General features: G+C 41.7%; 4 protein-coding genes across 7 annotated transcripts; 2 read left to right on the top strand and 2 right to left on the bottom strand.

Annotated features, from left to right (window-relative positions):
• Window positions 1–2,873: 2,873 nt before the first annotated feature.
• LOC139445701 (ultra-long-chain fatty acid omega-hydroxylase-like) lies at window positions 2,874–19,155 on the bottom strand. The gene is made up of 11 exons (XM_071226900.1): window positions 18,899–19,155; window positions 17,399–17,546; window positions 15,035–15,216; window positions 14,402–14,526; window positions 12,939–13,001; window positions 12,373–12,496; window positions 11,210–11,339; window positions 9,885–10,014; window positions 4,899–5,177; window positions 4,043–4,108; window positions 2,874–3,827 (listed from the first exon to the last, which is right to left on the bottom strand). Exons 1-11 carry the CDS (start codon window positions 19,085–19,087, stop codon window positions 3,725–3,727), a joined length of 1,539 nt encoding a protein of 512 aa, XP_071083001.1. The 5' UTR covers window positions 19,088–19,155; the 3' UTR covers window positions 2,874–3,724.
• A 3,425-nt stretch (window positions 19,156–22,580) lies between these two features.
• On the top strand, window positions 22,581–37,294 carry LOC139445092 (nitrilase and fragile histidine triad fusion protein NitFhit-like). Its single transcript, XM_071226182.1, has 11 exons — window positions 22,581–22,649; window positions 24,222–24,508; window positions 27,178–27,333; window positions 29,126–29,329; window positions 30,331–30,441; window positions 31,467–31,568; window positions 33,536–33,698; window positions 35,090–35,209; window positions 35,905–36,080; window positions 36,683–36,751; window positions 37,099–37,294. The coding sequence occupies exons 2-11, from the start codon at window positions 24,257–24,259 to the stop codon at window positions 37,195–37,197; spliced, it is 1,452 nt and encodes a 483-aa protein (XP_071082283.1). The 5' UTR covers window positions 22,581–22,649; window positions 24,222–24,256; the 3' UTR covers window positions 37,198–37,294.
• Window positions 37,295–43,256: 5,962 nt separating this feature from the next.
• On the top strand, window positions 43,257–48,250 carry LOC139446337 (3-hydroxyacyl-CoA dehydrogenase type-2-like). The gene is made up of 5 exons (XM_071227681.1): window positions 43,257–43,316; window positions 44,683–44,847; window positions 46,390–46,554; window positions 47,070–47,307; window positions 47,945–48,250. Exons 1-5 carry the CDS (start codon window positions 43,257–43,259, stop codon window positions 48,133–48,135), a joined length of 819 nt encoding a protein of 272 aa, XP_071083782.1. The 3' UTR covers window positions 48,136–48,250.
• Window positions 48,251–49,501: 1,251 nt separating this feature from the next.
• Window positions 49,502–103,182, bottom strand: LOC139446179 (fibulin-1-like). Of its 4 annotated transcripts, XM_071227483.1 has the most exons (18): window positions 103,080–103,182; window positions 97,727–98,565; window positions 87,344–87,594; window positions 86,357–86,498; window positions 85,719–85,913; window positions 82,289–82,408; window positions 81,272–81,466; window positions 80,035–80,166; window positions 76,238–76,378; window positions 74,158–74,346; window positions 72,184–72,321; window positions 70,598–70,723; window positions 69,937–70,062; window positions 69,162–69,281; window positions 64,190–64,342; window positions 63,733–63,874; window positions 55,978–56,237; window positions 49,504–54,768 (listed from the first exon to the last, which is right to left on the bottom strand). In XM_071227483.1, the coding sequence occupies exons 2-18, from the start codon at window positions 97,797–97,799 to the stop codon at window positions 54,623–54,625; spliced, it is 2,649 nt and encodes an 882-aa protein (XP_071083584.1). In that variant the 5' UTR covers window positions 97,800–98,565; window positions 103,080–103,182; the 3' UTR covers window positions 49,504–54,622. The 4 variants fall into 4 exon arrangements, with proteins under 4 accessions (XP_071083587.1, XP_071083584.1, XP_071083586.1 ...); XM_071227486.1 differs by lacking the exon at window positions 85,719–85,913 and having other exon boundaries at window positions 49,502–54,768; XM_071227485.1 differs by lacking the exon at window positions 80,035–80,166.
• Window positions 103,183–107,551: the final 4,369 nt, after the last annotated feature.

The raw sequence follows: 107,551 nt of genomic DNA, 5'->3' as shown, positions 1-107,551 counted from the left end.
AAAAACAAAACAGGATCGAAATGCACACCCCGATAAAAAACGGATCGAAATCTGACCAATCATAGGCTTGGGTTGTTGGCCAATCAGAGACCGTGCTCGGGCCATGCTGGGCTCTGATTGACCGAACCGGGGTTGTGCTTTCTCTCCCATGGTAAAATTCATTTCCTATGGAAAAGAAACACAGGGGTCGGGTCATTTTGGAAAACCGAGGTGCTGGCCAGGCACCGGAACGAACCAATCCTAGCTGCTGTCTGGCGAACCAACCAGGAAGCAGGGTGTCAGTGGCTCTCATATGAAACAAGAGAACAATCATTCGAGTGAATCAGTGCCACTTGTAAAAGATAATAATCAGCAGCAGCAACAGCAACAACATGGAAAAATCAGAAAACTGGGATCTGGAACTGATTTCTACTAAGAATGAAACAGCATCGTTACCTCCATGGCAATGTGGTAGATGCCAAGGGTGCCTGCCTGTGTACGCCCTTGGTACAAGGGCATGGGATGGGACGTTCCAATGCGTGTATTGCAACACTGTGCTGAAGGACACCTACATGCGTCGTTAAACGCACACAAGTAGGTGTCCTGTAAGACGCCAGATGAAAGCCCACCCGTGCCTTTGTACCGTTGCGTGTACCTGCATGTGAAGAAGTCTCCTGGAAGAACGCTTTCATCCTTTGCTTTGACGACCCTCAAACCCAAACAAAGAACCCGCCTGCTCCTCCCTCCCTTCCTCCCTCCTCCTCCCTCCACCACCACCCTCCCTTCCCCACCACCACCACCACACCAACACTGTCGTTCTTGTTCACCTTTTACGACCGCTTCTCTGGGTTTTTCCCAATTCCCTCCTCCTCCTCCTCCTCCTCCTCCTCCCAGAAACGGATGCAACGTCCTCTTGAAGGTGCACGCACCACCGGAAGCGGAGGCGACGCCCTCTTTGAGGTGCGCACGACACCGGAAACGGATGCGACGCCATCTTGGAGGCGCACGCCACCGGAAACGGAGGCGCAGCCCTCTTGGAGGTGCGCACGCCACCGGAAACGGAGGCGACGCCATCTTGGAGGAGCACGCCACCGGAAAGGGAGGCGACGCCATCTTGGATGCGCGTGCAGGTCCCAGCATGCCCTGCACGCATGCGCAGTTCACGTCACCGGAAGTGACGTCACAGAGGTCACGTGATCCTCTCGACCAATCAGAAGCCAGGAGCTGTACCAGACTACTGCTCACAACTACTACGATAACCTTAGAGCTTCGATAGCTTTGTGGAATTCTAAAGGTAGGCCGTTGTATGATATTAAATCAATACGTGTCAGCCTTTGACGTGTTTGAAGTATTATTCTGTTTAACTCAACCATAAATATTATATATACACTGAGGATAGAATATATCTGTTATCCAAATACACAGGAAATTATTAGATACGCTCATATGAACGACGATTAGACTTATGTATTTATTTTGTTTATTATTCAAAACCATAGTAGTATGGGTCTTAACGACACAACATGTGTCAAAATTGTTTCTTTAGAAGTTTTCCAAAAATACACTTATGATTGTATTTGGTAGACAGTCTACTAGTGCCGTAATGCCATACAAGGACCACAATGTTCTGAAGTCAAGGACTGGTTATACTCCTGGATTGCGTGACGACTATGATGCTATCACAACGCCAATCGCATTCAAATCAGATCTCTGACTTGGATGCGATACCTCTCTGATTGAAGATCTGATGAGCCAATCAGATGTCAGCTTTCTAAAACAATTCGTCTTTTTTTCGATCTCAGTAAGAAAATACCGCCACAATAAACAATAGTACTCTTGATAATACACTCTGTCGGGTGTAGATGAGATGGTGCCCAGAAACAAGAGAAGGCATAATTAGACAACAATATTATGATGAGGCTTTATTCTTATGCACTCGGAACTCCCCGATTATATTCGTTAAAAACAGTCACATATGCTTACCTGAACTCCTCAGTTGTACCATGCATTTAGAAGCCTCGAATCTGATTGCCTGATTACAAATGTTCATCTTACGCGATCTCCAACGGAAACATTTGACAATGTTATGATTGAACAATAACAATGCAGAGTAGCGTCCCTTAGTCGTGCAAGGACCATGTGTGATGGTGGGTTCGAATTCTATATTTCACCTGATTATGACCCTTGGTTTGACTGCACTAGCCTTGCTCGTGGGTTTTACTAAAGTTGTCTAATACCTGAATCACTTTCCAGTAATCCGGACATTCCTCAAACATGAGATGGACGCCATGATTTAACCCAAATAGTGTTCTTAGTGGCTTTTAACCCAATTCACTTATGCACTTTTACCAATAGTTGAATACGTTTAGCATGAGAGTGCGTTTGAAGCATTTACAACTTCAAAATATATTTTTTCCGATATATTAGTGAATACATAAATAAAGCGACAAAACCCGTCCAATATTTATCAGAATCCTCTGCTGAAAGCAGAGTGGACTGTACAATCCTACTATATCATGAGCATCTATTTATGAAACACTATCAAGTAGTGGTTATACCAGGCGTCCGCGTGGAGGTGGGCGAATCCAACCTCACCGGTAGCACCCGTCAGAAACAGACAAAAGCAAGTCATTTGTGCACCTTCAAAAAAAGTGGGGACAAATGATACAAGTCAAAATATTTCCATCGGAAACCATTTTTCAAATTTGAATATGGTCTCAAAATGTCTACCAAAACACTTTTGAAAGCTTTATTGAGGCCTTGAATGTTGAATCCTTGATAAAACGGTTTTTGAGCCGGAATCTTTGAATTCTGCGTAGATTGAGCGTGCTCCACTGTGCTACATACGTAGACATGTGGACAACACAATCTGGAGCTGTCGAAATATTGTTCGAGATAAAGGGAATGTTAACAGGAAAATCCCTCTTGTTTTTGTCACTCTGAAGATTGATGCACGAATCTAAATTTGAAACAGATCAGGCGGTCACACTGGTCTCATATTTCTAGTTCAGTGGGTAAATCAGTGGAAGGCAATTGGCTATTTGTTGTTATTGAACATATCAGATCATCGATAATACCTGAAGCTTATGTTAAACTTCTTGGCCAAATTCCCTTGTTTTTGGTATTGTTAATCGAAACAGAAATGTCTTACATCTATATGTTACATAGATGTAATCAAGGATGTGTTACACCAACAGTGTTACATATATGTTATCAAGGATGTCTTAGGCCAACAATGTTACAAAGATGTTATCAAGGATGTCTTACTTCAACAGTGTTACATAGATGTTATCAAGGATAAAGTTAAGCAATCAAATTATTGTTTTCTCAGTAAACGGTAGATGACAATCGCTATATTTTGTTACAAATCTGTCTGAACACACGTACACAATTCTCACACATGTTTTTCCTGTTGAGATATGACTGTTTCGGGTCTCAGCACATGTTCAGGCAAACTAAACTGTCGTATATCATGTTCGTATTTATTTTTCGAAATTATTCCTTACAAGTTTAATGTTACACAAACAACGGTAACATGTGGTTATTCCAACAGTGACAGGGGCACAGCCTATTTTTTGTGGAGTAAGTTATAGTGTTAATTAAGGCATAAAACAGATTGCAAACAATAATAATAAATCCAACACAAATAAAGTTAAATTTGTATGTCCGCTTTCAGCGTGGGCACGGCAATAGAATGTCCGCCTTATGTTAGAATGTTCAGTGTCAATATGTTCCGCTGGAATGTTCAGTGTCTGTGTCTGGCGAACACCCACAGTCCTTCAGTGGACTTCATTACGCCGGCAGTCCTTCGTCCTACTTTGTGGCTCATATCTGCCTCTAACTTGTATCTGAAAAAACAAAACAAAAAAAACGTTCATGTTGAATTTTGTATTAGCCATGAACATTAAAATCAATGGCCAAGATTAATGTGTTTACAGATGTTAAGTTTAATATTTGAAACTAACTTCAGTCTTCTAAAAAGTTTTAATTGCAACACGCTCATTTAAATTTGGAAAGTATGTTTCGAGTTTATGGCATCCGAGAATGCATATTTATTACATACCTTTGAAGAATTCTTCCAAGCATGACCTTTTCCTCATTTAAGGCGAAATGTTGTCCGATACAGTTTCTGAAACGTAAATGTCAATATGAACAGTGTCACATTCTCACATAATCTCACTTATTTCTGCACACATAAATCTGATTCATGGACAAGAGGATGTAACAGAAAAAGCGAGGGCATAAACTGAACACATACCTACGCTGTTGTCGGAATCTCACAATGATCTCTTATGATTGTCGCTTATGTTTACTTGAAAAGAAAGTCTTAGAGCTAATTTATTGAGTTGTCATGCAGAGATATCAATCACATGAGGTTAAATTGTACGACATACGTGTAATACTACAGGTTTCAGTATCAAGTACAGCGTTATTACCATGGGCAACTAGGATCCCAAAGATCCCAAATTAGGGAGTTGGCTTACACACCAACTACAGCTGTAGCAGTACCATGGGCCACGAGCTTTTCTTAACCCTACAGAGAGATTGGCTTGACACACAACAGTTGTAGTATTACCATGTATCACTATGTTAACAGAAACCTACAGAGAGATCGGCTTGACGTACAACAGTTGTAGTATTACCGTGTATCACTATGTTAACAGAAACCTACAGAGAGATTGGCTTGACACACAACAGTTGTAGTATTACCGTGTATCACTATGTTAACAGAACCCTACACAGAGATTGGCTTGACACATCAACTACAGCTGTAGTAGTACCATGGGCCACGAGCTTTTCTTAGCCCTACAGCGAGACTGGCTTGACACACAACAGCTGTAGTATTACCATGTATCACTATGTTAACAGAACCCTACACAGAGATTGGCTTGACACATCAACTACAGCTGTAGTATTACCGTGGGCCAGCAGAGAAGGGAATGTATGCGTAGGTGTCCTTCTTTTGGATGTTCTCGGGCAGAAACCGATCGGGATCATACACATCCGGATCCTCCCACACATCCGGGTTGTGATGAATATTCCATATCCCCAGTGATATAAGGGTTCCTACTGGAAAGACCTTCCCGTCAATGTTCATGGGATTCTCCAGTCTCCGACTGACGAACGGAACGGGCGAGTGGAACCTCATCCCTTCCTTCAGACATCGCGTCAGATACTCCATCTTGGGGATGTCATCCCTAATAACATATACATGTTTTCACGAACCTTCAACATACTCAAACCTCACCAACCTGATAGTCGAACATATTAACATGTAGAAGCTCAACATGTCCGGAAGTATGATCTATAATTATACAAGGCCATGTGTTCTGCCACCCTCCTGATAACTACAGTACCAAACTCATTGTTTTTTCTGTGATAACCAGATGATGTAGCTTATTAGGCGATGTGTCCTACCAGGCGGGTGACTTGGCAACCCGCTTCCATGGCAGGTTTGCCTCATTGGGTGATGTTCCCTACCGTATGATGTGCTCTACCAGATGATGTGCCCTTCCAGGGGATATGTATGGTGGCCGAGAGGGGACATCGCTTTCTCGCTTTCTCGCTTTATCGCTTTTTCGCTCTATGGCTTTCTCGCTTTCTCGCTTTCTCGCTGTCTCGCTTTCTCCCTTTATCGCTTTCTTGCTCTATCGCTTTCTCTCTTTATCGCTTTCTTGCTCTATCACTTTCTCGCTCTATCGCTTTATTGCTGTCTCGCTCTATTGCTTTCTCGCTTTATCGCTTTCTTGCTCTATCGCTTTCTCGCTTTATCGCTTTCTTGCTCTATCGCTCTATCGCTTTCTTGCGGTTAAGCAATATCCCCTCTTGACCACTATAGGGGCCGCATGTGATATCTGCTGCAATTGGTAGGTAATGTTGAACTTTTCTCACTATTTACTTAAAACATAATTTAACTGTAGAGAGACGTAGGTGATTTTAAAACAATCCACCGATTTTTGCGTAAAATGTAATTGATTTATTTATGGCCCTATTCAGTTGTATGTGACCATCTCGCCAAAAGCGCGTGGCAGATCATGGCAATACGCTCTAAATAAATCAGGTTAAAATCTAAATATATACAATATATATAAGTTAAGAAGACTATGGTTAATAAGTCATGGCTGATTGTTTTGCAAAAATACAATCTTATAATTTTGGATGTTCTAGAACTAGTTTTCGGTAGAATATGATGTTACGGTGTGTCATAAGGTTGTCCGAAAATGTTCTTTTTGACATTTGATGTATGTTTAACTTGAATTGTGTTTCTTGTCTTGTGCAAATCTACAAATATATGTACTTGCATATAGTAATTTGATAAACACCGCTGTGAGTGAGTGAGTGAGTGAGAATGGTTTCACGTCGCTTTTAACAATAATCCAGTAATATCACGGGGAACACCAAAAATGGGCTTCACACACTGTACCCATTAGGGGAATCGAACTTGTGTTAACTACACATATGGAGAGGCATAATTAGTGTGTCCACATAGTTAAAGTTGATAACAATATGAAATGCATTACTATGATTATCATAACATATATTAAATCAGCTATCATTATAATATGTTATGTATATCTTAAGTATAGTTTTGTCAAAATTTTATGTGTGTGTGTGTGTGTGTGTGTGTGTGTGTGTGTGTGTGTGTGTGTGTGTGTGTGTGTGTGTGTGTGTGTGTGTGTGTGTGTGTGTGTGTGTGTGTGTGTGTGTGTGTGTGTGTGTGTGTGTGTGTGTGTGTGTGTGTGTGTGTGTGTGTGTGTGTGTGTGTGTGTGTGTCCGACTCATTGTCTGTGTAAAAGGGTAGTAGATAACTACATAACTCACATCAGAACGCACAATTGTTAACCATACAGTTTAAATGGATAGAGAATTGCTACATAAATATGTATATTCCCGCCTGAGCCTATACTATTATTGGATATCTAGTCTCTCCTGGCGGGAAAGTTAAACTATATTTTACAAGCACTTTAGCATTAAATTTAATTCCCGAAGTTTGATCGAAAGTCATTATAAGAAACGAGTTGTCTTTAAAAAATATTTACGACGCATTTCATATCTGTTGTCCAAGGAATGGGGTTAAGGGTTGATGACGCTCTTGAAAGTCGTAGAGACATTTATCTAGTTCATCTGTATTTTGTAAGGGAAACATAACTGTGTACATGTACATCTTTTGTTTGCATAATGTGCATGCAACTTAATGAACATAATTGTGATCCCGAAATCGGACGAGCACATATTCGGCTTCAATTCCAAATCTAATGACCGAAAAAAATAATTCTTTTACAAACTGGCTAATAACTGGCAATTATTTGTCAATATATCATCTCCTTTTTATCAGTTTTAAGATTGATGGGGGAATGAGGGTAGGATACTAAGAACAAAATGAAAATATGAACAGTGACTATCTGTATTCTGTGAATCTTGCTTATTTATTACACTACAAGAAAATATACAAGCTAAACGAGAAAAAAATACGTGACGTGTATTTTGTAACATATTTATCTACTACAAGATGTTTAAAAAATCTAATCCTAAGAGGCAAAATAGCGGTGAGAATTACAGGAATGGATCACTAAATGTCAGCAAAAACCGTTTTAATGTACGGCATTATGGGAAATATTGCTTTCTCGCTCTATCGCTTTCTCGTTCTATCGCTTCCTCTAATGTCTAACCATAGTCAGATGAAGGAATCGGGTGTTCTTTAACTTCTTTTGAATAGTATGTACTGTAAATCTTGAAATTAAAGTTAGAGTTAATTATAAATGCCAAAAAAACAGCGTAGACTTAATTACCGCATTCGACGTAATGAGCGCCCAGGGCGCTCTCAAAATTAGAATATCATTTTGGTGAAAAAAAAAAGTTGAGTTGAAAGATGAATTTCGAGGTTTATGCAGACAGCCTGAAATGTTTATGTACGACAGATATGTTTTTCCCGAATTTAATTGCCCATAATTAAGTGTGCATATAACGAGTGCTTATGATACGCTAATAAATAAGTCTTGTGTACATTAATCAATCGGAAGGGGTGCTAATTGGGATTGTTCACTAGCCAATAAATTAGCAAATATTGCCGTGGGCTTTTATTAGAGCGGGGCGCTTACTACGTCGAATACGGTAATTATAGTTCGCATTTATGTCATAAATGACTGTTGATAAGACGGCCTCACTGAACACTTTGAATAACGGATATACCAACTTGAATATAAAACCAATTAACTATCTATTTCCACATTACGGTTACTGAGAACAATATGTCATCCAAAAACTAGAAATTACATAATGAACATCCGGTAGTATTACCATTGCTTGGGTGAGGACTTCAACTTTCATCTACTCCGCAAACAGAATAAGCATTGATATAAGCGTTGTTTTTAGGAAAACACTATTGCTTTTTAGGAAGTACGTACTACTCAGCGGTATTGAGCGGTGTTATTTGCTATTTGTTTTGATAACTTGGCCTGGGGGCGGGGGATACAATAGCTAAATAGGGTCATAAATCAATCAAATTCTTTTTTACTCAGAAATACGTGGATTGTTATAAAAGCACATATGTCTGTACTGTTAAATTATATTTAAGTAGATAGTGAGAGAATTTCAACATTCCGTCCATATGTATAATTTGAAATGCGACTCGGAGAAATCTCAGCTCTCTTTTATGATTAAAACCCACATCAGGTGCCCTACCATGTGATATGTCCTACCAGGTGATGTGCCCTACCAGGTGATGTGCTTTACCAGTGGGTGGGCTCTACCAGGTGATGTGCCCTACCATATGATGTGCCCTTCCAGGTGATGTGCCCAACCATGTGATGTGCCCTACCATGTGATGTGTCCTACCAGGCGATGTGTCCTACCAGGTGATGAGCTCTACCAGTGGGTGGGCTCTACCAGGTGATGTGCTCTACCAGTGGGTGGGCTCTACCATGTAATGTGTCCTACCATGTGATGTGCCCTACCAGTGGGCGGGCTCTACAAGGCGATGTGTCCTACCAGGTGATGAGTACTACCAGGTGATGTGCTCTACCAGGTGATGTGCTCTACCAGTGGGTGGGCTCTACCAGGCGATGTGTCCTACCAGGTGATGTGTCCGACCAGGTGATGTGCTCTACCAGTGGTGGGCTCTACCATGTAATGTGTCCTACCAGGTGATGTGCTCTACCAGTGGGTGGGCTCTACCAGGCGATGTGTCCTACCAGGTGATGTGATCTACCAATGGGTGGGCTCTACCATGTAATGTGCCCTACCATGGGGTGTGCTCTACCAGTGGGTGGGCTCTACCATGTGCTGTACCCTACCAGTGGGCGGGCTCTACCAGTGGGTGGGCTCTACCATGTGCTGTACCCTACCAGTGGGCGGGCTCTACCAGGTGATGTGTCCTACCAGGTGATGTGCTCTACCAGTGGGTGGGCTCTACCATGTGTTGTGCCCTACCAGTGGGTGGGCTCTACAAGGCGATGTGTCCTACCAGGTGATGTGCTCTAACAGTGGGTGGGCTCTACCATGTAATGTGCCCTACCATGGGATGTGCTCTACCAGTGGGTGGGCTCTACCATGAGTTGTGCCCTACAAGTGGGTGGGCTCTACCAGGCGATGTGTCCTGCCAGGTGATGTGCTCTACCAGTGGGTGGGCTCTACCATGTGATGCGTCCTACAAGGTGATGTGCCCTACCAGGTGATGTGCCCTACCATGTGATGTGTCCTACCAGGCGATGTGCCCTACCAGGTGATGTGTCCTACCAGGTGATGTGCCCTACCAGTAGATGTGCCCTACCAGGTGGTGTGCTCTACCAGGTAATGTGCCCTAACAGTGGGTAGGCTCTACCAGTTGATGTGCCCTACCATGGGATCTGTTCTACTTTGTGTCGTACCCTAACACGTGATGTACCCTACCATGTTATGTGCCCTACCAGGTGATGTGCTTGGACTCTCTTCCGTCCAGCAGTGTGTCCAGTTCCTTCTGTATCCGGGTCTGGAACTCGGGTTTGGAGGCCATGGTAAACAGCGTCCATGATATCCCACTGGCCGTTGTGTCGTGACCTTTACAAGAATGAAACATGGACCAAAATATCCACTTAAATAAAGGTCTTAAAGAGAAACAATAGATCCTACATATAACTCGTCTAAGTCAATCGTAACGAAGCTGTACTTTCCGTGTACATTTAAGAATAGACTTTGACTTTCACTTCAAAGAGTGATGGCCAAGCATTATATGAACGTCGTCGCAAACTCCGACGTCCATACAGTTTGGCCCTCACTCTATGAAGGATCATACTCCAATGAATGTACAAAGTCAATTCTTATAATTTTTTATCACAATTTCTTACCTCAAAGGATATAGGCCTAGATTTGTGGGACTTCAAGTCAGTCACAATGAAAGCGCGTCGTAATACATTTACATCAAGTACAAGATGTCAAATGGCCGACACGATAAACGTGACGGGAGAGATTTCCGATGTTAATGAACCTGTTGCGTTTACATGTTTTAGTCATCATTGATCAACTGGCCGATATGACCCTAAGGTAAATTCATAGGTTGCTGGAGACTGTCACTGTCAGCCCAGACACGGATCGAGTCGATACGTGCTAGGGAATTCCCATGAGTTCCCCCAGGAATGTGAAAGTAGTCCGTCAGTGTTGACGCCATTTCAAGAACACGGTCTCGTGAAAAACGTATGAACGTCCAATTGTGTCCTTCAGACACTTACATTGTATGAACGTCAATTTCGCGGTCATGTGACCGACCTTTCGTCCTATGGAAAGGCCGTATATCGTATAAACGTGAACTAAAACAAATATGTGTCGATAAATCTATTTTTTCTAATCCTTTTGCTGAGACAAAGACTAATACAGGTGACTACGAGCGACTATATTTAGCACTTCGCAGCGCATGTTCATTACCAGCACGAACTGAAGGGAAAGCACCTGCAGATGTAATATTAAAGCGCTATTGACCAAGGTCAGCGCGGAATAGAACCAGTCGCAGTCACCTCACTGTCGATTTTTACCCGGATTGTAACCACATGATCAAACTCAATGATGATGTTTATCGCTGGCAAAATGGATATTTCTTGAAAAGCACACTTTGCAATGTTTCTCATTACTGTAAGTAATATACCTTATCTGCGGAATGGCTAGTATTAACTTTATAAGTATTAGCATACATGCATGTAAAGACAACGACATATTTCACAGACAGTCGTCCGACAAACAGAGATTGTATAAGTGGCCATACCTTCAAAGAGGAACGTGTCGACTTCATTCCTGATCTCCAGCGGGGTGAGGCCCCTGCCATCAGCATCTCGTGCACTCAGCAGGACGTCCAAGAAGTCGAGGTAGCGGGTCTTGGGGGGCCCATTTCTCTCCTGCATAGACACAACACAATGTTAGACACACAGGACAATATTACATACCTATTACAATATTACATACACAGCACAATGTGACACACATGGGACAATGTTACACACACAGTACAAAGTTACACACACAGTACAATGTTACACACACAGTACAACGTTACACACACAGTACAAAGTTACACACACAGTACGATGTTACACACACAGGACAATGTTACATATAGTACAATGTTACATACACAGTACAACGTTACACACACAGTACAAAGTTACACACACAGTACAATGTTACACACACAGTACAAAGTTACACACACAGTACAAAGTTACACACACAGTACGATGTTACACACACAGGACAATGTTACATATAGTACAATGTTACATACACAGTACAACGTTACATACAGAACAATGTTACACACACAGTACAACGTTACATACAGTACAATGTTACACACACAGGACAATGTTACACACAAAGTACAATGTTAAACACTACAATTTTACACACACACAGTACAATGTTACACATAGGACAATATTACATACAGTACAATGTTACACACACAGTACAAAGTTATACACAAAATACAATGTTAGACACACAGCACAATGTTACGCACACAGCAAAATGTTAAATACAGTACAATGTTACACACACAGCAAAATGTTAAATACAGTACAATGTTACACACACAACACAATGTTACACACACAGCAAAATGTTAAATACAGTAAAATGTTATACACACACAGGACATACACAAGGCAATGTTACATGCATAACAATATTATATAAAAGTACATTGTTCCATAAACAGTACACAGTTTCGGGGAAGGGGTTAGGAGACTATTGGACATTACTCTTGCATGAATTATACAAAGTAGCATGTTACATATACTACAATGATACACACACACATAATAATGTAACACACACAGTACATTATTATAGGGAACACATTCTGGCCCTGAATTTCCATGGGCAATGTTAAATGAATTATATAAATTGTTTATCAAGTTAGACACTGACCAAGGTCCGTCGCCTCTTCTCGATGATGTCTTCCGCCCAGCGATGTACAAAGTCACACTGCTTCTTAAACTTCTTCCCCTCGGATGAGATGTAAAAGATGAAGTCAAAGAAGTGCAATGGGTTGCTGAAAACAAAAAAATCCTGCTTGTCATCCTCAACCTAGATATTAGTTCTACAAACTCATATAAAGCCAATCAAAAACGTATTCATGCTCCTCCTAGAAGAGCGGGGGGGGGGGGGGGGGGGGGGGGGGGGCGGTTAATGTTTTTATATATCATGTCTGTATTTGTCCGTAAAAGTAAATCTGACCTGTTCTTTGTCAGAGACTATGAAGGTCTGGTAACACGCTATGAATGTCTGCTATCTGCGGACACGCTATGAATGTCTGCTATCTGCGGACACGTTATGAAGGTCTAGCGAGGCACAATGAATGTCTGCTATCTGCGGACACGCTATGAAGGTCTAGTGACACGCTATGGATGGCTGCTATCTGTCTGGTGCTGCAATAATGGTATTAGATGGTCTACACTTGTAATGTGTGCTGTTCAGAATGCCCACATACTTACATGTTTCGGTCTACAGCCAGGGCGAGTAAGTCATTCACTGCGTTTACATACGGGTGTGTTTGCCTGAAAAATATATATAAGAATGTTTAATTTAACAGTTTTTCAACGCTTTGTTTGACAAAAATGGGTTCGACAATAAAGTATGAAAATAAAGTCTCGCATGTTAAATAGGCATTGTCCCAAATACGAATCCCTCTTTAAATACAAAGCATAATGTTTTTCTAGTTAACAGCAGTGTACATACCTGTTGAAGGTTTAGTTGTCTACATCACAGTTCTTACAACAACCAAGAATTTATTATAGAACGGTGAAGATTTTCTGTAGATGTTAACTAGCAGTAAACTATTACTGCAATATATCGTCCAACGCCGTTGCTGTTCTCAACAATGTATAATGACACCGTTGTTTGCACAATCATCCGGACTCCCGTGTCTGGATTAACGAACTATCGGAATGTACTAATGCTTCCGGTGTATAGATAGACATCCCCAGTAGAAATGGTTAGGAAGCAGTATTCCCGGATTAACCCTCACGTTGCCGTCTGTCTCATTCCTTATGCCTAAGGACGATGCTGTCTGTCCAATTCCCCTTCACATTCATTTTGCTGTCTGTCCAATTCCGCACACTCATTCAATTTGTTGTTTGTCAAATTTCCGGTACCTACCCATGTTGCTGTAATTCTGCCTAATTCATCTGTCTAATTCTCCATACTCTCCAATGTTGCTGTCTGTCTAATTCTCCATACTCCCCAATGTTGCTGTCTGTCTAATTCTCCATACTCTCCAATGTTGCTGTCTGTCTAATTCTCCATACTCTCCAATGTTGCTGTCTGTCTAATTCTCCATACTCTCCAATGTTGCTTTCTGTCTAATTCTCCATACTCCCCAATGTTGCTGTCTGTCTAATTCTCCATACTCTCCAATGTTGCTGTCTGTCTAATTCTCCATACTCCCCAATGTTGCTGTCTGTCTAATTCTCCATACTCTCCAATGTTGCTGTCTGTCTAATTCTCCATACTCTCCAATGTTGCTGTCTGTCTAATTCTCCATACTCTCCAATGTTGCTGTCTGTCTAATTCTCCATACTCTCCCATGTTGCTGTCTGTCTAATTCTCCATACTCTCCAATGTTGCTGTCTGTCTAATTCTCCATACTCTCCAATGTTGCTGTCTGTCTAATTCTCCATACTCCCCAATGTTGCTGTCTGTCTAATTCTCAGTACTCTCCCATGTTGATGTCTGTCTAATTCTCCATACTCACCCCTGTTCCTGTCTGTCACATTCCCCGTACTCACCCCTGTTGCTGTCTGCCACATTCCCCGTACTCACCCCTGTTGCTGTCTGCCACATTCCCCGTACTCACCCCTGTTCCTGTCTGTCACATTCCCCGTACTCACCCCTGTTGCTGTCTGTCACATTCCCCGTACTCACCCCTGTTCCTGTCTGTCACATTCCCCGTACTCACCCCAATTGCTGTATGTTTTCCTCGACAGACATGGCGCACCTCAACAGGATATCAAATGTACACAGACTGATCATGTTGAACACCTCAAAGCTGGTGCCTTCCTCCACGTGCTTGTCAATCTTCTCCTGTTAAACAAATGTTGGTGCATGAAGATTCTCACGCCAAAGTGATTTAGTATGGATTTACACCGCTTTTAGCAATATTTCTGCAATATCACAGCCGGGAACACAAGAAATGGGCTTCACACAATGTACCCATGTCGGGAATAGAAACCGGATCTTCAGCGTGACGAGCAAACGCTTTAACCACTAGGCTACCCGACCGCCCCCTCGCGCCAAAGAATGACCTTCGCACACACCATAACAATGAGGGTAATGGAACCAGTGTCTTCAGCGTCACAAGCGTCAACCACTTGGCTAACCCCTGTGCTGGGCCATACAAAACCATGTTCGCTTAACGCATAATGTTGAGTTTGGATTACAGAAAACTTTTACTACTGACCTCAGAACACCTTCAGAAACTTATTCTACATTATGCTTTATATAATATCTGAGATTAGCATGTATCAATTGCAACCTTGGAAATATCGAGGTGACATGGTTGAAGGCATTTACTGTCAAGTACTCGACTTACCATCATGGTGTCAATGGCGTTGTTGGAGACGTCGACGTAGGGTTTGAGGATGTCGAAGTGGAAGGCGGGGGTGAGAAGGCGGCGAGATCGGTACCAGCGTTGTCCCCCTGCAATCAGGAGACCCTCCCCCAGCCAAGGCAGTAATGTTTCATATGGGCCTCCAAATCCCCTCGGCTTTGGCTCTGCAATGAGAGGGTCAAAACTCGTTGAATGACTGAAACTCGTTCTCTGATTATGAAATCGATTTTCGTATTGAAACACATTATATTTGACGTTGACCAACATATTTTGAAACTGTTATCAAAGTACCAATGCAAATATCTGACAGAAATGTGTGTCTGTCTTGTTGCACCATGGGGATGAAACATGGGCATGCCTTCAACTTTGAGAGTAATACTCGCAAGGACACGACGAAATGGCGAATGTTTTTGTATGGACAAAATATTGCAGAAGAATATGTCAAACATTTTACTCAAGTATAATGTACTTCGCATTAGATGTCAGTGTGGTGTCACTGTGGTCAATGCTTTGAGTAGTGTATTAAGCCTGTACTCGCTTACATGACAAGCCAAAGTGTAGGCCATAGACATCTACTCGGACAAATAGTGATGTCCTTTACGCATACTGAAGGAGGATTAGTTAATCTTCTGCACCTTATTTTTTATGTATGGTGCGGTGGGGTCGCCAAGTGGTAAAAGCGTTCGCCCGTCACGCTGAAGGCCAGGGTTTGATTTCCCACATGGGTACAATGTGGGAAACCCTTTTCTGGTGTCCCCCGCCGTGATAGCACTGGAATGTTGCCAAAAACGGCGTAAACCCATACTCACTCGCGGTTAAAATATATAAAAATCCCGTTACACTATCAAAACCTTGTTTTCAAAAAACAAGTTTTCTCGGTCCAAGTTGGGCTGTTTACACATCAAAGTTTTTGACAGGCTGTCAAAGTGTTGGTGGAATTATCTTGCCAATTAGTCTAAAGATGGATGCTACTGACGAAGTTTTGTTTGCTGTTGTTATATGTATGTTGTGTATTGCCATGTTGAGAAGGCGGCGTCGGGGTAGGCAAAGGCATATTTGGTCCTGAGAATGGTTGTTGAAACAAATCAGTTAATTCTTCCAACATCTCGTCAGTCCAAAATAGTTGACTCATTGAAAAGGGGTAAATGTTCCTTGATTGGCTAAATTAATTCAACGTAATCAAACTTTGATCAAAGTTTGACGAGAAATAGGATAGGTTTCTATTCCATCAAAGTCGGCATGTTACACTGTCAAAATGTTGGTCAAAATGGACTTTGACCAAGTTTTTGATAGTGTAACGGGGGCTTAACACTCATCATATGGTCGTAACTTTACAAGTAACACTCTCAAGCTTGACGGCGCACATTTAGGAGTTGATCCTCGAGCATATAACATGTTTGGCATTTGTTTCTGCGATGTAATGTTTATATTTACTGAATCTAAAAAACAGACATATTCACACTCGCATATCCGCCGTAAACAATATTGAAGCGACGAATTATTTTAAACCTAAACAATTTGGACAACTAGTTTTTAGATTGCTAGTACTTTATGTATGGATCGTTATTGAACTTACGAATATTTATGAAACTGAAACACGACTACAAAGATGACACACACCATGTGATCATGTCCCTGCAAGAAACACCCATACCTGAAGACATTGTTGTGAGGGAACGTAGTATTATAGCGAGTAAACGCGGTAGTATAGCGAGAAAACGCAGTAGTATAGCGAGGGAACGCGCTAGTATAGCGAGTACACACGGTAATATAACGAGTAACCGCAGTAGTATAGCGAGGACACGCGCCGAATACTACGATGAACGCGAAGAGTATTGGAGGGAACGCGGTAGATTTGCGAGAAAACGTGCTAGTATTGCGAGGGAAGGCTGTAGTATAGGATGGACACGCTAAGACTATTGCAAGGAACGCGGTAGTATTGCGAGGAAACGCGGCAGGATAGCGGGGACACGCGAAAAGTATTGCGAGGAAACGCTATATCATGACGGAGAAAGAGATGGTATAGCGTGGGAGCAAAGGGCAAATCGAGGCAACGCGATAGTAAATTGAGGGAACGCGACAGTACTGCTAGGCAACGCGACAGGATAATGAGGGAATGCAATGGAATTGCGAGGGAACGAGATAAATATATTTTTTACCATGGCAGGTAGAAGTTTCCATATGATTCTATGTATAATATGAGACTTTAATCATTCTTATTGAACATGCATAACTTTTTGCATTTATTTACAGTTGAAACATTCAGTTGTTTAAAGTGCATTTCAGATATCGTTGGAAGGTATTTCAATACACACATGAATAACAAATTATACATATTCCGGTCACCTGTGGACTTGATGATGGCTCTGATAGAGTCTGGATGGTACACCCTGATGACTGGATTGAGGGGCCCTATCCAGAGCCGGAAATACTTGGGGTATCTCCTCATCCATTCCTTCTCCACTTCAGCACGCTTCTCAAACTCCTTAGGGTACTGAAACAAACATATAACCCTGATCAAGTGGGGACGGGTCCATTTGTTTAAGCGCAGTCCACTGTACAGAGTTGCTTCCCTTAGGTGTGCCAGGAACCTATGATCGTGAGTTCGAATCCAACATTCGCCCTGATTATGTTTCTGGGATTGTGGAGATACTTCTGAATCGTTGGTGTGGATGTAATATCTGGATGAATATTTGTGGTCCCAAAACTTCATCGACGTATACTGATTTGAATTGCTATCAGGTATTAACTAAACAACGGCTAATAGGGAGATATAATGTAAATGGTGTGAATATGACATGAAACTTTACAAATGCTAAACGTGTGTGTTTTGATTGGACGACTTATATGGTATCACACAACGATCGACATTTCTCCTCTGACTTATGCTTGATTTCATTGCACTGTGACTCAGTTTCCCCATGATGCATTGTTTTAAAAGTAGATCTGCTGTAAGCGTATGTGCCTTGCATTGGCGCGTGAAATGAGCTGAGTAACAAAGGAATGACACCATTAACTACTAGTATATATTCCACAGTTTGTATACCATGTTTATGTTCAAAACATGTTGAGAGTTTGTGATATTGATATTGTTAGATACGCTGTGCAAAGTTGCGTCCCTTGGGCACGCCAGAAACTTATGATTGTGGGTTCGAATCCCGGTTCGCCCCGATTATGTGTCTAGGTTTGTCAGCACCATACCTGTGCTCGTGGGTTTCACCGAAGTGGTACACGTCTGAGACCTGCATCACTTCGGGCTTTCCTCCCACACTAAGCTGGCACGCCGTGATATAACTGGAATAATTCTTAAATTTAGGTTATCAACGACTTGCGATATAGATTATCGTAAATGTAACGTTACATTCTGTGTTTAGTGGGGCGGTGGGGGGCCTAGTGGTTAAAACGTTCGCTCGTCACGCCGAAGACCCGGACTCGATTCACGACATGGGAACAATATGTGAAGCGCATTTCTGGTTTCCCCCGCGGTGATTTCGCTGGAATATTGCTAAAAGCGGCGAAAACCATACTCAGTCACCGTGTTTACTGTGCATGCGTGCGTTCGTGCGTGCTAGCCCACTGACACACCTTGCCACAGTGTAACATGAATACCCCACTCAGACACTGTGTACTGAATCCGAGCCCTCCAGTCCTTGTTTTAGTCCCTTAATGTCGAGTGCCAGTCAGGAAGACGCCCTATCAACGAAACAACGGAGGCGGTTCAATAGTAAACATCCCAGTAATAGCAGCAGTAACAGAAGTAATAGTAGAAATACTTATTTGTAAACACCACCCTAGTCGACTTTGACCTGTAACAACAATGACCAGGGACGAGGTAAACTGGCTCACCAAATGCAGGTTGCCGGTCCTCCAGGAGAAGTCCTTGACGCCCTGGCACTTGTTGAAGAATCTGAAGAGACGCCGATACCAGACCAGGAACCTGATTACGCGGTACGCCACGTACAGAAGAACAGATGTCCCTGCAGACTGCAGAACGGTTTTACGATTGAGACGAGATACAAGATCCTGCGGGCCCATGTTTACAAACGTCTCTCACCCACACCGGCGAAAACCCGGGACACAGTATCACAACCGTATTTGTGTCACCCTTTCCAGCCTTGCACACGGCACGCTGGCGGGTCGTCTGTGGGTCACCGGTTTTACAGCTGATAGGGTTCCTTATGGTTTAGAGCATGCGAGACTCGTGTTTTGTATTGCCGATATCGTTATATAATGGATGGGCGAGTTGCGATTTTAGTGCCCCTTTGAGTGAGTGAGTGAGTTTGGTTTAACGCCGCTTACAACAGTATTCCAGTTATATCGCGGCGTGTCAGCTTAATGTGGGAGGACAGCCCGAAGTGATGCAGGTCTTAGACGTTTACCACTTCGGTGAAACCCACGAGCACGGGTATGGTGCTGACAAACCTAGAAACATAATCAGGGTGAACCGGGATTCGAACCCACAATCATAGGTTTCTGACGTGCCCAAGGGACGCAACTCTGCACTGCGAATCGCAGCGCCTTAGACAACTGGGCCACCCGTGCCCCCAGTGCCCCTTTGAACAATAGTCCAGTTAAAGTGAGTATAGTTTTACGCCGCCTTTAGCAATATTCCAGCAGTATCACGGCGGCGGTCACCAGACATGGGCTTCCCACATTGTTCCTGTGTGGGGAATCAGAATCGGCGTGATGAGCTAACGTTTTAACCACTAGGCATTTAGCTGTGACCCTCAAATCTTTAGGGGGGTCAAAACAAGTTCGTGGTGCCATAAACTGGAAACTCTTGGTCAACAACTGTCCGATATATGAGTGAGTGAGTGAGTGAGTTTGGTTTAACGCCGCTTTTAACAGTATTCCAGTTATATCGCGGCGTGTCAGCTTAATGTGGGAGGACAGCCCGAAGTGATGCAGGTCTTAGACGTTTACCACTTCGGTGAAACCCACGAGCACGGGTATGGTGCTGACAAATCTAGAACTATAATCGGGGCGAACCGGGATTCGAACCCACAATCATAGGTTTCTGGCGTGCCCAAAGGGCGCAACTCTGCACAGCGAATCGCAGCGCCTTAGACGACTGGGCCACCCGACGGAATAAGGTAGTCAGGCTCGCTGACCTGTTTGATGCATGTCATCGTATCCCAATTGCGTAGATTGGTGCTCATGATGTCAATCACTGGATTGTCTGATAAAGACTTGATTATTTACTGACCTCTGTCATATAGCTGAAATATTGCTGAGTGTGGCGTTAAACATCAAATAAACAAACAAAACAGTATTTAGCTGTTATAAAATCTCATTCTAAGACACCTAAATCACTGAATGTTTGTCATCCATTACCTATAACCTGTGTTGAAGTGTTGAAGAAACAAAAATTTTACTTACAAGGTAGTGGACTCAGATATTTTCCAAATATGAAATGAGAGGACAACTATATGCATGCTAATATCTAATATCACATCAGATTTCTAACAAATATTGGGTCCCGCGAAGATCCGGGGTATAATAGGTCTTCAGCAACCCATGCTTGCCGGAAAAGGCGACTATACTTGTCGCCAGAGGCGACTAACAGGATCGGGTGGTTAGGCTCGCTGACTTGGTTGATGCACGTCATCGTATCCCAATTGCGTGGATCGGTGCTCATGATGTCAATCACTGGATTGTCTGGTCAAGACTCGATTATTTACAGACCACTGTGATATAGCTGGAATATTGCTGATAACGGCGTTAAACAACATGAAACAAACAACAACAAATATTGGGGAGCGTTAGTGTTACGCTGTGCAGAGTTGCGTCCTTTGGGCGTGGCAGACACACACCAATGGTCATTAGTTTGCATGCTTCACTTGCCCCCATTATATTATGTCCAGGTTTGCCAGTACCATCACCTTACTCATACTCGTGCATACTCATGGTTTCACCAAAGTGGTAAACGTTTGACACATGCAAACTACCTTCGGCTGACACGAGATAAATCTGAAAGATGCGGCGTTAAATAGACTTGAATGCATATTGGATAAACAGTGAAGTCCTCCGTACTCACTTCAGCTTAACAACTCGTTGATCTTTTCATTGTCACATCCTAGTAAGCTTCTCACGACCAGCGTATACAATCCATTGAGGAAGTGAAAGTGCTACACGCCTCTCAAGCAGAAACATGATTTTGCCCAAGCATTTTATGTATCGATTTCCGTAGACGGAATTGCACACTCCAGGCAGAGTGGCAGATACTTCGCTCTTGCGACGAATAAAAACTCAAGAGACATAGCAGACTCCTCTCTGGTAAAGTAGGATTGTGATCTTTGTTGGTAAAATGAGACAATCTACTGTTGAAACAATAGAGGTGCGTCATAGCTGTATTTTAAACTTATTTATATTACTGACCAATACACACGCGAGTCCCAAATAGGGACGGGTCAGTCGAAATTACTCAGGGAGAAGGCGACCTTAAAAAAAGGTTCAGTCAACAGCCACCCAGACCATCGTGTGTTATACGGCATATCAGCATTTATGTTGGTTGGTTGGTTTGATGTTTAACGCAGCACTCAGCAATATTCCACTTTTATGACGGCAGACAATCCAGTGATTGACATCATGAACATTGACATCATGAACATCGATCCTCGCAATGTGGGATCGATGACATGCATCATCAAAGTCAGCGATCCTGACCACCCAATCCCGTTAGTCGCCGGGATAGCCAAGTTATTACGACGTATTGAATAAAAAATATTTTTTTTAAAAAAAAAGAAAAAAAAGTTATAACGACGTAAGCGAGCGGGGCCACGTCCAGCCAAGCAGTACGTCAGTAAAACACGTGGTAGTCATCGGTATCCTTATCTGCATATAACCGGTCAAAAACATGTCGTGGAAGTATTCGAAAATAATCCCTTTGCAATTATTTTGTGAAATACTTGAAAATAGTAAAATGTTTGAAACAAGTGCTGAAAAACATAACTGTCGTGTTAAGAGGTTGTAAAGAATTTAATGTTCAAATAATAAATAGAATACATGCAGCCTCTGTTGGAAAGTGAACCGATGCATCTGACCGTAAAAGTTGAAAATGGACGTTTATAGTCAGTTACTCCTTTCATTATATACACCCTAGGAGTGTATGGTGGATGGATGGTAGCTATATTAATGACACGTCAGATACAAATTCATAAACAGTCAATGTTGCTAGGTAAATATTCAGGACATTATGTCTAAAGTCATTGAAATAACATAGGTATTTATATATTCATATTTATTAATCATAGTCTATTACTTTCATAATACATTCTTCAAAACACCAAAGTGCTTCAATATTTCATAAAGCAAAGAAATGTCTACACTATGAGACGAAAAATGAAATACACATGTCATATGTGTGAAGGCCAAGAAGGGACATCGTTCTATTGCCCTAGAAATGTTACACGTGTAAAATTCTATCGTCTTGGTTCCTGTGAAATATAGAAATAAAGATCTTTTTTCGTGTAGAAATCGCATTTTTTGCACCAACCCAGTGACATTGAAACTCCATGCAAAGAATATACGTAAGCGCGTGATGTGGAGTTGAATGCTTCCTCTAGCGATTGCGGCCGAAAGCAGCGATATTATTAAGGTTTGTCATGAGTGTGCAGTTTTGTCAGTTACACAGCATTACTGCGTTATGTTTGTGGTTTCATGTACATGACCAGATGATAACTTGAGAAGCCTATTTGCACCAGGTGTGCACTGTCTGTCACAGTATCACTATCTTAGCGACTGCCGTTCAGTTTACTGTTGAGTGTGTTCAGCTTGTCGTAAGAGGCTACTAACGGGATAGGCTGGTCAGTCTCGCTGACTTGGTTGATGCATGTCATCGATCCCAATTGCGTGGATCGATGCTCATGATATCAATCACTGGATTGTCTAGTCCAGACTCGATTATTTACAGACCGCCGTCATATAGCTGGAATATTGCTGAGTGCGGGGTTAAACAACAAACAAACAAACAAACCTACTTCGGAGACATTAGACATGTCAAAAGTCTGACCCTTTTTCACTCAGACCATCGACCCGTGAAGATCCGGGGTTGAATAGATCTTCAGCAACCCATGCATGCCGTAAAAGGCGACTATGCTTGTCTTACGAGGCCACTAACAGATCCGGCGGTCAGGCTCGCTTACTTGGTTGATGCAGGTCATCGATCCCAATCGCGTGGGTTGATGCTCATGATATCAATCACTGGATTGTCTGGTCCAGACTCAATTATTTACAGACAGCCATGATACAGCTGGAATATTGCTGATAGCGGCGTTAAACAACAAACAGACATCACTCTGACCGTTGGTAGTAGAAACTCATTCATTTCATAATCAGCAGATAATAATAATTAATAGCTCAATAAGAATGATAATAGTAGTATTTTAATTATTACATACCAGAAATCATATACCGGTATATAGTTGCTGTACAAACATAGACCTATAAGGCTAACTATATAACAGCCACAGCTTCACAGGGCCTACATTAATCGCCTTTTTTTATAAAAACATTTGCATAAAAGCTCTGATCACCCTTATAAACATGATAATGATGTGTTGAAAAACTTAAAATTATTATTCTAGTAATTTACTCTTGTTGTGGATAGATATATTGTGTAATTTTAGTTTTCAGATTTGTGGAAATTTCAGACTGACATTCCTTGACAGAGGTTTTCAAATTTTAAAATGGTTAGCATATATATACTCGATAACACCCACAGATATAAAAACATATATGTTTATCAGCATTGTGAAATGCTAAAGTTATCAGCAATTTTCTATAGCACTATGTTTCTACATGAACTTTCACAGCTGTGGGGCATTCATGACATTGATATCATGATTAGTATGGATATAAAAATATCACATGGTGCAACTTTTGGACACTCAACACCAATGCAGCAGGATAGATCGCAGTTTTCCTTTATGGATTATATTCTGAAAAGTAATAACAATGTGCCAGGTCGGCACATGATGGTAGTGTGGGCGTTCAGGAAACAATAATGTGCAATCAACCAAGTCACAGATCCAGACATCTGATCACTGTGTCATCTCTCAAGACCACCATAGGTTGCTAAAGGGACCAGTTCCAACCCGGAATCGGCACGAGGCTAAGGAAATGGACACCTAAAGTTAAGTGGTGAAACAGAGTATTATTGTTTTTGCAGAGACTCTACAGTACCACTTCACATTCAGGAACTCAATGTGGCCAACAGTTTGCACCTGGAGTAACTGCAGTCGGATTGTCCCCTTCATCGTCAGATTACCTCCCCTTGTCTCTGCCAGGCCAAGTAGGGCAGTACGACAGCTATCAGCAATGGCTACAGAGTACAGCACCCTTGCTCAGCCCAAGCCAATGGTGGGAGTGTGCCAGTTCACTGCCAGAGCAGATAAAGAGGACAATTTCAAAACATGCATTTCCTTGATCAAGAGAGCCAAAGCTAAAGGTGCACAGGTAAATATTGAACTGCTGAAGAAAATATAGGTTAGTTTGGACTTCAGGTGGGTTGATCATAATAGTGGATGCAGAGGTTCAGATTGTGGAGTTATCCAGGTTATTGACCCATAACAAAAACCAAATGACCGTCCCACATCCTATATTTCTGATAGGTACCTCATTAATTTCACACTACATTATGATTTGACCCAATGGTATTCATTTCATTCAACAGAGAGTGATAAAAATTCCTATATCACAAAAGTTTGTTTCATAAATACCATATGTAATATTTTCATGATAAAGATATAGATTATCAGAATCAATTAGCATTATATATTTGCAATACCGTATTCGACGTAATAAGCGCCCAGTGCATTCTCAAAATTAGAAATGGGGGGATCTTATTAGAATATTATTTTTGTGGAAAAAACAGAGTTGAAAGATAAATTTTGTTGCTTATGCTGAGGGTCTGAACTGTTACGACAGATATATCTCTCCAGAATTTAATTGCCCATAATTAAGAGTGCGTATTATACACAAATAAATAAGTCTTGTGTACATTGATCAATCGGAAGGGGTGCTTATTGGGATTGTTCACTTGCCAATATATTAGCTTATTGGAGCAGGGGGCTTATTACGTCGAATACAGTATGTTTTTGTTTGTTGCTATGTCTTTTATTTCAGGGCATGAAGCCACTGACAGGCAGCATTGCAACATTTTAATTAATGTTCTGTTATGAATATGACAATAATAAACAGGTTTGTTCTGTCTGTCTTTGTAACAATAAAGACGCTTTGTATGACCATCTGTCTCCTGCAAAGTGAACACTAGTATGCAGTTTATGCAGATGACAAAGCAGAATTGCCATTCTGGCACCAGCTGAGAACATAACCTGACTGATTGGCAACATGTGGGGTTGGCATTTGGCATCACAGGATATGTTGGTGCTATCAAAATCACACTTGCAAAATTGCACCACTGCTTAAGAACATCATGTTAGATCAGGAATATTTCTGTGATTCCAAATATTGGTTTGTTTGTTGGTTTACGCCCCACTCAGCAATATTCCAGCTATATGGCGGAGGTCTGTAAATAATCAAGTCTGGACCAGACAATCCAGTGACTGATATCATGAGCATATAGGGATCGATGACATGCTTCAACCAAGTCAGCAAGCCTTACCACCTGATCCCGGTAGTCACCTCTTACGACAAGCATAGTCGTAAGTGCTGATTGGCAAATTTGGAGAAAGAAAATATTTTGTCCATAATTGGGATTTTTTAAAGTTCTTACTTTCTTAATTTTAGAGGTATTTAAACATTTTACATTTTATTGACTGCAATGTTAGAATGCAATTAATCCTTACCTCTTCCTCTTTACTGATCTGGTTATCAGTGATATACATGTCACCTTGAAAAGCTATCACATGTAATATAACTGTTTACATATAACAGGAATTGGGGCAATGTTTCATTCCCATTGGGGATTTTGCAGACTTTGGACTGAATATCGGCCTCTGAACAGTCTAGAGAACCTAGGTCATTGTCCCATGACCACACTCTTTTCTCAGCATTATGATTATAAATATGAGTCTCACACGTGTGCTGAAACCTGGCCTATCATCTTCACAGGTATTGGATCACATCAGTATCCCCATCAGTCTGATGCTCTGCATTACCCCTATACTGTGGTAGTACGAAGGGGGTGAGGAGGCTGGGGGTAGCCTAGTGGTTACCGTATTCGAAGTAATAAGCGCCCCGCTCTGATAAGCGCCCACGGCGATATTTGCTAATATATTGGCTAGTGAACAAACCCAATTAGCACCCCTTCTGATTGATCAATGTACACAAGACTTATTTATACGCGTATAATACGCACTCGTGTGTTATATGCACCCTTAATTATGGGCAAATAAATTCTGGAAAAATATATCTGTCGTATATAAACATTTCAGGCTGTCAGCATAAACCATGAAATTTATCTTTAACTCTGTTTTTTTTCACCAAAATACTAATCTAACAAGAGACCCCTATTTCTAATTTTGAGAGCGCCCTGGGTGCTTATTTCGTTGAATTCGGTATATGAAAATTCCTCACTCCTCAGTGCAGGTATACTGCATGACAATTGTTACATTTTAGCGCTTACTGTTACCTGGTGGATATCGGGTCTGCTCCTCTCCTGGTTGATGCATGTCATTGAATCCAAATTGGATGGATCGATGCTCATAATTTCAATCACTGGATTTTCTGGTCAAGACTCAATTATTTACAGACCACTGACATATAGCTGGAATATTGCTAAGTGCGGTGTGAAACAAAAAACAAACAAAACTTACTATTTCATTTATAGAAATAACATGCTCATATTTACTTCACCTCAATGAGTAGTTTAGTTTCCCCCCGCTTTATAATGTTATTTGATCGCTGTGAAGAGTTGCGTCCCTTGGGCACACCAGAAACCTATGATTGTGGGTTCAAATCCCGGTTCGCCTAGATCATGTTTCTAGGTTTGTCAGCACCACACCCGTGCTCGTGGGTTTCACCGAAGTGGTCAACCTCTGAGACCTGCATCACTTCAGGCTTTCCTCCCACATTAAGCTGACACTCCATGATATAACTCTGGAATACTGTTTAAAGCGGCTTAAAACCCAACTCACTCACTCACATTATTTGGCCTATTCTAGATGGTGTTTCTCCCAGAGGCGTGTGATTTCATTGGCGAGTCACGTGACCAGTCGATGAAGATGGCGGAGCCCCTGGATGGTGACCTGATGTCCAGATACAGACAGGTGGCTGTCGATACCCGGGTGTGGCTGTCTATTGGGGGATTCCATCAACAGGTCTGTAAACAGGAAGTTTGGCAGGGGACGATATGCGCCCTGATCTGTTGACCAGTTCACGAATTTTAAATCATGCCATTGTCTCTAGAATTTCAAACCCTGAGAGAGGCATCAGAGCTTGTTCATATTAAAAAACAGTTTTATGGACATAACTCAGCCATTGTTGTTCAAAATTTAATGAAACTTGGAATGTGTGTAGTTAGTAGTGTGACTCAACACATATGTTTTTTAAAGATATTAAATATATTTAAACTGTTGACTGTATAACCAGGTGAGCTACAGTGCAGTGGCACTATTTTTTTCTTACCTCTAAATTTTCTGATGAATATCAATCCATCAAAGACTGGTTACCCTAAATAGACAGGCTATGTCTCTAATGACACAACATCTGGACCTAAGGTTGAAAATGGTTCCAGATTATAGAACATAGTCCCTCGATCAATGTCCTCTTGTCATGATTTGTCATAAGCCCCATCATCCTAAATAAGTCCTTCACATTCAATATCTTCTTTGTTAATTTTTCAGTAAATCTCGGGGGGGTGGGGGGGGCACGAAGTTGCATCGTTGTTCATGTCAGTTCCAGGTGTGTCTGGTTCAGACTCATCCATCTTCCCAAGGCAAGGGAGTTAACAAGTCCGGTTTCCACACTTGCCAAACCAGGATGGAATTTCAGAGTGATGTTATTGCTGGACTAATAAACCTGTGTATAGTCCAATCAAAATCACAAAACAAAATAGATACCCGTTTCGAAAACATGGCCACTGCCGTGTAGAGTTTGGTCAACTGCAGGATTTGTAAAGCATGTCTTCTGTCAACTAGGCATTGACAGATATTTTCCATATATTTTGATGTTTATCAAGGTGATTTGATGCATTTCATGAGGAAAGATCAAGTTTATTGCAATATAATTACAGATTATTGATCAGATTCATCTTGACTGTGTGAAGCCATTTTGTTTGAAACAAATGCAAGTGATATGAGAAGAGGAATCTGATTGGTCAATAGGAGTGACATAGAAGGGACATAACTCGTAAGAGCCACTGTTGGCGCAATGATTGAGCAATGAAATTCCAGCCTAGTTCGGCAAGGATGGAAACTGGACTTTTATAGTCAGTTAACTCCCATGCCCCAGGAAGATAGCCTCATCCTTGACTTTACAGTTTGTCAAGCTAAAATGGATAGAATTATCATAAAAACGCCCGCATGTTATCAGAAATGAACGAGCCACTGTAACTTGATAATACCCTCATATTACTTGACGACCCGCCATTATCACGCCCGTTGTTAGGTGACGTCATAGGATAGGAATAGGTGAAGTAAGGTTCAATAGTGACGTCATCTGGTTTGTTCTATGACGTTTCCATATTTGTAAAAGTGGGTCAGTGACTTTCGTGTTGATTGCAGTAAATGTTTCAAAATCGACATTGTTGTTTCTTTTTATTTGATATCAAATTCCATCCATTTTAGCTATAATAACGGTTACGCTATTTTTCAGGGCATTATCATTTGCAGAAGCTCTCGGTCTTTTCAATCTCGGTCTTTCCAATAATGGAAGACCTCGGGCTTCTGCAAATGATAATGCCCTGAAAAATAGAGTTACCCTTATATTAAATCAATTGGATCCATGGTATATATCATAATAGAGATATGATACACTGGACATTGGAGGAGGCCCAGGCTCAGTTATTTACAGACCACCTTCATAAAGTTGAATATATTGCCAAATAAGGCGCTAAACATTAAACTATTGCTAAATCAACTTGAAGCTTCAACTCTGGATAACTCGTTGCAGGGTCCTAACAATGAGAACCGTGTGCGGAACACCCATGTCGTTATATCAAGTGATGGTGAAATAAAGGCCACCTACGACAAGAGTCATCTGTTTGACCTTGACATCAAGGACAAAGTGCGTCTATGTGAGAGCGACTATACAGTGCCAGGCAGCGAGATCGTGCCGCCAGTCGACACGCCTGTAGGACGACTAGGACTGGCTACTGTATCCTTCAGACCAGGGTGTGAGTGGTGCATCTTTGGCACCTTTAGCCAGAGTGCATGTCAAGCTGTGGAGAGCTTATTTGCCAATGATGTTTTCAAGATTAAATGAAAATTGTATTCCTCCTGGCCTATTTCTAGACCAAGCTGAAAGTAATCCTTATTGGGCACTAACATTTACATGCCAGTCTGTATTGTCTTGTGTGTATTACAGATTTTTTACAATAACCATCAGAGTAGACGGGGGATATTGCCTAGTAACAATTATGGAAAAAGTGTAAGTTTCATTGATGTTTAAAAAAGTATGTTCACCACTTCTCGGTCTCTGAAAATATGTTAAATTTGTGTATGGTTTTGGTAAGCATCCCCTTTGGCCTAGTTCCATGGCTGCTTAACACATTGAATACCCTACCCCTGTATATATCTTGGGTCGTACAATGTTTGAAACCAATTTTTGGTGTCCCAGGCTGTGGCCAATCTCATTAAAATCTCGCTAAGGCTAAACAAAGATCTGAGGACATCCGATTACGGGTCGAATCAGACCGACCTTTCAAGAACTTTGACCGGCCAATGGAATGACTGACAAGAAGTCAACATTAGCCCATCAGAAGGCAGCTTTCTCGCACTTCACGGCACTAATTTCAAATTGACGACTATGCTTCAAAACATATTTTGCCAAATTCTTGATTAAAAATTTGAAACCTGAACAAAAGAACATTCTGGAATGGCTAATAGATGGGCTAGATTGTATGAATTCAGTCGTTAAACCCGTAACTATCGTTGGGAATAGTTTTCATGGTTGCATGATTAGAAATCACATTCCGACTGTCACTTTCATGATCTAGTAAGCAACACTCTGGTTGGTCTGATGAAAGATAGTTCTGACGTGACCCCTAATGGGATGTCCTCAGTTCTTAGTTTAGCAGTAGCGAGAACTAAGATCTGATTTTAATGAGATTGAGGCTGTGGCGTTTAACATTCTCTGTCACCCTTAACACTGTGCAGTGTTATGACCTGCGGTTCCCCGAGATGTCTATAGCCTTGACCCAGCAGGGGGCTCAGATCTTGTCCTACCCTTCCGCCTTCACACAGACCACAGGCATGGCACACTGGGAGGTAGGGGTCACTCAGTAGGGGGTCAGAGTTCACTGACGATACGCAGTATGCCTAGCCTTATATTAAATCATGTTTTCATTCAGTGTTTATTTTTATAACTAATATTTGTGAATTTTTGCACCTAGCCTTGTATTGCTTTCAGTTATTATTATGTGTCGATTTTTAAAATGTAGTATTTATGAAACTTGGCAATAATTTGGTCTCGCATTACCAAACATGTAACACAAAGGAAAATGATAACTTGATGATTCGAAGAAGTCTGAATTAACCAGTCATGCGATGAATGGGTTGATAGCAACTACCTTATATTAACGGGACCATAATGAAGAGTTCAAGCAAAATGGTAACAGTAAGTATGGGATTCATAACATGTCATGAGCCCCTTCGGCTCACACCAGTCAGCACTGGATTGCAGGGATTTATTCCAGATCTTGTTTTCAAGCTCAGGACATTTGGGGGTCTAAGCCTTGCGATATGTGGCCTGCTTAATTTGATTTCGAAAATTTTTACGTATGCCATAGGATTGCATCTGCTCAGAAGACTTACGCCAGAGACCATATAATATATTATATGGTCTCTGCTTACGCCTAATGGAAAGGGGGATTGCGATGTTAGACTGAAGAAAATCAACCATTGACAGCCTAAACTTTGAGAGTGTTTCATACCAGAATACACTTGTCAGTGATATCTAACAAGCAATTGACAATTTTGACGGACTACTTGTTCAAATAGCCATATCAGTGTGTGTCCCACAGGACACCGTAGTGTCGCAGTTGTATATTTTCGATTGATACAACATCATTATTTAGTAACCTTTCCATCGCATTCTCAACTGCATGTAAGACACAATATTTGTGTTCAGAAAATCGCTGGTATTCTATCTATGTGCTCAGACACAATGCTTAAACTGCTGTTGTGTTTCAAATTGTTTTTGAATATGTGGTAAAACTTTGTAAATGACCGTTGAAAACGTAAATGACTGCTGCCCTGTTGACTGTAACTCTTTCTCCATTATTCCTGAGCAGGTGTTGTTGAGAAGCCGCGCGATTGAGAACCAGTGCTACGTGGTTGCTGCTGCCCAGACTGGCAGACACAATGCCAAGAGGACATCATATGGTCATGCTATGGTAGGTTGCATAGGGTCATGCTGTGGTAGGTTGCATAGGGTAATGCTGTGGTAGGTTGCATAGGGTAATGCTGTGGTAGGTTGCATAGGGTCGTGCTGTGGTAGGTTGCATAGGGTCGTGCTGTGGTAGTTTGCATAGGGTCATGCTGTGGTAGGTTGCATAGGGTCGTGCTGTGGTAGGTTGCATAGGGTCGTGCTGTGGTAGGTTGCATAGGGTCGTGCTGTGGTAGGTTGCATAGGGTCGTGCTGTGGTAGTTTGCATAGGGTGGTGCTGTGGTAGGTTGCATAGGGTCGTGCTGTGGTAGGTTGCATAGGGTAATGCTGTGGTAGGTTGCATAGGGTAATGCTGTGGTAGTTTGCATAGGGTCGTGCTGTGGTAGTTTGCATAGGGTCGTGCTGTGGTAGGTTGCATAGGGTCGTGCTGTGGTAGGTTGCATAGGGTAATGCTGTGGTAGGTTGCATAGGGTCGTGCTGTGGTAGTTTGCATAGGGTCATGCTGTGGTAGGTTGCATAGGGTCGTGCTGTGGTAGGTTGCATAGGGTAATGCTGTGGTAGGTTGCATAGGGTCGTGCTGTGGTAGTTTGCATAGGGTCGTGCTGTGGTAGGTTGCATAGGGTCGTGCTGTGGTAGTTTGCATAGGGTCGTGCTGTGGTAGTTTGCATAGGGTCGTGCTGTGGTAGGAGACATGGTCATGCTGTGGTAGGAGACATATGGTCGTGCTGTTGTAGGAGACATCATATGGTCATGCTGTGGTAGGAGACAAGGTCGTGCTGTTGTAGGAGACATGGTCGTGCTGTGGTAGGGGTGACATATGACTGATATTTTCTGTCTGTGGGAGAAAGATTACATACATCAGGTCTGTCATACACAGTGCTGATTGGGGATTCAAGGGGAATAAGTATTTGTTGAGCAATTTCATGTAATTAATATAACAAGTTTTATAACATATTTGTGTGTAGCCTTATCTGGCAGGATATTTAAGGTTTCAATTTGGACATTTGAAGGAAATACAGTGCACCCTCATCAAACTAGGATGGAATTTGGGGTTAGATTTTTGGGGGGCGGTAGTAACAAGTCTATGCTTATTCCAATAAAAATAGCATAATGAAATCGACATCCGGTTCATAAACGGCCGAGGAGATTTCGCAACATCAAAGGGTTTGTCATCCCTGCAGAGTTTTATTGTATGATAAACAACGTCTATGAGTTGTATATTTCTTATATGAGATGTCATCATTATTTACGGCCTCTTTAAGGACTTTGATAAAATGTACACGCTTTAAACATATTTACCAAACTTTTAATAATCATGACTCCCTCAATAGAATCGGGCCTCGGAAATGTCAGACAAGTCCATTTTACGAACAGATGGGTTAAGTTTGGTATTTCCCCCATATTCTCACAATCCTCACATTGATTATTTGTGCCTTTTCTCCAAATACAGATTGTCATACCTCTCTCACTTTTGGATGCAATCGTTAAGCCACTGGGTTTGCCTGCTACATCTACAGGGAACAACTCACGTGACACTCCCATCTCAAAATAATGTCGTTGAAATTGCGTCATCAAGTTGCGAGCGCATGTTCGAATCTCCAGAAATGACGTCATGATAGAACAATGTTTTATCGTGAAATAATCTTTGCGATTTATAGTCAGTTAACTCCTGTGCCTCAGGAAGACGGATTGTAGATTGATAATCCTGGACACTCAAATGCAGGGACAGACATGGTCACGAGTCTGTTAGTCCAAGTTTTAGTGACAATCCAGAGGACTAGCTGTTTTCTGCCAAAACCTCGCTATTATATAATGAGCTGCTGACTAGATGGTTTTGACCAATGATGTCTTCCCCTGAAATGTTCTTACCATTACATTGTAAAGGAATCCTTGTATCAAGTTTCACAAAACAGTTTCATTTTCTGGTAAGTCGTCTGGTGCTGTGATTAATGTCTGTGTTCCTGTCCCCATTAGATAGTAGACCCATGGGGTCAGGTCGTCAGTGCATGCAGTGATGGAGTGGACGTCTGTGTGGCGGAGGTAGACACGGACTATGTGGACAAAGTGAGGGAGCAGATGCCGGTGCGGCAACACCGTCGACACGACCTGTACGGGCATATACTCACAGCAGCCAAGTGTGAGTCTTGTGACCACAAGGAGGTCGGGGGCCTCAGTCTGCCCACAGCCCAAAATGCCAACAAAAGAATAATGTAGGGGAAAGAAATAGTGGACCTTTAAGTAAAGTGGAATAGTGAGTGAGTTGGGTTTAACTCCGCTTTTAACAGTATTACAGTTATATCGCGGCGTTTCGGGTTAATGTGTGAGGAAAGCCCGAAGTGATGCAGGTCTCAGACGTTTACCACTTCGGTGAAACCCACGAGCACGGGTATGGTGCTGACAAACCTAAAAACATAATCGGGGCGAACTGGGATTCGAACCCACGATAATAGGTTTCTGGCCTGCCCAAGGGATGCAACTCTGCACAGAGAATCGCGGCACCCTAGACGACTGGACCGAGCCCCCTAAAGTGGAATAATCCAATTGTAGTCCAAGCAATAGAGTAAAGAAATGCATAAACATCTAAGTGATTTTTTTATATACAGTAGAACACGGATATAGCGAACGAACAGATACAAGGAACTGTTAAAAAATCCCCGATTTATCTCCTATATAATATCATATAAAATTTACGCATATAACGAACTCTCTACAGCGAACTATCGGATACAGCAATCTGATATTTGATCACCAACAAGCCCATCTACCGGTTATTAGTGACGTGTATAGCAAACTAAGAAATCTCACTCAGTGTAAATTTTCACTAAAAATTGGCGGTACGCAATCAACACAAACGCGGTGAATCAACACAAGTAGAGATGACGGATCAACCTTGTTAAACTTAAATGAATGTTATGAAATGTTATCAAGTGAATGCTATGAAGTGATCACTGCTAATACAAGTCAATGCTGCAATTACGTGTATTGTGTGTTGTTTTATCCAAGATGGCGGACGTTTCCAAGCGAAAACGTATATAACGAACAAGGATATAACGAACTGATTTCTCTGGTCCCTTGTAGTTTGTTATATCCATGTTCTACTGTATGTGAGAAAATCAAAGCCATGGAAGTTTCCATGTTAAAAATCAAAAAGATCTTGCTAAAGATCTTGCATCTATACTAAACACTTCCCAGAGGTATTCTGTTAACCAAGAATTCATGGATAAGAGAAGTTAGATGAAATGGGCTATTTTAAATATCTAAGAGCGGTATATAGAAGTTGTAGTATCAACAGGGACTGCGTTGTCATGGATGTTAACTGCTTAATTCTCTAATTTGACAGATGCTCATAGCTTTTTGAAGGTGAAAGAATAAAGTTTTAATTCATAAGTTGATCCTGTCTTCGTATTTAATTGTAATTTGGTGGTTATAAGGGGAGGGGTTTTAATAACATAGATTATGGAGCTGAGCTGATGTTTTATTTCAGTTTCTGTGTTCTTGTAGTTGAATGCCAAGATGTTATGGTTTCAGGCAAAGCTGATGACAGTCCAGACTACGAATTTGGCCAGCACAGCATCAAGTTTGGCAATGTATTTTACAGATCAGCTCTGTCATACGGGTTTGTGAACATCAAGCCACTTCTGCCAGGACGTATCCTTTGAGTTCTGTCAAGTATACATGTAGCAGCTTCATTATCATTTTCAGAAAAATTTTGCATCATGGCAATATACATTCTTGACTTTCCTTTAGAAATGTCAGACTGAGAATCAGTAAATATATTTTTGTTGGAGGTTGCACATTAAGCATGGATAGAAAAATAGGCTTGTTTCATTAAGCATGACTTTTGCAATTTTAGTAATTTAGTTTAAAAAAATTACTTGTTTTCAAAAATGTTTCTTGATTCAGATTAATAAAAAATAATAGGGGCCATTATTACTATTGCATGTGAAGTGTTGTAATGACCAACCATGAATAGAATATCCTAGTTGTAGGGGGGCACGGGTGGCCCAGTCGTCTAAGGCGCCGTGATTCGCTGTGCAGAGTTGCGTCCCTTAGGCACGCCAGAAACCTATGATTGTGGGTTCAAATCCTGGGTCACCCCGATTATGTTTCTAGGTTTGTCAGCACCATACCCGTGCTCGTGGGTTTCACCGAAGTGGTAAACGTCTGAGACCTGCATCACTTCGGGCTATCCTCCCACATTAAGCTGACACGCCGTGATATAACTGGAATACTGTTAAAAGCGACGTTAAACCCAACTCACTCACTCACTCCTAGTTGTAGTGTACTGTTAAATGTGCATGACAAGAAAATTAGGCAAAATCATTTTTCTTGACCATCTTGAGATGTACTGGTATCACCGTTGAGACCTGCGGAGAGATTCTCAGACCTGACGGCTCCCGAGGTGGCCGACCTTTTCTCTGCTGTACAGGCCATTACACGGGTCATTGAGAAACACTACAAAGCCACATCAGCCACAGTCGCCATTCAAGATGGCCCTGAAGCAGGTCAAACAGTCAAGGTCAGTACCACATATCATTGCCAAATCTTACAACCTTGTGATGCCACGTCAGCCACAGTCGCCATCCAAGATGGCCCTGAAGCAGGTCAAACAGTCAAGGTCAGTACCACATATCATTGCCAAATCTTACAACCTTGTGATGCCATGATGGCCACAGTCGCCATTCAAGATGGCCCTGAAGCAGGTCAAACAGTCAAGGTCAGTACCACATATCATTGCCAAATCTTACAACCTTGTGATGCCATGATGGCCACAGTCGACATTCAAGATGGCAGGTCAGATGGTGGAGGTCAGTCCACGTAGTAACATCTTGTCTTACGATCTTGAGCTCACAGACACATACTATGACGCCATGATGCCTAAGTCACCATTCTAGGTCATAGGGCAGATAGTCAAGGTCATAGTATCTGTTTTAGGTTACAGACAAGATGCCACAACAGGGGTCAGCAGATTTATTGATTCTTGTACATGCTGTATCTGTACTGTCACTGTTCTGTCAGTTGATTGTGACATCATGGTTACCGATGGCGCCACAATGGTCTGCAAAGCATTGTGATGTAATATTGTTGTGGCTACCAATGGGTATGGTGTTTCTGTTTCAGCATGTGCATGTGCATATTCTGCCCCGGAAGAAGGGAGACTTTGAGAAGAATGACGACATCTACAGCAAGGTAAGGTTTATTTGTAATACAGCTCTATCAAATTATCTTCATGAAACTCTGTAATGACTGAGGATGCTACAAGATGAATAGGATTTCAAAGAAAGAAATTGTTTTCCTTATGCTGACCATATGTCTATGGGTAAAGTGTATCCCCAGTCTGTTATCGGAGGAGATGAAAATTGGGATTTGGTTTCCATAATGGCTGCTTGTTGTGTATTGTAAGTGGATCGGGGAGCATCTTGGGAGCTCAGGTATCACTCACTGTATCGTTATTCCCCAGTAGTGTGCATTTCTGCTTTCAATAAAACTTGATTGGTTAAATAGAGACTCTAATCTTCATTGGATTTTGTTGACAGTTGGAGGAGCATGACCGAGAAATTGGCTCCGACAGAACACTTAGGACAGAGGAGGAGATGGCAGCAGAGGCACTCACTCTCCGACCATACTTCACATAGTGTTGACTGACCCTCCAGGTCTCCCTCCTGGCGCCTTCTTCACATAGTGTTGACAGACTCTCCAAGCCCCTACTTCACACCACCATCATCACCCAGAGAAGAGGCTCTCCCTCCCGGCCCCTACTTCACACCACCACCATCACCAAGAGAAGAGGCTCTCCCTCCCGGCCCTTTCTTCACACCATCATCACCAAGAGAAGAGGCTCTCGCTCCCGGCCCCTACTTCACACCATCATCACCAAGGGAAGCGGCTGTCCCTCCCGGCCCCAACTTCACACCACCATCACCAAGAGAAGAGGCTCTCCCTCCCGGCCCCTACTTCAAAACGTCATCACCAAGTGAAGAGGCTCTCCCTCCCGGCCCCTACTTCACACCATCATCACCAAGAGAAGAGGCTCTCCCTCCTGGCCCCTACTTCACACCGTCATCACCAAGTGAAGAGGCTCTCCCTACCAGCCCCTTCTTCCCACCATCATCACCAAGAGAAGAGGCTCACCCTACTAGCCCCTACTTCGCCACCATCATCACCAAGAGAAGAGGCTCTCCCTCCCGGCTCTTTCTTCACACCGTCATCACCAAGAGAAGAGGCTCTCGCTCCCGGCCCCTACTTCACACCACCATCACCAAGAGAAGAGGCTCTCTCTCCCAGCCCCTACTTCACACCGTCATCACCAAGAGAAGAGGCTGTCTCTCCCGGCCCCTACTTCACACCGTCATCACCAAGAGAAGAGGCTGTCTCTCCTGGCCCCTACTTCACACCGTCATCACCAAGAGAAGAGGCTGTCTCTCCCGGCCCCTACTTCACACCGTCATCACCAAGAGAAGAGGCTCCCTCTCCCAGCCCCTACTTCACACCGTCATCACCAAGAGAAGAGGCTGTCTCTCCCGGCCCCTACTTCCCACCCCCATCACCAAGAGAAGAGGCTCTCTCTCCTGGCCCCTACTTCACACCGTCATCACCAAGAGAAGAGGCTGTCTCTCCTGGCCCCTACTTCACACCGTCATCACCAAGAGAAGAGGCTCTCCCTCTTAGTCCTTACATCCCTATAGTCAAGAGATGTTCATAATATGTATGTAGCTGTAGTCATTGTATATTTTTAGGCAGTTAAACTAGTGTACAGAGTGTAATCTCAAGTTGTGATGTAGTGAGAAAAATGAGAGTGAACGGTTACTGTTTAGAGATTGTTATACAAGTATGCGTGTCATCCTGATTTTATGAATTTATGAGTGTCAGAATTCTTGTTTTTTGTAGTACACATACGATTTAAATGACCTAGGTTATTTCTAACCCTATGGGTTATAAATGGGTTAAAGACATGAGGGTTTCTTGAGATGAATTCTTGCTTTAATCAGACAATTGAGTGAGTGAGTTGGGTTTAACGCCGCTTTTAACAGTATTCCAGTTATATCGCGGCGTGTCAGCTTAATGTGGGAGGAAAGCCCGAAGTGATGCAGGTCTCAGACGTTTACCACCTCGGTGAAACCCACGAGCATGGGTTTGGTGCTGACAAACCTAGAAACATAATTGGGGCGAACCGGGATTCGAACCCACAATCATAGGTTTCTGGCGTGCCCAAGGGACGCAACTCTGCACAGCGAATCGCAGCGCCTTAGACGACTGGGCCACCCGTGCCCCCTAATAAGACAAGAATCAAAGTGGTGTACAGAATATTGCTTTGTTGTGTCCATATACAAGAATTCCAAATATATTACAAATGATGCTGTGTTAATATAAACTTATATGCATTGTTGAGATATTTATTGATTGTATATCGAATAAAACTAATGATGAAGACAATATATATTTTACATTGATCTTCATGATTTTTTCTTTCCCATTGCCCCTGTGAATCCTTGTAAGAATTGGTCTTTTCAACAACATATGCTTGTGCCACCATGAAGATCCGGGTTAGTAGAATTGGTCTTCAGATACCCATGCTTGTACCACCATGAAGATCCGGGTTTTGCAGAATGTGTCTTCAGCCACTCATGCTTGTACCACCATGAGGATCTGGGTTAGTAGAATGCGTCTTCAGCCACCCATGCTTGTACCACCATGAAGATCCGTGTTAGTAGAATGCATCTTCAGCCACCCATGCTTGTACCACCATGAAGATCCGGGTTAGTAGAATGTGTCTTCAGCCACCCATGCTTGTACCACCATGAAGACCTGGGTTAGTAGAATGTGTCTTCAGCCACCCATGCTTGTACCACCATGAAGATCTGGGTTAGTAGAATGCGTCTTCAGCCACCCATGCTTGTACCACCATGAAGATGTGGGTTAGTAGAATGGGTCTTCAGACACTCATGCTTGTACCACCATGAAGATCTGGTTTAGTAGAATGCGTCTTCAGCCACCCATGCTTGTACCACCATAAAGATCTGGGTTAGTAGAATGCGTCTTCAGATACCCATGCTTGTACCACCCTCCTGGGAAGAGTCGACTAACAGGATTTAGTGGTCAGGATGCCGTTGTACCACTAGATCCTGTTAGGTCTACAGCAACCCATGCTTGCCTTAAGAGGTGACAATGCTTGTCATAAGAGGCGACTAAAGGGATCGGGGTGTCAGGATGCCGTTGTACCACTAGATACTGTTAGGCCAACAGCAACCCATGCTTGCCATAACAGATGCCATCGCTTGTCATAAGAGGTTCGCTGACTTGGTTGATGCATGTCATCGTATCCCAATTGCGTTGATAGATGCTCTTCAAGTCAGTCACTGTATTTACATATAGCTGGAATATTGCTGAGTGAGGTGTTAAACAACAAACAAACTCTCCCATTGGGACTAACAATGAGAATAGTTCACCAATCGATTGTCATCAGAACGAACAACAATGAGGAGAAATACAGATACAGAACCTGAAAGAGCCACACCATGTGGTGTTATACCACCGTATTTACTTTAAATATTTGTTAGCAAGCAACTTAAAACCAGTTATATGGCGAGTTCATATGCGTATTTTATGCAGATTTATTATATTTTAAATTCTGATTGAGAGGGATATGGCCAGACTGAGAGTAGCAACGGAACATGCACATCCAGGGAAAACATTACAAGATCCTGGAATACAAAACTTGTCACTAAAATGGCCGAGAAATCAGTTTAAAATGAAAGTGAAATGAATAGGTTAGCGCAAGAGGCCCCAAACCTCCTAAAACAGCACAGGAAGGTTTGAGAGCGGTGCTTTTAAAACAAAATCTACTCGCATTCAATCTCATTAAAATCAGACCTTAGTTCTCGCTACCGCTAAAGAAAGATCTGAAGACATCCCATTAGAGGTCACGTCAGAACGACCTTTCACCCGACCAATCAGAGCGTCGCTTACCAGATCATGAAAGTGACAGTCGGAATGTGACTTCTAACCATGCAACCTCGAAAACTTATTCTCAACGATAGTTACGGGTTTAACGACTGAAACCATACAATCTTGCCCATCTATTAGCCATTCCAGAATGTTCTTTTGTTCAGGTTTCAAATTTTTAATCGAGAATTTGTCAAAATATGTTTCGAAGCGTAGTCGCCAATTTGAAATTAGTGCCATAAGGCACGAGAAAGCTGCCTTCGGACTGGTCATGGTCGGTCTGACATGACCCGTAATGGGATGTCTTCAGATCTTTGTTGAGCGGTAGTGAGAACTTAGATCTGATTTTAATGAGATTGACTCGCATTTAAAGTTAAACCATGTTTTCAAAATGTGAAAGTATAAACTAATTGATCTTACATGTCTTAGAGAAATACTGAAAGGTTTGCAAGTTTTGGCAGTGGAAACAACCCCTATCCTCAGTCGCTTGATGTACATGTATGTGGAAAATTTCAGATGAAAACTCTATATGGAAGTAGTGAACCGTTTATCAGTTGTGTCCTGGAAACGAACCCTACCTACATTTGAACAAAGTTCAATTTGTTTCTTCGAAACGCAAAACTCCTATTAAAGATATCATGAATATCAAAAACTCTTCTGACATTTATATGTTTTCAAAATAATATTGAACAGCTTATATAAGCTAAGGTCGGGAAATCTTCATTTCCACATTAGTCCGACTTTGCTCCCTTGGGGGAAAATAGAAACTTTTAAAAATCCTGACCAGCAAATGCATTACTGGTGTGTGTACTAAGTTTACATCCCAGAAGAAAACCCTGCTCGTTTTTAACCTACCGTAAATCGTAGAATAAACGCCGATACAAGCGACATCGAGGACAGGCATTTGAACAATTTAAAGAAAAGCTGCACACAAAGCAAGTTCTGACGCGAATGGACACCGGGGTGCCGCTGTAAAAAGCGGTCTTAGCGCTAAGGTGACCATAGCTCCAATAGATTACCATATACTTGCGACAGTCGTAGTGCTAAGGTTGTTTTGCACAACGTCACCCAGGTCAATGGACCTTCCGAAAGATATGGCAAACTTTGATGAGAGGCATCAACATGGCGCGAAAACCTCTCCGTGGGACAACATAGGTCAACTTGTGGGAATTAAAGAAACATGAAAGTGTTACAGATTATGTATGTGAAACAAATATAAGTGTCCCAGGTTACCGTGACTAGAGACCATCAAATATATGTTATGGTCTCTGCTGTGACTTGAATGTTTGTTTCACAATATCCTTGTTTCTCATATTTGTTTCACATATTTATTTACATTCAATGAAACAGCAAGACATGAGGCTTGGTAATGGGTAAAGTTACAACCGATTCCTATAATGTATTACTGTCGTATGGCGAACCACGACCCATTATTTCTTCAATGTGCAGAAAGGAGCGGCGGTACGTGGCATGGTGGTTAAAGTGTTTGTCCGTCACGTCGAATGCCCGCGTTCGATTACCCAGCGGGTGCAATGTGTGAAGCTTATTTCTGGTGTCACCTGAGCTGATGTTGAGGGGAATATTTCTAAAAGCGGTGTTGAACCCTTCTCCGCCACTCCTTCGTCAATACTCAGCGAGGCTTTCGTAAAATATATTCGGGATTTTTTTTATGAAAGTACAGGGTGTCAGAAAATATATCTCCCTCTCATTACCCGAAGAAAATGCTGGAATTCATGGCGTCTTTAACTTTCTTATTCGTAACATTTCTTTATAAATCCACATTATGGCCGCAAAACATTTAATTCATGTTAAACCAAAAGATGAAAAAAAAAAGAATGGCAGTGCATATCGTTACAATTCAGTACACTACAGTATACGTCCTATAGTCCAATATTATTATCTCCAACGAGAATTATAAGTTGCAAATTTGGGTTGAAGCAGCATTTTAAACAAAATTGTCTTTCATGCGCCGGAAATGTGTGGCATTCTATTTATCCTTTCCATGCTGGATCCGTCTTTTTGTAAGCTGGAGGTGTGTCGCTCAAGACGAAGATCATTGGTTAGTGTCCTTACCTTCACCTTTGAAACCAACATGGCATCCATTGGCTCGCTAAAGGTAAAAATGGGATCATTGCTTTGTACGAAAGCATATTGAAAAAAAAGAAGAGAAAGTTCAATTATATCGTTTACCACTTAGTGTCTCGTTTAAACATCTTTGTATCGTGTAGCAACATCGTTTATTGTTTGCTAGCTCCTGATAGTGTACATAGATCACCTTACTGAAACCACAGGACCATGTAACTAATAATAGTACTAAAACAACTCACAGACGAGGCCTGTCCTGAAACGGTGAAAGTCAAACAACTAGTGGAGTAGGCTAAGTGTAGTTGACTCCTTTTGATAAACTATGCTTGTCGTAAGAGGCGACGAACGGGATCGGGTGGTCAGGCTCGCTGACTTGGTTGGCGTGGATGGATGCTCATGACATTAATCACTGGATTGTCTTGTCCAGACTCGATTATTTACAGACCGCCGTCATATAGCTGAAACAACAAACCAACCAACCAAACCAACCTTTTGATAAACATAATTTTGATATTCATATCATTTTGGAAAGGACTTATTAAAAAAGTTATTTAATTGAGTTATGCTTGTTATTTTGTTGTGAATTACCTTGGAAATTTGTTCGTACCCATGAAAAGCCATGGAAATATGTCCGGCAGATACGTCTAGTGTATGTTGATGAACTCTGATGAAGGAACCTCCTTATGACAGAGTAAAGCTTGACAACTACGTTCTATCACTGAATATGGTAGGCCATGTTGATTCAACATCTTTAATAGTAAAATGAACAACTTTACATCTGGTAGTGACAAAAGCAGAGCATTGCTGTCATGTTAGATGCCCCAGTTCGCATTCCAGGTCAGAATTCTGAGAAAGCCAATTAATGAATGGGTGGTCTGGCTCAGAGATTTGGTTGATTATGTGATATCATGCCGGAAAGCGTGGCTAGATACATGGATAGGTACTCACAATCAATTATTGATAATGTGTATGCAGAGTCATGTAGAGCTGGGTTCAGTGGTGTGACACAGCATTCGATGTTAATGGCCTGTGTTGTGTATACAGGGTCTTGTAGGGCTGGTGACGGGTGGACAACAGGTCTTGGGCGTGCCACAGTGTAGGATGTTAATGGCCTGTGTTGTGTATGCAGGGTCTTGTAGGGCTGGTGACGGGTGGACAACAGGTCTCGGGTGTGCCACAGTGTAGGATGTTAATGGCCTGTATTGTGTATGCAGGGTCTTGTAGGGCTGGTGACGGGTGGAGCATCAGGCATCGGGCGTGCCACAGTGTAGCATGATGTTAATGGCCTGTGTTTTGTATACAGGGTGTTGTAGGGCTGGTGACGGGTGGAGTGTCAGGCCTCGGGCGTGCCACAGTGTAGGATGTTAATGGCCTGTGTTGTGTATACAGGGTCTTGTAGGGCTGGTGACGGGTGGAGCATCAGGCCTCGGGCATGCCACAGTGTAGGATGTTAATGGCCTGTGTTGTGTATGCAGGGTCTTGTAGGGCTGGTGACGGGTGGACAACAGGTCTCGGGCATGCCACATTGTAAGATGTTAATGGCCTGTGTTGTGTATGCAGGGTCTTGTAGGGCTGGTGACGGGTGGAGCATCAGGCATCGGGCGTGCCACAGTGTAGCATGATGTTAATGGCCTGTGTTTTGTATACAGGGTGTTGTAGGGCTGGTGACGGGTGGAGTGTCAGGCCTCGGGCGTGCCACGGTGTAGCATGATGTTAATGGCCTGTGTTGTGTATACAGGGTCTTGTAGGGCTGGTGACGGGTGGACAACAGGTCTCGGGCGTGCCACAGTGTAGCATGATGTTAATGGCCTGAGTTGTGTATACAGGGTCTTGTAGGGCTGGTGACGGGTGGAGCATCAGGCCTCAGGCATGCCACAGTGTAGCATGATGTTAATGGCCTGTGTTGTGTATACAGGGTCTTGTAGGGCTGGTGACGGGTGGAGTTTCAGGCCTCGGGCGTGCCACAGTGTAGCATGATGTTAATGGCCTGTGTTGTGTATACAGGGTCTTGTAGGGCTGGTGACGGGTGGAGTGTCAGGCCTCGGGCGTGCCACGGTGTAGCATGATGTTAATGGCCTGTGTTGTGTATACAGGGTCTTGTAGGGCTGGTGACGGGTGGAGCATCAGGCCTCGGGCGTGCCACGGTGGAGAGGTTCGTGAGGCAGGGTGCCAGGGTAGTGCTGTGCGACCTGCCTTCGTCCAATGGAGAGGAAGTAGCCAAGAACCTCGGAGGCAACTGTGTGTTTGCTCCAACAAATGTATGTTGTCATGATTTTCTCATGTCATTTTGTAACTCATAACGACAGTGGTTTTCTATATATTTATATATCGATTTAGTCAGTTATTACTCTGTAGCCTTTAAAGATCAATTTATTAAAGACTTTTGACTTTACAAATTATATGAGAAAGATTTATGAATTGTTGTTTGTAACAGTTGTATCACGTTAATGAGTTGAAAACCATAATTGGTTATTAGCTGATCAGTCATGGGCCTCGTAGTGATGGTCCTGATTTGTTTAAAGATAATCTACAACACAACTAGCGATTGTGGTGACATGAAGTAATACATCAAAATTATTCTGTCAAAATGTGTTTTTATTTGTGTGGAAGATAGCATGTCCTTCATATTCTTAGCTGATCCTTCAATGGATATCTTATGCAGAGCTCCAGATAAGCTTTTGTTGTTGTTGGTATTTTACCAATGCATTTTAAAATCATTGGGTATCAGTAGTTCTATCTGGGTATTCAAATTTCTGTTACCCACTAGTGTTAACACATGTGGGTATTTAAGTTAAATATTTAAAAACGCTATTCCTCTAGTCCCTGCAAACTGGTGTCGTGTTGGTTCGAGAGCTTTATAGGACTCAAAACTACCACAAAACTTCCACAAGAAAGTGCGATGGCAAATGATCATGATGTAACTGTCATCGTGGAGTTTGGCAAGGTTGACGGAATGTCCGTTTATAATTTCAAAATAAGTTGCTGATTTGCTAATCGAGTTACTTCACAATATTTTGATGATACGCACAAGTTTTATTTTTGTAGCGAATCTGTAATGTCCGTGCATATTTGATACGCTTGGATTTTATTTTACTGCATATTTCTGCATTTTTTATGCGTATTTTACGCAGATACGCAGCTTATCTGGAGCTCTGCTTATGTCACCTTCTTTGGTTAGTTCAACTATTGATGCACTTTGTATTTAGTAGGGCTGGCTATCGATACAGATCATAGAGATCGATAATCGCTAACTAAGTATAGATCAATTATCAATAAATATTGGAGAAGTAACTTTAAGCAAATATTTTTTTAAAAGTCCGAAAGAAATCAACACACTTCATGCCACTGGTGAGTGCATGGATTGATTACTCTGTGGATATTAAAGTTACAACAAAAACAGTTGCTTTCCGTTTTTGGGGCAGTCAGGTAGCCTAGTGGTTAAAGCGTTTGCTCGTCACGCCGAAGACCCGGGTTCGATTCCCGACATGGGTACAATGTGTGAAGCCCATTTCTGGTGTCCCCCGCCGTGATATTGCTGGAATATTGCTAAAAGCGGCTTAAAACCAAACTCACTCACTCACTTTCCGTTTTTGGCAATTGACATGATTGATAATAACAAGTCTGTTTGGTAAATTAAAACTTTATTTCATCACAATTGTTCCGGTAAGCAATGGTAAGATATTATCGATGACACAATTTTTACATCGATAATCATTAATATTTCTTCCCATCGACGATAATGACAATTATCAACTTTTTTAGCCAGCTCTACTTTTTAGCGTGTAGTTTATGTTTTCCAGGTAACATCAGAAGCTGATGTGAAGAATGCTCTCAGTGTTGCCCAGAGCAAGTTTGGGGGGTTGAATGTTGCAGTCAACTGTGCTGGCATCGGCGTGGCCTTCCAGACATACAACTTCAAGTCACAGACACCGCATGATCTGGACGACTTCAAGAGAGTGCTGGAGGTAGCTCAGAGTTCCTCCTGTGTCTAAATAAGATTCCCAGTGCCTCAAGCCCGTTATGTATAGAGACTAGGGCTGGGACGACTCCAAATATACTACCTGGATACCTGTCTCCTTATTACCTGACCCTAGGGTAGCCTACTGGTTATAGCATTTGCTGGTCACACCGAAGACCCGGGTTCGATTCCCGACATGGGTACAATGTGTGAATATACACAGTAATATACCTGGAATTTACCCCTTTGATGCTCATGTTGTCACTCACTGGTTTGTCCAGCTCGGAGCACAACAAGGGGAGTCAAGTAGATGTTGTGGGTTTGTTTCAGACTGCAGAGTAAAATAAAATTCACTGATTCATACTCACCCTGTCCAACATTGCTTAACTTGATCTGATTTATTAGCTCTGTGCTGCCACCAAAATGTATATCATACAAGCATTCTGTAAGTCAGAAGACATCTAACTTCAAGGGTTGTCATCCATATAGACAGCCTGCACTCATTCTGACTCCTTGCCCCAGGTGAACGCTACAGGAACCTTCAACGTGATCCGTCTAGCCGTGGGGCTGATTGACAAGAATGAGCCGAACACCGACAACCAGCGCGGCGTCATCATCAACACCGCCAGCGTTGCAGCCTTCGACGGCCAGAGGGGGCAGGTGGCATACGCAGCAAGTAAAGGGGCCATCGTTGGCATGACCCTCCCTATTGCCCGAGATCTGGCCAGAAGGGGGATCCGTATCTGTACCATAGCGCCAGGTAGGTATTGGCAGTGTCTGGCTTCTCCTTTCACAGACACGTTTATATAGAGAAGTAGAACTGACGTACTGGGATGGTATGGATGAAAGTCCGCCTTAGGTATTTCTGTTGGTGCGTAACTCTTTACTGTCAATATAATCTCTATAAATGTATATGAATATTTTTCCAGGTTTATTCTACTATTTATGAATTTTTGCCGAACAGATACTCATCAAAGACTCACAAATGTACTTAAATATTTTTCCAGGTTTATTCTACAATTTATGAATTTTTGCCATACAGAAACTCATCAAAGACTCACAAATGTATATGAATATTTTTCCAAGTTTATTTTACTATTTATGAATTTTTGCCATACAGAAACTCATCAAAGACTCACAAATGTATATGAATATTTTTCCAAGTTTATTTTACTATTTATGAATTTTTGCCAAACAGAAACTCATCAAAGACTCACAAATGTATATGAATATTTTTCCAGTTTTATTCTACTATTTATGAATTTTTGCCAAACAGAAACTCATCAAAGACTCACAAATGTATATGAATATTTTTCCAAGTTTATTTTACTATTTATGATTTTTTGCCAAACAGAAACTCATCAAAGACTCACAAATGTATATGAATATTTTTCCAGGTTTATTCGACACCCCTCTGCTGGCTGGTCTGCCAGAGAAAGTGAGGAGCCACCTTGCCAGCACCATACCATTCCCAAGTCGGCTCGGGGACCCAGATGAATACGCCCACCTGGCCCAGTCCATTGTGGAGAACCCTCTGTTGAACGGAGAAGTTATACGTGTTGATGGAGCTCTCAGAATGATGCCATGAATATCTAGACTCGTTCAGACTTGAACAAATTATCATGATGATTGTATGTGTGTGTATGTGTCCAGGAATCATGGCGTGGGACCATGTAGTGCCATAGAATCAGGTGTGCTCGATTTATTGATTAAAACTATGATGTACAGATTATATTTTTTATGTTTTGTTTTTACCTTGTTGATACCTTACTAAGTTATACAATAATCTCTTAAAATTGTTTGTCTCAACATTTGACAAGAACAACATCAGGCACTGTGCTGAGTTGTGTCCCTTAACAGTGCTAGGATCCACTACTTGTGGTGATGCTGCCATCATTTAGATGGAATATTGCTGAGTGCGGCATCAAACAACAAACAAATGATACAGACTTCTGGTGATGAAGGTCAGATATATTTAACTCCTTGGTGAAACCCATGATCATGGCCATGGAGCTGATAATCCTAGAAAAGATTATCAAGGCGAATCGGGGGGTTCAAACAAGATCATAGAATCCTGGAAGGCCTAAGGGATGCAACTCTGCCAAGCGAAGTGTAGTGCTCATTGTGACTGGAACACCTGGGTTCCGCCATAACATGGTTGTGGTTCTTCAACAATATTCTAAAACACTAAGATTTGATGATGGCTCTAAATGTTGGATCATGTTTTATAGCACACCAGACCGCCTCCGTGGTCTTGTGGTAGAGCGTCCGCCCGGAGAGCGGAAGGTCTAGGGTTCGATCCCGGGCCGCGTCATACAAAAAGACGTTAAAAGATTGTACTTGTTGTTACCCTGTCTGGCGCTCGGCATTAAGGGGCTAAAACAAGGACTGGTCGGCTCGGAGTCAGTATACTGTGTCTGAGTGGGGTATTCATGTTAAACTGCGGCATGGTATCTCAGTGAGCTAGCACTATAAATCGGCATCAGTCCGGCCTAGTACAAGCAGCCACACACACACATACACGTGCATGCACGTCGCTATATAAGTGCAATAATCTTGGACGCGACGTTAAACCCCATTTCACCTCACCTATAGCACACCAGTATTACAAGAAAATAATATACACATAGACAGGGACCACCTCTATGGTCTAGTGGATACAGTATCTGCCCTGAGGGTCCAAGGCAGGTGGTTCAATTCTCTGGCTTTGTCATACCAAAAGACATTAAAGTACGGTACTTGTTACCCTGCCTGGCGCTCGACATTGAGGGGGTGAACAAGGACTGGTGAGCTTGGAGTCAGTATACCGTGTGCCACACCCATGTTAACACCAGTACCATGAATTCCAGACCGCCCGGAGAGCGGATGGTCAGGAGTTCGATCCCGGCCGCGTCATACCAAAAGATGTTAAAAGATGGTACTCGTTGTTACCCTGTCTGGCGCTTGGCATTAAGGGGCTAAAACAAGGACTGGTCGGCTCGGAGTCAGTATACTGTGTCTGAGTGGGCTATTCATGTTTAACTGCGGCATGGTATCTCAGTGAGCAAACACTATAAATAGGCATCAGCCCAGACTAGTACAAGCAGCCACACACACACGCGTGCATTCACGTCGCTATATAGGCCTAAGTGCAATAATCTTGGACGCGACGTTAAACCCCATTTCACCTCACCTCACCATGAATTCCAATACTAGCAGCAACACACATATGTATGCATGTTGCTATGAAAGTGCAATAAATATGAACAGGAACAAATATAGTCTCCCGTACCAAAATCTCATTCAAAGCCAATCGGCAATTCTGTAATTGAAAACCAACAAAAGATGAGTGAAATGTGTCTCATTTAATTACTTTTCATGGAATATATACAGTGAAAACTTAGTCATGAACTCATTCAATCAGTCTTACATTGTTATAATAATGTGTAAAGTCTATCTTTGAGTCTGAACATGTAAATAGACATAAACATATCAGTTTTGTTTAAATGGAAGACTAATTTTCAATAATGTTTATGTGACCAACCATGTTGGTGCTGACCCTGATTGTTCAAATACTTGTGGGGAAGACTAATAAATCCAGCATGGCATTTTCAAGATGGCCGTCATGGTCTGTGGGTGGATGTTGGTGGGAAGGGGGACATCTTCCTGAGGCAAGAGAGTTAACTGACTTAAAAAGTCCAGTTTCCACCCTTGCTGAACTAGGATGGCATTACTGGGCTCGATCGTAGCGCCACCAGTGGCTATTACCAGTTATGTCCCTTCTGAGCCCAGCAACCCATAGTTGCCATAAAAGGTGACTAACGGGATCGGGTGGTCAGGCTCGCTGACTTGGTTGATGCATGTCATCGATCCCATTTGCGTGGATCAATGCTCATGACATTTATCACTGGATTGTCTGGTCCAGACTCGATTATTTACAGACCGCTGTCATATAGCTGGAATATTCTGAGTGCGGCGTTAAACAACAAACCAACCAACCAACCAACCCTTCTGAGCCTCTCCTATGGACCAATCAAATTCCACCTATCGTATCACTTGTGTTAGCTTCACACAAAATGGTGGCGCCCAGTCAGGACAATCTGATCGATAATCAAGATCTATATTGTGATAAAACATCGCAAAATGCATCAAATCACGTGAGCACCTTGATTGAAAACATGAAAAGATTTGGAAAATAACTGCTGACAACAAGTTGGCGGTGCACATGCTTTGCAAATCCTGCAATTGACCGAAATCTGCACGACAGTTTAAGAACCGGATTTCGATTTCGGTGCGCGATTTTGATTGGTCTATGCATAGGCTCGTTAGTCCAGCCAAAATGTCCACAATACCAGCCTAGTTGGGCAAGGGTGGAAACTGGACTTTTATAGTCAGTTAACTCTCTTGTCTCGGGAAGATGGAATGGGGATGGAGCTATGGAAACAATTGCTTGGTTAACCAATCAAATGGCACAGAATCACTTGCAGTTCAATTATTTTATGTTTTGAACTCAAATCCGTAGGTACTTGAACAAAGCATAAGAAGTTGGTCAAATACTTTGACGCGAACAGGGTGTACGTGACGTTACCAGCTGAATGGTCTTGTATACTGTGGGGTATACACAAACGTTCAGCTCCAGCAACCCATACACCACTCTGGGGACACAAGGAACAAATGTATCACTAAGTTCACAAGTGACAAAGGCTTAATTTCAGTGAAAAATATTTCTGTGACTGGACTTTTACTATAGTAACTCAGGTACGACCATGATCTGTTATGATGTAACAAGTGTAACGGCACATCAAACAAATGACATCCGTACAAGAAGACTTACTGACAAGTATGGGTTTTATAAGATGGCCGCTGGCCAATCAGAGAGCTAGATGTAATGACAAATTGTTACTTTCAGTTCCCCCATGCTGTGGTATCTCAGATGTTGATGTCTGACAATGATGACAACGGGCGGCAGACGAGCAGTCCATAATATTTTAGCACAAGTGCAGGTGAGCTAAAGGTTCATTGACATTTTAGCTCACCTAGTCTGATGCTAGACAATGTCGTGGCATGCTGTCGGTCGTTCGTTTGCCATCTAATCATTAACTTCTGAGAAACCACTGCAGCGAAGAAACCAAAATTATTTTTTTATTATCAGCCATATTGAAATTCCTTTGTGGACTATCCCTTAAGGATTTTGGCAAGTATACGTGTGTAATTAGGTTTAAAGCTTCTCATAAATGTTTCAAAAGCTTTTACCCATAATGAATATATAAATGTGAATGGAGTCTAAATACTATAAACTGTTTGTTTCCCTGGTGACCATCTCTGGTTACAGCTTATATATATATGACATGCTCAGACTCAGTGTCGGATCTATTGTTAACAGTTCATTCCCTGTAAGTGTGATTTTATCAACATTTTACAACCCATCTTGCCCAATCTTGTGCAACCAAATGTGCATATGAAGACATTATAGACAGCCATGGACTCAATAGCTCACCTAGATGTTCAAAGAAGAAACCACAACGTACAATATTCCCACTGCTGCCTGAGCAACATAACTGACATATACTCACCGACAAAAGAAACGTGAATACCATACACGTCGGTTAATAGATGAAGAATTACTCATATTCAAGAGATATTAGATTGTTTTGATGCACAAACAAATATACAGTTATGTTGTGTGAACCAAGGCTCATGAATGCATCACATGTGATGCATAGATCCATGACTCGAGATGCATCATTTGTCTCAGGCAGGATTAGCGTGTATTGTTTTGAAATCATGGGCAGCATATATATATATATATTCTTTTGGCGGTGAGTATTTGTATGTTTTGAGCAAGCGTGATCGAATGGATAACCCACCCAAGAGTTTGTTTTTTTCTTGTCAAGTATCATGTTTATCTCATCTTGTGACCCGAAGAAGTTGACCATGATTTACCGGCCCTAGGCAGCCACGCCTTGTAGAGTGATCAAACAGGCCCGAGACAGCCACGCCTTGTAGAGTGATCAAAGAGGGCCTAGGCAGCCACACCTTGTAGAGTGATCAAACAGGCCCGAGACAGCCACGCCTTGTAGAGTGATCAAACAGGCCCTAGGCAGCCACGCCTTGTAGAGTGATCAAACAGGCCCTAGGCAGCCACGCCTTGTTGAGTGATCAAACAGGCCCGAGACAGCCACGCCTTGTAGAGTGATCAAACAGAGCCTAGACAGACCACACATTATAGAGTGATCTAACAGGACCTAGGCAGCCACGCCTTGTAGAGTGATCAAACAGGCCCTAGGCAGACCACGCCTTGTAGAGTGATCAAACAGGCCCTAGGCAGCCACGCCTTGTAGAGTGATCAAACATGCCCGAGACAGCCACGCCTTGTAGAGTGATCAAACCGGGCCTAGGCAGCCACGCCTTGTAGAGTGATCAAACAGGGCCTAGACAGACCACACATTATAGAGTGATCTAACAGGACCTAGGCAGCCACGCCTTGTAGAGTGATCAAACCGGCCCTAGGCAGCCACGCCTTGTAGAGTGATCAAACAGGCCCTAGGCAGCCACGCCTTGTAGAGTGATCAAACAGGCCCTAGGCAGCCACGCCTTGTAGAGTGATCAAACAGGGCCTAGGCAGCCATGCCTTGTAGTGTGATCAAACAGGGCCTAGACAGACCACACATTATAGAGTGATCAAACAGGACCTAGGCAGCCACGCCTTGTAGAGTGATCAAACCGGGCCTAGGCAGCCACGCCTTGTAGAGTTGTCAAACAGGGCCTTGTAGAGTGATCAAACAGGCCCTAGGCAGCCACGCCTTGTAGAGTGATCAAACAGGCCCTAGGCAGCCACGCCTTGTAGAGTGATCAAACAGGCCCTAGGCAGCCACGCCTTGTAGAGTGATCAAACAGGGCCTAGGCAGCCATGCCTTGTAGTGTGATCAAACAGGGCCTAGACAGACCACACATTATAGAGTGATCAAACAGGACCTAGGCAGCCACGCCTTGTGGAGTGATCAAACAGGGCCTAGGCAGCCACGCCTTGTAGAGTGATCAAACAGGGCCTAGACAGACCACACCTTGTAGAGTTGTCAAACAGGGCCTAGACAGACCACACCTTGTAGAGTTGTCAAACAGGGCCTAGACAGATCACACCTTGTAGAATGATCAAACAGGGCCTAGACAGACCACACCTTGTAGAGTGATCAAACAGGGCCTAGGCAGATCACACCTTATAGAGTGATCAAACAGGGCCTAGGCAGCCACGCCTTGTAGAGTGATCAAACAGGGCCTAGACAGACCACACCTTGTAGAGTTGTCAAACAGGGCCTAGACAGACCACACCTTGTAGAGTTGTCAAACAGGGCCTAGACAGACCACACCTTGTAGAATGATCAAACAGGGCCTAGACAGACCACACCTTGTAGAGTGATCAAACAGGGCCTAGGCAGACCACACCTTGTAGAGTGATCAAACAGGCCCTAGGCAGACCACACCTTGTAGAGTGATCAAACAGGGCCTAGACACACCACACCTTGTAGAGTGATCAAACAGGGCCTAGACAGACCACACCTTGTAGAGTGATCAAACAGGGCCTAGACAGACCACACCTTGTAGAGTGATCAAACAGGGCCTAGACAGAGGGGGCTAAAATATCAATATATATGAACAACGGCATACACATCCAGCATGCAGAATATCACTGTTTTGTCATTAGTATATCACTTGTATAATATGTATAGTTCTGAGAACCAAACTCAGATAAAATACCTATCCTTAATAGTGGAGACCAACTCATCTATTAATTAACATGTGACGTTTGTATGTTTGTTTGTTGTTGAAAGCTACAATCAGAACTATTCTAGCTATTTCACTGGCTGTAAATGACTGGACCATCATCAACACGATCCAAGAAATTTGGATATGAAGGCACTGAGCCGGACCACCCGATCCATTTAGTCGCTTCTTACGACTACCTTGTGACAAGTTTTCAATAGCTGGAGAAGAATCGTTCACATGCAACTTATTTACAAAGCCCAGTCATCAAAATAACGATGGTTGTCTTGTTGAGGTGTGTCAGAGGTTGACCTTGGTGATGTCACACTGGAGGATCACTGGGGGAAGTCGGACACATAGATCTTGGCATGCGTGATGTGACGCGAGATGACACGTGTTCGTGAAAAGTCGCGGTTCTCCAGCCTCATCGTCACCTCGTATTCGGAAGGACCAAAGAGGGGCTTCAGCAGTTTCAGGAACGCTGAAAACAGTACAGATCCAAATATGCATGAACAGAGAATTTGAGGGCAAGACAACCTTAGGGCTCAACTGTCGTAAGTCTACTGGTAAGTCAAAGGTATGAAGTTAAAATCACCTTAGTGCTAAGATCGCTTTGTACAACAGCACCATGGTCACAAAGATCAAAATTTGAAAATTGCTAAAAAAGGAATGTATGTGTGCCACCAAAAACTAAGGACATACCAAATTTCATTACAATTCGAACAAATATAGTGCCGCGTCAGGATAGTGAGTTTGTGAGTGAGTATGGTTTTATGCAGCTTTTAGCAATATGACAGCAATATCATGGCAGGGGACACATGTCAGGAATCGAACCCGGGTCTTTGGCGTGATGACCGAACGCTTTAACCTCTAGGCTACCCCACCACCCTGGGTAACCATTTAAAGGGGCCGCAAAGACAACCAAAAGTCTCTGCAGCATTGAGATTCAAATATTTTCTGCATAAACACTCAGGACTAAGTTTACAGAGCCAAATATGTTTCTTGATTAGCGTCTCCCACTAAAATGCAATATTCCAGCGACATGACAATGACATGTAAATAATCTGCAGTCTAAATAATCAAGTCTGGACCAGACAATCCAGTGATTGACATCATGAGCATCGATCCATGCAATTGGGAAACGATGACATACATCAACCAAGTCGGCAAGCCTGACCACCCCCGATCCTGTTAGTCGCCTCTTACAACAAACATAGTCTCCTTTTACGGCAAGTATGGGTAGCTGAAGACGTATTCTACCCCAGATCTTCATGGGTCAAGATTACAACAACCAAGATTTGCAATGAAAAGAATGAATCAGCTTGGTTCATATTTAGCATTAAAATTTAAATCTATTATTTGCAGGTCTATGTAGCTAATATTTTATCTATACATAAACAGAATAATTAACTATATTACTAATCAATATATCGTGATACTTTTGAGCAAATATATCACTACTGAAGTCCACTCAATGACACCCCATGCAGGTACAGTAAACTACGGTTATAACAAACTCAAAGGGACCACTAGTTTTAATTTGTTGTAGCCGTGGTTCATTATTTGCATATATACAGCATAACTACAGCAAACGGTCTGGACAAAAAAGTAAGTTCCTTATATCCGTCAGTTTGTTATAAGCGTGTTCGTTATAACCGTAGTTTACTGTACATAAGACACTGACAGCTACCTTGGTCTCCTTCCACCACTGTCTGGAATAGCCCTTCATCATTGCCGGCGATGATGCGCAGATCCAGGTTGGGGTAGATGGAGTAGCCGATGGTGCGGATGTTGAGGAGAGTGAGCGGTTTGTGGACAAATTCCACCTGGGGAAGCGCCAGGAACTGCCATGACACTGTCTTCGTCTTGTTGTAATGACAGTTGACGTCGGTCGGGACACATGACCGACCACAGACGACGCCTCCATCATCAGCAATCAGCTCGCTGCGGCTGAAGACAAAACTGTCCCGTCACAAGACATTTGAAGCTGGACTTGTACTGCTGTTTTCAAGCGCTTTGTTAACATGTCTTGACTTACAGATTTTTACATACACTTAGTTGTCCCAAGGGTACTTGATATTTGTAAGATACAAGCACAAATAGTAAGACTTTGACATCTACAAGCAATTACTGTTGACAATAACTTTTGGAATAGTGTTCCACTGTACATGCAGAGTAAGAAAGTTGTCAGTGTTGTTACTGTTATGAAATGTTAGTTACATCGGAATGTCTTTACTGACCTTGCTTGTACACAGGTGGTCACTGCAAACATGCGTATGGTAACAAAGCTTTGTCAAACAGAGAAGTTAAAGTATTACTCAAATTTACATGCAAAACCATTCAACTAAGTATTCACCAATGTATTCAACAGTGCATTGACCAATATATTCACCATTGTATTCACAAGTGTATTCACCAATGTATTCACCAATATAGTCATCAATGTATTCACCAATATCTTATCCAAAGTATTCCTTGATGTCTTCGCAAGTGAATTCACAAATGTATTCACCAATATAACCACCAGTGTATTCCCCAATATAGTCACCAGTGCATTCACCAGTGTATTCACCAATATAACCACCAGTGTATTCCCCAATATAGTCACCAGTGCATTCAACAATGTATTCACCAATAAAGTCACCAGTGCATTCACCAATGTATTCACCAATATAGTCACAAGTGTATTCACCAGGGTATTCACTGGGGTATTCACTAATGTCTTCCTGTACTCACTCACCTAACGCGGCACAAGTCAGCCACCACCATCCACTGACACAGACCATTCCTCCCTTGGCTAATGTATGATCATAACACAAACATAGTTCATAGCAGCACATGATAATCCACTCAATACTGAAATGCATGAGTTGGCAAGGTCATGAGTTGGGTTTTATGCCAATTGACACCTTATTTCAGTTTCCTCTGGCCTGTCACTGTAAAGATTAATAAAAACCCTACTAATGCAGGTCATAGATCATTACCATGAACTGAGATCTGAACCCATGAGCAGCAGATCCTGGAAAGCCAAAGGGGAAAAACTCTTCTCAGCAAACTGTGGCATCCTTAGACAGGTAGCCTGGTGGTGAAAGAGTCCGCTAACCCTAAAGAAGACCTGGGTTCAGTTCCTCACAAAGGTACCATTTGTGAAATCCTTTTTTGTGTCCCTATCAAACATTTGCTGTGACATTTCTACAAGAGGTGTAAAACCACACTCCCTACATTCTCCATACACTTTACGCCATTCTTGGTCTCACTAAAAAAATCAAAGCATCAATATATAAATAGTTTATTGAAGAATATGATACATGATTATCAAATTTTCCCAAATTAGTTCAAAATTGTGCTTTACTGATTCAAAAATATTTTTCACCGGATGAATTGCATTAATGATTCCTATACATGCACAATGAATAATGATATGCAAATGTTAGTCTAGACTGTATATTTCTTTAATTGGTCTGTCGATTCCACCCATACCAAAACAATTAAACATGAAAACTTAGTTTTATATATATGCATACAACTGAGTAAACTGCAAGGTTGGGGATTCAAGCCCACATTGGTAGCCTGGCATCAAATTCAGATACAATTTTTACAAACAAAATAGAAAAATCTGAAATAGTTTTTTGGTTCGGTATATGGTCTCTGATACAGATAATAATTTTCTTCCCAAAAAAATAACTGAACCAAGAAAAAAAAAATTATTCTCGTAAAATGAAAGATTCATTGTGTGGACCATATATCACTTAAAGACTGACAACAACAGTCATGCCTATAGGATACATGACTACAGACATTAAGTCTGGGACAGTACCACGCTGTGCAGTGTGTCAGAAAACAGCTGTCAGCATCCATACATCTACACAAATCCTGACAATTGGTGTCCTGGTCAACGGAATGCTGGTACTGGGAATGTTTGTTGTACAACTGTACTAACCTCTGATACTTTAGCCAACAATCTGCACACATTCTTCAAACATTTCAAACAATATATTTTGAAAATCCCTTTTTGTTATCATAGAGGAAAACAGTTTTTTCCAGGGATTCTTTTGACCTTGCATATATAATCAAATACTGGTAAATAATTTAACAGTAACCAAGGCTTTAGTTATTGAAAATGGTTTCAGTGGACAGTTATATCAGCATAAAAGAAGTTGTCATTACAATACATGAAGACGGGAAAAACACCTAAAAGTTTTTTTAGTAAGACATAATATCTGCCTAGACATTGAAAAAAATACATCTCACAAAACGCTTTGAATTTTTCTCATCTTTAGATCTGTTTAAATATTTTGTATTAATTGTATTATTTTTTTGGAGTCAGAATGCCAAGTTGCAGAGGTTACAAAGATTACAAATATATAGTGAAATTCAACATGAGAATATGATGAATGGATTATTACACCAGTTGCCTTCTCTCCTCAAAATACTTCTTGTTTATTAGCTAAACCAAAACTACTAGCACATAGAGGTTTTAAATGATCTAACTTTCACTCAAACAGTTTCTAAAAAATTAATATTTTTTACTTTAAAAAACAATATGTCATGTTCTAAAATGTCCCCCAATAAACCCATTCTGTACAAACCTGTTTACTCATGATCAAATGACCTGTATAACATGTTGAAGTTTCTGCTAAAAGGCAAACAAATATTCCTGAAAACCTCATTCTGACATCACACTCACTGGAGTAGTAATACTGATCATTTCATATAGTATAATAAACAGCAAGTTAAGCCACATTGTCGTCCGTGATAAACAAATGCAGACGTGATTCAGCGTAACCTTCAAACCCCTTGGTAAGGTCATTGATCCTCATTCGGAGCTGAAGCACGACATCTTGTGGACCTTGTATCCGTTGAATAAGGCTGACCACTGCTTGGTTTGAGCTTTCCTCAAGCGAGAAATATGCATCCGTGGCTTTGGGTACGCCGCTCTGGCGGGGCTCAGCTGACACGATGGCCAGTTCCCAGGCGTAGAACTTCTCCTGGTCATTGGCGCCGGTCATGGAGAAGAGGGCTGCGGGGATGATGACGTTGGTGGGGAAGGTGAGGAAGTTGTAGGACAGAGAGAGGAGCCCCTCCAGACATCGGCGGCAAGTCTTTGACCTCTTCTTGCAGCGGAAACTGGAAGGGAATGTCAGTATGCATGGAGGGTGTTAGACAACATAGGTGGAATGCAAGCTGCTACATTACACTTCAGGCTGGAGAAGCAGATCAGATCCAGAGAGGTGCAGGGGAGAGCACGTCATTCTTCCCCCGACACCTTAAATGTTATGAATACACAATGCCATTTAGAAAGTGGTCAAATGTAACTAATGTTATATTTGGGATAACACTTTCTTAGTAAAGTACAGATTCTAGTACTTTTTTGGGTTGAGTCCCGTCCGGGATTCGAACCCACACCTGCCAGGGTGAGGCACCTAATCGCCAGCACACAAAGTCAGCGATCTAACCCACTCAGCCACCGAGGCTTCCACAAAAATGGAAGTCCGACAACTGGTAGTCTAGATCACGTACTTTGAGTACCCCCCTGACAAGTGTAAATTGGCACGGCTCCCATGGCCGAAAGCTATGAATACACAATGCCATTTAGAAAGTGGTCATATGTAACTAATGTTATATTTGGGATAACACTTTCTTAGTAAAGTACAGATTCTAGTACTTTTTGGGTTGAGTCCCGGACGGGACTCAACCCAAAAAGTACTAGAATCTGTACTTTACTAAGAAAGTGTTATCCCAAATATAACATTAGTTACCTTATATGTTTACTGCACCCTCGGCCAAGTCACTGTGTGACTTAGGTATTAAGTACACACCCCATTCCCACCTCCAGCCCCTTTTCAAAATCCTGGGTCCTCCTCTGTCTGGGATTATCCTGGCTTTTGGCGTGAATCTGCATTCAGTGACACAGACTATGTTTTTCGATGTTGCAGCGAGAGACTTTTAAGTTTCAAAGATTTATTCAGAGTTTCAAGGCCAGGGGCCCTCTAATAACATTATATTATAGATCTATACAGAAAACATTTCAAGTACAAAAATTATTTATCATGTTTGGGACACAGCACTGTAGCTCACCTGGATATGTTGTCAACGGTTAAAAATGTCGACAAGTTTAAGGAAACCACTTGAAAAAGTTGCTTTCAGCATTGCTATACAACTACTTCTGTATTAATACTGCGGACAAAAGTATTTTCAACAAATATGAAACAAGTAACTAACTATCCAGTGTTTCTGCAAATGTGTAGGAATGAATGTTTACAATAAAATATTTAAGAACATTGTTGCAATAGACAACAGTTAAATTTACTTACACAAAGTTTGAACTCTGAACCTCACAAACATATATACAGAGTAATGTTTTTGATGCCATACAAGTTTTCCAATTGTTTCACAAAAAAAGAACAATTCTAATGTTTTGAACAAAATAAGTCACCATCAGGAGAACAATACATGCCAAGGTTTCCTGAGTCTGGCAAATTCAGAGATGTTTATGAACTGCATTTTGAGCATTACAGCACATTGTGAGCAGAAATGGCTGAAGCTCCTGGTCCGTCCATATTGAAAATCATATCCAAACCTCCTGAACAAATTCTGATGTCATCATCAATGGTGGGAACAAGCATCTAAGTTTCAGCTTCATCGATTCATGGGTTCATGAGAAGACGATGTTTACAGCTCAAGGAAATGCCTTTTGAAAGAATAGAAGAGCATGGTCCAAACAGCAATGGTCAAACAAAGGTAAAAAAATTAAACATCCCCCAAATCACAACCTGTTTGTTGAGCCCCACTACAAACTACATATATACCAAACGTCATTATATTTTGACACAAAATGGCTGAGTAATGGTCACAAGAAGTTTCAGCTTTTAGTATGGTCGAAGTGCAAAGGTCAGATTAAGGTCAAAATTCAAAATATCTCAAGGAACAGAATATATATGTTGAACCCCACTACTAACTACCAGAGATCATAAATAGATATTATATAGTCTCAGCAACTACACATGTACAATATTTCATTGCATTCTGAACAGTGAGTGAGTGAGTGAGTTGGGTTAGCTTTTAACAGTATTCCAGTTATATTACGGTGTGTCAGCTTGATGTGGGAGGAAAGCCCGAAGTGATGTAGGTCTCAGACCACTTCGGTGAAACCCACAAGCACAGGTGTTGTGCTGACAAACCTAGAAACATAATTGGGGAAACCGGGATTCGAACCCACAATCATAGGTTTCTGGCGTGCTAAAAGGATGCAACTTTGAACAGCGAATCGCGGCGCGTTAGACGACTGGGCCACCCGTGCCCCCCATTCTGAACAGAAATGACAGAGTAATGGCCATAAATAGCATTTTCAATATGGCCTCATGTGGTGGCCATATTGAAAATCAAATTCCAATCTCAGGTGTCATTATTGCTGAGAACAAGCATGTGAACTTTCAGCTTCATTGGTCCAGTGGTTTATGAGGACAAGATGTTTACGACGGATGACTCGTTTTTGTTTTTTTTCAATATGGCCAAAGGCATCCATATTTGATTTCAACAAACTTGGTACTCCACAAGGTGATCATCACACTCACCAAGTTCTTAATCATGAATGGATCTTGACAGCCATATTGTAAATATTTTTGATGCCTTGAACAAACTTGAAACCACTTATAATAACAAACATCCACACACAATCCATCAAGACTTTTTGGAGAAGAAGTCTAAAATGTTCATGGTTGACACCGACAGACAACTTGCAACGACATACGCTCACCTGGTCTTCCTGGCCAAGTGAACTGGAAAACAATAACTACGAGAGGCTTTGCCTCCTACCTACTAAATCATGCTTTGCTGCTGGCGCAGTCATGTATAAAACTTCAGTGGACATTAAAGTTATTTTCAGGGCGCTTCAGTCAACTAGTCAATTTTGTATAACTTCTCAAACAATTCCTGAAGTTTGTGTACATTACGTTTGTTTGTTTGTTTGTTTGTTTGTTGTTTAACGCTGCACTCAGCAATATTCCAGCTATATGATGGCTGTCTGTAAATAATCGAGTCTGGACCAGACAATCCAGTGAATGGCATCATGAGCATTGATCCACGCAAAATTGGAATACGATGACATGCATCAACCAAGTCAGCGAGACTGACCACCCGATCCCCTTAGTTGCCTCTTACGACAAGCATAGTCGCCTTTTACAGCATGGGTTGCTGAAGATATATTCTACCCCGGGTCTTCACAGGTTTTGTATACATTACGAAAAAAAAAAAGTAAAAAGAAAAGAAAAACTGTTATATTATGAGACAGTATGCCTCTCATTAATCCTTGTGACACCAGTAACTGCCAGGTTTAAATGGATACAAAATCCCCAGCAGTGTGGTTTGAATGGCCTGTATCAACCTTGCTTGGAGTACTGCCAAGTCTTGCCAATCTTCTCATTGTTGGAAATTAAAAAGTGATTTTCAGCGAAGAAAGACACCTGCTACCTCACAAACATCTCCAGTTAAAGTACTCCTTATTTTCACTGTGATGCTTCGTATCCAAACATCTCCTCTATTAAAGCTGTCAGTTAGTTACAACAAACAACACAACTCAAACATTTAAAAGATTAATGATTAATCAACAACAAAAAGTACACCATCTATCAAACAAGCACATACCAGCATATTCAAGTTATAGTGGCCAATTTGTTCATCGATTTAACAGCATGTACATAATTATCATCTGTGTAAGTTCCATCCCCAGTACTTCACAGGTTTGTAAAACATTCCTTCATCACCTATGAATACATGCAGCAGCTGTGTGACGCTGCTATATTTTTAGTAAGATAATGAAATGAGGCAATTTATAACAAGTGACAGAGGAATAGTGTGCACCTGACTGTGAAGTAATGACGATGTTAGTTTGTTTGATGCAGTATTTGTGGTAAGTTTGAAATAAATCTTGTTTCTGACTCGATGTTTGTTTGTTTGTTGTCTAATGCCTCACTCAGCAATATTCCAGCTATATGATGGTTGTCTGTAAATAATCAAGTCTGGACCAGACAATCCAGTGATTAACATCATGACCATCGATCCCACCCATTGGGAAACGATGCATCAAACAAGTCAGCGAGTCTGACCACCCGATCCTGTTAGTCGCCTATCCTTTATCCTGATCTTCACAGGTCATGTGACATGATGACTCTGTATACAAAAGGAATCCTGATTGGTTCATCTAAGATTTATATTGATCAGCCAATCAAATCAATAACTTCTGACGATGGGAAAACAGTTGATATCTGATCCTCCTGCAGTTTACAGATTGTGTCCTTGTATCATGATATCCATCATATTTTAAATGATATCCAGATCGTGAGTCGTGACTTTATGTATCATCCATATATAATGCGAATGGTTATCAACATAGATGTGAATGGAGTGAAACCTGAATTATAGGTTTGACTGTCTGTGTGTCACATACCTGTTTTGTCGTCCGCCTGATGGAATCTTGACAAACCCGTCTGGACATCGCACCAGTGGACACTTGAAGCCCCCGCGGACGTTGACGCAAAACTCATCTCTATTGCGACATGTAGCAGCACCAGTCTTACATTCGTCGATGTCTGGTACACACACAAAATAACATGTACAACACTTCCGGGATGGTCTTTGCAGAAAGAAAAGAAATTAAATACGCCAGTATGAAAATTTCAATCCAATTTGCTAACATTACATAGTCAATACATCACAGGTTTTGTACACACTCAGTCCTCCATTATGTCAGTCTTGTCAACAATCTAAGTAGCCTCAAATTAAATCCACCTTTTATGGTTAATTATGGCATTTAAATGTTCTCCCAAGAGACAGGACTCAACTCTGTCTTCTGTCGCTGTACAAAATAGTATGTTGAAAACAGCAGTTGTCTGGGCGAGTCTTACCTTCACATGACCTCCCATCACCTTTGACCCTCCATCCCTCGGGACACTCACATCGGTACGACCCCTGGAGATTGATACAGCGACCTCCACACACGCCACCGCGGATACCTCCACGACCGCCACGACCCCCAAACTGAGTACACTCATTGATGTCTACAGAAGAAAAACAATCTCTCAGACTGCAAGGTAAATGTCACATTTAGATCAAGACTGAATGAGAGAGTGAATTGTGTTTTCACCTTAGTCAGCAATAATGGTACCATACATGACCGCAGATAAGCCGACCCCGTAGATAAGCCGAGGTATTAACTTGACCATTGAAATATGAAAGAACATGATATGACCTGTAGATAAGCCGAACCAGGAAGTGAAAGACAATGACACACCGTGACTGCAAGACTGTACCGATACTTGCAGATATTGAATAATATAAGATGAAAAACGTTGTAATTATATTGAAAAAGTCATTATAATTTCTAAGAAAGATTTAACAAACCAGTCATCCACTCCCCTAATGTGGGAAGCCATTTTTGTTGTCTTGTTTTAATCTCATCATGATTGTTATGTAGCCATCAACAACAAGACACCATTTTGTGAATCAGTGTATATAGAATTATGAATCAGTGAGAAAATGTATTGGCAAATGAAAACACAAGTCAAAAGTTTAGATACAAATCATTGTATTTTTTGGTTATTTGTTTTGTGCACAAATAAAAACTATATAAAAACATATATACATCATCATTTGTACATAAATACATATGTGTAGAATTTTACGCACACACATCATCACTGGTGAATCCATCGAATTCAGTGTCACTGTTTTTGCAGGCCAGAATTGCCCACGCAAGCTTCATTAGTCGCATCATCATAGTAGTCATCAAGATCGTCACAAGCCATGACATCTTCCACATCTGTAGGAATGAGGGCGGGGGTGGCGAACTCCTCAAACAAAACTTCTTCTCCGGAACCGTCCATTGCGTTGGAAATTCCACACTTTGGAAACGACTTTTGTACCATGTCTGTGGGAATCTCATTCAATGACTCTACCACCCGCTTTGTGACTTCCGTGAGTGGAGCTCTTCTGATTGCGTTGGACTCCGTGAAGGTGTGATCTCATTTTAACATCCACTCGCACCACTTCTCCCGGACATGGGTCTTGAATGGCTTGCTTAGACAAACGTCAAGTGGCTGGAGTAGGGATGTACAGCCGCCTGGGGGGACTGCCTGGTGTGTCCTGCTTTCTGTCAATTTCATCTTTACAGTCTGGCACAGGTGAGCCCTAAACATGTCCCTGACAAGTAATGACTTGCATCCCCTGATGTCACCTGGCCTTGACATCCACACATCTGTCACCCGTCGGTTAACTAAGTCTTCGTCCATCCATCCCTTGGGGTGTACAGCTACAACAACTCCAGATGGAAACTTGTCTTTGGGCATTGTCTTCCTTTTAACCACAACCACAGGCTTTAGTTTAGTCCCATCAGCCAAACAGGTTAAAACAACTGTGATATGTTGTTTTTCGCTTCCCGTCATCTTCACCGATATGGTCTTGGCACCCTTGTTATCAACTGTTCTTGAACCTGGCATATCAAAGTTCAATGGTGTTTCATCCATATTGCCAATTTGAGAAAGTTCATACGTCACGGCCTTACATTCCTTGATAACAAAAGCATGAAATAAGTCACCTTGGTGTTCACCATCTTCCCGAGGCAAGAGAGTTAACTGACTTTAAAAGTCCAGATGCCACCCTTGCCGAACTAGGCTGGAATTCCTGGGCTCCATCGTAGTGCCACCAGTGACTATTACGAGTGATGTCCTTTCTATGCCTCTCCTATTGACGAATCAGATTCAACCTCTCGTATCACTAGCATTTGCTTCAAACAAAACGGTGGCGCCCAGTCAAGACAATCTGATCGATAATCAAGATCTATATTGTGATCAAACGAGTCTTACATCGCAAAGTGCATCAAATCATGTGAGCACCTTGATTAAAAACATGAAAAGATATAGAATATATTTGTTGACAACGAGTAAGCGGTGCACATGTTTTGCAAATCCTGCAGTTGACCAAACTATGCATGACACTTTACGAACCGGATTTCGATTTCGGTGCGCGATTTTGATTGGACTATGCATAGACCCATGCATTAGTCCAGCCAAAATGTAACTCCATAATTCCAGCCTAGTTCGGCAAGGGTGGAAACTGGACTTTTATAGTCAGTTAACTCACTTGCCTCGAGAAGATGAGTGTTCACCTGGTCAGGCAGTTTCTGTAAGATGTGAGTTTTCTGCCTAAGTGTAAGATGTCTCCTGTTCATAAATCTTAAACACCAGTGTGAAGATGCCTTGAACATAGTTGGGAGATCAAATTCCTTTTTCTTCGACGTGTATATCGTCAGTGCCTGTTTTCGAATCATATTTTTGGTTAGCATGTATCCCATCAGCTATAGCCAGACTGTATTATGACACATATCCCATAATTGTAGAAATTTGAATAATAACTTTGCATGCACAGATGTGCTTTTAGTAATTCTAAATATTGATTGGTCAGTTAGAGTAATATGGTGTCAAAGTGTTCCACAGTTTCTCTGTCTCATCCGTTTGATTTCAATTTCTTCCTTAAAATGGTATATGAAATAGAGACATTCTGAATTATGGATTATGTGTTGCTCATGAAATCTGTATGTCCTCATAGTTCATTCATCATTGACAGAAAATCTGTATATCTTCGCAGCTCTTTCTCCATTGACAGAAAATCTGTATATCTTCACAGCTCTTTCTCCATTGACAGAAAATCTGTATATCTTCACAGCTCTTTCTCCATTGACAGAAAATCTGTATATCTTCACAGCTCTTTCTCCATTGACAGAAAGTCTGTATATCTTCACAGCTCATTCATCAGTGACAGAAAATCTGTATATCTTCACAGCTCATTCATCAGAGACAGAAAATCTGTATATCTTCACAGCTCTTTCTCCATTGACAGAAAATCTGTATATCTTCACAGCTCATTCATCAGTGACAGAAAATCTGTATATCTTCGCAGCTCTTTCTCCATTGACAGAAAATCTGTATATCTTCACAGCTCATTCATCAGTGACAGAAAATCTGTATATCTTCACAGCTCTTTCTCCATTGACAGAAAATCTGTATATCTTCACAGCTCATTCATCAGTGACAGAAAATCTGTATATCTTCGCAGCTCTTTCTCCACTGACAGAAAATCTGTATATCTTCACAGCTCATTCATCAGTGACAGATAATCTGTATATCCTTGTGGCTCTTTCACCATTAAGACCAGAGAAGATCTGTGTTGGAATAGGTCTTCAGCAATCCATGCTTGTCGCAAGAGTGTGGATAGGTGCTCATGATATCAATCACTGAATTCTCTGGTCCAGACTCGATTATATGTAGATCACTGTCATATAGCTGGATTATCGCTGAGAGTTGCAATAAACAACAAACAAACAAACATTCACCCTGACAGCTAATACATGTATGTAATCCTCATAGCTCATTGGTTATTCTGAATCTGTCTGAACCCTTATGCCCCCCTTTCACTACGACCACGAATATCCCAAATCACCCCGAATCGGAAACTTTCGAAATTTGTGATGATTTGGCCAGTAATAACTTTTGTGGCTAATTGGGTTGAAAAATATGAAGAATGCCAGGAATGGTAAGAAACATGTACGAATTACAAGATTCATGTATGGATCATGCCTGAATTGTAAGAATCACTTACGACTAAGTTACGAATATGCCAAATGTTGTTCTTACTTAATTCTTACACGATTCATAGTTGACTTGGGACATTTGTGGCTGATTCAGGATGTTTTCGGGATGAGGACAAGAAATTTTGGGAGCCACGAATCACTAAGAATAGCCAAGAATGTAAAAGAATTGATTACGAAGCTGTTACGGGACATAAGAATTAATTACAAATGGATTACGATAAAGCCATGAAATTGCAATTCGTGGACATTTCCACGAAAGTTTTTGACAAACAAAAACTTTCTCGCCGATTTGCAAACTCCTGCGAACTGTACAAATATTTGGGAATCAAATAAGATTCATTTAAAAACTTGAAGAAATGATTGAGATTTATCTACAAACATGAAAAATTTCCTATTCGGGGTGATTTGGGATATTCGCGGTCGTAGTGAAACTGGGGCATGAGGTCAGGAACAGCCACAACGGAACTATGACTCAGTCTGTCCAGCAGTTCTCGAAGTGGGGGAGGATGTTTTGATGCCACCTTCAGCATCATTCAGCCATATCAAGGGAGTTCATACCAACAAAGAGCTTCACACATATACCCATGTGGGAAATTGAACCGGATCATCAACACAAATGCTTTAACCAACCACCCTCTCCTGAAAAAAAAGTTGAGTTCTGGAAAACAATCTCCTCAACAAGGAAGAGTATTTATGGATGTCAACTTCTTTATTATGAGGAACACAACATTTCAGAGTATATACTCCGAAATGTTGTGTTCCTCACAATAAAGAAGTTGACATCCATAAAAACTCTTCCTTATGTGTATCACATCTAAATGCCTTTCAAAGACTTATTCTCCTCAACATATGAGCACGCAATGCCTTTAAGAAAGTGGTCAAATATAAATTTGGGATAACACTTTTTCAGTAAAATACAGATTCTGGAGCTTTTTGGGGTTGAGTCCCATCCTCAACATACACCTAAAGTGAGGAGGTGGTCAAAACAACCCCTCCAGATATATAGAGGCAGACTGACCCACTATCAGAGAGTTGTCGCTTAACTAAGAAAGGCAGTAACCATGGCAGTTTAACCATGGTCCAAATGACTAAAGTCGGCAACATAGGCATTTACAGAGGCGAAAAATCTTCATATTTGTTTTAACAATCTTGGAATATAAACATATTACAAAATTGTAAAGGAAAACTCCCAGGAGTTCATTTTATCCCAAGATTGTAGGTAACTGCCCTACCTTCACACAATCTCTTGTCCTCGGCCAACTGGAAGCCACGATTACAGGAGCAGAAGTAGGAGCCGATGACGTTCACACAGCTGTGGTGGCAGATGTTGGGGGTCTGACACTCATCGATGTCTGAAACAACATCACATTCAACACTGTCACTGATGACAGTTAATAATCACCGAAACAACTTCAAAAGGCTATTAATAAAAGTCATTATTTCAGTGGCTTTGATTTATTTAGTGATACTGCTGAATGCATTTCCAAGAGATGTATCTATCACACATGGTGTGGTTTCCAAAAGGGGTCACATGACCAGCCCCTAATGCATTATGGTCTGAAATTTAACCCCGTTTCCATATGCAGAGTGAGTTAGGTTTATACAGCATTAAAAAGTGTTTCAGTTATATCACTCCATGTCAGGAGAGAGGAAATCCTCAAGATGCAGGTAGTAGATGTAGATGTGGAACCCCTACAGTGCTGACAAAAAACAAGGACTATTTACTCAAAAACATGTGTCTTCCCCCCCTCCTTTTTTTGGCTTGGTAAAGGATGGGAACACGCCAATTTTGGGGTGAGTTTTGGGCAGTTGGGAGGGGACATAATCATAAAATTATAATGAAGGCACATCTTGAACCCTTTCCTCTACGATGTCAAGAACAAATCTGGATCTAACAAGGCTCGCTCAGATTTGGTCATTAATATACTACTGAGCACTGACCACATAGTGGACCACTGAGCACGTAGTGGCCCACATAGCACTGACCACTGACCAGAGACCACTGACCTGAACAGCTTCCCTGACCGTCGCCCTGTAGACCCTCCTTGCACTGGCAGGTGTAGCTGCCGGGTGTGTTGGCACACCGAGAGTTGGAGGGGCAGATCGCCGCACCGTACGCACACTCGTCCACATCTGACAACACCAATGTGAGACTACACTCAAGAATCAACAGCTATAGCATCATGTGACTAGGCTCTGATCAAAGCTAAGTGTCCATGTCCTTTGCGGATAATATTATAGAATACATGTATAACAAAACTTGTCGATAGAAGTGTACAAATCCTCAGCAAGCCTTAGGAGCTTTTATCAATTTGTGTTCGATATGAAAAGACATGAGGGTGAGATTCCACATGAGGGTGAGATTTACATGAGGGTGGGATTCCACATGAGGGTGAGATTCATATGAGGGTGAGATTCACATGAGGGTGAGATTCCACATGAGGGTGAGATTCCACATGAGGGTGAGATTTACAGGAGGGTGAGATCCAAATGAGGGTGAGATTCCACAGGAGGGTGAGATTTACACGAGGGTGAGATCCACATGAGGGTGAGATTCACATGAGGGTGAGATTCCACATGAGGGTGAGATTCACATGAGGGTGAACTTTAAATGAGGGTGGGAACGATTGGACTGATTGGGTTGGCGGTGTCTGGATGTTACACTGACCGGTGCACCTGCCGCCGGCACTGGTGCGGTATCCGCGGGGGCACTGACAGAAGTAACTGCCCTGTCTGTTGACACACTGTTGATCCGACCCACACCGGTCACTTCCTTTATCGCACTCATCAATGTCTGCCAACAGAAGAACACAGTGGTTCAAACAAAATACTTCTTGGTCATTTTCTGACATTTTCCTTCTTTAGGCCAAACAAATTTAATTACTTGTTTTACACATCCACGACTCTCACTTTTTAGCCCCAAAATACTGAAATTCTGTAACCTGTCTGGTCACCTTTTATCTAATTTTTATTGAATATGTTTGTTCTCATCAGCCTGCTCCGTAGCATCTTCCTGAGGCAAGGGCGTTAACTGACTGTAAAAGTCCAGTTTCCACCCTTGCCGAACTAGGCTGGTATTTCTGAACTCAGTCATGGCTCCACCAGTGGCTATTACGAGTTATGTCCCTTCTCTGTCCCTCCCACTGACAAATCATATTCCACGTATCATATCACGAAATAAAACAAAATGATTGCATTTTCCCCAAAGAAATGAAGCCCAAAAGATTGGTGTGTAGTTATACACAAGTACATATGTTGATAGACACAATGTACTAATGCATTCAGTCATTAAATTTTGTATTTTCAGAAGTGATCTTTAGTTGTATTTGTTTCCCTGCTGCCTTGTGGTATTTGGGTGAAACAAGTAATTAAATTTTCCTGACCTTTATCATACATAATTCGAAATAGACAATGGCATGTGACATATTGACTGGAAATCAATCATTCATTCAGAACATCCGATAGATAGGATACAAGAAACTGGATATTTCTACATTTTCTATCTTCAATGACTGACAATACCCATATACTCTTTACAAAAACAATAATATTGCACATAATTGATATTTTCTGTGTCTGGCAATATTAGATGAAGCAGATGGAGCGATTATTGCATCCTGGTTCTTCAAGAAGTGGTCTATCAACAGAAACTCCATCATTGCAACATAAGTTGTTAGTTTGTTTAACACCTCACTCAGCATGGAACCTGCCAATAACTTAGTCAATCTCATTAAATTCCGATCTTAGTTCTCACTACCACTAAACAAAGATCTGAGGACATCCCATTTCGGGTCATGTCAGACCGACCTTGCGCGAACTTTGACCGACCAATGGAATGACCAATCAGAAGGCAGCTTTCTCATGCTTTACGGCACGAATTTCAAATTGGTGACTACGCTTCAAACATATTTTGACAAATTCTCGATTACAGATTTAAAACCTGAATCTAGATGGTCTAGATTGTATGGATTCAGCCGTTAAACCCATAACTATTGTTCGGAATTAAAGTTTTTGAGGTTGCATGATTGGAAATCACATTCCAACTGGTAAGCGATGGTCTGATTGGTCGAATGAAAGGTCATTCTGACGTGACCCCTAATGGTATGTCCTCAGATCTTTGTTTAGCGGTAGCGAGAACTGAGGTCTGATTTTAATGAGATTGATAACTTAGTATGTCCACTTGTCTCACACAACAGATTACATGCTCACCATGACATTCTGTTTCCCTTTATACTGAAACTACCGGGTACCCACCTACACATCGGCCACCATCAGCAGGTTCAAACCCAGGAGGGCAGTTGAGAGTGCTCCGACAGGTATAGGAACCGACAGTGTTCATGCACTGCTGGAAGTTTCCACAGATGTTGGAGTATTCCCTGCACTCGTTGACGTCTGCACACACAACATGAATAGTCAGGGTCTTGAAGTCTTGAATGGCATTTAGAAGTGATACACATTCGAGAGAGAATTTATGGATGTCAACTTCTCTAGGGCTGGGACGAGTCCAAATTTACTACCTGGGTACCCACCCCAATATTACCCGACCCTACCCGGGTACCTGCTGTAGGTCTCAAAAGGTAGGTACAAACTGTCCGATTGGGAAAAGTTTGACCATAGCTCTGGTAAAATGTGTTTAGATACATGTATAAAACAATCTCGTGTATACACTGAAGTTGACTGAAGTTTTATCTTTATTCAAACATATAAAGGTCAGAAGGAATGGGCGTAGTAGTCAGGAAGAACTGCGAACATTAGTGACTTGTAGTTTAAACATAGAATTTTAGATACCTTTTGTCATAGAACAATATATCACGTGACTAACCACGGGTCTGGGTAGTCCTGTAGGTACCCGGGTCCTACTCAGTACCCACCCGACCCGAGTACCTGAGTTACCCATCCCAGCCCTAACAGGTACATATATATGTTCGCATCCTAGCATTCATTCACAAGATGAAGGAGTAAGCATGAACGCCGAAACGTTGTGTTCCTCATAATCAAGAAGATGACATCCATATATTCTCTCTCTTAGTCATGTCATACTTCCTGCATATGAACATCTACCTTCTGGGCTGTGAAACCATAAACAAGAACAGGATCCACTAGCAGCTTTAGAGTGAGTGAGTGAGTGAGTTGGGTTTAACGCCGCTTTTAACAGTATTACAGTTATATCACGGCGTGTCAGCTTAATGTGGGAGGAAAGCCCGAAGTGATGCAGGTCTCAGACGTTTACCACTTCGGTGAAACCCACGAGCACGGGTATGGTGCTGACAAACCTAGAAACATAATCGGGGCGAACCGGGATTCGAACCCACAATCATAGGTTTCTGGCGTGCCCAAGGGACGCAACTCTGCACAGCGAATCGCGGCGCCTTAGACGACTGGTCCACCCGTGCCCCCAGCAGCTTTAGAAGCTGGCAAAAGTCCTATAGTCCTTGCCAAACTGGCCAACAGTTAAGGTATCATAAGGACTAGTAGAATATTGCCATCTTTAAGGGTTTTGCTACATGTTATCATTATAAGGACTAGTGGACGAAAAGTGTTAGCTTCTATCACTGACTAGTGCCTTTTCCCAGGAAGTATCAAGCTTCTCAACCAATATTTCAGTGTGAACATCTAACACAAATCCAGCACTGATGACATTTCTCACAGGATATCATGTATGTTTAAAGTTTGTATACATGTTGCTTGCTGCTGAGCATATATAGAAAACAAATTTCCCTCAGGATAAATACTTTCCCATTATCTTATCTAAAAACAGCTCTATACTGCTAGTCGCCATTGACAAACATGCTATATCTGATGACATGATTTACGAAAACCGAGACAGAATCGGTCTGCTGACATATTAATTAAGTGTTCTGGTAGATCATGAACTGTTAATGACTGCCAATGCAAGAGTGGAAAAACTGTGATTGATCTCTCAGCTTTGATAAACATTTCAAACCAGTTGTTTGTCATGATATAGAATGTGGTAAAACACAAAACGCTTTAGCTCTATTGTATCTATATTAACATAGATTTATTGTCATGCTATTGCTTTGTAGATCAGGCTATGGAATATCGTTACTTCTTTGAATTTGTGTTCATAATTGTATCAAGTGAGGCATATTTGCATTTTCCTTAAATATTCAATACTTTACAAATTCTTTGAATGTGTCCCAACTCATGACATGAGGAGATTATTTCATGCAGTGTCCTGGCCACATCATGAATAATGACCTGACTTACCGACACAGTTGCCATTAGGCCCTGGCCTAAAGCCCCTCCGACACGAGATCCTCTCACATGCTCCCCGAGCAGGATTGAAGCGGGACCCCTCGGGGCACGTCTTGGGCACACACCGGAAGGAACCGTTGGTGTTCTGACATTCATAGCCGCCCCCACAGTTGTCAATTTTCAGGGTGCACTCGTCAGTGTCTGGAATGACACAATGAGGCACTCACATACTTGTAAGGTTCCAAAGAAATGGTGAGGTTCTCACTATCCATATTTGTGTCACATTTCACAGAGGTACCTATTGACGCATCTGTAAGTCTATCGTGATCAAAGGCAGAAGCTAACAACTCATCTCAAAGCTTATCAACACAGTAACTGTCAACACAGCTTTGGCTCTGTGTCTGAGTGTATCACTACCACACAGGTACCTACCCACACATCTCTTGCTCTCTGTGTCTGAGTGTATCACAGGTACCTACCCACATCTCTGGCTCTCTGTGTCTGAGTGTATCACAGGTACCTACCCACACATCTCTGGCTCTCTGTGTCTGAGTGTATCACAGGTACCTACCCACACATCTCTGGCTCTCTGTGTCTGAGTGTATCACAGGTACCTACCAACACATCTCTGGCTCTCTGTGTCTGAGTGTATCACAGGTACCTACCCACACATCTCTGGCTCTCTGTGTCTGAGTGTATCACAGGTACCTACCCACACATCTCTCTCTCTCTGTGTCTGAGTGTATCACAAGTACCTACCCACACATCTCTGGCTCTCTGCGTCTAAGTGTATCACAGGTACCTACCCACACATTTCTGGCTCTCTGTGTCTGAGTGTATCACAGGTACCTACCCACACATCTCTGGCTCTCTGCGTCTGAGTGTATCACAGGTACCTACCCACACATCTCTGTCTCTCTGTGTCTGAGTGTATCACAGGTACCTACCCACACATCTCTGGCTCTCTGTGTCTGAGTGTATCACAGGTACCTACCCACACATCTCTGGCTCTCTGTGTCTGAGTGTATCACAGGTACCTACCCACACATTTCTGGCTCTCTGTGTCTGAGTGTATCACAGGTACCTACCCACACATCTCTGGCTCTCTGTGTCTGAGTGTATCACAGGTACCTACCCACACATTTCTGGCTCTCTGTGTCTGAGTGTATCACAGGTACCTACCCACACATCTCTGGCTCTCTGTGTCTGAGTGTATCACTACCACACAGGTACCTACCCACACATCTCTGGCTCTCTGTGTCTGAGTGTATCACAGGTACCTACCCACACATCTCTGGCTCTCTGTGTCTGAGTGTATCACAGGTACCTACCCACACATTTCTGGCTCTCTGTGTCTGAGTGTATCACAGGTACCTACCCACACATCTCTGGCTCTCTGCGTCTGAGTGTATCACAGGTACCTACCCACACATTTCTGGCTCTCTGTGTCTGAGTGTATCACAGGTACCTACCCACACATCTCTGGCTCTCTGCGTCTGAGTGTATCACAGGTACCTACCCACACATCTCTGGCTCTCTGTGTCTGAGTGTATCACAGGTACCTACCCACACATCTCTGGCTCTCTGTGTCTGAGTGTATCACAGGTACCTACCCACACATCTCTGGCTCTCTGTGTCTGAGTGTATCACAGGTACCTACCCACACATCTCTGGCTCTCTGTGTCTGAGTGTATCACAGGTACCTACCCACACATCTCTGGCTCTCTGTGTCTGAGTGTATCACTCCCACACATCTCTGGCTCTCTGTGTCAAGAGTGTAGCCTGTTCCACAGGTACCTACCAACACATCTCTGGCTCTCTGTGTCTGAGTGTATCACAGGTACCTACCCACACATCTCTGGCTCTCTGTGTCAAGAGTGTAGCCTGTTCCACAGGTACCTACCCACACATCTCTGGCTCTCTGTGTCTGAGTGTATCACAGGTACCTACCCACACATCTCTGGCTCTCTGTGTCGAGAGTGTATCACAGGTACCTATCCACACATCTCTTGCTCTCTGTGTCTGAGTCTATCACAGGTACCTACCCACACATCTCTGGCTCTCTGTGTCTGAGTGTATCACAGGTACCTACCCACACATCTCTGGCTCTCTGTGTCGAGGGTGTAGCCTGTTCCACAGGAGTAGATTCTGCGACACATGTAGGACCCCACCTTGTTCTCACACCTCTCCCCTGACTGACAGTGGTAGGCCCCTGTCGCACACTCATTGATGTCTGCAACACAAGGCGTCAGGCATGTACAAACCAAACACATCAAGTGTACAATTCTATAACTTATTTAAGATTGTATGTGGACTATAATTTGTAAACATATTGTTTAAGTACTCAAAAGCGAAATAAAAGGGAAAGGAATTAAAAAATGAACAAAACCTGTGTGACAAAACTCATAAACTCTAGTAGAATGTTTTATACATGGTAAACACTAACGAATTTATCAAAGCAACACATATATGTTTTTCCTCCCTTACAAATAACAACGCAACAGCACTGTTTGTTTGTTTTGCATGTTTGCGTAAAGCTATACTCAGCAGTATTCCAGCTATGTAAATAATCAAGCCTGTGAGTAATCACGTCTGGAACAGATAATCCAGTGGCTGATATTATGAGCAACATAAAACGCCATGGGAGTACAATGACAATCAAGTCAACTGTTCATTCCACTGTGTCACCTCTTACGACCAGCATAGGTTGCTGCAACCAATTTTCACCTGGAATCCCCATGGGGATACAACATACAAGACACACAAGACAGATAGAAATACTTTACTTCTGAACATGCTGATGGTCGGCACAAAGTAACACTGAAGCACATCGGACCAACTGGTCAAGGGGGAATCCAACACTCAAGTCATCAATACAAACTGGATAAGCTTGGTTACAACAACTACATTCTTTTTTGACTTGATGCACGAGACAGTTCAGCTCACTGGAGTGTGAGTGATTTGGGTTTAAGCGTGCCGCTTAATGTGGGAGAAAAGCCCGAAATGATGCTGGTCTCAGACGGTTACCACTTCGGTGAAACCCACGAGCACAGGTATGGTGCTGACAATACAGATCTTGATTATCGATCAGATCATCTCGACTGTGCCCCGTCCTTTTTGTTTGAAGCAAATGCAAGTGATATGAAAACTGGAATCTGATCGGTCAATAGAAGAGACAAAGAAGGTACGTAACTCGTAATATCCACTGGTTGTGCAACGATTGAGCCATGACTAGAAACATAATCGGGGCAAACCGGGATTCGAACCCACAATCATAGATTTCTGGCGTAGCCAAGGGAAACAACTCTGCACAGTGAATTGTAGCGCCTTACATGACTGGGCCACCCGTGCCCCCGCAGCTCATTGGAGGCCATGGCAGATGGTGTACACAAAACAAAAGATGTCATGTGACAATGGAAGTCATGGCATATGATTACACAAAACAGGAGATGCCTGATAAAAAGATGGAAATCATGGTAGATGATGTATGGAAGCCATGACAGGTGATGTACACAAACAAATAGAGAATCTCACCCAAGTGTCTTTGGATATCAAATATATCAACACGAGTTGATAAAAGTGGGAAAACTCCGAGGCTTGCCAAGGATTTTTTCCACTTTTATCAACTCATGTTGATATATTTGATATCAAAAGACACTTGGATGCGATTCTCTATATAACAGCATTGCAACCATGACACAATGAATACTACCATTTGCAGATGAAATCATGTACATCCTGTTCAACAGAAAGTTTATTTATCAGAGTCACAATAGTTTTTCAAAACAGACAGTCAGTGGTCTTCAAATATTGCTGTGTTCTTGTAAGAATATATGGTCCATAGGATGATAAACTTTCAAATTCTCGATCTTCCTTTCAGCATATTTTTAAAATGTGAGAGGAATGTAAAAATTGTCAGAGCCTTCACCTGAGGACAAAGCTACACACTGCCTGGAGTACCGGTGAGGCTGTGAACAGTATACAAGTACAGGTTAATGAGCATGTTCCACTTGTCTCCAAAGGGAACATCTTCATGAGGAAATGATGTTAACTGACTGTAAAAGTCCAGTTTCCACCCTTGCCGAACTAGGCTGGAATTCTAGAGTTACATTTTGGCTTGACTAACAAGTTTATGCATTGTCTAATCAATATCACACAATAAACTAGACAAAAACTAGCTTTTTACATATTTTCCAAATCTTTTCATGTTTTCAAACAAGGTGCTCAAATGCTCTGCAGCATTTCGCAAGATAAGACCCGTTTTATTACAATACAGATCTTGATTATCGATCAGATCATCTTGACTGTGCCCCGTCCTTTTTGTTTGAAGCAAATGCAAGTGATATGAAAACTGGAATCTGATCGGTCAATAGAAGGGACAAAGAAGGTACATAACTCGCAATATCCACTGGTTGTGCTACGATTGAGCCATGAAATTCCAGTGTAGTTTGACAAGGGTGGGAACTGTTCCATTGTAGTCAGTTAACACCCTTGCCTCAGGAAGATGAGTAAGGCATGGAAGCAATTTGCGATTGTTTATTCATAAGCATGATTGTCAGGTCAGGTTCTAAAAAAGACCTCGATTTTTTTCGGATGGGTCGGCATTTCCGTAAAGCGAGTACCGGGGTAATCAAACAAAAGTTAAAGAATATGTTGCTGATGCACTGTAGCAGAGCACACACACGTCAAGCATCTTACACAATATATGAAATCACACACACTGTGTTAGCAAGCTCCTCGCAGCGATAGCCCGTTCGTGGAGCTCTCTATTCTATCACTGCCACCAGTCAAAACTCCCCACTGTGATAGGTCACCCAACCATGCTTGGAGTTGAACTTGCAACCGAATGACCGTTATGTTTACAAACAAATGACGACTGCCGTGACACCTAATACACTTACCCATGCTAAATTGCTTTCTTTGTTTGTCGATTTGAATTTCTATTTCATTAAAACTATCATGTTATTGATATGGTATGAATGTAAGGGAGAAGTTGATTGATTTTCCATCTAGTTAGTCTGCAATCTGGAACCAATCTGATCATACAAACAACAAAGTAAATTCATCCTGAAATCATGGTCAGTATTAAACCTTTTCAAAATTCACTATGATGGCATTCCCAAAGACATAAAGAATAGTATGAACGTTACTACATTTGGGGTTAGAGGTCAAATTTCAAGGTTCTTGTAATGGCCGCACCCACACTGGTGGCAGCGATGTTACCGAGAGTGTCATGGGCGGATACAGCTTTTTTGAAAAGAGGGGGTGCACAATTAAGATCTATTTGTTGTGGTAATTTATACAGAAATATCAATTTTTTTCGAAATAAAAAGGGGGGGTGCGCACCCCCGCACCCCCCCTCTGTATCCGCCCATGAGTGTAACGAAGGTGTCACACGCTGGGAAGAAGCTTGACTGTGTTAGCAGTAAACCACACAGTAAACAACATGCAGCTAACATGGTCAGTACATTAAACCCACTGACAAACCCTCTTAGGCTTTCCTATGTAAAAACACTGTTTCAGGAAATTAGTCTCTTCATCATACCTGTCAGACAGGCATGGAGGTACTGGTACTGAGACACACAGCAAGGATCATAAACAGGTGGCACAAATATTAGCAAGGCCAGATGTTTGTCAATGGTTACATGAATAAAAAATCTGAAAATTGAACTTTCATTGTTTTCGTGCATTTTTCCCTACATTCAGAGAGCGGTTATGCTGATAATGTTAGCTGAAAGAATTCCACCTTTTCCAAATTCGAGAAGTCTGTATAGCAACCTAACTGTCCCGAACTGACCAGGACTTTTCTCCGCCATGCCATGCTACATTGACACCAGGGGGCAGGGGGCAGGGGGCAGGGAGCCACAGAGCCATGCCAGTCCACAGTACCGAGGCACTCTCCCTGGGTGATGTTGTAGTGGTAGCCCTCCACACAGTCGCACTTGTACGACCCGTTCAGGTTCACACAGATCTGGTTGTCTCCGTAACAAGAGTGCTGGTAGATTGTACACTCGTCAATGTCTTGAAACAGCAATACATAATCACTGTCATACTTGCAGTGTAGCTACATATTCATAAGGAGGGGTGTATTGACACGAAAGTATAGATTTGCTATGTCATGGTACATGTATTTAAACCATGATATGCAACCAAATTACTGCCTACCATCCTTGCAACCAAACTTGTCAAGGACTATCCATGAACATTTATAGGCCAAAGACTGTCCCTAAAATCTCTTGGACCTATAATGTCAGAGACTGTCCCTAAAACCTCATGGACCTGTAATGTCAAGGACAGTCCCTGAATTAAACCTTATGGTCCTAACATGTTAAGGAATGTCGCTGAAACATTATGGACAAGGACTGTCCCTGAAATATCATGGACCTAACATGTCAAGGACTGTCCCTGTACTTTTAAGGACCTATAATGTCAAGAACAGTCCCTGAAACCTTATGGACCTCACATGCCAAGGGCTGTCCCTGAAACCTTATGGACCTCACATGTCAAGGACAGTCCCTGACACCTTATGGACCTAACATGTCAAGGACAGTCCCTGAAACCTTATGGACCTCACATGTCAAGGGCTGTCCCTGAAACCTTATGGACCTCACATGTCAAGGACAGTCCCTGACACCTTATGGACCTAACATGTCAAGGACAGTCCCTGAAACCTTATGGACCTATAATGTCAAGGACAGTCCCTGAAACCTTATGGACCTTAAACACGTCAAGGACAGTCCCTGAAACCTTATGGACCTAACACGTCAAGGACTGTCCCTGATACCTTATTGACCTAACATGTCAAGGACTGTCCCTGAAACACAATACTATTCAAATGGGCAAGAGGCAGCCCTGAAAAATATGAAATGACATAAGAAATCCTGTAGTGATGCACGCTTAGATATTGACACTCTGATGAAACCCACAAGCTGACAAACCTAGAAACATAACCACGGTGAATGGATTCGAACCCACACGACCTTGGGTTTCTGACACACCTAAGGGATGCAACTCTGCTGAACCATTGTGACACCTTAGACGATGGGTGCCATCTGTGCAGAACATCATAACCCTGGTTTCAAATAGTAAGAAACAAAGTTTGTACAACAGTAGGTAAGACACTCACCTTCGCATCTTGCAGAGATGCTGTTGAAACCGTAGCCAGGGGCACACTCCATCTTCTGTTCACAGACACCAGTAGTGGGGTTCTTGGTGTAGCCCGGGGGACACGTGGAGGGGGAGCACGTGTAGCGCCCCATCACATTGATGCATTCCTCATGTCGACCACATCTCGCATAGCCGAGGGCACATTCATCAATATCTGCAGGATACATGAATACATCCTTGTTTAAGTTTTATTCCAAAAACAATGAGTGCATGAGAACATATATCACTGTGTTTTCAATTTGGAGGTTCACAACTTAGATTTGATACCTATACAATTTCAAAGATGACCATGATTTATTACCAGATTTTATGACAGTTGTTTAATGTAAACATGATGCATGTGTTATAACTATCTTACAGTTTCGACTTATAAATATACGCTTTGAGTTCTGTTATCACAGAGAGCCAGGGACTAAGGTCTCGCCCCAGCCTAACCCTAGCTAGGCTAGAAATGAGATCCAAACTTTCCGTCTCTCTGCGTCTCTCTATGTCTCTCTGTGTCTCCCTGTGTTCCTTACTGACTCTGGACCCTAAGTCACAGTCACATGACCAGGATTGAATAATTTAATTAAACATTCCTATAAATATACATTGACATAGCTCTTTAGGATGGCTGACAGCAAAGGTAATTAAGACAATGTAAATAAGAATTAACGAAGCAAGCTCATATGGGGATTACCATCTGGCTGTTTGATAATGGCACTGAAGTGACTGACAAGTAATATAGATTCTAGACTCGGATCCTCTATGGGACTCAACCCCCCAAAAGTACTCAAATCTATACTTTATTAAGAAAGTGTTATCCCAAATATAACATTTGTTACCTTTGACCACTTTGTAAATGGCATTGTGTATTCATAGATTCTAAACATTAACATTAATGCTTGTCATGAATTGGATGCCATGATACAGCTCTGACAAGTAGGGAATAATGTGGGTGTTTCTCACACAGGAAGCCATGCACTCTGGGACTCACCTGAGCATGTGGTCTGGTCGTCATTCAGCTGGTAGCCATCCATGCAGCTGCACATGACACCACTAGCATCTTCATCACACTGGTGTTCACAGGGGTTGTTCTCCCCACAGTTGTAGTCCTCTACAGAGTGAGTGAGTGAGTGAGTGAGGTTACATCACAGTCAGAAACACTAGCCATGTATCAACATATGCATCCCCAATACTTCACAGGTTTGTAGACACTACAATCCTCCATCATCCTAGAACACATGAGGCTGATTTGCAGTAGGGCTGGGACAAGTCAAAATTCACTACCTGGGTACCCGACACTATATTACCCTACGCTAACAACGTACCCACTTTAGGTCTCAAGAGTTGGGTACAAAATGTCTAAAATGGAAATTGTTTTACCGCAGCCATGGCAAAAACTATTTAGATACACATACATGTACAACAGGTTCTGATCATGAATACACCGATGTTCACTGAAGTTTAATCTTCACTCAATCCTATAAAAGTCAGAAGGAATGTGTGCATTCTCAGCAAGAATTGAGAACATTAGGGATTTGTAGTGTAACCATGGAGTTTTATTGTTTTTGTCATTAAAAAATATATCACGTGACTAACCACGAGTCCGAGCAGTCCTGTGGGTAACAGGTCCAACTCAGGGCCCCGTTCCACAAAGCGATCGTAGCGCTAAGATGATCGTAACTCCCATACTTTAACACAGACTTATGAAGACTTAGCGCTAAGATTGCTTTGTGGAACGGGGCCCTGGACCCATCCGACCTGAGTGTAGTCGCTCGATTGAAACAACCGATAAACCACAGTCTGGGTCCATCAAGGAGAAAACCAGAGAGAGCTCTGACCAATAAGCGCTCAGATTACATCACACAAACGCACATTTCTTGTGCAACATGTGCTACAGCCAAGTGGACATCTACTCTACACATGACTTCAACATCAATAGGTTTTCAGACGTAAAAGACGACTATGATTGTCATAAGAGGGGACTATGCTTGTCGTAAGAGGCGACTAACAGGATCGGGTGGTCAGGCTCACTGACTTGGTTGATGCATGTCATTGTATCCCAATTGCGTGGATCGATTCTCATGATGTCAATCACAGGATTGTCTTATCCAGACTTGATTATTTACAGACCGCTGTCATATAGCTGGAATATTGCCAAGTGTGGCGTTAAACAACAAACAAACAAACTTTATCAGGCAATACGGTTCGCACAAACACCCTCGACAGGAGTAGCACTCTTTTGACTTTCATGACTTATACACGGTCTTATTTCATTGCTAGACTTAAATAGACATGCATCACAACTACCCCACATAGCAAAGTAACAGAGGAAAGTTGTACAAACCCATGAAGTATTGGCGATTCCCTATTGAGAACAGATCAATCCCGCTATCAACATGGGCATTCGTGGGTAGATCATGCCCGCTATTACTTGTAATAATTAAAATAAATTAATTGCTGCTTGTCATGACTTAGCAGTGTGTTTCCGAGTCGTAAATATCATACATTTGTCATTACAACTGTACCACGCTTACATAAAGTACTTCCTGCTCGGTGACCTCAATTCCATATTTTTCGGATCGTAATTCCTAGTTTACCAGATTGGTTTATCGATAACACAATCAATTACTGGTATATGAGGTGAGGTGAGGTGAAATGGGGTTTAACGTCGCGTCCAAGATTATTGCACCTATATAGCGACGTGCATGTACGTGTGTGTGTTTGTACTAGTCCGAACTGATGCCGATTTATAGTGCTAGCTCACTGAGATACCATGCCGCAGTTTAACATGAATATCCCACTCAGACCCAGTATACTGACTCCGAGTTGACCAGTCCTTGTTTTAGCCCCTTAATGCCGAGCGCCAGACAGGGTAACAACAAGTACCATCTTTTAACGTCTTTTGTTATGACATGGTCAGGGATTGAACCCCGGACCTTCCGCTCTCTGGGCGGACACTCTACCACTAGACCACAGAGGCGGTTACTGGTATATGATAACATTATGTGTCGTATTATCAGTTGAATAGTACTACTGGTTTCATTATCAGTATCGCTGCAAGTTTCAGACCGCCGTCATATTGTTGGAATATAGCTGAATGCGGCGTAAAACAACAAACAAACAAATCCAATGTCGGTGACACACTCATGCAACATGGAGCAAGGTCACACAGAACCTACTGGAGTTGAACCAAGATGAAACACACATGTTTGTAACACAGAACTAATGCAGATGTTTATAAAATGATATTCATATAAACATGCAAACCAATTATTTCAAAATATATCAACTTGCACAATCATTAAAGAGGCAATATGCTAACACACATTCACAAAAACTGAACTTCCATAAAACCAGATGTGATATGAGTAACTTACAAACCAAATTGCAAGTCTGTAAACTGAAAAATACAATCCACATTAGGACAAGGCTGATGTACTTATGATATTTTAATTATTAATGAGAAACAAGCTGGTTCTGCATTCACTAAAGTGTTTCCAAGGGGTGTCAAAATGGTGTCATCTACCTCTATAAATGTCAATGATTTTGTCACCCTTGCTCTGAATACAACCTAAATATGATTGGGATTCTTTATGACATTCCTGTATCCATACTTTACAGTTTTACAATTTTACAGTTTCATGTAACATTTGTTTTAAAACAGGTGCGATTGTAGAATCTATTTGTCTACCAATAGTATCATCATCACAAGAAAAACTATTTTGTTGAAATCCCTGTATCCATACCTTACTGTTGTACATTCTTACAATTTCATGATTTCATGCAATATTTTGTGAAAGATGGCTGCAATTATGGAATCAGTTTGCCACTCAATAGAATAGTAAAACTAGATACATATCAAGAAAAATGATTCAGTATTTACATATTTACGCATGCATCTTTGATCCTTAGGATTAGTTGTGTTTGGGTTAGGGTAGGTAGGTTATCTGCAACTTTATCTTTAACCCTTGGATCCTTGAATGAAAATAGCAGCAAACATATTCTATAGCGGCTCAGTACAGTGCTTTCTTGAACTATCAAGGAAATGTTCTGTTACAAGTTTCAATTTTTTAAGATACAATACCACCCTGCCTGAGAAAGAGTACCAGTCATGTACTTAGTCCACACTAGCAATGAAAGCAGCATGGACTCTTCACAGCCACATGGTTAATCATATAAAACGATAATTAATCACTGGATTGTCTGGTTCAGACGATCATTTACAGGCCACCTATATGTCTGGAATAGTGCTGAGTGCAGCGTTAAACAAAAACCAAATAAACCAAGCCATGGCTTAAGATATTTTGAAAAACATCATTACTATAAACAAAAATTAAATTAAATTTACTTCATTAGTTGTTTCAACCTGCATATGGGCTTATATCTTTTCTCTCAAAAGTTTGACACAGAATCATAATCACCTTGGACATCCTTCAGTCTACATGTGCGGCCATCAGCGTCCAGTATGTAGCCCTCACTACACTCACAGCGGAAACTACCAGGAGTGTTCACACAACGCTGGGAACACAGCTTATTGGGGAACAGTGCACACTCATCCTTGTCATCTTCCCCTTGGTCTCCAATCCCGTTACCTGGAATACCAGGCCCGATGTCCCCTACAGGCATGGTGGTCCATTAGTAAACACATTCACATGGGATTATCTATACGGGCAGAGTTAATACTTCAAACAACAGGGGCAGAAAACTTTAAGAATAACTTCTTTCATGCTTTCAAAAACATATGCTGAAAAAGAAATAGCTAGGGATCATCAATATTTTGGAGATATTTTTATTAAAATTGTGTGCTCGGTCTTTACTAGGAAATGATATCCCAAAAAATGTTTTTGATCCCTAACATTTCTGTTTAGTATAATACATGCCACAAACTAGAAATGTCTAAGACAGTAAGCCGACTTGTCTACCACCATAACCTGGCAAACAATTAAAGATTTTGTTAGATTTGTTTGCACATAAAAAACTATTTTCAATGTGAGAACATGCAAGAGCCTCTGTTTCTGTTCACAGCCACTGTACTGTTGCCATGCTGGTCGACACTGACCTGATGTTTGGTTCTGTGCCACTTCACGTCCCGTGCAGCATTCCATGAACTTGATGTCACATGGGTTCCCATATGCCGTGCTCTGACAGGACAGACTGGACTTGCGAGCCGTCAGACCCAGCTGACAGCAGTGACAACACTCCTGCAACATAGACGGGGACATCACCAACAGACAGGGACATCATCAGAGACGTCATCAACAGACAGGGACATCATCAGAGACGTCATCAACAGAAAGTGACATCATCAACAGACAGGGACATCATCAGCAACGTCATCAACAGACAGGGACATCATCAACAGACAGGGACATCATCAACAGACAGGGACATCATCAGAGACATCATCAACAGACAGGGACATCATCAGAGACGTCATCAACAGACAGGGACATCATCGACAGACAGGGACATCATCAACAGACATAGACATCATCAACAGACAAGGACATCATCAACAGACAGGGACATTATCAGAGACATCATCAACAGACAGGGACGTCATCAGCAGACAGGGACATCATCAACAGACAGGGACATCATCAGACAGGGACATCATCGACAGACAGGGACATCATCAACAGACAGGGACATCATCAACAGACAAGGACATCATCAACAGACAGGGACATTATCAGAGACATCATCAACAGACAGGGACATCATCAACAGACAGGGACATCATCAACAGACAAGGACATCATCAACAGACAGGGACATTATCAGAGACATCATCAACAGACAGGGACATCATCAGCAGACAGGCACATCATCAACAGACAGGGACATCATCAGACAGGGACATTATCAACAGAGAGGGACATCATCAACAGACAAGGACATCATCCACAGACAGGGACATCATCAACAGACAAGGACATCATCAACAGACAGGGACATCATCAACAGACAGGGACATCATCAGACAGGGACATCATCAACAGACAGAAACAGTCAACAGTTACACAACCTACAGACAGTATCTCACCATGAACTGCTCCCTGCCGGGCTCGATGTCCCTGATGGCACAGATCTGCTGATCCAGGGCTGTCTGCTTGCCCTCGGCACACTTCTGTACATGGACCTCCTTCATGCAGCACACCTCTACGATGGCCATACAACTCTGCCGGTCCTCCGCAGACACATTGAGGAAGGCACTGAAGCTGTTGCACCTGCCGCCATCCACCGCCCATTTGACTCCCTCCACGCAACAAGAGGTGAGGATGTCATTGAGACCACCTACCAACAGATCATATCAACAGCTACATTAGTAATATGTCAGTCCTTCATTAGTTGCAAATTTACCAAGTGTCAGATTGTGTTTCAAGTCAGTCAGTCAGTCTGTCAGTCAGCCATTGTTTTTTCTAAAAGACATTCAGAACAATATTGGTTGACAACAACTTACCACCTACATGGAAATATGGATTACTTCTTGATAATTAACGTTGTAATTCCCAAATCTTGAATGGCTTTCTTTAGTAGCCAAGATGAAATTTAATCTAGATTGTCAACAAAACTTCTGCTTCATGGAGGTGAAATCATGAAGCCCTTGTAGGTCATTAATATCTGGCTGTAATATTGCCGATGCGATGTAAAATTTTAATTTACTGACTCGCTTTGCTTAACATCTCCCTTAGCAATAATCTAGCTCTATGAAGGGGGTCAATAAATAATCAAGTCTGGACCAGGTATCCAGTGATTGATATTAGCATCAATCAATGCAATTGGGATACGATGACATACATCAACAAAGTCACAGAGTCTGACCCCCCAAACCTATTAGGCCTCTTACGACAAGAGCTGTTGAAGCTCAATTCTAACCTGGATCCTCATTGGTATCTTGCAAACTTAATGATATCAACATTCGGACATCACAGTGCCCAGGCATCACTACCCAGAACTTGAGACATTACATCTTTTGAAATTAGACTTATTCAACAGCCAATTTAATATGAGAAAAAGTGGGATTATTGTGAATGTAAGACACCTGACCACTGTGTCTCTGTGCCTTCTTGAGTAATAGTAAGAGTCAGTACCTGTTTTCAACACAATGATAAAATCCAAACAAATTCAAGTTGAGAGATGAGAAGTAATATTGTCTCTTATCCATCATGAAGCATTTTAACAAAGTTTCATGATATATGACCAAATCTCTATCTTACGATAACCCTTATTCTCTGGCATTTCTGTTTGCAAAAGATATTGGGGGCCACAGAATCCAATCTGATATTGTCAATGCTCCCAGCATTGCTGAATCCTGGACCTATCAACAAAACAATCTTAAAGCTGTGACTATCGTAAGGCTATGTAAAAGTACAGGAGTTATGGCTGTCTTAGCGCTAAGATCGCTTTGTGGAACAGGGAACAGGGTGGAGAAGATATTTAAAGTCTTTGGTTTGTTTTCAACAACAATTTCTGCAGCCTCTAGTGATGTCATCATTTGTTTCAAAAGGTTTCTTATTTACATGTAACATTTCCTCATTTCATGATATTGAAATAGGTTTTGTCTGAAATAATAAAAACCTTTTTCTTTGCTGAGTGAAATTTTACAAACTTCTACATACTGGGACCTAACTGTGGCTATACTGGGACCTAACTGTGGCTATGCTGGGACCTAACTGTGGCTATACTGGGGACCTAACTGTGGCTATACTGGGGACCTAACTGTGGCTATACTGGGACCTAGCATTCTGTGGCTATACTGGGACCTAGCAGTCTGTAGCTATACTGGGGATCTAACTGTGGCTATACTGGGACCGAACTGTGGCTATACTGGGACCTAACTGTGGCTATACTGGGGACCTAGCAGTCTGTGGCTATACTGGGACCTAACTGTGGCTATACTGGGAACCAAACTGGGGCTATACTGGGGACCTAACTGTAGCTATACTGGGGACCTAACTGTGGCTATACTGGGACCTAACTGTGGCTATACTGGGGACCTAACTGTGGCTATACTGGGACCTAACTGTGGCTATACTGGGGACCTAACTGTGGCTATACTGGGATCTAACTGTGGCTATACTGGGGACCTAACTGTGGCTATACTGGGACATCTAGCAGTCTGTGGCTATACTGTGACCTAGCAGTCTCTGGCTATACTGGGGACCTAGCAGTCTGTGGCTATACTGGGGACCTAGCAGTCTGTGGCTATACTGGATCACCTAGCGGTCTGTGGCTATACTGGGTCACCTAGCAGTCTGTGGCTATACTGGGGACCTAGCAGTTTGTGGCTATACTGGGTCACCTAACAGTCTGTGGCTATACTGGATCACCTAGCAGTCTGTGGCTATACTGGGTCACCTAGCAGTCTGTGGCTTTACTGGGACCTAGGAGTCTGTGGCTATACTAGGTCACCTAGCAGTCTGTGGCTATACTGGGTCACCTAGCAGTCTGTGGCTATACTGGGGACCTAGGAGTCTGTGGCTATACTGGGTCACCTAGCAGTCTGTGGCTATACTGGATCACCTAGCAGTCTGTGGCTATACTGGGTCACCTAGCAGTCTGTGGCTTTACTGGGTCACCTAACAGTCTGTGGCTATACTGGGTCACCAAGCAGTCTGTGGCTATACTGGGTCACCTAACAGTCTGTGGCTATACTGGGTCACCTAGCAGTCTGTGGCTATACTGGGTCACCTAGCAGTCTGTGGCTATACTGGGTCACCTTGCACTCTGTGGCTATACTGGGTCACCTAGCAGTCTGTGGCTATACTGGGTCACCTAGCAGTCTGTGGCTATACTGGGTCACCTAGCAGTCTGTGGCTATACTGGGGACCTAGCAGTTTGTGGCTATACGTGGTCACCTAGCAGTCTGTGGCTATACTGGGTCACCTAGCAGTCTGTGGCTATACTTTGACCTAGCAGTCTGTGGATATGCTGGGTCACCTTGCAGTCTGTTGCTATACTGGGTCACCTAGCAGTATGTGGCTATACTGGGTCACCTAGCAGTATGTGGCTATACTGTGTCACCTAGCAGTATGTGGCTATACTGTGACCTAGCAGTCGGTGGCTATACTGGGGACCTAGGTGTGGCTATACAGGGGACCTACAATTCTGTGGCTATACTGGGTCACCTAGCAGTCTGTGGCTATACTGGGGACCTAGGTGTGGCTATACAGGGTCACCTATCAGTCTGTGGCTATACTGGGGACCTAGGTGTGGCTATACAGGGGACCTAGGTGTGGCTATACAGGGTCACCTAGCAGTCTGTGGCTATACAGGAGACCTACAAGTCTGTGGCTATACTGGGTATTGGGAAACCCAGCAGAAATTTAGGGCCCGGCCGCTTTCTCAGATTGCTTTAAGTTAGTACACTGTACAGTCATGAGCCCTGTGGTGTGGGAGAGTTTTCAGCACACTAACATACATCTACACTTCTCATCAGCAAGGCATTGGTTTACTCAGCCTTGCTACTGTCAGGCCCTCAAGCCCCTGTGGTCAAGTGTCAAGTGCGAAATGTCTAGATTAGTCAGTCACATGCTCTGTGAAAAACTGGACGACCATCTTGAGTGGAGTATTTCCTCTATACAGGGCTGAAGCTGTTGACACCTAGCTCGCAGGACATCCGCTATGACTGTGTGTTGTTATGCAACTATAAAGCAACCACAACCTCCAGAAATGTTCATATCTCTCAACACTTACGGATCGACCATCTGGAACTTATCAAATAACAATTTGTTCAACATAACACTGGTAAAATATACTTTGGACGGAGGGTTTACAAAAACACAAACATGCTCATGTGATGTGAAAATGGATTTAAAGAAGTAACAAAACCTGCCTCCAGCAAAAATCCCTGACCAGTGTGCACTCTACTTCATTCTCAGCTCCCTAGGGAGTATACAACCAAAGCTGCCCTTAAGGCACTAGAAGGCTAACATTACCATCTCATCCTACCGGGTACCCATCTAATGCTGGGTGAGCAGAGGCAAACAAAGTCACTCAGTATATCAGATAATGGTACCAATACATATTCTGATGTGGCCATTAGTTTCATCAGTATGTTAAATTAATGAGGTCACACCTTATATGGATGCTCTCTACTCCATAGAGAGATATCAAATTGGAGTAGTAAATCTGATTTTAATCATGTTTGAATTTACTACCTCGACCGGTGATGACTTTTTTTAATGGAAGCTACACAAATCGATTTAGAAAGAATATCTACCATGAGATACTATAAATAATGTCACCTGCCTTAGGAGACACCACATGGTGCATATAAGCACAAGAGTGGCCAGGACTGAAGCCCTAGAAACTCTCAGGAGTCAAGCTGACGAACAGCTACATGATGGTTGGATATTATGTCAAATAATGCTAGAAAATCAAATTACTAGTGGAACAGTATCACAATCTTGTATATAAACTTGCCCCTCATAGCCGCTCCTAACATTTAGTTCCAAAGACCATATGGAGTAAGTGAGTGGACAGAGTTTCATGCTCTTGTAGGCAAAGTGTCTCCTGCTTCACGACTGCCTGATACGTGTAGCTGGTCTGTGGCAGAGGGAGTGAGTGGACAGAGTTTCATGCTCTTGTAAACAAAGTGTCCCCTGCTTCACGACTGCCTGATACGTGTAGCTGTTCTGAGGCAGAGTGAGTGAGTGGACAGAGTTTCATGCTCTTGTAAGCAAAGTGTCTCCTGCTTCACGACTGCCTGATACATGTAGTTGGTCTGTGGCAGAGGGAGTCACAGCCATTTTACCCTTCTTTCAAAAGTAATATATAGAGAATATCACCCTCATTTCTTTTGATATCAAATATATCAACACAAGTTGATAAAAGTGTTTATCAATGAGTGTAGATATCGCTTGATCTCACCCAAGCCAGTTTTGGATGATTAATAGGGAATCTCACCCAATTGTCTTTTGATATCAAATATATCAACACAAGGCTTGCCGAGGAGTTTTTCCACTTTTATCAATGAGTGTTGATATATTTGATATCAAAAGACACGAGGGTGAGATTCTATTTATCATCCAACATCATTCTTCCAACTTTTTCAGTTTGTGTACAGTAATAAGCAGTCAACTGTCTTAAGTGTAAAAAAGTACTGCTTCAGCAGCTTCAGTATTAAAGCCATTTGTGATGTCATTTGATTGTGACGTCATGGTAACCAAAGCATTGTGATGCAACTTCATTACAGTATAATTTTTTAATTTGAAGTTTACACAATATACGGCTTTTACATTGGACGAGAGGTTGGTCACATGACCGTTCATAAGTGTATGAACAACACAATTTGATGTTCATACGTTTTTCATGAGACCGTGTTCTTGAAATGACGTAAACACTGACGGACTACTTCCACATTCCTGGGGAAAACCCTGGGAATTCCCTAGCACGAAAACATACATAAGCTTTCTTTCTGATCATTTAGAACCTTTATTCTTGGTCACAGCATTTCAGTATACATTGAGAAATGTCAAGGACGTGACTGCATGATTGTTCACGAATATCCTCGCTACAGCCTATCCTAATGAACAAACGAAGAAATGCACATCTAAACTATCATAGTATCGACTCAGCTATAGGCTGACAGTGACCATCTCCAGCAATCTATGAATTTACCTTAGTGTCTGTTTGACGCATCTTTATTCACCTTTTAATGATCGGCCAGGTGATCAATGATGACTAACACATGTAACCGCCACAGGTTCATTAACAACTTCGGAAATCTCTCTTGTCACGTTTATCGTGTTGACCATTTTGACGTCTTGTACTTGATGCAAATGTATTACGACGCCCTGTCATTGTGACTGACTTACTGAGGTAGTTCTTTACAAAACTTTCTCATCTAATGAGCATATGATTTGAACACATGTGCTGCGTAAGATGTTTCTGAAGAGCAAGTTGTGCATCCATACACTCATGTCACCTCTCTTTTTGAGGAACTGTTTTACTCCGTGATATAGCTGGCTGTTGTTTTGCTGTCAGTGTAAACATGAAGTCACACACAATAAATAAAATTGTGTTTAGATCTTGGCCTACATTGTTTGAGGTAAGAAATTGTCATAAAAAAATTATAAGAATTGACTTTCACTTTGTGTGAGTTCATTGGAGTATGAACCTTCATGAAGCGAGGGCCAAGCTGTATGAACGTCGGAGCTTGTTCATACTCCAATGAACTCACACAAAGTGAAAGTCAATTCTTAAGTAGATATCGCTTGATCTCACCCAAGCCATATCTCCTGTGGGAGCAATTTTGGATGATAAATTTCAGTTGCATCATTTCTTTTGGACAGTTTCATATTTGAAGAAAAGACTCAAAGATATTAGTTGTTTACCAGTTTCAGTTAAACACATGAGCATGTGTGGTGCAGAAAGACCATTTATATCATAAATTGACCCTTAACTGGATTCAAACCAAGACCACAGAGCCTGGCAGACTTAGAGAGCACTTCAAAATTTTGATGTCGGATAATAATCTGAAATCCTTAAGTTTGGAGGTGGGAGGTTAAAACAATCAAAACAGTACATGGCCTAAAGGCCTTTGGACCATGCAAGCATAATTACAGGGGCATGCAAAATGTGACCCATGACAGGATTCTATTCCCTGGATAAGGTTAAACAAATGAGGTTAATGCTAAATGGGGTATGATTACAGCATGGCTTTGCTGGGAGTGAGCTCCCCCACGACCTGGGATAATTAGCCCGTCTTGTAGCATGGAATGTACTCTCGCTAATTGGTCGAGACGTGACTTCACATACACCTGTAGACATGGTAGATACAGGTGTCTGGGCAACCTTACAGGCGTCTACTCTACTGACAGAATAATCTTGTTATTAACAGAAACATTTGAGGAAGGTAATTACTATTTGATGAAAATAATTAGCTTGAGAAAATACTTTAAAAACCAATTTTGCCTTAGATTTTACAAGAATTACCTGTTCACTGGATATCCTGTTGTGAGTCCTTAAGAAATTGTCAAAAATAAATTTTAGATCGGTTCTCTGTGCCTAATTCGTAAATTTTCTGAACATCAAAATTAAAAAGAACAATAATATAGTACAGACATGACACACAATAAAGTGATACCACGTGAATCTACAATATATCCTCAAGTGAACTGTGAGTATTGGCAAATGGAACTGACACATGAGTGAGTGAGTTGTATTTTACGCCTCTTTTAGCAATATTCCAGCAATATCAAGGCAGGGACATCAGAAATGGGTCTCACACATTGTACCTATGTTGGGAATCAAACCTGGGTCTTCAGCATGACAAAATAGGCTACCCAGCCGCCCCCCTGACACATCCGATGGGAATCAGTCAAGTCAAGTAATTGAGTAGCCTAAGGGTTAAAGTGTTTGCTTGTTATACTGGAGAGTGTTTCAGTCTACACCTGGGTACACTGTGTGAAGTATGGCTGCCCCTGCATGATATACTGGATCATTTGCTGTTAATGGAGAAAAGTAACACTCACTCACTCTTAAGTCAAGTGTCTGAAGTAGGTTTTAGCTACCTTCTAAAGTTTAGGTTCAAACAAAATATATTTAGGTGGCATTACAAAAATATAGTTATGACATATGATGGTAAATCATTCCAAACAGCTGATGTGTTCTTTCTGAAATCATTATAATTTCCAATTGTCAAAACACAGTGACCAAAATTCTTGTCCAGAACTGCCACAGTATGATTGAGTGAGTAAGTTGGGTTTAACGCCGCTTTTAACAGTATTCCAGTTATATCACGGCGTGTCAGCTTAATTATGGAGGAGAGCCCGAAGTGATGCAGGTCTCAGACATTTACCACTTCGGTGAAACCCACGAGCACGGGTATGGTGCTGACAAACTTAGAACGCAACTAGGGACGCAACTCTGCACAGCGAATCGTGGCGCCTTAGACGACTGGGCCACCCGTGCCTTCGTTTGACAACAAACAAGCAGGTGAACTAGCAGAATAGATCCACAGGGTTTGTTATTCATGTGTGTTTGTTTGCTTGTTTATTGCCACACTCAGCAATATTCCAGGTATATGACGGCGATCTGTATATACATGTACTCAATTCAGGACCAGATAATCTAGTGATTGACATCATGAGTGTCAATCTGCACAACTGGGATATGATGACATGCATCAACCAAGTCAGCGAGCCTGACCACCCTGTCACGTTAGTAGCCTCTTATGACAAGCATAGTCGCCTTTTACGGCAAGCATGGATTGCTAAAGGCCAAATCTAACCAAGATCTTCATGGGGGCAAGCATGGATTGCTGAAGACTAATTGTAAGCCATCTTCATGGGGTATCATGTCATGATTAAACATTACATTTGTATTTATAAACCTACTGGCTGTTTGTGTAACTCGATATGGAGTTTTTTAAATTGTGGTAACACCTCGTAGGAGGTATTAGAATGATTGTAACACATCGCAGGAGGGCTTCCAACGATTGTAACACCTCGCAGGAGGGCTTCCAACGATTGTAACACCTCGCACTAGGGCTTACAATCATTATAACTTCTGTTCAGATTTTAACATGTAATGAAATGTAAAATCAAATGACAAATGTTTTCTGTAATATTCCCGAGGATCGAACTTGCAACCTTCATATCTGTAGCCCAGTGAGTGTACCACAAGGCTACAGAGGTGTTGATAAGCAGCACTGCTTTTTAGAATGTCCTTTTCAAGATCCGTACGCCAGCATCAAGCTGTACAATGAATGAGCATCAGTCAAAGCAAAACGTGTAATAGTCTCAGCCTACGAGACGCACGTGCAGATTTCGTGCCATTGCGAGACACACGTGCAGATTTCGCACCATTGTGAAACCCACGTGCTGAGGTCACCGGTTTCATTGAACCGAGTTCACGACTGCAGGCGATATTTCATCTCCGATACAGGTTATACATTTGAGAGTTTTTATTACAGTTATTTAATTAAAAACATTGTCTATGTGATGAGTCGGTTTATAAGTTGGACAAACCATGACTCCTCGAGATCACTAGAGATTGTAAACCCTCACATTCGGGAACGTCCCTCATGTGAGGGTTTACAATCTCTAGTAATCCCTCTGAGACATGCTTTTTCCTACGGATATTCCTTGAATAGCAGTTATTTCATCTGTAACTCCGTAAAACACTACCCTAGAAAGCACCTAAATGACTAGATGCCGATGCTAGATAGATGTTAAACTGTATCAATACATAACCCTGTAGTGTCACAGTGAGTTAAACATGTGGCGTTGTAGGACTTGTCAAGTAGCAACAATTTCACGTCTTAATCAATGAACTCAGTGAAGGAGCCGGCCTCTTCAGTTTCCTTTCGGCCGCTTACATACACTTGTAGGACTCCTTCAACATAACTCAGCTTGCCATCAACCTTTGAAACATATTTTCAGGTTTGCACACAGAATACTTTCATATTAAAACAGGTATATTGTCATATTTCTTGGTATTCAATATACACATTACTCAAAAGATTCTTTCCGACACTTCTTTCCAAATTTAGAAATTTGAGATTTAAGTCCATTATTATATAAGATTCAGAAATATCCTGATATGAACAGCATCTATTTCTGACTCTTAAACACTTGCACTAGACACACTGCCTGCTTAGAAACTGATTAAGAGAGCAACATTTCATTTTCAAGGCAAGGAGAATTTTGGTTTGAGGTAAGATTCTTATATTTGTATGTTTAGCAGTAAATTTATTTTTCAACATTAACAGGTGCTTGTCATTACTAGTTTAAATACATTAAAAATAGCAAGCTGTATTCTTTGGACACTCTGCAAAACAAGAGCAGACTATGTTTTACCTACACCACAAGCCACATGGAAGGATTGTTTTTTGTAAAACAGCGGCTTGATTATTTTTTTACAAAGAATCCTGCCAATGATTGCTCTCTAACATTGAAATATCCTTTTGAAAAAGCAATACAATAACTTTTAAAATCAACCTGCATCTTACAAATATTTAGACATGCAATCCATGGCACCACCTTAGCAATAGATGACATCAACTGGGATATTTAGTGGAGAACACACCAGTCAACAAATAATAAACCTCTCTTCTTCTGGCACTTTGGAAACTGTAGTATCAATGAAGACAGGGTTGCTAGTACCATTACAAAGCAAGTGATCAACAACTGGGTAGGACTAGCATGTGTGCCGACACGTTGCAATGAAAGAATAAAAGAAGTTCATATCCAGAAATGACAATATTCAAACATCTTAACAGTTTTGTTGGACACAAGACATATAAATGTATGTTGACTTGAAAATTATCCCCAAAATAAAAATAATAAACAATATTTCCAAACATGTGTAACCGATTAAATAGCTTTTTCCCTACAACATGCCTCCCGATAATTGTAGAAACACAAGTGAGTTAATCACAACCATGTGCTCCACCTGATGCCGCAAGCTGAACACTTACCCCTGGAGAGGTGGAGGGCTGACGCTGCCAGGAGAACACCAAGCAGTAGTGAGTGTCGAGTGTGTCCCTCCATGTCTGTACACACTGGAGAATCTGGTACTATTGTAGGAAATCACAGGGAAGGAGAGAGTCGCCTCTCAGTAACAGTCAATGACAGGCCCGACACTTCCACGGTCTCAGTTCTGTAGCTCCGTCCCCGTCAGTGGTACAACACTCTCTATAGTGAAACAGTCTCCACGATATGGCACAGTCTATGTACTGTCGTCTCCAGTGTGGCACAGTCTGAATAGTGTGCAGTCTCCACAGTGGTGTACGGTATAGATGGTAGAGGTGTCTCAAGGTGCAGCTGTCTGACGGTAGACCTGTCAATGGTACAGTTGTCACGATGGTATAGCTGTCTCCATAGCTGCCTTAATGGTATATCTACGTCAATGGTATAGCTGTTTTGGTGGTATAGCGATCTTTACAGCCGCCTTATGGTATAGCTGTCTTGACAGCTCTGTCAATGGTATAGCTGTCTCAATGGTACAGCTATGTCAGTGGTATAGTTGTGTCAATGGTATAGCTGTCTGCACAGACTGACAGAGTGAAGTTCACAGACTGAATGGTAGGGGGTGTTGTGTGTACAGTCTTGTACAGTGTATGTCACGGGCTGAATGGTAGGGCACAGTCAATGGCAAGTTTGACAGACCGGTATGCAGCTGATAGATCCTGTCACACTGAAGACAATGGCAGGCTGAATGGGATGGTGCTTGTGATGCAGATCGGCCTGTGCTGGAGTAGTGCTGTTCCTTTCACTGCTTTGTCCTGCCTGAGTAGTGATCACAGATGCCAGGCTGCTGTAAAGGGAATGATTAATTTTAGTTACTTCAATTTAGTGAGATGGTTGACAAGAATAAAAGCCACAGTGGTTACAAAAGTGGAGCAAGCAAATTGAAAGACACACATAGATTATGACATCATGCAAACAAAGACTCTTCTCAGCCTCAAAACTGAGAAAAAATACTAAACAACTTGGTTACTTTTGGGATCTGACAATAAAAGCATGGCAATACAAGTAAAAAAAAATAACATAAATAAATTGATGTATCAAAGTAACTGATCATAATCACAATGGTATCAAAGTTACAAGTTGCGGTTGTCCTGATATCAAAGTTACAAGTTGTGGTTGTCCTGATATCAAAGTTACAAGTTGTGGTTGTCCTGATATCAAAGTATCGGTTTATGATCACACTGGCAACAAAAAGACAGTCCATTATCAAAACGATATCAAAGTAACATTTCTTGATCAAACTGAAGTCAAAGTTACAGTTCTTGATCAAACTGAAGTCAAAGTAACAGTCCATGATCAAACTGAAGTCAGAGTAACAGTCCATGATCAGCTGGATATCATTGTAACAGTTCATGATCAGCTGGATATCATTGTAACAGTTCATGATCAGTCAGATATCATTGTAACAGTTCATGATCAGCTGGATATCATTGTAACAGTTCATGATCAGCTGGATATCATTGTAACAGATCATGATCAGCTGAATATCAAAGTAGTGAGTGTGTTGGATTTTAACACATCTTTTAACATTACTCCAGTTATATCACAGCATATCAGTTTAATGTGGAAGGGAAACCTGCAGTGATGCAGGACATTTACTACTTTGGTGAAACACACAAGCACGGATATAGTGGTGACAAACCTAAAAAAATAATCTGGTGAACCAGGAATTGAACCCACAATGACAGGTCTCAGCATGCCCAAGGAACACAACTCTGCACAGCAAATTGCAGCACCTTAGACAACTGGGCTACCTGTGCCACCTGACCTCAAAGTACCTGAAGTCCATGTCCATGATCAAACTGAAGTCAAAGTAACAGTCCATGATCAAATTGAAGTCAAAGTAACAGTTCATGATCAAATTGAAGTCAAAGTAACCGTTCATGATCAAACCGATATCAAAGTAAAAGTCCATGATCAAACTGAAGTCAAAGTAACAGTCCATGATCAAACTGAAGTCAAAGTAACAGTCTGTGATCAAACTGAAGTCAAATTAACAGTCCATGATCAAACTGAAGTCAAAGTAAAAGTCTGTGATCAAACTGAAGTCAAAGTAACAGTCCATGATCAAACTGAAGTCAAAGTAACAGTTCATGATCAAATTAAAGTCAAAGTAACAGTCCATGATCAAACCGAAGTCAAAGTAACAGTCCATGATCAAACTGAAGTCAAAGTAACAGTCCATGATCAAACTGAAGTCAATGTAACAGTCCATGATCAAATTGAAGTCAAAGTAACAGTTCATGATCAAATTGAAGTCAAAGTAAAAGTTCATGATCAAATTAAAGTCAAAGTAACAGTTTAGGATCAAAATTATATTAAAGTAGCAGTAACATGATCAACAAGATGTAAAAATAACAGTTCATGATTGAATGGTCAGGCTTGCTGACTTGCTGACTTGTTTGATACATATCATCGTAACCCAATTGCGTGGATCGATTCTCATGATGTAAATTACTGGATTGTCTGGTCCAGACTTGATTATTTACAGACTGCCGTTACATAGCTGGAATATTGCTAAGTGACGTTAAACAACAAACAAACAAACAAAACTCCAGCCAACACAGCCTACAGTAGAAGTACAACCCCCCTGAATGCATAAATGATAAAATATCAATTGATGTACAACAGAAAGGAGCCAAGAGATTCTCTTCATTTTCTTAAACTAAAGAATTCTAGACTTGTCCAAAGTCTTGCTAGGGAATTTCAGAATTTCAGATATTGTTTTCAGGGGTGTAAGTGAGTGAGTGAGTTAATATCTAACGTCACATCGGCAGTATCGCAGCCATATCGTGACGATCAGGGGTATAAGAGGCAAAAGACACTGCATGGCATGGTACAATGTGTGAAGCCCATCCTGAGTGTCCCTGACACAATATTCAGTTAATACTGTTAACAGTGACACAATGTTCAAGGAATACTGTCAATAGTAACTCAATGTTTAAGGAATACTGTTGACCGTAACACATTGTTCAAGGAATACTGTCAATAGTAACTCCATGTTTAAGGAATACTGTTAACAGTGGCACAATGTTCAAAGAATACTGTCAATAGTAACTCAATGTTTAAGGAATACTGTTGACTGTAACACAATGTTCAAGGAATACTGTCAATAGTAACTCAATGTTTAAGGAATACTGTTAACAGTGACACAATGTTCAAGGAATACTGTCAATAGTAACACGATGTTTAAGGAATACTGTCAATAGTAACTCAATGTTAAAGGAATACTATCAATAGTTACACAATGTTCAAGGAATACTATCAATAGTAATACACTGTTCAAGGATTACTATCAATAGTAACACACTGTTCAAGGAATACTATCAATAGTAACACACTGTTCAAGGGATACTGTCAACAGTAACACAATGTTCAAGGAAATACTGTCAATAGTAACACAATGTTCAAGTAATACTATCAATAGTAACACAATGTTCAAGGAATACTGTCAATAGTAACACAATCTTCTTTATGTGTGTGTGTGTGTGTGTGTGTGTGTGTGTGTGTGAGAGAGAGAGAGAGAGAGAGAGAGAGAGTGTGTATATATGTAGTGTGGTTTATAGAGCCCCACTTTAATATAGGTAGACATAAGCCACCTCAGATGCCTGGTGTGTGTTCTCTCCTGCCAGATTGAGTGTGTAGTTAATGGGTCAACAAATTGAACATGAACTCACTACGCCATTAACACAATTAGCTGGGGGTAGGGTTGCTAACCTCTATCCCTCTCACTGATTAGGCCCAGTAAGTGTTACACACTCAGGATTGAGTTGGTTCTTTCATGAAGCAGGCCACTTAAAGAACCAGCACACTTTCAGGCCAGGATTCTTGATTAAAGAAAGCATAAAATCCCATGTACTTTACACCAAATACTATCTTGGACTTTGATAACTGGTTTGAATATTTACACTTGTTATCATTAAACTATTCAGTACAAACTGAATTGGGTTATGTAAGTATGGTATCACAATGAAGGTGAGGTGAAATGAGATTTAACATTATGTTTTTGATAACATAGCGACATGCATGCATGTGTGTGTGGCTGCTTGTACTAGTCCGGATTAATGCTGGTTGAGTGCTTTGCCCACTGAGATACCATGTTGCAGTTTAGCATGGAGTGAGTGAGTGAGTATGGTTTTATGCTGCTTTTAGCAATATTCCAGCAATATCACAGCAGGGGGACACCAGAAATGGGTTTCACACATCCCTTGTGGGGAATCAAACCTGGGTCTTTGGCGTGCCGAGTGAACTCTTTAACCTGTAGGCTATCGCCCCTGTAACACGGACATCCCACTCAGATGCAGTCCACAGACTCCAAGCCGACCAGTCCCCTTCATGCCAAGTGCCAGACAGGGTAACAACACATACCATCTTGCAACATCTTTTGGCATGACCCGGGCTGATCCAGCAGCTTCAATTCTGCGGGGAGACTTTCTATTCACTAGAGGTGAGGTGAAATTGGGTTTAACGTCGCCTCCAAGATTATTGCACTTATACAGCGATGTGCATGCATGTGTGTGTGTGGCTGCTTGTACTAGTCCGGACTGATGCAGATTTATAGTACTAACACACTGAGATACCATGCCGCAGTTTAACATGAATACCCCACTCAGACACAGTATACTGACTCCGAGCTGACCAGTCCTTGTTTTAGCCCCTAATGCCGGGTGCCAGACAGGGTAACAACAAGTACCATCTTTTGACATCTTTTATTATGTACGCGGCTAGGGAACTATCCACTTGACCACAGAGCTGGTTCAATATAATTATAAGTATCATGGTACCAATTAGATTTTTCAAATAACAGTAAACTATAGTTAATGTGAATTAGGGACGACTAATTTTAGTTTGTTATAACCGTAGTTTGTTACAAGCATTTCAACAAAATTTCCTCACTCAAGTCATCACAATTTATAGAAAAAACAGTCTGATATATCCATCAGTTCGTTATAAGCATGATTGTTTTTAACAAAGTTTACTGTATTGAAATGCACCAATACTCGTTGCAGCCCTAGTAAGATCTGCAAGTACTTGTCATTTTTCAAAACCAAGTGGTTTCGGAGCCATCCATTGTTTCCTGCTATAGTATTTGAATCCAGAGATACACTTAAATGATATTTTTTATCATCATGGTAATGACTTCTTGACTTTCATTCTTGACTTATCATTCTAACAGATACATATGATACATCCAAGATTCTGAAACGCATAAAGAAAGACACACGATAGCTTCCTGAAACAGTTAATTACGTCACAACAAGAACTGAAGAGTTGAGAAATATGAATGAAATGTCTACTCACCTATATCCTGGTTTAGTGCTGTGATAATCAAATAATGACGTTAGGATTGGTACTTATTCCATGAAGGTTCTGACAACCTTTGAATGTTTGTGTGTATTACGACTTGAAGCTACCGTATATCTTCCAACTTTGGTGCCATGTTATGAGTTTCCTTTTCATTGTTTAGACCCAGGTTAGAACTGGTCTTCAGCAACCCATGCTTGCTGTAACAGGTAACAGGCTTGTAAGAGGCAACTAATGGGATCGGGTGGTCAGACCCGTATACTCGGTTGATAAATGTCATCGTATCCCAATTATTCAGATTGATACTCAAGATGTCAAACACTGGATCACTGAGGGCAGCTTTAAACATCAACAAACAAATATAACAACCATCTTAGCACTAAGATCACTTTGTGGAAGGAGGTTCTGTTTAAGTTTACTCAGCTCATCTAACAAGGTCCAGTAGACACTGGACTGACCAGTACTCTCACTTGTCAACAGAATTGACTGATTGGTTATCTGAAAAACTAACATACTCAGAAGCTGATTAATGGGTAACCGAGAATCCCTGGTCACTGATCTTACACAGCTCTTCCCCTAATGCTGAATAGGTGAGGTGAAATGGGGTTTAACATCACCGCCAAGATTATTGCACTTATATAGCGATGTGCATGCATGTGTGTGTGGCTGATTGTACTAGTCCGGACTGATGCCAATTATAGGTGCTACCCCACTGAGATACCACGCCACAGTTTAACATGAATACCCCACTCAGACACTCACCCCACTACTGATTCCAAGCCGACCAGGCCTTGTTGAGCTCCTTAATGCAGAGCGCCAGACAGGGTAACAACAAGTACCATCTTTTAACATCTTTTGGTATGACGCAGCTGGGAATCAAATCCCCAACCATCCGCTCTCCAGACAGGGGGGATATAAACCTATGATGATAATAATGGTAATATTATTAGGCCATGATTGTTTTCCCATGCAAACCCTTTATAAGAAATGATATCCTAAACATCTGCAACTGCAGCATGTCAGAAGATGAAGTATCATAGTTTTATCATCCCAAACTGGTTCCCACAGGAGGTAGATATCGCTGCAATGAAATTGCATCACAATGCTTTGCAGACCATTGTGACGTCATTGGTTACCATAACATCACAATCAAATGACATCACTAATGGCTCTGCTACTGAAGCTATTAGCAGTACTTTTTACGCTTAAGACACTGCTTATTACTGTCTACAAACTGAAAAAGTTAGGAGAATGATGTTGGATGATAAATAAAATCTCACCCTCGTGTCTTTATATATCAAATATATCAGCAATCGTTGATAAAAGTGGAAAAACTCATCGGCAAACCTTAGAGATTTTCCACCTTTATCAACTCGTGTTGATACGTATCAAAAGACACTCGGGTGAGATTCTCTATGTATCAAGAGTGTCAAGTTGTACTGATTCTTTGTTTCAGTAATCAAATATGTGATGCTAGGCTTGATACCAAAGGTAGTCAATCTGATAAATTAGTGAATGAAAATGTTTACCAAACCTGAAGTGCTTGTATTCAATGCAGGGAGATGTCAGTACAAGAATCACACAGAGAGCAATGGTTTAGTCCATTTTGAACAGTGTTTCAGTTCAGCTAGAATTTGAAGGGAAGGCAGAAGTGATGCAGGTCTTATGCCCCTGAAGCCCTTGTGCACTGGTGTGGTGCGGACAAACCAAGAAACTTAATCATGGTGAATCTAGGATTCGAACCAACGATCAGTTAATGGAACATCTAAGGGACATAACTCTGTACAGCCATGTGTACATCTTGGCCATCCGTTCCCCCAGGAATTACACAGGTTCAACTTTGGTTGCTCTGTTATAAGATGAGGGGAGGGAAAATGGTGTGAGTGCATTTGTGTCTGCTTGTACTAGTCCAAACCATTCTCATGAAGCTATCATGCTTGTCACTTCAAAATCAAACCTTGATTTTCATCTATATTTCTTTTCGTCAAACACATTCTTACATATTTGAGAAATTCATTATCTAGATATTCTACAATGTGCAGAAATACAAATATTGGAAACAGAAAAGCCTATCATTCCAAATGTAAACCTAATCTTACATTTTAAATTTTTAAACTTTATTACACTGAGGTATTTATAAGTCAAATCATCAACCATTACACACACACCAATCTTTTTTCAAAATTAAGGTGCGGTGGGGTAGCCTAGTGGTTTGAGCGTTCTCTCATCACACTGAAGGCTTGGGTTCAATTCCACACATGGGTACAATGTTTAAAGCCCTTTTCTGGTGTCCCCCACCATGATATTGCTAGAATATTGCTAAAAGCCGTGTAAAACCATTCTCACTCAATCACACAAATTAGAATGACCAAATACAATTCTGGTGTCCCCCACTGTGATATTGTTGGAATATTGCTGAAAGCCGTGTAAAACCGTTCTCACTCAATCACTCACTCACTCAAATTAGACTTACCTTATATGTTATGGTGTCCCCCACCGTAATATTGTTGGAATATTGCAAAAAGCCATTTAAAACTGTTCTCACTCACTCACTCACTCACTCACTCAAATTAGAATTACCTAATACAATTCTCCTGATCCCAGACTGCAACATTCCTCCAACAGAGCACATACTATATATACAAACCAATCTCCAATCAGAATCACCCAATACAATTCAATGTCCTATGAAAGCATCCTTCGATCATCCCACACATTCCACTGGAGGATGTACGGTACCAATCTACCACCCTCCTATCAAATTACCATGTTGGTCCACATCCAGGATGGTTGAGACAAACACCCCCTTGTTTGTTTGCTGTGTGCATCATGCCAATGTAACACACAGTGGGTTGTGTGTGATGCCAATCATTTCTCTGCTAAAACAATCAGCTGAAATTAACACATGTACATTGCTGCACAGCACGGTTAGGGCAACAGGGCTTCACAGCCACCTCCGACGTCGGTTTTATAATTACAGGGAGGATACACCTTTGTGTGTGATTGAAGTACAACTGTAATGGTTCAAATCCTAAATAGTTGTTCAGGTAATATTTTTGTCTCCAGCTATATCTAGGTCAGTGTGGAAAAGGGAAAGTTTTGTTATCTTTGAACGGGATGTTTATTTCCTATAGGATGTTTTGAAACGTCTTCATGATTAAGTGTGATGTATTTATGATGTAAACACTATTACTATTCCTTTTATCACATTCTTCTAGGGATGTAAAAATTCAAACAAAAACTCATAAAAAATCACCACCGACATCTCTGAACGAGTGAGCAGTGTTTGAGACTGCTTTCACCAATATTCCACTAATATACAACTATTATTCCAGCAATATTCCACAATTTTCAATCAATATTACAGCAATATTCCACCAATATTCCACAAATATTCAACCATTTTCCACCAATATAACATCAATATTCCACAAATTTTCCATCAATATTCCACAATTATCCAATTATCCAGCAAAATTACATCAATATTACATCAATATGCAACAAATATTTAAGCATTATTCCCCCATTATTACAGCAATATTCCACCAATGGAACCTGGGTGTTTGACGTGAGGCGCCAAAGCTTTAACCACTAGGCTACAACACATCTACGACATCTCTGAATCATCAAATGTTATAAATGCACGTCAGTAATCAGCCATATGGAATGTTTGGTGCATCAAGACAATTTCACACTACTCTACATTTGCGTACAACACAAGCAAATTTAGAAACACTTTTTCAGAACTAGGAATGTTATTTTCAAAAGAAAAATGTAATAAAATCTATTTTCAAATGTATTTTTTTTGGTCCCTATAGACTTGCACAAATCTTGCAGTGATGGAAGGGCCTTATCTAGTGGGGCTTCACTTACCATTTCATATAACACTGCTTTTTGATAGGCTTTCAAGAAAAATTGATTCAGCATGAAAGAAAATTGTCTGAAACGTTTCCAGAGGCAACCAGCTCTTAAAGTGTCATGGTGTACTTTCTCATTCTAAATTTTACATGTTCTGCCAGAATCAGGTTGGATGAAAAATATGATTAAATATCATTTAAAATCTAGATTGAAGAGTTATAATTATAGTCAATCATATCACAATCATATAGTGGCTTGAACATGCAATACATTTAGATCACACAAGACACTGTCATCAAAGGACATTATAAAAACTAGCATTATGTCACAGTTTTATGTTTTAAACTAGTTGCAGAACACTAAAAGATATAACTATACAACAACAGCACAATATAAAAAATAGATTGCCAGCACTTGAACTCAAGGAATCTTCTGGGTCTTGACTCCAATGCCTTAACACAGATTTTCCAGTCTTGGCATTAATACCGTTTGTGGGACAAGCTTCGGGACTATTCATAACTATGTGATTACTTTCCTTGTAGGGATGGGACAGACAGCTCGGGTACTCGGGTCATGTGGGTACTGAGTAGGAGGGGGGCTGTTGCCCC

Source organism: Haliotis cracherodii, unplaced genomic scaffold (assembly GCF_022045235.1).
Source record: "Haliotis cracherodii isolate W230 unplaced genomic scaffold, xgHalCrac1.p SCAF_6, whole genome shotgun sequence".
Classification (NCBI taxonomy): Eukaryota; Metazoa; Mollusca; class Gastropoda; order Lepetellida; family Haliotidae; genus Haliotis; species Haliotis cracherodii.
Note: the sequence above shows the minus strand (reverse complement) of the source record. Positions and strands in the feature narration are given on the sequence as shown.

What these genes read in the sequence shown, in the direction of transcription:
- LOC139445701 (XM_071226900.1), bottom strand. Translation starts at nt 19,087, where the DNA reads ATGGGCCCGCAGGATCTTGTATCTCGTCTCAATCGTAAAACCGTTCTG. An exon ending in ACGCCATTGACACCATGATG is followed by an intron (nt 14,527 to 15,034) that starts GTAAGTCGAGTA and finishes TTTGTTTAACAG; the next exon opens with GAGAAGATTGACAAGCACGT. An exon ending in GAGTCCAAGCACATCACCTG is followed by an intron (nt 5,178 to 9,884) that starts GTAGGGCACATA and finishes ATATGTTATTAG; the next exon opens with GGATGACATCCCCAAGATGG.
- LOC139445092 (XM_071226182.1), top strand. Translation starts at nt 24,257, where the DNA reads ATGTGGCCAACAGTTTGCACCTGGAGTAACTGCAGTCGGATTGTCCCC. An exon ending in GACGACTAGGACTGGCTACT is followed by an intron (nt 29,330 to 30,330) that starts GTATCCTTCAGA and finishes AACACTGTGCAG; the next exon opens with TGTTATGACCTGCGGTTCCC. An exon ending in CAGGCATGGCACACTGGGAG is followed by an intron (nt 30,442 to 31,466) that starts GTAGGGGTCACT and finishes ATTCCTGAGCAG; the next exon opens with GTGTTGTTGAGAAGCCGCGC.
- LOC139446337 (XM_071227681.1), top strand. Translation starts at nt 43,257, where the DNA reads ATGAAGGAACCTCCTTATGACAGAGTAAAGCTTGACAACTACGTTCTA. An exon ending in ACGTTCTATCACTGAATATG is followed by an intron (nt 43,317 to 44,682) that starts GTAGGCCATGTT and finishes TTGTGTATACAG; the next exon opens with GGTCTTGTAGGGCTGGTGAC. An exon ending in TATCTGTACCATAGCGCCAG is followed by an intron (nt 47,308 to 47,944) that starts GTAGGTATTGGC and finishes ATATTTTTCCAG; the next exon opens with GTTTATTCGACACCCCTCTG.
- LOC139446179 (XM_071227483.1), bottom strand. Translation starts at nt 97,799, where the DNA reads ATGGAGGGACACACTCGACACTCACTACTGCTTGGTGTTCTCCTGGCA. An exon ending in AGAGAGCCAGAGATGTGTGG is followed by an intron (nt 74,347 to 76,237) that starts GTAGGTACCTGT and finishes GTGTCATTCCAG; the next exon opens with ACACTGACGAGTGCACCCTG. An exon ending in TCAGGCGGACGACAAAACAG is followed by an intron (nt 56,238 to 63,732) that starts GTATGTGACACA and finishes TTTTGTCTTCAG; the next exon opens with CCGCAGCGAGCTGATTGCTG.